The sequence below is a fragment of the Mugil cephalus genome, chromosome 4 (assembly GCF_022458985.1).
Source record: "Mugil cephalus isolate CIBA_MC_2020 chromosome 4, CIBA_Mcephalus_1.1, whole genome shotgun sequence".
Lineage (NCBI taxonomy): Eukaryota > Metazoa > Chordata > Actinopteri > Mugiliformes > Mugilidae > Mugil > Mugil cephalus.
The window spans coordinates 3,540,027-3,682,958 of NC_061773.1; the positions used below are offsets into that span (position 1 = coordinate 3,540,027).

At 41.4% G+C, this 142,932-nt stretch overlaps 3 protein-coding genes across 6 annotated transcripts; all 3 read right to left on the reverse strand.

Moving 5' to 3' along the window:
• Positions 1–2,917: 2,917 nt before the first annotated feature.
• LOC125006115 (G-protein coupled receptor 22) lies at positions 2,918–18,714 on the reverse strand. The gene is made up of 2 exons (XM_047581854.1): positions 18,309–18,714; positions 2,918–6,740 (listed from the first exon to the last, which is right to left on the reverse strand). The coding sequence occupies exon 2, from the start codon at positions 6,613–6,615 to the stop codon at positions 4,927–4,929; it is 1,689 nt and encodes a 562-aa protein (XP_047437810.1). The 5' UTR covers positions 6,616–6,740; positions 18,309–18,714; the 3' UTR covers positions 2,918–4,926.
• Positions 18,715–33,252: 14,538 nt separating this feature from the next.
• On the reverse strand, positions 33,253–95,660 carry col7a1 (collagen, type VII, alpha 1). Of its 4 annotated transcripts, none has more exons than XM_047583501.1 (119): positions 95,224–95,660; positions 89,141–89,213; positions 88,875–89,055; positions 88,631–88,787; positions 88,441–88,534; positions 88,185–88,343; positions 87,882–88,039; positions 87,392–87,521; positions 87,188–87,307; positions 86,109–86,264; positions 85,794–85,913; positions 85,553–85,702; positions 82,000–82,116; positions 80,215–80,361; positions 78,117–78,242; positions 77,606–77,752; positions 77,202–77,324; positions 76,836–77,102; positions 76,608–76,751; positions 76,352–76,477; positions 76,035–76,181; positions 75,733–75,870; positions 75,497–75,646; positions 75,267–75,403; positions 75,010–75,136; positions 74,765–74,908; positions 73,578–73,747; positions 73,281–73,322; positions 73,057–73,083; positions 72,921–72,965; positions 72,699–72,818; positions 72,547–72,618; positions 72,424–72,459; positions 72,281–72,334; positions 72,100–72,165; positions 71,797–71,910; positions 70,887–70,913; positions 70,726–70,788; positions 70,537–70,608; positions 70,393–70,452; positions 69,775–69,810; positions 69,647–69,691; positions 68,781–68,816; positions 68,626–68,670; positions 68,486–68,521; positions 68,309–68,344; positions 68,110–68,142; positions 67,951–68,022; positions 67,815–67,865; positions 67,606–67,641; positions 67,440–67,520; positions 66,295–66,330; positions 66,088–66,132; positions 65,924–65,995; positions 65,745–65,789; positions 65,633–65,659; positions 65,098–65,139; positions 64,865–64,945; positions 64,664–64,699; positions 64,496–64,531; positions 64,104–64,184; positions 63,972–64,007; positions 63,081–63,152; positions 62,953–62,997; positions 62,560–62,595; positions 62,238–62,273; positions 61,619–61,723; positions 61,463–61,528; positions 60,646–60,681; positions 60,526–60,561; positions 60,384–60,431; positions 60,238–60,273; positions 59,670–59,786; positions 59,335–59,544; positions 59,211–59,246; positions 59,078–59,122; positions 58,856–58,972; positions 58,694–58,765; positions 58,538–58,582; positions 58,001–58,036; positions 56,210–56,245; positions 56,077–56,121; positions 55,938–55,970; positions 55,742–55,804; positions 55,571–55,606; positions 55,132–55,212; positions 54,982–55,050; positions 51,524–51,559; positions 51,353–51,412; positions 51,207–51,251; positions 51,092–51,127; positions 50,240–50,275; positions 50,096–50,155; positions 49,859–49,984; positions 49,653–49,724; positions 48,820–48,855; positions 48,668–48,727; positions 48,518–48,562; positions 47,760–47,795; positions 47,573–47,608; positions 47,198–47,254; positions 47,021–47,092; positions 45,694–45,765; positions 45,534–45,569; positions 45,343–45,423; positions 43,600–43,653; positions 43,266–43,319; positions 43,110–43,172; positions 42,965–43,027; positions 42,681–42,797; positions 41,788–41,865; positions 41,568–41,621; positions 41,392–41,440; positions 41,165–41,173; positions 39,582–39,665; positions 39,112–39,240; positions 36,147–36,317; positions 35,585–35,767; positions 33,253–35,506 (listed from the first exon to the last, which is right to left on the reverse strand). In XM_047583501.1, the coding sequence occupies exons 2-119, from the start codon at positions 89,202–89,204 to the stop codon at positions 35,478–35,480; spliced, it is 9,237 nt and encodes a 3,078-aa protein (XP_047439457.1). In that variant the 5' UTR covers positions 89,205–89,213; positions 95,224–95,660; the 3' UTR covers positions 33,253–35,477. The 4 variants fall into 4 exon arrangements, with proteins under 4 accessions (XP_047439457.1, XP_047439458.1, XP_047439460.1 ...); XM_047583502.1 differs by lacking the exon at positions 58,001–58,036 and adding an exon at positions 57,650–57,685 and having other exon boundaries at positions 95,224–95,659; XM_047583504.1 differs by lacking the exon at positions 58,001–58,036.
• Positions 95,661–138,228: 42,568 nt separating this feature from the next.
• LOC125006114 (PAK4-inhibitor inka1-like) lies at positions 138,229–141,272 on the reverse strand. The gene is made up of 3 exons (XM_047581853.1): positions 141,056–141,272; positions 140,873–140,924; positions 138,229–139,329 (listed from the first exon to the last, which is right to left on the reverse strand). The coding sequence occupies exons 2-3, from the start codon at positions 140,888–140,890 to the stop codon at positions 138,340–138,342; spliced, it is 1,008 nt and encodes a 335-aa protein (XP_047437809.1). The 5' UTR covers positions 140,891–140,924; positions 141,056–141,272; the 3' UTR covers positions 138,229–138,339.
• Positions 141,273–142,932: the final 1,660 nt, after the last annotated feature.

Below are 142,932 nucleotides of genomic sequence, written 5' to 3' on the forward strand. Positions count from 1 at the left end.
GAGACCATTAAGACATTTATAAACCAATAAAATAACTTAAACTTAAAACCATAAAATAACTTAAAATCGTGTTGTCTTACCGCAACGCGATGTCCGTCATCCAGCTGCGTTGCTATGCTAATCTTTCCTCGCACAGCTAGCTTGACGCAGTTTTTCTTTTTTCATATAAACTCTTGAACGTTCATGCTTCGGGATGCGTTTGGAGAGGTGCTATAAGTCGGTTTGTCCTGACCGTGTCCACGTTAAGTCGCACTTTTCATTTTAAAAAAGAATACAGGGAAAACAGAAAAGTGCATTGGCTATTTCACAGCCTGTCAGCCATGACTTACACTTCGACCAACTCCGCAAAAACTCCGGTTGCAGGCCTTATTTTTGTCCTTGGTCTGCTGGCTCATGATAAGATCGGGCTTGTTGGGTCCCAGCTCTTTGACACGGATTTTCTCCTCATCGTCCTTCTCACAAACGAGCAGATAAGTAAAAATCTCACCGAATTTGGTGGAAGCTGGTGATCGCTCGTTAAGTTCTCCGTCACTCCTCCGCGTGACTAACTGACTGCGCCGGCGCGCCGCACGAGCATTTTTTAATCGAGACTTTCGCGGCATTTTCTGTTTCTGAGGCAATAGCTTCAGCGCCCCAACGCCATAAAATTCTGTGCCACTGATTGGCCTTTATTTATTAATTTGCCTTGGTAAATAAATAAATAAATAAATAAATAAATAAATGTCTATTTCGCTGCACTTCATATTCAATCATATTACATCAAGGCACGCATACTGGTAGGTAAAACTGATTTAAAACTGAATATATAAAAATATATTTTTATATGTATTTTTTTTTATATGTATCCCCCTCCTATCAGGGAGGGCAGCGCCCCAGCGCCCCCTATGGGCCGGCCGCCACTGACACTGGTTATTACAGGTCTGTGAACATTCAACTCTTGGGGCCAGACACTCGTGAAGTCCACGGTTCACCGCAAATAAAGTGCTCTTGAAACCCATCTCCGGGATATCAGTTAAATGTCTCAGCATCAAATATCACCAACCCTTCATCTGATAAGAAGACCTTCGAACATACTGGAGCCTGCTGGTAGTTCTCTCAATATAATGCAAGTACTTCAGTTATTTACTCCCATCCATCACCGTGCTCAGACATTTGTCAGAGTCACGGCTGGTCGAATGTTTTGCCATAAATCACTAAAGAAGAGTTTGCTTTCATACTTGCTTGTTGGCTGTTCTGACTTATGATGTTGTATGCTTTTGGATTACATCCAAACATAACGATATTGTCATGAAATGACAGATAGAAGCAATTCTGTTAGACTCTGCTTGGCCAGAAAACAGTAAATTCAGCTAATCTTATCATTCCCCACTTAAGGTTTGTTTTTGTATTTTTTTTTCACGTGTTGTTCTGCAGTGATGCAGTCTCGTCCCTTTATTAGTCATACGATGTCCCGTTGCCAGTTTCACTGCCTCCCTACTCTTCTCTCTTTCCCCACTAATCTTCCCTCCATACTGCCTCTCTGCATCGCTCTCTCTCTCCCTCTCACGTTTTTTGTTCCTCTGTCATCCCCCAAGGTGACTTTCCTTCCTTCACAGACACTGCAGCTGCTCCTCGCTTTTGTTCTGGAAGGCCTGAGTGTGGATAAGAGATGAGAGAGATGCAGACCGGGAGGAATAAAGAGACAGAGGACCAAGGGAGAAAATGGGTGTGTGGAAGAGGAGGAGGGAGGACTGATGAGATTATCAAGCAGGGTGGAGGAATCTACAGTGTTGATTCACCACCCAAATCAGTAAGGCAACAATCGCACACCACACGTGCAGACACATTGGTTCCAGTAAAATAACAAATAAAAAATTAAAAAATTAAAAAATGAAACGCCAACATTAAGAGACTTAGGTTATTTAACAGATGCTTACCTTAATAACAAGTTTCATTGCATCACCACTGTGATTAGCACAGTTGCCACATCACAGTGAGAAACAGTGACTGTTCGCCACCGTCAGCACTAAATGCAAGTATCTGGGACAGATTTTCTAAATTTAGGGATCAAAGAAACACAGAGCGAACACAGGAGATGGAGAAAAGGAGGGACAGCAGGAAAAAAGGGAGGCAGATTTGGACAGTAAGGGCCAGAGGATTAGGGAGGGATTCCCAAATCGGCCTGAACCCAAAGAATTCATGCAGCTCTCTGTTCAAATGGCAAATAAAGGGCTGCAGTTATTTTTCCAAAGGCATTCACCCATTTCATTCTCCCATTTACAGATCATTATCTTGTCTTTTCTTAATTATAAGACTCACTCTAAAATGGTCGACTGTTCAGTTTGCACTTCTCTGTAATGATTCCATGAATGATCTGGATTATCAAGCCTGTAATTGCTACATTGTTAAGTTAGAAATGGGCAATTTCTTTTTTTCTTTCTATTCTGTTGTATAAAACAGAAACATTCTTCATTCTGTGTTGTTCTTCATGTTCTGAGTTGTTCCTAAAGCGTTTTTGTGTGTGTCTGTGTCAGGCTGCATCCTGTTGGGGATGGCTGCTGACATCAAGGAGTGTCATTGCTATGGGGTGGGGGTGTCTGGTCTGGTCTGGTCTAGTGGGTGGTACATGTCTAAGTAACATTCACATCAATGCCAGGTCCAAACGTTTCCCAGCAGAACGTTGAGTTGTCAGAAGATGGTCAGTGTCATCTACTGTACTTCTCCTGTCAGTGGTTATAATGTCGTGATAATAATTGCAGATCCACTGATGAAGTTTTGGGCAGTTACCAGATTTGTACTGGAAATGTCAATTTGTTTTGTTGTTCAACCAAACAAACATATACTTGCAGTTCTATAGCCAATTTAGGATCACTAATGGACCTAATATAGTGAACATGAAATGCGTGTTAATTGGCACAATAAACTGATCTACTAATTCTTAGATGAGTTTTTTTAATACAGAGTCTGTCTATTCAATAACACTCAATATAAATCTGGTACAATACTAATATTTCTCTATACACGTCATAAATGTACAATACAGTGTACACACATACAGTATTAACACAAATCACTTACATGTATCTTCTCTTTACAGTAACCTTCCAACTCGTTAAGAGTTTATCACAATGGCTGATTTTCTGTCCGGCAGATGATTGTGGCCAAAGAAAAAGGTTTTTCAGACTAAAACCCAAATCAGACACTTAAGTATTTACATCCCTGAAAAATGTACATGAATACACAAGAGTTATTGTCTTCTGTCTGGCTCACAAATAGTGTAAAAGGGGTGAGGATGAAAGAAGAGATAGCCCATAGCTCAAGGAGACTCCAAGTCCATACAAAGTTAAAAGTGTACTCTACTTAGTGACATAAATCTTTACCTAATGTAACACCCATTATACATCTGCTGACTGAGGGCTGGCTTATTGTAGTTTTGTCCAGCAAGTTTTGAAAAGAGAGACGAAGCCCTGAGGAGAGAGAGATATTTTAACATGTCCGGGACTCGATCCAGAAGCTGACAGTCTCTGCAGCCGTTCAAAGTAATGTCCAAAAGCAGTGACTCTGCCATCCAGAGCAACAAGCGGATAACACAAGGAGATGTCCCATGGTGTTTTTCCATTTCTCAACTTTATGATACTTGTTAACCTGCAGTGACTTGAGAAAAAAAATGTAAATAAAGTTTTCACAAAATATTGCCCTTTAATTCCCACTTTAAAACTGAAGTGATACGATTTCAGTAGTATTACAATGGCCTGTCATATACACCTAGATACAATTGCTCCATATAATTTGCTTTTATGTTACGTCCAGCAGCCTCCTGTTGTTAGTTAGAACATGAAGTCCCTTGTCCTTTCTTTCCCCCCAAAATCTAAACCATAAACAGAAAACCAACAATTTTGTGTTCACATTCTATTAGTTCTCAACCTAGGGGGTCATTGCTTTGCTCACGGTTTATTGCACATATTCATGGACACACACGTTTGGTCATCAACGCAATCACACATTGGTTGTATACACACACACACGCACGCACGCACACACACACATGCATACAAATGCAGGTGCAAATGCACAAATACATTTGTAACAACTATTCCCATAATAATAATAATAAATAAGACCAATAATAAAAAAAAACTCATGCCTTTTAGTTTAATGCACACACATTCTTCTACAACATGGTGCTTACTGAAAATCAAATCTGAATCTTTTTTTTTTTTTTGCAGTTTTCTGGTACGTTTATGTGAGTCTGTAAACTTTGAATCTGAACACTTGCATTTTTCTGCCTTTAATTTGCTATACCGAGTATAGTATGTGCAAACAGTTACGCTCTACGTTGATACATCGTTGTAAACATACAGCAGGACATTCAGCACCATGAGAATATACTTAGAACTCAATTAAGGCATGAGAAAATAAGGGGAACAAAAGAAGAAACGCAGACTTCCATTAATATTTGTCTCACTGAGAATATCTGTGCAGGTAGATATTGGTGTGCTTTCACAGATTATGACTAAATACAGATCAGTGTGCTGTGTGTGTCTGTCTGTGCATATGTACATGCACATGCAAGTTTGAAGTGCACGCAGTAGCAATACTGTATGCATGTACTGTATGTATTGTATTCATTAGTGGTTATCTATCCCTTATGCAATAAGATGAGAGCACTAGTATTTTCAGTAGTTGTGTCTATAGTGTTGTCATAATGCTTGCACGCACCACCCTGGCCTGTGTAAGCAGAGCAGAGAGCAAGACTTAATTACACCTCACTCCACATCTGAATGGAACCAGCAGTCGTGGGATTGACCTTTATAAACTGGTTCTCATTTGCCTCACACCTGATTATATGCACACCTATTCTCACCATCTATTTCCATCTTAAGATACACACAATTCTTCAGATTCACACACACACTCGCTCATGCAAGCACGCTCTGAAGACCAGCCTCATTCCCTTACTGCATCTGTGAGGCATCGATCGGTGCCATCACTGGCCTCAACCCGCGGCTTACGGCTCTTTCTCTGGCCTCCCCCCTCCACCCAGGAGTTATGGATAACTGTCCCCCCACTGGGAGCTGGGTCTACCTGCAGAAGTGACACAACCCTTTTCTTAACACGTGTCTTTAGGGCACGGCGCAGTTTCTGCCTGGTGAAAGCGTAGAGCAGAGGATGAAAAATGGTGGTTCCATAAGCCATCGCCAGGAAGCACAGACGGATCCGTACCAGGTTGTCACTGGGACCCATGCACAGGATCAGGACATTGACTGCGGACAGAGGGGCCCAGCAGCCCAGAAAGGTGGATATGATTATTAGGGACATTTTTAGGACACGGCGTTGACGTTCCCTTCGGTCTCTGTGCCTGCGCACCGCCCGACGCAAGGCGATGATGGCAGAAACCGAAGCCTGGACACCCATGGAGGAGGCAGGCAGAGGTGTAGTGGAGTGGGCCTGGGCTGATGTTGAAGCTAGGGTTGGAGAGACAGGGGTTGCTGGTGTGGTTGCGATGGGAGTGGTGGCAGCGGTACTGACAGTGGTGACTGTCGCTCCGCTGTCAGACATCCCTTGGGGCATGGAAGAAAGTGGTGGCGGTGACGTTGGTGTAGGGGTGGGAGAGGGGATGAGGGGAGGGTGGGAGAGGTTCTGGTTCTGGTTGGGGGACACTACCTCTGTTGATAAGTTGAGGTCCTTCCTCCTCCGCCTCCTACAGCGTATGCGGCAGGTGGAGTCCTTTGAACGTGTATTCCTCATCATGTGAGAGCCGATGCGGATGTTGAGGGCTTGGAGGATCCTGGAGTATGTGAACAACATGACTGCCACAGCTATGAAGAAGCAGGGCACTTGGAGTAACAAATGGTAATACATAGCCATGCCTGTGTAATACCCCTGTCCTCCAACACACAGCAGTGTCCTGTTCTGCCATAATGGAGGCAGATGGTGTGAAGGGTATGAAGGGGGAGTAGAGGGTAATAAGGAAGGAGAGAGGGAGGAAAAAATGGTGGTCAGCCCAGTGGTGAGCTCAGAGTCATTGCCCTGCCTTTCTGGCTCATCGTCCTCAGCATCCTCAGCACTTGAAGAGAAGAAGTCTCCCTCAAGGAAGGGCAGGAAGAAAACAGCCAGAGACACGGCCCACACAGCTGCCAGGAGCAGTGCAGCACGCCTGGGTGTCAGCAGGCGACTGGCCGGACGCACTGAGATGTCGTATCGGTCCAAACTGATCACTAACACGTTGACCGCTGTGGCCACACTGGTGAATGTGACGCAGGCCTCGTGAAAGCAGCAAAGCGTGGCCAGGCTTCCAACCCCACTTTCACTGGCTGGTAGAAGGATCACAGCCACAGTCAGAGGCAGACACAGCAAGCAGACCAGTATGTCGAGCACATGGAGGTTGACAGTGACCAGGTTACTGACGGAATCCACGAGGTTAGACTGAGCACAGTAGAGCACAAGCACGGTCAGGTTGCTGCTGAAGCCCAGCACGAGCTCCAGCATCAGCACAGTGGTCAAAGACACCTGAAAGCCGAGAGGGTAGGGTGTGCTCCAGCCCTCCTCTTCACCCACCTCTCTCCCTCCATCTAGCAGGCCTACCCCCTGACCATCGCTGGTCTCCAGGAGGTCACGATAGCCTTCGGTTTCCATTGACACCACAGCAGTTCGTCACACATAGCAACAGTGGCCTCCACACCAGATCATGTTCTATGTTTCCTTTTCCTCTGGCTCAAATGAGACAGCAATGAAGGTGATGACAGGATCTTTGGTTGGATCTACAAAAAAACAAAGAGAAAGGAAAGGAAAAGGGAAAGACAGATGAGGGAGAGAGAAACTGTCAGATATTATATGTGAAGAGAAGCCACAAGTTAATGCAATGAGGTAAAAGTAATCTTGGCTTTGACTGGAGTCATTGCAATTCAAGCTGTTGCTGATGAACCATGAAATCTCCCTTGGCTCAGCAGTTAGACAGCGGCACACTTCATATAGACAATGTTAACAGTTCAGAGATGATTTGGAGCAGGATGTCTCTTGGGGGAGATGAGTAGGTATGAACACATACAGGATCCCTGAGCTGCACAGATTTTAACAAACCAGTGGGGATTTTATTTCCATGCTGCGCTTACAGTTCATGTACGAGCCTGAAATCTGTAATGTTCTCTCATGGGCATGAGTGGGTGGAGGTTTGATTCATTCTTACACAACATACAATATATGGGCCAGGAAGAAAGCATGCAGGATGAAGCATTTGCAAATCAGGATTCAGCCAGCACACCTGTAGTGTTGTCTGTGGTGGTTAGATCTATGGGTACTGTGCGTCAGTGATTGACAACTCACATTTGGAAGATCACTTACACCCGTGAAGAGTCAATAAAATGTCAATCATTAGGTAAATCTGCTGCCTTATTTTTCTTCAACCAGTATAAACTTGTCAGCTTCTCTTAGAGGAGAGATGGACATTGGTAGAATGATAGAGACCCTGTATTGCATGTCAACATAGCAGGCATCCAACTGAGGGTGGCAGCAGTTAATAGTTCTCACGAAGGAGACATAATGAAGATGAATGGATCAATGATCCACAGACATTGCCACATAACAATGCTATCAGAGAAAGACCAGCTCCCCGGAATCCTCTCTTCACACCCCCCTTAGTTTTCCTTTTTCTTGCATCCTTCACATCCATTCCTACCAGGTTACTGGCAGAGACAGACTACTTTACATGTAGTGCACGTTATCCATGACTGGCTCTTCCGGCCCTATGCATGGGAGGGAATCACACGAAGCGCTGATCGATTCACGAGATGCCTTGTTGGTATGCAGTGAGAAGGAAGACTAGCCCCTGAGTACCCGAATGAAGAAGTTATCGAAGTGTGTCCTTCCTGGCACCGTTGACCTTAGCCTTTAATGTCAACCTTTCCTCTGCCACGGCTTTTGTTCTCACCCTCTTGTTTGCCTTTTTCCGTTTGTTGTATTCCACAGTTTTTCCTCCCATTTATCATGTGGAAAAGACCTGCAGGCAGAACAGGACTCAGGGTGGAACAGTGGTCTATCTTAATTCACTAATGGGTTTCATGGGGTTTGCGGTTTTGCTGAAACATTGATTTAAAGCATCATCGATCTGCCAATTTAACAAGCCTGAGGCAAGGGAACACATAAACACACTGCCTATCACATCCTCTCACGGGTACCTGTATTCTCATTTTGAGTGCTGCATAAAGAAGCAGTGAGTGAGTACCAACAGGTGCAGTGGATAACTTGGCTTTATTCTTTATTTTTCTTTGTTTATTCACTTTATTGTTACTTTGAGTCAAGTCTGGTCTTGCCTGGCTTCACTGAGCTCGTCTTCCATATTTACTGTGTTTTTATTGTCCCCTGACAGCCCTCCAAACTAACTGAAAGTGGAAATTTGGTCTTTGGTTGCTTGATGATTGCATGGTCATGTGAATCAATCAGGTTTTGGTCAATATGGTCGACAACATGGGGCTACAGGGGATCTTGGAGCAAACAAGGGAGCACTTTGTGTTTGACAGTCAATTACTCACATCAATCACAGAGCAGAACATGTGTGTCAATACTGCATTATTATCCAAGAGGCGTCTTCCAGCATATGTGAGGCTTGTGTGAGGCACTGCGGTAAATTAATGTCAGGGTATGTTTGATAGAAATGTGATATGTTTTGATAGAAAGAAACCTCACCAAATAAATAAATGAAACAGAAAACATGATAAATGTCACTGCTCACAAACAATGTGACGACCAATTTGACAAGACCAAAAATAGCCATGGTACTTTGTGATCACTGAGTTGATCAGTCTCATCAAACGACATCTGTTTCTCTTAACTCTACTGCCAGTAATTACAGAGGATTGACTGCACTCTGAGCAGGCGATGAGCAAGCAGAACAGCTCTCAACAAGCTTTTCTATGACTCAGAAACAATAAGCCAAAATCAGTCCAGTGGTAAAGTATACTTACTACTCAGTGCTCAAGTGGTAAGACTCACAAAGGGACACGGACAATAGAATATAAAACGTTTGTGTTATCATGCGGTTGCCCTCAGCAAGACGGAATGTGGAAAAAGCTCTCTATGTGAGCAGATGTGTCTCTGACCTGTGGGCACCAAAAGTCACAATATTATAGTTTGTACAGGAATAGAGGGAACAATAAAATTCAATGTGTGGACAGGGAGTTGAACTTAGCTGAGTAGCCTTTCTAATAATCGCTCATGTTTCTGTCTATCAGGGGGGGAAATTGTAAATACTGCACCTGAGCTTGCAGCTCAGTCATGTGGTTCTCTGTCCTGGTACCTGAGAGGCAAGCTACAGAGAAGAGAATTCACTGCACCATTTGGGAGTATGTGTTTGTGAGCTGGTGCATCAGAAAATAGCTGGAGACAATGTGAAGCTTTGCACCACAAATTATTTTGAGCCTGTGACTGACAAGTGTCACAGATGGGTAATGGGCAGGGGAAGCTTCAGGCATGTCCTTGATATGTAATGTTAGAAAATCATCTGAAAAACTGGCATTAAAAATTGTGGGCATTAAGCATTAAGTTTAAAAAGTGTCCTGACTCCTCCCTTTATAAAATCCCAAAGGCAATCTAATTTCAGCATTTTTTTTTTTTAAGAATAAAACTGTTGATGTCATGGGATATCAGTCAATAGCCTAATATACACTCATGGGCTAGAAGCTAAATCCAGTGAGTGGTTGGTTCTGTAAGGAAGGAGAGAGGTTTTAATTAGGTTCTTTCTGTCCTTTTTACCACATCTTGTGCCATTCATGGCAGATTCTGTGATTTGCTCCTAAACAATAAAGAGACAGTGTCCTAGACAGCACAGCTCAATAACCCTGCTGTCAGGGTTATTATAGGTGTTGGGTAAGACATGACAAGTTGTCAAGCCACTTTTCACAATATCAGAGGGCAAATACAGAAGAAAATCGTGTTGTCAGTCTGAAAAGTAACTTTTTTTCTCTTTATTTTCCAATCTTGCATTCACTCTATACACAGAAGCTAGCCACATATTTAATTTGTACTCTGACAACACATTTCCTGCCAGAGGCTTAATTACTTCTTCCCAGCAAGACAAACAGTAGACGTGTTTTCATCCCAGACTAACAATGCAGTGTGACATATTTCTTGGCATATTTATTGGCTATGTCTTTTTGAAATTACACGCCACATTACTACCCTGTGAGGATAAGTCAGAACAGGAGGACGTCCAACAGTGTACATACTGTAGGTCATGAACAAGACTAAAACTGAGGCGTGAAAAATTATCTTCTGAGAAGAGTTGCACGGAAATGAAAATGATCCTGATAATAATAGCAAAAGTCTAATACGTGTTAGTTGTATTTACCCTATTCTGGTTGCAATCTCCCAAGATGCTGGTTAAATGCACCTGAAATGAAAAACTGTGCACGCTTATCAAATACGATCTTAGTCAATGGCACAACTGCAACTCTTAGTCCCTTATTTTTAGACATAAATAATGCACTTATTTATATTGCTATACTTTTCAATGAATGAGATTCGTTTAGTATTAACTCCTGAATAAAAAATACAATTAGATTTCAGGAATGAGTTACTCAAATTCTCTCATTTCTAACAGAGGCACACTTTACATCACAGAAAAAAAATACATTCCAAGGCCAGGGTTCTTTTCTGATATGCAACACATGCACGTTGCCTGCGAATACCTGAAATGAGGCAGAAACAGGTTATTGAATGTGGCCTGATTGTTGTCCATCGTGCTGCTGCATGCCTAGGTCTCTACCTGCTGCTATCACACATGCTGATCTTGGCCTAAAAAGGATGACCCCCTATCTAAATTGGCAATATAAATGTAACAGAAGCAGATGTATGTGAGATGGGCTTAATTACTTAAGCAAGAGCACCTCCTGTGGGCTATATGGAAAGCCTCGACGTGTTGAGTTAAATGGCAGAGATGTAACAGCCACACAAATTAAGAATAGCAGATATGCAGCTCAGACCTCATTCCATATGGTAAGCTTCTTGTTTAGTTCAGCAGCCTGTCTTCAAGATTAAGTCAATTATACTCAATCTTGAATGCTTGCTTTGAGTTTGTCTCTCCTTTAAGAGACTGGGGCCTCTTGCTGACAATGGCTTCGTTAGAGTACCATTCATAGGGAAAGTGGTTAAGGGACAAACAGTCCCCCTTCAAGGACAGGTACGTATCCAACTGTTAAGGGCAATTAGTGGCACCAGTTTCTGGCTCCTGCAGAAACAAGCCAAGTAAGTTTCTGATTGTTTTTTACCCACAGAGTTTCTTATTTAAACCTCCACATCCCACCAGTCCCTTACAACCAAAGAACCTAATTGTATGAACGTCTTCTCAAAACTCTACAAGTCCAGTTGCCCTTTTAAATGCTTTTAGATATCTGTGTGCTGTATGCATGACGACAACCACAGTCAAAGTAAATGTAGTAAGTAAGTAATCACTTACTTCCAAAAATGAGATGGAAAACAAAATGTTTTGGCATTTATCAGTGACAGTGAGCATAGGGCATCTGACCACAAAATGAAAGTAGAGCTGTATTGTATGGTAGTTTATATAGGCTTCTATCTCCAAGGGAAATTGCTGTCTTCGTCTTCTTTGATGGATGTTTCCTTGAAAAAATTGCAAAATGTCAGTACAAATGAGAGATGAGAATGAGGCCTTTGCTCTTTGATTCTATGGGACTGTCACCAAAAGTTGACATTTAGGGAAGAAAAAGAGTCAGAAGAGAGAGGCAGGACAGAAGAGGACTGAAAGAGATAAAGAGGGAAACGAGAGAAAGCAAATAGGATGACAGCGCATGCAGCACGCTGACTCACGGCAGTCTTAGGTATTCCTAATGTCTGCAGCGAGACAATCGATCAAAGGCTTAATTTTCCTACTCCATTCATCTAGCAGCGCTAACAGCAAGCAGCCACCAGCTGGCCAGCAGCATCCCTGGCAGGCTCCCAGCAAACTAGCCTGGACAGGCCAGCAACACTACCAGCTCAGCGCGAGCAACAGACTCCCTGCCTGTCCACTGTGTTTCTGATCAGTTCTCCGCCAGGAACTTAACTGAACACGGTGAAGGTGTAAGCTGCTACTCAACACTGTTACGCCATATGTGAGGCCAAACGCTGCTTAACACTGCGCAATCTCAAAATGGGGTATCATAAATCAAGCCACACTCACCAAAGACATGCAAGCACACCACGTAGTGCACAATGTATTTCTAACTGCCACCCACCCACGCAACCACCCACCGCCCGCCCACGTCTCTGCACACGCTCCCTGTCCGTATGCTCTCTGCAGACAGGGCGGAAGATGGATTGCTCTCCAAGGTGAGTGACACGTTGTGCGCTTGAGTAACTGCTGAATCCCATCCGCACTTAGGCCTGCGACAATTTAGGGAGAAGAAGACGGGGGTAACAGGAGGTAAGATGAAAACGGGAGGTAGGTGCAGTGTGGAGGTGATGGATGGGAAGGAGGCTTAGGGGTGTGCAGATGGATGCTGAGGCGAGTGCTCGCTGGAGGAGAATGTTTGTTCCCTGCTCACTAGCACTATCCATCTCTCTTTTGAATAGTCCCTGTTGCACCATCTCCCCTCCCCTCTTCACCATCTGTCCTGGAGTCACAACACTGATCTTTGCTTTCTCTCTATACAATATGTTTTGTGTAATCCCATTAGACAGTCTGGACAGCCTATTCTGTGATTTTTAATATTAAAATAGTGTTTGCTAATGCGACAGTACAAGTAGCCCTGCTTATATTGCTGCAAATGCACCAGACTATGCAGTTAAAATAAAACGTTTCGTGTCCTTTCGTTTAATTTCCCCTATTTCTGACAGGTTGATATGAGCACATCAGTCAGGCATCTATGGTCGACAGGTTAATTATCACAGCCCGTAATCTATGTATAGGTGCAGCTCTGTATAGATATAAGACCTTGATCCCTGTGCAGCTCTGGTCCACAGGGCGTGAGGCATCATTACAACATGACAGTGTGCTCAATGCATTTCATCTGACTCCACCGTTCATTAAAGACAGTCCTCCATCCAGCTAAGAGGCCCGAACCCACAATTTTGCTATTATGTGCGCCACCCATCAATAAGCTCTAATCAAGGCTTCCGTGCAATCACAGCTCTGTAAAACAAGAAGAAATCAAAAACGCATGTAAAAACAGAATCAAAGTAAGTGAAGACTTAAAAAACACAAATCAGAGCTTTGTGCCCCTTCCCCATTCAGCAGAATGGGAATGATTAGTGATGATCCAAGACAATAAAACCAGATAAAATGGAGAGGCATAACAGCGTTCATCATATCTCTATTATACCAATAATTATTCCTTCATTCGTTATGTGCTCTGAAGAGGTTGTTCACGATTAGCACTATCAGGTGATAATGGTTTGTCCAAATGCAGTCTTCAGGCCGTGGCACAATGTGAATGTTACCCACCTGTGAAGCTCTGGGCTGCATTAGTAAGTAAAGTGAATAAACAGCCAAGACACAGTGAGATGCGGGGCCACTTTAATGCTGCTCTGGTGACGTAGTGAAAAACCAGCAGCTGTGTGATAACAGGCCTCGCTCTCCACTTGTTTAGCAAGAAATAGCTTTGACCCCTGGGCTGAACACACAGATGTGCACTGCAAATCTCATACAAGTGTAAAAAAAATAAAGAGACAAGAGGATTTAACAAATGAAATTAAATTCACTTGGAGTACTATGATTATGTACCTGAGAACAGTATCATTTTTATCTGCTAACTCAGAAGTGCCTTATACATGTATTTTATTTTTATTTATTTATTCATTTTTAATTTTGGGTATGATGAAGTATCCTCAAAGCTTTTTCCATCTGTCTCTTTGGGAGCTGCATTTTTGCCACATTAAATTGTTGGGGTACACAAAACTACTCTTTGTTTGGGGAATATCTCTGGTGAAATATCCAACAATTGAATATGTCTTCACAATGTGGTTGTGGAATCTATGGGCTGATTGAGGCCTTTCTGTGTGGAGTTTGCATGTTCTCATTGTGTCTGCGTGGGTTCTCTCTGGGTACTCCGGCTTCCTCCCACCATCCAAAGACATGCTCATTAGGTTTGTTGATGATTCTAAATTGGCTGTAGGTGTGAGCGTGAAAGGTTGTTGGTTGTCTGTCTCTCTGTGTTAGCGCTGTGATAGACTGGAGACCTGTCCAGGGTGAACCCTGCCTCTCACCCAATGACAGCTGGGATAGACTCCAGTCCCCCTGAAACCCCCCAAAGGATAAGTGGTTACAGAAAATGAATGAATGAATGAATTTGGTTGGACCAATTTTCCATTTGATAATTTCCACTGAAAAAAGTTGAACAGTGTAAAAATAGAGTGCAGGAGAAGAAGAGTTCCCATTGCACACAACCAATGTACTGTCCAGGATGTTCTTGGATTAACAGCAAATAGGTTATTTTTTTAAGTAATGGGGGTTTTGATTTATTCTTATTTACCATTTACCATCTGTGGAATAGCCTTGAAAAGAACCTCTCTCTTTTAATTAAATATTTCTAATAAAAGAACATTGTCTGTCCAGTTTCTTTCCTGTCTGCACATTGAGGTGTGTTTTGGTATATTAGAGATGCAGATCAGTAGGACAGTGTAAAACCATTTGCAGGAGCACGCATGCCATAGCTGTCACGTTTGCCAACAAACATAACTGAAGCTGAGTCATAAAAACATTGCTCTACGGCAGTAAGATTCAATACTCCAAAAGGTATCTTCAACAGGGTGACCCTGTGAAACTGCGTAGCAGTATGTTTAAAATAAAATTAACCCTAATCAGGACAATTATGCAGTCTATTACGGTTCGCGTTCAGCTTAAATTTAATCAGACCCTGCTTCTGATCTGTGCCTGCAGAGAGAAGAATATCTCTATGCACCAGCTCTCTGGAGTAGACTGTGTCTGTCTGTGAATGGCTGGGCTTAAGAGGACTGGAGAGAAGGTAAAGAGGCCGGAAAACTGTAGGAAAAAATAGGTTGGAGGGAACAGAATGAGAGCTATGTGCTGAATGGAACTGGTGAAAAAATGCTCAAATGATTAAGCTATTTCACTCAAGAAAGTAATTAGATCTCAGTTATGGCCTTTTATTTCCAACAGACAGGAGATGATTGGCCATGAGGGGAGAGCATCACTGCAGGCATCGGTGCAGCTACCTCACCATAACCACAGAAACGGATGTAATCTGAGTAGGAGAAGACCAACACATGCACAAATATATTATAACTGCTAAATCCACATGTAGACGTTTCATAAGGAAACCACCAGGAGGCACAGAGTAAATGATACGCATGCCAAGCACTTGTAAATCATACAGTCTCACAGCAGATGTGTGCGCAGCATGGAAATGCACACGCAATTATATTACAATCATGCGCTCAGTGTAAAGCACAGGCAAATAAAGCAGCCGTACAGATGAATGGGCACACCAGCTCTTTCTAGCTTACATGACTTTTCTCTCGATAGACTGTTTCTCCATGACCACTCCACTGTCCTCAAATAATGATGTATTGTTCCATTTCCTCTTTCTGTTTGCTCTCTATGTGTTGTGCTTTCACTGTTATCTCCCTTCTCTTTTTTCCTCATCCACAGCTGTAATGTGCTTCACCTCTCCGTTTCCCTGAGTGTGTTAAGTTAGGGAATTCATGTGATTCTGATTTCACAGTGAACCTTGGTGCACTGAAAAGAAGAATCAGTCTTAGCCATTGGACATAAGCAATCTATATGGACTAGGTAGGTCCTGATGTTTATTAACATCTGACTTTCCTCTATCATAGGTGTGAGGTTGATTTTATGCGAGGTTGTGGTTTGATAGCTTGTTTCTGTAACTTGTGTCAGCTGGGCCAATTAAAAAAAAATGTGGCACCAATCCGGTCAGAATATGGTTCTAATTAGGAAAATACAAATACAGACACTGTTTTGATTCCCACAACTACACATGTCCTCAAACACAGCTGCAACTAAAGCCTATTGCTGGAGGGTTTTGTAGCAGTGAACGAGACAGTAAATGACTGCTGAGAGATTTTTGCACACATCCACCATCAACTACTTGTAAACGGAGAACAAAAGGATATCTGAAGAAACAAAACAAAAAACAATAAACCACTGTGGCCCTAGCTGTTAAAATTCTTTAACTCAATAAATCATGTTAAAAAATTGATGCACCTTTTTTGTTTTTGAAGTTTTTATGGCAATGGAGCAGCTTATGTAAACCCTGTGTGCTCCTACAATAAGACTCAACTTCAGTCTTGCAATGCAAAGGTAAACAAGACTGTTCTATCAGCATGCTAGACGTACAGCAATCAATTTCTGATTGCAGCCAACCCAAATACGGCATCTACCCTCGACTACACAGCGGCGTCTCGCTGGAGAGTGACACGTGTGGTGGGATAGTTTCCCCACCAGCAGCATCAAAGCTTCTCTATAAATACATGCATAGACGCAAACACACAATGACCCACATGCAAAGCAAACACACAAGCCACCACTGTGAGATAGGGTGGAAATGAAAAAATATTAATACTTGTATCCCTCTGGAAGCCACAGAAGGACTTCTACACGGGAAAGCCAGAGAAACACACCTCTCAGACGTACACAGGCAGAGGACATTGTCCAAAAGGTGTGTTTTAACTCGCAGTTTCTAAATCCTCTGCATGTTTGATTTCAGCCTCATGAAAAAGTCCTTTAATATAAGTCAAAACTGAAACGCAGACTGCAGCATACCATTGTCTATTTTAAAGTCTGTAGTTTCAAATAAAATGAACTTACTAACAACTAAACAATGCATCAGTATTTTATTCACAGCTAAACTTTAATTAGTCGATGAATTACTGGGGTGCATAGAGAGAATACAATTAATATGAGGAAGTATGTGAAAGCAGAATGCAGGGGACTTAAAAGTGCTACAGGGCATGATTGTTCACCATGTATTTTATAGCAATGGAAGGTAAAATGAGCAAACATTTAAGGACTATTGAAGGAATTTCAAAAGATATTAAAGGTTTGGATGAAGGAAGAAAACGCTTTCAGCATAGGCTGAGCTGAATAGTAGGACAGGAAGCAAAATAATTTTGCTTCACATCAAAATCAGAATCAGTTGGCAATGAAAACAACTCTTCTTTCCTTCTAATGCTACAGATCAAGTACTGCAATCCGGCTGCAGTTTGAACCGAGAGAATATTTTTGCCTTTGCTAGTGCAAAGTTGATCAGGAGAAACCCATCGGAGAACCAACGCGCACCCATTTCACATCTCATCAACAAGAGTGAGGTGCTCAATACTGTCTGGGGCACTGCTCCACATTCAAAGAGATGACGAGAGAGTGTGTGTGAGAGAGAGATAGAGAGAACACTGACAAAATAATAATGTCGACTTCAGAACCATTTCCCCCATGGACAGAGACATTTATGAACAAGCTGCTGTTGTGCGCAGAGACGTCATATATCTGATTCCGAATTTACATATAGGCAGAAGTTGGGCGGAGCAAGTGCAGACATTGTACCACCGAATTAAAAACACACGAGACTATATATTCAGTTACCCCCGTATTTCTAATGACGGTACAAAATGCAGTTGGAACCCTGACTAGTCATTAGAGATCACGGTCTTATAGGTGCTATGGCAGTTCAAGAGCAACTAACCGTGGAATAATGTGATCTGACTGAAACATTTGTGAAGTGTGACAGTGCTCTTAAAATGATCAAACGGGCCACCTCCATGTCAAGCGTGGCGCATGCATGTGACTAAGGCATCAACAACCACTGTGGGTCCCCGGGAAATAAGAGTCTTAGTGGATGGATTTTACTATCGGTTCCATATCAAAATAAATAATAATAAAAAAATCACTGACACATTTAGATATTATTTTCCTCTGGTTATGACACCACAGGACAACAAAATGATAATGAACTACTGAGGATTGTTTGTCCTGCTGATCAGTCACTTCATAACCAAAAACGCAAACAAGCCATTAAACTGAGTATCACTGACAAGTACTGAGACTGTTGTCATGCTCATCTTAAACGCTTAAGTGAGGTGATTTGTTATTGTTGCATATAGTTCAAAATCAACACAATGTCTTATCCCGCCTAAGGAAACCCATCATTTGTTTTATTCTGAAGAACAATACAGTATCCATTTAACAGACAAGATCCTTAAACTTCCATCCGCCGCCTTTTTAAAAAAAAATAAATAACTGCACACATTGTATCTGTAAATAACAAAAACACACGACGAGACTTTGGATATTTGCATGATTCTTGTTTCATTCCTCTGCAACGAGTCCCCTGAGAAAAAGTGCCAAAGACAGGTGTTAAACTTACCAGTTTGGTCAGTGGGAATTCCCTTTACATCCTACTGCAGGTGTCGGTGCGCTGCGCTTTCTACAGCACTGGACCTCGGTTCACTCCGGCGCTCTCCAGGACAGCCGGCTGTCAGCCTAAAACGTGACCAGAATAATGTGCCTCCGTTTAGTCATAAATATTACAGCGGTGGGGAGCTCCACGGCTGCAGATACAGAGCGCGGTAGTGACTGCTGTCCGCTCACAACTGAGGTGATACCACAGTGCTTTGGCGGGTTTTTTTCTTCCTTTTAATTCCACGCTCAACACAGCGCGCCACACCAGTCCGCACTTTTATGCCGCGGACTTGCACATCATCCCACTCACGGAGCGGCTAAACGCATGATCGTGCACTAACCGCTCGCCGGAGAGGAGTCGCTCCATCTCAACAACCAATACGGTGATCTGCGGGCGAAGGGGGGAGGGAGGAGGGAAGAAGGGAGGGAGGATGGAGAGGATTTTTGTTGGAAGGGGGAGGAGACCGGGATGCGGTAGGAGGGGTGGGGGGGCCGGGGTGTGTGTAGCCTTTCACAAGGACGACCTGAAATTCCTCAAGGGTGAACGTTGCTCTGTAGTAATTCAACGAGATTTCCCAATTACTTGCGCCTCGTTCCCTCCCCCTCTGAAAAACGCATTACGCACACTTCTCCCGATCTTCCTCAAAGGAGAATAACTTGATATAGCCTACTTGACTTGATAATCAGTCTGCCCGCTACTGTGGAGGATGCTTGTGGAGTCTTCTGTCTTAGCTGTACTCTGGGGGCTATACAGTGCCTGTCTGCACAGCTCATGTCAGAGACTACATTTCCATGTGGTGACTTCGCCGCGGTTGGAGGGTGGGCTGGTGAAAGAAGAGATTCAAAAGGGTTTGAAGTCATATTTCACCTGGGATTATCATCTCATTTCATGCTGCATCCATCCATCAGCTGTCCAATGAGCACCCTGTCAGGAGCTGTGAGCAGGGATCAAGGTCACAGATTGTTAAGTTTATGACCTTGAGCACACTGTAAATATAATGTCCCCCGTCAGTGCAGATCTCACGCTGATTCACAAGGGGCTGCTTTGGCAAGGGGTATGAATGACCGTGCAAGTGAATGTGAGATAACGTGCAGAAGGGGATTTAGATAAAAGGTGTGAACACCTGGAGTTGCTGAGGAGAACCAGAGCAGCACATGTTACCTGTTCACTGTTCATGGAGGAATATGTGCTAGAACCTTGACCAGTTTATGGGTGTATTAGAAACCAGACACTGATTAAAGTTACTGTGTAAAAGTAACCTCAAACACACGTCAAAGTCCTGTGTTTGAACCTTGTATGCTATACAACCTAGAATAAGAAACACTTAATGGATTTAAATTAAATATATGAAGACTCCCTTGCACCATCCTCAAGTAGTAAGCTTTCATTCTCACTCTGACTGTACACTACTCTTCATTCAGAATGACAATCTTGGTTTAAAAGCTACAGGTCAGTTTCCTTCTCCTTTCCTTCATAACGTGCTGATAGTTTGGCATTTTATGAAATGTATAGGTCTACTGACTTATTTACTTATTGTGATTACATCCATGCTTACAGAACTGATGTCTGTCTGGTACACGTCCACACTCCCACCAGACTCACACACTCTTTTGTTTAATTAATACTGCGCTCCGCTCTACCTCCACCAGTTCCAAAGAAATGTAGGATTGTACACTGCACACATTTATTTATTTTTCCAACTCTCACGGCCCTATCGGAGTACTTCAGGGAGCGGTTGGCATAGCAACTTGTAGTCATCATGATGTCACATCGTGTCCCGTCCACTAACATTGAGGGGTGGCGCATTTGACCTATACTTCTGCCAGTCATCAAGAGGAGCTGTAGTTGCTTTGGCTTCCTTTTTGAGGAGCTGTTCTGTTATTCACCTTTATGCAGTCTGTGGTCCAGTACAACCAGCAGCTAGTTAGCTTAGCATAGAAACTGGCCCCACCAATCATTATATACTATGTATCTTGAAGTGGGCGAGGAAAGGGACGGCAATTTATGGTGGACTGCTTAGATTCTTGGATGAAAAGACAGTTGAATATTTTGTGTGATTCTTCCCAGATTGTACTAAACACCTCATGGTTTCAGTTGAAAGATTTTAGCACCCCCCCACACACAGACACACCACCACATCCCACCCCTTCTGTTGCAATATCTTCCCTGTGTGCCACCACACGTTCACAGAACACTCTTAAGGCAATGTGTCAGTCCACAGATACACTTCTTTTTTCAACAAACACCAAAACACTAATTTGCCCTTGCTATCAATCTGAATCTCTTGTGGAAACAGGGACATATAAAAGCTAGCCAGTGATTAGGAGCATCTGCCAAACACCCACATGCCATATGCCTGTGTTACTTAGCCAAGAAAAAATTCTGAAAAACATCTAAACACGCTCACAAGACACTAGAAAGCAAATAAAAACACTCAGAATGTCAAATGAATAACTCAGAATGACACACATTCACTGAAACATACAAACACATGCTCTATATACTGTAGCCTGCACAGTCATGAAAACTTGCAAGGCCCACATTTAAGCAGCAATAACAACAATGTAATGAAAGGTCAGCTTTATTGTAAAAAGTAATCTAATATGTATCACCAGCAGTCCCTGTGTTCTGTGCATATCAGCAGATATCTTATAATTGCGCCTGTCTATTCACTGTTTTGATGCAACCAACGTCTCTCATTTCTGCTGTGTCTACATCTTCACCTCATCAATTTACCGATTTCCTATATTTCCCACAATGCCTTGAGACAGGTGTATGGTTAAGGTGAAGCAGCAGCAACAGCAGAGCACCAGGTTTCCTTCTGTGAAAGGCAAAAAGGAACAGGTCACATACTCTTCATAGTCACATCAACATCTCTCCTAAATTGTTAAATGTCAGTTGAGAATGCTAATGCTAAAATGAAAGAATTTCTATTTGAAATAAAGGAGTGATATCAAAATAGGGTATTGTTCTCTGGTGTGTTAAAGCAGTGGAATGTTTCTTGTTTTCCTGTGTGGGGCCCTGGAAACACCTCGGGTTGTCTACAGTGAATGAGAAGGACCACCAGACAACAAGCTGCTTGTTCATTTTTGTCTTAAGTATGTAAATCCTGTCATCTCTGAAGATTAAATCTCTACAAAACCCCAGGATGTTGCTGGTAATACAGTGACCCGGTGATTTCCTCCTTGTAGAGAGATTTCCCTCAAAAGCATGAGTAAAGCACCAAATATATATTTTTTCCCCTCCGGTTTTATTTTTCCATGGACGTGAATGTCTACGTTCATGTTCCCATAACAATGAGGACATAAACCCTTTATTGAAGCAATCATACGGATTGGATTGTGTGTTTATGTTAATGTCTGTGGCATGGATTATTGAGCACCTCCCAGCGTTCTGCCTGTCAGCAGGCAGTGGGTAGCCAGGGGGTCTGTATCCCTGTCTGCCTATCCCATCATTGATGACCTTGGCGCCGCCTTTGGTGAATCTGTCTGGACCTGTGGCCTCGCCTGGCTTCATAACGATCGCTCAAAGCTTTAAAACATCAACACATATGTATGTAAACTAGAAACTGCACTATAAATATAATATCTGATGTCATTTATATTTGTTTTTGATTTAAACAACATATTTGAGATATTTTAAGCTCCTAAACCTCAGTCTACGGAGGTGGTCCCAAAGCACATTGATCTGCAGCAGGCTGCAACGCTCTCACTACAGGGTAACTGTACTAAACGTGCGATCTGTCAGTGTTGCACCTCCTCCATCTTCACCCCCTCACCCCTGTCTCTCCAACACCTGCTGATCTGGTGTGCATCTTGCAACTAGCTGTTTAGCAAGAGACCGTAAAAGCAAATCTTGCGTGAAGTTCCCTCAAAAGACGTAGTGGAGAAAAAAAAACTAAAAACCACAGTAACAAAGTGACAGCAGGAACAGCAGGAGCCGCAGCAACCAAGACTAAAAAAAAAAGGAAGTATGACAAGCTACACAGAAAATATGGCTTTATTCTGACTGGTGATTCTCATGCTTCAAGCACCCTGTGTGTGGTATGTGCAGACAAGCTGTCCAATGAGGTAATGAAGCCTCAAAACGGCTTCAGCGAGATGAGACCTGTTTTCACTTATATTTATTTTTTAACAGATTAAACATGCGCAGAGTTGGATGCACAGCAAATGCTGGGGAGCTAAAATTCTGGTGAGTAGAGTAGAGTCAGAGTTAATTTTACTCTTTTTTGTAGAGTTAAATGTGTTATATATAACTCTCTGAGGACAAATAGTTGGTGAATTAACTCTGTGTCAGTTCAACACATTAACTCTCTTCATTTCTACTATGAGCTCTGAACCTGAATATAACACCTCAGGTGTTCATTTATTAGCCCCGCCCCTTTATTAAACCTCTACCTGGACAGTAATCCTGAGAACTACTGACTGACTTTTACTGATGGAAAGCTTTGTCTGGTGAGTAAAAGTGATTAGTTTTGTCTATAGTGTTTTTTGATGTTATATTTACTGTTCTCATATGACCCGTACCACGTTGTATAGAAACACCAAACACCAGACTGACTTTTGCCAACGTTTCTTCAGTCATGCTAAAGTCAGTCAATGTTGATTCATGGACAATTACACAGTTAACATAAGTCGACTATTACAGCTGTTCAGATCCATTATTTGGGAGCTTTCTGTCTTCTTCATAAAAATATTGGTAAAGTTGATAGAGACTAACCAGACAGTGATGGTGGTAAAGTTAGCTGGGTACAACTTTACTGACCTGCTGTGTCCTGGTACGTCTGTTCATCGCCTGCTGTAGGAGCTACTGGACTCATTCTCTTATTTTACCTGATGTTTGGGAACAAAGTATGTGGAAAATTTGATGTAAAGTGGCAAACAGTTATATGATTTTAATGTTTTTTGTATTTGTTGCTGTGGTGCATTTTAAAATAAACGTTTTAAGTTTAACATGGCCTCGTTATTTTATCATAATCTATTTTCCATGTAATATGTAATCGAAAAAATATTCACGCCATACAGTGTAAATATGGAGTAACCACTTGTAGTAGTTAACAACTGACACTATGAGTGAGTTGATATTATACACTAGTGTTGAGAGAAACTAATACTGGTTAGAAGTGTTAAACTTTATTGGTAATTTGACTCTTTTTGAAGTCTTGGTATATTAACACTTTCTGGCATGGGCCCATATAGACACTTTAAAAGTGTTGGGATTAACTCTAATGGTGTGCTGGCAGTATGATGATCTTGCTGTTCGGAAGCAACCAACGAGTGCCACCACGTGTACAAATGCTGCTGCTGCTCTGAACGTAAAAACTCACCACAGTGACTACGAAACCTGTCACCATTGGCAAAAAAATTATTCCGCCAACCCCTGGTTTGTACATACTGTACACTGTAAATGTGTGCGCGTAGGTGGGTTTTGAATAAAGACAAATTTGGCCAGATGGTGGCACTACTCACAAGGTCAGGGGAACTAAGAGTTTTTAATTCATCCTCTGGGGAATATGAATAACAATGGTTTGCGCCAACCTCTCCAGTGGTTTAGCTAAGTGAAAAACGTAAATGGTCAGCCTCATGTTACGGCATGAGTATAAATCAGGAGATCACTGTGTCACTGGCATTAATCTAGGGGAATCCATCTGAAACGGATTTCCATTTATTTCACAAATGTCAGCATTATGGTTGCTCTAGAGAAAATGTCAGGGAGCACCAAAGTCAGCATAATTATTCTTCTAGGTATCATGAATTCCTCCACAAATATGGTACCAATCAATTCCACAGTTTGTGATATTTCACACTGGCCTCTTTACATGAAAAAATTCTGGGAGTACCGGTAGTTAGATTTGCATTTTTAGCAAACTAGAAGCCCTTTGCCATTATTCACAGCATTTTATCAAAGGAATTAGTCTTAGAATCCCAGTGTTAATGCAACCACCATTGTGACAGGAATTTGCTCTTTTCCCAAGGTTTAAAAAACAGAATTTTACCTACTTATATACAACAGCACTCAATGGATTGAAAGAATAACTGAGACACGTTGAAACACATTTGTATTCACAAACAGCTTGGCGTACCCTTGAATGCGACAGAAACATGCTGTGGACACAACCTAATGGCTGACCTTATTAAAGTCATAGACAAAATGGATATCTTGCCAGAGTGTCCCATAAAACGGAGACAGTGCAAATTAAAATGTCAGTGTCTCATCGTGTCACCCACTGACTCAGCTACACTTCCTGCTAAAATGAAAGGCAGTGGAACACTGAGGTGACGTTGATCAGGTACACAGTAAAATCAGCATACCCAAATTAACACTTTTAAAGTGTTTATATGGGTCCACACCTCAGAGTGTTAATTTAACACTTTTCGAGTGTTGGTGCCTTTACACTAAGTTAGTGTAAATTTGACTCTTCTTGTAATTAAATTTAACACACTGCCTAACACCAACCAGTGTTAGTTTTTTAAAAACACTTTTATATAGTGTTAGCAATTAACTCTCTCCGAGGACTATTTCTTAACTACACAAGTGTTACCCCCATAACACTTGAAAGGTGTCAATATCATTCTTATATAATCCTACAAAAAACACTTGGAAAATAAACTTTACTAAAATAAAAAGGTAGTCATGTTTGGCAGTTCAAAAACATATATTATATATTACATATTTTCAAACTTGCACCACAAATATTAGAACATGTAACAGTAAGGCACAATGTAGCGTTAGCACCACTTTAGCACGCTAGCTAGCGACTCCGAACCATTAGCATCGTCTTATCACGTTTTATATCTATGGTTACAAAGTGCATGACTCGTCTCACTCAGCCAAAATGTCAAGCCAAACGTAGCGTTTACTGCTGTAACTCACTTTCTATGTTACAGTGAGGCCAGGCATGTATGCTAACCATGCTAACCTCTAGGCCATTAAGCAGGTGTTCGGGTGGTTAGTAACAGCGCAACGAGTAAAGTTTCCGTGGCTCACCACTGCAAAATGACTTCTTGAGGTGTTAAATACAGGATCAGAGTTTAAAGTAAGAAGTTAATATTTAAACATTTACACCTAGAGGTTTGATTTAGTGACACTTCCCTTTTACACTTGGTTTTGACAACAACTATTTATCGACTGAGAGTTAATTATAATTGATTAAATTCTACCCAGAGTATAATTAATAATTCAACTCTTCTCAATTTGCTGTGTAGAGCCTAACTGACAGAGCAGGGTGAAGTGAAGTGCTTTGGTGCAGACAGGCAAAAAAGTAAATAAATACATTTTTAAAAAGCAGGGAAATTGAGACAATATTGATAAAAAGAGAACATAAAAGTGACCATCAAACATTGTGCCTTTTCAGCTGAACACTTGAGACGGTATTGGGGAAAAAGGGTTAATGAAAGGAGAGACGCGCTGCAAGAAGAAAGTATGTGTGGCTCGATGAAGTGACCTTGAGCTCGGTTTGAGTGAGTCAAATGCTGAGCCATGGACACTGGGCAGACAGAGAGGATTACGGGCGATGTGGAGTGAGAAAGACAGCCAATAAAGAGAACTGTAGAAAGATACAGAGAAAGAGAGAGAGAGGAGAGAAGAGTCATAGAATAGATAAAGAGAGTGAGGGACAGGAGGAGAAGGACAACAAAAAAGAACAACAACAAAAAAAAGAAGATCCGGTGTAGCCATTTGATCGGTGTCCAGCCAATTACAGTCCTGCATTATGAATGAGGAAAGACAAATTTACCTTTTGCTGGCATAAAGAAAAGGAAGCAGGGCACTAAGCGGGGGTGTGCTAAATGCCACCTCTGAAGTGTATTTGTGTAAGCTTGTGGTGTCCTGCTTAAGGAGGGGGTAAACTGACAGCTTGATTTACCCTCTCATTAGTGTACGCAGGAAGTAGCCCTGGACCTGCACAGTGGGTCTGGTATTGACAGTGTCACCATGACAGTGTGACATGCCGCAGCTGGCCCTCATCTTTAGCTGCTGTTTGGTGAGACTGTAAATGATAATTTTCTTTGTGTGGGACGCCCGCTGTGAGTCGTCTGACTGCTGCTTTTCAAATAAGTCTAATGGGCTGTGAAATTAGTTTTATCTCTGCACACAATATGGCTACAGACCCATTCTGGACTATCAAGACTCCTCAAAGGCTGGGTTTGGAAAATGCATTTCCACTCTAAATTACACAGAGTGCTGGATTTACAAATATGGCCAGATCCTAAATTTACATGTCTCAGTTAGGAAATAAAAGGTTTCTGTAAGAGGGAAACACATCTTCTCATTTCATTGGATGATATTCTAGTGCGGCATGCCCTTGTGGGAACAGGTGTCTGCGTGAGTATGCATTCACCTGTGCTCCTGCAGTCAAATCCAGTCAAGACAATCCTGGTTTGACTGAACCACAAAGGGACAGTGTGATGGATCGGAGATGAGACGGTCACTGACCTGTCACTTCACTGTGCCAACCCCCCAGCTTCCACTGCCAGACCTTCCTTACCCAGTCCCCGGCTGTGGGGTCTGCTCTCTCTCTGTGTCTGACAGCCACAGTCCTGTCTTCATTCCAGCCCTCCTGTTTCCCATCCACACACACAGCCCGTCGCCCCTCCTCCCATCTCAACTACTAAAATTTTACAGCAACAGCCTTCCTCCGTGCACCCCGCCTGCATGCGAAAACTTGATCATGGCTTGTGGTCACCGTCTCAAGTATTTCATACAAGCGGCTTGTACTACAAACTGGTATCTATGTATCATTTTTTTCTCTGACACCAGAGCCTGAGGGTGCCATTTGATTCAGAGTGAAGATATTACTTGAAGCCTGCCAGATATAATGTGCTGAATAAGAGAGACGGAGCCCTGGAGCCCAGTAATCCAAACTGATACATCCTCCCAGACAGCTTCTGTACATCCATCCACACAGACAAGAAGGAAATAATCTTCTGCCTCACCTCACCATGCTCCTTCCTTCCATCTTGACCAAATGACATATTCTCTACATCCGTGTCCCGTTTTGCTGTGTTTTAAAGTTGCATCGTTACAGGAAGCATTACTTTAAGAGAAGAGAAGAAGATTTAATGAATCAATAGGCAATTACTTAGGGAGTCTGTATTGGTCGCAAGAGGTCGGTTAAGAAGCCGAACAGTCATCCAGGTAATGGGTCTGCTGTAACAGGACCATCCAAGTAATTAAAGGACTGCACAGCCGCATTGAAGATTATAGTACTTCAAGGCCATCAGGATGTAGACATATGGTAGGATTAGGATTTAAAAAAAAAAAAAATGGTATAAAAAAACTTGGTATAATCTATCACATATCAAAACTAAAATTGGAGCTGCAGCTGTGATTTGGAGCAGGATCTCACTGACAAGGACGTTTAGCGGCTCAGGCTTGTGGCTAAAAGGGGTCACAAGTCAACAGATTGCACCGATGTCTGAGAGACTTAAAGAGGGAGAGGGAAGAGTTACAGAATTCAAGAATAGGATCATAGATTTAATATGAACTCAGGGACAGTGTTTGGTTGGCAGTCTTCCTTAAAAAAGGACAGAGGCCCAACAGTGTGTGAGTCATTTCATTTTTAGGTAAATTTTGCTTCCACACGGATTTGGAAAAAAAAAGGTTTAAAAAGATGTGCATCAGCTATGGTTATTCAGTGATTTGATGCACCATCTGTCCTAAGTACACGTCCTAAATCAAACATTCTCACAGGTGCTGCAGGTGTAGCTAAACATGCTGAGCACAATAAAGCTCACTGTGTCCCCGCAGGCTTCTACATTTACCATCAGTGATCAGTGAGCATGATGTTTCAGCCACAGCTATTCCTGTTGTGACTGCAAAACTTTCATTCAGTGAAGCATCATTGAGAGCGCAGTGAGACAGAAGTGCTGAATTGCCTACTTTTTTTTTCCCCCCGCTGAAAATGTGAGAAGACGTTGAGAGGACTCAGGTGAGCACAGCCACTAACCTACTGATTGCTGTAATTCACCGTGCAGAGGGAAATGTCAACAGCCTCTTCTTTGCATAGCACAGCATTCTGTTTGCATTAAACGGTGATCAGAAAATGTGCATCTCTCTTTCTGCTTTGATAAGCAGTTTTGCGCACTGTTGCAGTCGTGGAGTTTATTTTGTTCACGCATACACCGATCAGCCACAACATTAAAACCACTGACAGGAGTAAATAACATTGACCGTCTTGTGACAATTCAATGTTCTTCTGAAGAAGTTTCTGGACCTGGCATTCATGTGGATGTTGCTGACATGTAGCACCCACCTAGACCAGACCAGACACCCCCACCACATAGCAATGACACTCCTTGATGGCAGCAGACATCCCCAGCAGGATGCAGTCTGACACAGACACACACAAAAACGTTTTAGGAACAACTCAATTTTGCTGTAATGTTTCTTTTCGTTGGTGCAACATTAGGGAGTAATTTAGACAGTCTGTGGACAACCTGTGAGCAACTTCAAACTGAATCAAGTCTGATACAGACATAGGTGTGTATGTGTGGTATTTTTCCAGGTGTCTTCTGGTCTTTCTCCAACCTCTCCTTCCCATGCTGCCTTGATTTTGTCCCAGGTATGAGGGCAGCCATCCAGAAACAATGCATATATTTTTGACATTGCTCCTTTATTGGGTGGATTTACATTAAGGACTAAATACTGTAGGTCTTTGGGGGTGGAGATGGACACCCTGGGAAAAATTTAGAGGCAAAACTCTGAACCTGGAGATATCTGAAGTAATGAGACTGGTAAATTATAATTTAAATGATACAATGTCATCACTGGTGAAGATTAGAAAATGGAAATAATAAAGGCGGTGCCAAATTAACTTTATACCCTGATGTGCTACTGAATCTTTGCAGCCTATCCTTGTAAATTTTTAAACAAGTACTGTTATTTAAATAGAACCACTCGACGCTTACAGAAACTTTGTAATCTATGTGCACTATGTGCAATTCTTCTTTCCATCTCTGCATTCACGTTTGTGGATGACTGTACAGCAACATTTTCAGCATGAAACACAACTGATGGAAATTATTTTAGTTATGCAGATACTTGGTCACGCACATAACCTTTGCACAAACTTCATTATTCATAGGAATTATTCCAATTTGTTTTGTGAAAGATTTTTAGAAGATCAATAAAAGAATGGTGTTTTATTATTATAGTATTTATGTGTTTTATTATCACTGGACCAAGCTCTGTCATTCACTGCACTGTCAATTACGCAACTGCGTCACACTATGAGGAATCGGTCTAGGTGTCGCAGCAGTTCCAATAAACAGGAAGTGCCTTACAGGGTCCTATCTTATTGCCATCTCCCCAACGGTTCCAATAACTAACAATTTCCACCACTCTTTGCTTCCTAGTCAGCTGCAAAATTACAGATTACAGATTTACTTGGAGTCAAGAGAGGGAAGTGGATCACTGGTGGGGAGAAAGACTGGAGGAGAGAGGCGAGTATGGGAGGAAGTAATGGATAAGGAGAGCTTAAAAATTAGAAGAAAAAAATTCAGGTCATCAGTAGTTTGAACATAAACTAAAACAGATATATGAGCTTCTGAATGACAGCGGAGAGAGAGATGAGAAATGGCATATGCTAATGTACGGCCTGAACGCCTGAGGTATCCCATGAGAGACGTTTAATAATGCTGAGGCATTGTGGCCCTTGCTCATCACTGCCATAATGAAGAGAATATGCTAATAGGTGACTCATCTGCTGGAGGAAAAATTAAACAAAGTAAACAACACCTTTGCTTCTCTGTGTGTTTGTTAAAGGAGATGGACAGGGGAGGAGACAAAGTGAGAAAGAAGCCGGGAGAGAGATAGGCGGTTAGGATGGAGGAGGTTTGTTTCAGTGTTTGCATTTGGAACAGGTTATCCCTGATTGACATTCGTTTTCCATTTTAAACGGTGTATGATCTTTTTTTTTAAACATATCATGGAGCACAACTTTGCTAATGCAAAACATCTGTGTACAATACCCGTCTCTAAACTTTGGGAGAAAGTTTTCAGTGCAGCCAAGCACACAGAGGGGTCAACCTGAAATGCTCTGATCAATACAATGAATAAATGCTTAGAGTGGCAGAACTGTGAGTGCTCAAGAGGAAGACTTACAGTCCAGAGGGAACTCCTGAGGCACACTCTCCACTCACAAACTCCAGGAGATAAAACATGGGGTCAGAGCTTCAAGGGAAGGAACCTACTGCCAACAGTACACATAAGCTTTACAGTAATCCCACAACATGTTTTTTTTTTTTTGCCCATTTTTCTCCAGACAGCAAATAACGTACATTCTATGAGCAATAGTACGAGCATATACCTAACCAGGATCCCACATACAGCTCCTGTGTTTAACCTGATAAGCAACATGTGCAGGCACTTAAGACAGAAATAACGATAGAAGAGATATATCATAGATCATATGCTAATACGGTTGAGAGGGTAAAAGTGAGGCCGATCACATTTCTAGCATGTTTCATTGCTATAGCAACAGCCTTTGTACTTGTGGAGAGAAGTGGGTGGTAGGAAAAAAAGAGCAAGAGTGAGAGTGAGAGGAGTGATGGGAAGAGAGGGAGAAAGAAAGAGAGAGGGGGGGGGGAGAGAGAGAGGGACTTTGACTTAGTTCTCTCTCTTGGCGAGGTTCAACCAAACCAGCTCTCTGCCAGCCCAAGACCCTGGGGCTTTTAACGGTCAAGGTCACTGAAGAAGAAAAAAAAATGAACAACTCCTAAACGTGTTTCTGCATACTCCTTGTCCAACAGAGGCGACAGAGAGCAGTTCAGACTCACACAGGCAGAGGGAGCCACCACTGAAACTCCCAGCATGAGCATGATTGTCCTCTACAAGACCCTCTACATACCAGCAGAAGGATCATGGTGGCTCAGAAATACCCTTGAAAAGGTCACAGATGAAAAAAATCCTAATTGTACACAACTTGCATGGTGCTGTCATAGAAAATTTCTAGTTTAAAAGGGAAAGCAATATAACCGACCACTCTCTCTCTGCATACGTGAAAAATTTTAAACACACTCGGCCTGCCTCCTCTTTTGTATTCAGAGGCTCATAATCTCAATAATTTCCCCATCACGAGTTAAACCTTTGTGCCAGCAGTACCGTTGTTATTGTGGGAATTACAATAGCATCAACAACAGCTTACCACATAAGTGCAGTGAAGCGGGCACTTATTTCATATTAAATTGTAGTTCATTCAGCGTTCACACACGCACATTAGCATAACTCTGTGAAGGACAACCTTGAGACACAAAATCAGAGTGAATATGTCTATTTGTGCTCAGAAAAGACAGCCCCCAGGAACCCCAGAGGTAGCAGGGGGAATATCAAATTAGTTATAGTTATTAAAGCTCCCCTTCTTTCAGAACCACAATTTTGCCATCAATCTTCTTCATGGAAGTCCAGCCCCACTCTCTCTCTCTTTCTTTCACACACACACACCCACAGCTACTGTCCTTTGAAAGACTTGTGACACTGCTCCCAAGTGTAAATCTGACTGGTTACGGCTGTGGAAATAAACGACGACTGCTATTTTTAGGATATGTGAAATGTATCTGTAACACACAAATCATGATGAAATAAGTGCAGCGGTGAGCATTCACACACACAGACACAGCTATATTTGTGAGGACATTCATTGCCATAATGGTTTCCCTAGCCCCTCACCCAGGCCCGAGCTGTGGTATTAATGTGTGTTTACAGTTGATCCCAACTCATAGACCGGTTGTTAGATGTGGGATTTATGGGCCATTTTGCAGGACGATTTTTTTTTTTTACATTTTTTATGTAAAATTGTATTTAAAAAAATTATAATAAAAATCAAATATATTGCTGCAAATGCATTCTTTGGCCAACAGTACAGTGTGTGAACTGGTCATGCATAATTCCCAATTGGAGAAATGTACTTCCAGAGGTTGTTCAGCATATACGTGAATTTCAGTTTTATCACAGAGTTGATATAGCCAATTATTTGTCCTTGACTGGCTTGCAAAGTGTGGAGACACCAACGACTAGTCTGAAAACATATAGCTAAGTATTAGTGTTTGTCCTCAGTAACAGGCTCTAAAATCTTGTGGAAAGAATATTAGTTGCACTAACATGCATGTCTTTTCTCTCTCTCTCTCTGTCTCTCTCTAAAAAGTCTAAAAACTTTTGAGCTTTGAGAGGCTAACTGGAAAGGTTACAATTACAATTGCAAAGTAGCTCTTACACCATTATTCAACCAAATTCAGTACTGCAAACTGAATATTAAATAATACCAGCCTTCAAACTAAATGCCATATTACTCCTCACATAAAAATTCACGAGTTGAGATTGTGCCAATTTGCTGTGATGCTGCAACAGTGTAAAGTGGCTTGTCTTTTCCCACCAACTTTACAGTCACAATCACTGTCAGCATATCACAATCATGGCCTTGGCAGAGTTAGTCTATTTAGTTCAATCTGTAACACAGCTTCTGTCAACAAGTGAGCCTGCAGCATGTCGATGACCTGACGGAGAAAACATTTGAAATTAGATCAGGCAGAGGAAGAAGAGTCTACGAAGTTGTGCAAGGCCAACTGAAGTGCGATGAAGGTGATATGGAATCAGCGGGGGAAATCAACTGGGGGCAGAGATCATGGAAAAACCAAAGGAGGAGGAGTCGTGGCCAACAAGCAGAAAATCCGCTCATTAATAAAATCTGCTGATGAAATTAGAACATCTAATCAGTCACACACACATCTCATCCTTACTGGAACATCATGTGGTAAATTTCTATGATCTAAATCACTCTGTTATTGCATGCACAGACACAGATCATATCAAGAAAGAAAAAATGCTTACATTATTTAAATCAAAAGAAGGTTCACTGGTTCAAAAGCTTCATGTGTCAAGTGCCGCGTAAAGGAGATACAATTAAATAATCCACTTAGTTTTACTCAAACATTAGATTTATTGGAAATGCTTATCAAAGTGTTCCATAATACTACAGAAACAAAACGTTTGTACCAGAAAAACACTTGAAGCTTACACCTATAACACAGTATAAAAATTCCTTTAAAAATAGCACCTTTTCTCTGGCAGGTAAACATGCAGTCAACGACAACTTCCACCAAATAATACAAATATTATGTACAAAACATTGTTCTCGATTCTTCATATTTAATACAAATGATAAAACTATATCCATTATAATAACCCAGTATATTTGTGCTTGCATAGTTTTTTTTTTTTTTTTTTGTGTGTGTAGAAGAGCATGAGGAGAAATTAGTGTCATTGGGAAACCTATGAAACACTTGTATCAGTTTCCTTTTTTAGATGGGGCCAAGAACCATCTCATGGTTAAAAGAGTTACTTCAAACTATGTTGGAAAGAAAAGTCAATAACCCCAAACTGTACACAGAAACACTGAGAAGTCAGCTTTGACTTTCAGATACACTGCAGTACAAAATCAGACAAATTGCACAATGTAATCCTTGTAGACTTATTAAAATAAATACTAGTGTTTAATGCTATTTGGATGATTTTGTACGTAGGTTTTGTTTCGATTGTTGGGTAACATTACAACAAGATTATTAATAGAAGAAAACATTTCAGTGTTGGCACAATGCACACAAGTCAACACATACAGACCATATTACACAATATTCTTACAGTAAATACCAGTTCAGTGAAGTTCATGTGCAGTTTGTATGTCATTTAACAAAATGTGTTGTTAAATCATTTGGAAGTGTGTTCTGGTGTCCTCTGTAAAGACAACTTACACGATTAGTCTTTTGTTTTAGACCTTTGTCTCTTTACTGCACAGTATTGTTTTACCATATTATTGATAGAATAGCAGTGATGTGCAGTGCTGTCAATGACTTTGTCTGGATTTTCTGTTACAGCTGCTGCAATTTATTTTCGCTTTATTTTTCCCTCGTTTCTATGTTTGAGAGGGGTGAGACTGGGTAGTTCCTGTTCAGTGGGAGGCTTTCCTTGTCACCACTGCTGTGTGTTTGGGTGTCTGGGTTCTGTGAAGGATCTTGATGTAATTTGGATTGCTACTGACACACTAATGACTTTTTATATTTTTTGAAAATATTTTATATTTTTAAAAATATAAAAGAGCACGGGAAATAAATATTATTTTGTCAAAATAAAATAGCTATTACTTTTAATGATTTAAAACTGCAAGCTGTAATCCCAAAGACCATCAAGTCAGTGAAATCTAATGAGCTTCACCAAACTGGTATTTAATTAAAGAATGTTTAGTTTCTCTCAGATTCATATGCAGACATGGATCTTATTACCAGTGTGGCACATGATCCGAACAGAATGTACTAAAGTACCTCCATACTTTGGTTAAAGTCAAACTGAGAAAATCAGGGTGAAGTCTGGAATAGAAAGTGAAGGTACTCCCCTTCAGTGTGAAACTATTTAAAGGACCAGCACATAGAATATAGAGACATCTAGTGGTGAGATTGCAGATTGCAGCCAACTGAATAAGCCTCCCTCTCCAAAGATATGCAAGAACCTGTGGTGTCTGCCAGGCCCCTGTTGCTACATCCATAATGATGTAGGGCTTTATTGCTTGTGTTAGCTACCTGTGTGGTTGCTAATATAACATTAGCATACCATGGCCAAAAATCCATTTTAATTTAGCTGTTTTACCTGTCTGTGGAGAGTTTGCATGTTCTCTCTGTTCTTTTGTGGCCTTTCTCTGTGCTCCAGTTTCCTCTCACAGTCTGGAGACATGTTTACATTAGTTTAACTGGTGACTCTAAATTGGTCGTCCAGGGTGTACTCTATCTCCCAAACAAAAACAGCTGGGAAAGGCTCCCGCCATCCCTGACTCTCTACAGGATAAGCGGCTACAGACAGATGATGGATGGCATTTCTGTTAACAGAATTCCCTAAATCCTTTACACTGCTCCTTTTTTTTTAATAATTAGTAGTAATCCATCAGAAGCAAAGTTATTTTTAATCTAGCAAACACTGTTTTGTGAGTGAGGCATTCTGGCAACCCTGTTTAAAGCACGGTAAAATTTAGTTGCGTTTAAAGATACAATAAATAAACAGAACAAACAAAACCACTGACATCTGAGAACATAATTTTCTATAAAAGCAATGTAAAGGCTAACATTCCTGTGGCAAAGGAGGAGTTGGCCACAATCATTGTGCTGTCTTCAGGGGAGGAGCACCTGCACAACATAAAATATGTTAGTTCACATTCATATTCATCACCTGACTTAAAATAGTATGTGTGTGTCTCTGTGTACCTTCGGCCTTCCCAAGGCAGACCTCCTCACACTCTTCCAGGTGGAGGAAGCGATTGTCGTTTCCCTCACAACCACTGTAGATGAAGGGTCTGCAGGCCTGAACCTTACTGTTGAAGTACCAACGCATTGTGTATCGTCCACAGCTCCCCTCCTCCATGGGCAGGAGGCATATATCTGTTGATGCTGCAGCAAACATACAAACATGTGTAACATGCACATGATGATGATGGAAACATGAGGAGAAAAGGGAAGTCCAGGCAAAAAGGAACAGAAGCAGAGTAGTAGTAAGGAGCTGCAGGACACCCAAACATATTCTCATGATAAATTAGATCAGCCAAACCTCTTTATTTCAGTGCTTGTACATTTTATCCAAAGTAAGATAATTTTACTAATATTCTTAGTTTTTGTATCATTTCACTGAACACATGCACACATGCACTTTTAGTAATCTAACACAACAGCTGAGCTACCAGTGCAGTCTGAGACATACATGAGATCCAGACACCAGAAGGTAGGAGGGTAGAATTAACCCTGAATAAATCCCAAAACAGGAACTAATTACCTTCCCCTTTGACTCTCCTCTTGAACCTGACTGTTTTGGGCACGACTGCTCTCAGGCTTGTAACTTTTACTTTCTGAAGATCAGCTGTTGCTGTTTTTTGAATGTCAGCACCTGCTGATTTGCTTGGTTTAACACTGACTGTTTTCTCAGATTCCTTTTGCTCGAGCTCACCTGTCGACACACACACACACACACACACACACACACACACACACACAAATCCAAAACCATCCACACACAAATGCACAGACGCACATGAATAGACACACAGAGGAAGGAAACACAAAATAGGGGAGAAATACATTAACATGATAGCAGGGAATAAAGACTGGCAATCTAACTCTATCCACATGAAAGGTCACAGACTCGGGGTGGTGTGTGCTTGTAGCAAGCTGTGAGAGAAATACTCCAGCACAGTCTCATTAACATGAAAAGAGCAAAAAGCGAATGCAGACACATTTGCCTTTAACATAAGCCTTAAATCAGCACAAACTAAATTATAGGACATAGATTATGGGACATATCAAACATTAAATAGGTCTGCAGTCCTGCCATGACTAATTTTACGTTTATCAAAACAGAACAGAAAAAATATAGCATATAGAGTAAATACAGTTACTGTACATTGTGTACACTCACTTGCCATTTTGTTTGCTACTTATTAGGTACACCTGTTCAAACGCTTGTTAACGCAAATAGCTAATCAGTCAACCACATAGCTCGAAATTCAATGCATTTAGTTATGTAGAGGGAAGAAAGGAGATTTAAGAGACTTTGAACGAGGTATGGTTGTTGGTGCCAGGTGGGCTGGTCTGAGTATTTCAGAAACTGCTGATCTACTGGGATTTTCACGCACAACCATCTATAGGGTTTACAGAGAATGGTCCATAAATGAGAAAATATCCAGTGAGCAGCAGTTGTTTGGACGAAAATGTCTTGTTGATGTGAGAGGTCAGAGGAGAATGGGCAGACTGGTTCACGATGATAGAAAGGCAACAGTAACTCAAATAACCACTCGTTACAAGGAATGCAGAATACCTGAGGCAGCAGAAGACCACACCGGTTGCCACTCCTGTCAGCTAAGAACTGGTAACTGAGACTACAGTTCACACAGGCTCACCAAAATTGGACAACAGAAGATTGGAAAAAAGTTGTCTGGTCGGACAAGACTCGATTTCAGCTGCGACATTTGGATGGCAGGGTCAGAATATGGTGTAAACAGCATGAAAGCATGGATCCATCCTGCTTTGTATCAACGGTTCAGGCTGGTGGTGGCGGTGTAATGGTGTGGGGGATATACGTTTTGGCACACTTTGGTTTAAATGCCACAGCCTACCTGAGTATTGTTGCTGACCATGTCCATCCCTTTATGACCACAGTGAACCATCTCCTGACGGTTACTTCCAGCAGGATAATGCACCAAGTCACAAAGCTCATATCATCTCAAACTGGTTTCTTGAACATGACAATGAGTTCACTGTACTTCAATAACCTCCACAGTCACCAGACCTCAATTTAATAGAGCACCTTTGGGATGTGGTGGAACGGGAGATCAGCATCATAGATGTGCAGCCGACAAATCTGCAGCAACTGTGTGACGCTATCATATCAACATGGACCAAAATCTCTGAGGAATGTTTCCAACACCTTGTTGAAAGTATGTCACGAAGAATTAGAAGTTCTAAAGGCAAAAGGGGATCCAATCTTTTACCAGCAAGGTGTACCTAATAAATGGACTGGTGAGTGTATATTGCCATTCTAAAGTTACACCCATCAGACACATTATGACCTTGATCATCTTGTGACATGGTATTCATTCATGTGGATGTTACTTAGACATCTACCACCTATCTAGACAAGACCAGACATCCCCACCCAATATCAATGAAACTCCTTGATGGCAGCAGTCATCCAGGATGCAGCCTGATACAGACACACACCTCAAAATGGTTTAGGAACAACTCAAAAAACATGTAGAACAGCACAAGGTTTTGACCTGACCTCCAAATTCACCAGATCCAAACTGATCAAGGATTTGTGGGATGATCCACAGAGGCCCCTCCCCTCAACCCACAGGACCCAAAGCCCCCCACTAATAACAGTTTTTTGATACGCAAATCAGCGCTGTTGTAAAAAAAATGCTTCTTCCAACTCCAAGATCGACCTTGAAAAGATTATCCATGCCTTTGTCACATCCAGATTAGATTATTTCAACTCCCTGTTCATTGGCGGATCAGACCTCTCTCAACCACCTTCAGCTCATCCAGAACGCTGCCACTCGACTTCTCTCTGGCAAGAAAAAGCACAACCTCATCACAGCAGTTTTAGCTTTAGTTTAGACCCTCAATGGTCTTGCCTCTCTACATCTTTCTCAGCTCTTGTGTCGCCACACCCCAAACAGAGCCTTAAGGTCCTTGGAACAGCTGCTGTTGGACGTTCATAAAACCACACTGAAGTCTAGGGCTGACAGGTCCATCATGTTCGCTGCCCTTATAGACTCAAGAAGAGACTCCCTGTCTCCATTAGAACCTTGCAGTCCCTAGAGACATTTAAATCCTCCCTAAAATCCCACTTCTTCTCCTGAGTATAATGTAGTTTTATATATAGTGTATTGTTTACAATAATTTGATGGTTTTTATTGTAATTTAATTATGTCTTTACTTTTCTTTGTATATATCCGGTACCCTCTTCTGTATAGCACCTTGTTTGAACGCTGTCATCTTAAAGGTGCTTTACATATAATAGTTGAGTTGAGTTGAGAACTGGGGATTCTGTTAAATTTTTCCCATTCTAGCTGTTTTCATAGCAGCACTTTTCTCCACACCTGCACTGCAATGAATATTTTAGTTGTTTCTAAGTCAAGTTGTAATTTATCTATACATACAGAAACACTGCACGCCTAGAGTGGAGTGGCTTTGAAAGAAAAATCAACAAAGAAAAATGAACAGTACGAAACACAAAGTACCGTCACTCTGGTTGGCAGAGGGAGTAGGGAAGTAGAGCAGCTCATCCAGGGGGTCGTCATAAGCCTCGATGGAGTAGATGTGCTCGTAGTCTGGGTCATTGGTGTTCATCACCACACGCAGCTCACGGCCTGAAAAATGAGCAGCATCACATAGGCCAAAGACCCCTCACTTGAATCTGACAAACACTTCAAATAGATGAAAGGGTCTTGACAATCGTCACTCCAAATGAAAGCATAGAGAAGGATAATAAACTAAGTCCATATCCTCCCACTGTATTTGTGTGAATGTAATCAGACAAATATATTATTTGTCAGTGGGACACAAATGGAGTTCTCTGTTTTCTTGATGAGAAAACCACCCAGTGCTCAGAGGTCTCCAAATGTACCAGTAAAACCTGATCAGACACACAGACAGACGGACAGACAAACAGACTGAGGAGACATGGTGTGCGACTTAAGACAACACTCACCCTCCTCACCCCTCTGTATCAGTTGTTGCTCTGCTGCAGGCCGAGCCCTGACCGTGGGCCCGGACCGAATGTCTGGGCCTGAACCTGAGAGAACCAGATAGGAGAGCGAGCACACAGGGGCACCGAGAGACAGGATTCAAGAGCAAGGGGGACCAAGTGTTAAACAAAAGGGAGGAAAGTAGGAGTTGGAAAAGAAGAATGGATGAAAAAAAGGAAGGACAGAATATTCTAGTAGTAAAACATTTAGACACATGAACCAAAAACAGCCCCGAAGCAAAACACCATAATCATTCCACCATTCCAGCACCAGCTAAAAAGATTCACCAAGTTCTTCCAAAACTCCTAAAGACTACAGAATAAAAGATTATTGAGCAGTTTATCATGAGACATGTAACTATATCTTCCTTAATAGTAAATATTATCTATATGCCTGTAATGCTGCGTCTTTATTAGCAGCCTGACTCACCATCACTTATCTCATGATGCTGCAACTGCTGCTTCGTACCACTGATGTGGTCTTGCATTGATTAACAGCTCAGGCAACAAACACATTAGTTCAAACTGTGGGAAAGCTAATTACTTTTAGGGTTTTCACCAGTTCTCATTTGATTAATTTGCTTTTACATATTCCATATTGGTGCAAATAAGTAGTGATAATTGTTGCAGAAAAGCTCACGAACCACAAAAACTGCATTAGATTGTATATAGAGATCGAAGAAGGGCAGTTTTCACCATCCACCATCTTGGCAGAGATCTCCTTGACTTCAATGAACTCTTTCACTTTCATGAGGAAAGAGTTGGAGTGTAGGTGGAACTATACCACCCAATAATGCAGTTATCAAAATGGAAATATCAGTCATAAAGGCCAAAAGAGATGTTTTTTTATATTATTATTATAGATTATGAGAATGTTTTTTTCTTCTATAATCTTGGACATTTTAATGTGAAGGGACTGACTTCAGCGTGGTTGCTGCCTCCTGATTGGCTCAGCAGCGATAGGGGCGGGGCCACTGTGTACAGGTCTAGTGTGGCTGTTGAGACAGCTCCCGTATCGCTGAATGAGTGAAGTGTTGACTGAAAGAGAACGTCTTCTCCGTCCATTTATCCCTTTACTAACATATGTTTGATTCAAGTTCAAGTAAATTTGTGGGGGAATATATATATATATATATATATATATACACACACAAAAATATCTACTCAACCAAAGATTTTGCAACCCCCCTGCAGTACCTTTGCGGACCCCCTAGTGGTCGTGGACCTGCTGTTGAAGACCAATGCACTAGCATTTTAGATCCAGCCTCAAATGGACAACTGAGGTATTGTAGTTTTTGCACTTATGTTCTGCCTTATTTTTTCAGTCCCAATTAATTCCCAATTTCATTTACTCAAATTGATGTGACCCAAATAATTCAGACTAGATGGTGAGCTGGGAGAAAAATGCGCCTCAGCTTGCACAATTACACATCACTTCAGACTCCGCAGCAGCATATGTGGCATAATATACTGCTGTGACTCATGCTGACTCACAGCCCTTCTGTCTACTTTTTTTCTTTCCTGCTGCAGTTGAATGGCTCACTCACCTCCACACGCTGAGGATCAGACATATGGACAGGAAGGAAGCAGAAAGACAGAATAATAAAGGGTCAGTTTAAAGATTCACAGCATCGATGTCGTTCTCAAACAGCTTCTCTTCAATTCTACTTCTTTTCGCTGAGGCTGTGACTTATGTGCTGTGATTACAATTTGAAGTTCAACTCGAGGACAACACAGTTAGAAATTAGCAATTCAAGATGCATGAAAGACTCACCACAGTGCTGACTCATCTCCGAGCGAACGTACTCTCTGATCTCATCCTCCTGAATTCAAAGTAAAGAGGGGAACGGAAAACACACTTACAAACACAACCCCGGTATCAACTGCATGTGAGTACTGTGTGTGCGTGCGTCTTCAGACTGAGCCCTGCGGTAAGGATCAAGCACTGACCGTCATGCCTGGCTCTCCTCGGTCTCCCTTGGCTCCATCTGGGCCCATCTCTCCCTGCAACATGGACAGGTATTAGGACACATGCGACCCACAGAGAGGCTTGCAGCGCATTAATCCATTAGTCTGAGACCAGGTGAAATTGCCAGCAAGTCATTTTATATTAAATATGGTGGCCAAGAAAAACAGCCAAGAATCAAAAGGAGACATGTGTGACACTTACCATCAGTCCTCGCTCTCCTGGGATTCCCGGGACGCCACGTGGACCGACCATGGCGGGACCAATTGGGCCTCTCTCACCCTGACACACAAGCCAAATCAATTTACAAAAGCTGTAGAAATTAAATACTAAGCGTTGCAAGTTTACACAGTGTTGTTCTAGTGCCTCTAAACATAATGTGGTTTTTAAACCACATTTTAAACCATATTTCCATCTTTTTCCAAACTATTTGCTATGTATTGCATTTATGCTTTCATATTCCTCTCATCCCCCCACGCCCTATCATATCTCATCTATGATGTTATCACTTTAGAGCTTTTGGCTTATTTTTAATCGATTGCCTCTCACTCCTCTCAGCAGATCCGCTGGCTGCTCGAGAGAGAAATATACTGGTGCATCTCTGTGTACTCGTAAATAATGTTACAGGTGGAATCTAGAAAGTCTCAGTCTGAAAAATAAAGGTGCGTCAATCAGAGAGGCTTGATACGGCCCTGCTCTCCTGGATCTCCTGTTGATAGCGAAGCAGACAAACCAGTAAAACAGAGGGTCGGTCCATCAAACTGTCAATCACCATGAGGCCACAGAAACAAAAAAATGAATAAAAAAGGAGTCAGGTGAAGTAGAGAAAGGAAAACAAAGGAGAGACTACAGCACTACAGTGGAAATTGGAAGACTGTATCTTATATCACTTTTTTTTTCATGTCACTTGACTCGTGTATTGACTAGATCATCACATTTTGCACAGTCAAAACTGATCTTCCAATCTTTTACTGGGGTAACAAGGTACTTTTAAAATATCTTTTCTTTAAAAGAAGCTATCCACACCCACACTGGAGATAAGACATGTGAACAAAGTATAGAATAAGCAATCATCAAGCCACAGTAAGTATGGTCACCTTCTGTCCCTGGAGTCCCTCTGGGCCTTTAGCACCAGCTGGTCCTTGCGCCCCAGTCAAGCCTGCGGCCCCATCCAGTCCTCTGGGACCTGGAGGACCAGGGACACCGGGTGGACCCTGCAGCACAGAGATTGTAAAAATTTTTCCAGGTGTTTTGAGGATGACTGAGGCTTCACCAATGAGGCAGAATGTGGAGACTGCGTACAGCATGGGATACTCAATTTAGATTTGCATAGTATGTTGATGATTTAGTGCTACTGCAGAGGTTGAAGTGAGAAACTCACCCTTTCACCCTTTTCTCCCTGACTTCCTTTAGATCCTGTAACCCCGTCATAACCACGGTCTCCCTACATTCACACAGAAAGAACGGGTTACACTGTCCATTTAGTAAATGTGTGTACACCACATAAAGAGCTGGAGAGCACCAACCTTTGGGCCGATCAGTCCCTCTTTTCCAGGGGTCCCAGGGGCCCCGGGAGGTCCGACATCCCCCTGAAAAACAGAGAGTTTGCCTGATGCCTACTTCACAAAGGCATAATATAATACTCCAGGTGATGCTTGTTTTTCTGCAGATATTAGTCATACCTGACCACCTTTCCTCCCTGGTAGGCCTGACCGTCCGTGGACACCAGCATCCCCCTGAACACATACACAGATTCATACTTGTTTAATTTTAACCACCACTCAATACATGACTCATGCCAGTGGGACTCAGCTTGTTTAAATTTAGAATGTAATAGTAAATTTAGTATGTAATCATGCACAAACCATCCTTCATCGTAACATACTTCGATTTATTTAGTCAATATTTTAAAATAATAATAAAAGTGCAGTATTTAATCAAACAGTTATAAACTGATCACTATACACTTTCTTTATTCATGTCGTAGGTTCCCATTTATCTGCCTCACTATCCCACCTTTTCTCCTTTGGGTCCGTCGCTTCCACAAGCCCCCTTTGGTCCGCGATCACCCTGGAAACAGAAAGGGTCATCACTAACCGACAAACATAAAGAGGTGCATGAGTCACAAAGTGGAAAACGTATACAAAAAGAATAAAAATAAAACAGACAGAGAGCCTTCTTCCATACAGCAGACTATTCTTTTACCTGCCACAGATGCTGAATTTATCATGCACATGAACACACACTTGAACAATCATGTTGTGCAGCAAGTTCCCAACAACAAAAAGGATGAGACACACAAATGGATGATGTTATTTTCCTGATAGCAGCTTTTCAGACACTTAAGACAAAGCAAATGCAACATAAGTGGCAGTATAACTGCAGAAAGGGTGCTGGTTGTGTGGTAAAGCCACAGGAATTAGTTTCATATTTGATTTTCACATTTCACCCTGGTATCAGGGGAAAGGTTCTGTCTTTCATTACGAGGACTCAGCACACTGTATGATAAAACTGGCAGACTCACTAGCTATGACTTTTATTCTTGTTTAAACATTTGAAATAACCAAAACCAGAACCCAGAAAAGACTAACCTCTGAGTTATTTTTCATTCTTTAAAAAGAATTAAGTTTAATATTGTGATATTTTGGTACAAAATACTGTTCAGAGCTTTAAAAGGCTTCACGTCTTTTCTGTTTCTTAGCTAAGGTATGATGCCAGGTAAACAAGTGAAGGTTTTTCTATGCAGACTTTGTTCCATCATACTTCTGTTTTTATGCTATGCTATGCTATGCTATGCTATGCTATGCTATGCTATGCTATGCTATGCTATGCTAAGCAAAACAGCTGCAGTCTTCAGTTTCACATTTATAAAACAGACATGAGGTAGGATCAAAGGTCTAGTATTTCCCAAACTTAAAAATATCCTTTAATGTCTCTTCTCATTGAGTGGTTTAGAAGTTTATAGATAGTCAAACAACAATTAAACAAAGAAAGAAAGGGTAAGATAAAAATCACCTCACGGCTTAGAATATCTTAAATTAAATAAAAGTAATGGGCTTTTTAATTTTTTTCCCAACAAATACATCCCTAATAGAGTCCCTTTTCAGGAAATCCATGGATGATTGCCACACATTTTCAAATCTCTACATTTTCACTTTAATTAAAATATTACTCTGTCCATTGACAACAAGCTTGACAATCCTTTAGTGATATTTGGCTGATACAGACAGTTGTACACTTTATTACCTCTAAATTATCACCAACTCATGGAGATAATTTAGAGGTAATAAATGGATAATGATTTAGAGGACGAAAGGTATTTAAATCCAGTCTCAAGTGTACAGTTGGTAAAGTTTTCTTTACAAGGTGATCACTGGCTATTGTCCTGTTTTTTTGTGCCTCTACTGCTGTACTTAGGCCTTTTGGGAGATCAGAAAATGAATGGAACAATGGAATAATAAAGAAGCACAGTCCATCTCCATTTGATTGGTTGGCCAATCCCCATGAATAAACAAAATGGAAGAAAATAGGAAGTTAGCGCATCAGGCTGAGCAAAATCCCTAATCATCATGATGTTGGGCTAAAAGGAAATACTCTGCATATATGTGTGACACTATTTGCATTAATCCTCTGCAATCATTTCAATTTTACGCTCTTATGGAGCCGTGACTGTCACCCACCCCTGCCAAAAGCAAAAATGAAACTACACAAAATGTACAAATTCAAGTGTATATATACACATACACACACAGGAAATACCTTGATTCCTCTCATTCCTACGATGCCGGTCTCTCCTTTATCTCCCTTTCGCCCTGCCAGTCCATCTTTTCCAGATAAACCCTAGAAGGAAAAAACAGAATACAAATCATCCTTGCTACTCACCACTAAAGAGATACACTCACACACAGAACATGAAGAAACTGAATTTGGAGGAAATGAAAAGCACACACCAATTCTCCAGGTACTCCTGGTTGGCCTGCTTCTCCCTACACAGAGGAAACAGCATTATAATGATTATAGACGTAAAATTACTACCTGCGCTGAACACTGACCCACTCTGCTATCAGTGGTGATTCTCAGTTAATCACAATCATCATAAGAGTCACATGCCTTTTGTCCACCAGGACCACGGGCTCCCGGGAACCCAGTAGATCCCCGTTCTCCAGGTTCTCCCCTCAGACCCTGATGGGAAATCACACACACATAAATATGAATATTGATCATCTGCAACATTAGTAATTCATTTTGGGTTTTTGTTCATCTGAATCTAATTTAAATGGGATGATTCTGAGGGTGCACTACATTGCACCCTCATGCACTACATCAGCACCAATTCATCAGTGACTAATTGTCTTTAGATAATGATAATTCTCCACAAGGCTCAGACAAACTTTGTTGTCTCAAGGAGCACTACACGAAATCTTTCCTGCCTCAAGCCATCAGTCTGCACAATTCCTCATCTGTGTGTGAGAGATGACGTCAGACTTATTGTTACTGCACATTTTAAACACGACTGTTTAGTTGTTGATTTAACACTGCTTTTGCAATTTAATTTTTAATATTAAATTACTGTGTTATTCTTGTAAATATGGTGTATATAGATTTTTGTTTTCACATTTCATTATTTATTAGCTATTGTTATTATTTTTTTATTGTTTATTTTAGTTTTTTTTTACATATTAAGTATAGTATGCCGACTGCCTCCCTGTCTATCTCAAAATCTCTGGTTACTTCCAACCCCAGATTGTCATTTTAAGGTAGTCTTTTTTACTTGCGTGACATTTGAATTCACCAAATATGGTTTCTCACCCCTTAAAGGGTTAAGTTCTGGATATGTACTGACCTAGTCATCACATTTTATTGAAGTCACTAAGGTCCTACCATGCTTCCTGCTCCTGACACATTAACTTTCAAGAGAAAATGTTCGCTTGCTGCCTAATATATCCCATGATAATGAGATAATCTGTGTCATTCATCACCTGTCAGAGATCACACCATTGTGGCTGATTGTGGGAAAAGTACAAAATGAACTTAAAGTGAAATGGACCTTACTTTTTGAATATAAAATGTCATCATCCTTATCCTATTAGAGATTTATGAGACATTTTGTCCTAATTAGCATCTGACTTCTGGAACTACGGCCAAAAATGTGGTCTGTGAAGTCGGTCATCGCTGAGCTTTGGCAACCAAATACTAATCAGTTCATACTTGAGTCCTAGTCACCATTTGTGCCAAACATGTCAGACATTCCTTCAAGGCATTCCTGAGTTACTGTGTTCAGGATAATGTGGTGCATTTTGATACAGATTGCAGTGTAAAATGAAATAATAACAATGTTAAAAAAAATAAAAGTTAGTTGTCCAGTTACTAAACAAGTTATTCAATTAATTTAGCAATCTAAACACTTAATCCATTAACTTGCTATTAACAGATTTACCTGCTCCCCGGGTGGACCCTCTTGACCTTTCAACCCCTTTTCTCCTTGTACACCTTTGGGTCCTCTGTCGCCCTGAATGAAACAACCATAGAATTCACAACAAGAAAAAAAAACAAGTGTGTGCTTACAAAACAAATGAGACTAATCAGTGTGGTGCATTTAGGAGAGTTCACTGACTGTTTCCCCTTTGTTGCCCTTTTCTCCAGGAGGTCCTCCCACCAGCACAGTGTCCCCCTGTAAGTGACAGTACAGCTGTAAACATCTGGTTTCACCCCGAAGCCAAAGATACCAGCACATGATGTTATCTCGCGTTACACTCTGTGACTTGTAGCATCACAGCTCATTAACATTGTGTGTATTCATATATTCCTCCCGCTCTCAGCAGAATAAATCTCTTGAAAGAGCACTTTCAAAACAGCCGCCGCCGACATACATCTTATTTTCCTGCATTTTTTCTCCGTCTCTGTGACAAATATAAACAAATACACAAGCGAGAGAGAGAGACAGAGCCTGCCTGGTAGCAGAGCACATTAGATATTAAAATGCACACACCTTTTCTCCTTTGTCACCTTGCAGCCCGCCGTCTCCCTGAGAAAAAAAAAAAAAAAAAAAGATTGAGAGTAAAACATTTCATTCAAGCGTGACAATTTAATTCACCACTTTACATGAGCTGAGCACTCAGGGGAATGCAGCTAGCATGATGACATGCTGAAATGGGAAAAGGGCTGGTAGTATTCACCTTCTCTCCCCGAGCGCCACGAACCCCCGCGGGACCCTGATCGGCACACAAACACACATCATCACACGTGGCTTCACAATGAATAAAGGATTGTACACGTTTTACCTCAAAACAGGTTTTTCTTGGCAAAACACATTAAGCTGAAAGAGTAAAATTATTTTTTTCACTGTGTCCTTTGTATGAATAAAGATCATTCCTCTACACCAGACCCGGGCATTTTACAGCCCGCGGGCCACATACGGCCCTTTGGTCATCCCTGTCTGGCCCCGCGGTATGTCAGTCATAAGCAAATGAACAAGTATTTATGCTGTGCATGCAGTACGACTGTGTTGCTTCTATTTTGAAAAGCCATTATTTACGTCATCACGCTGTTAGAATCTGTGTTCGTTAATTCTTCAAAAAGGATGATTAGAACAGCTTCTTGCAATCTATTAAACATATATTAAGATTTATTGAGATACAGAAAATAATTCATGTAGCTACATGGTCCCTCCTTGGGCCGCTGTAGCTTTTCAAAGAGGACAGAGTTTCCAACATTCCAATGCGTTATATCCAAAACTACAGATCGACTGTGTTTTACTTTCCTCTTCGCCCTGCACCAAAATTCATGAGTTCGGCCCTCCAACACAGTTCAGATTTTTCATGTGGTCCCTTGTAGAAATGAATTGCCCAGCCCTGCTCTACACATACTGACTAGATTAAACCTTTAAAGATCTCTCCATGAGTTGTTGACAAAAGAGCAAACACTTGATATTTACCGTTGGTCCTCTCTCCCCGTCCACACCAGCTCGACCCTCCTCGCCCTAAAAGAGGACAGAAAAAAAGGTGGAGACCACATATGCCAGTGTTTATATCGAATTGAAGCAAAAATTAACACAGTGGCTACAGTGGTGAAGCCAGTGTCTTACTCTGGACCCTGGATCTCCTCTCTCTCCTCTGGGACCAGGAGCGCCGACACCGTTTTCCCCCTGGAAACAGAAATAATATCTATACCCTTCAAAAAAACCCAAAACCTTAACGTTCATGCAACTTGACAGAAATGCTCAGCTTGGATAGTCACCTTGTCTCCTTTTACCCCAGGAATACCAGGAGTACCCTAATAATATAAAAACAAACAAAAAAAAAGCACAGATTATTTAAATCACCCACTCATTATTCACCACCTGTAAAAAAGCCTCAGGGTACAAGTCATGTTCAATGGAAGCTGGTAATACCATGCTACAAACTGACAGCAAACACTTGCTGTGTGACAGGTAAAATACTGTAGCCTTCTTTTTTTCAATTTTTGTGATGACACTGGCACATCATCCAGTCATTTGCTTCACCAGTTAAATGAAGGAAAACATCCAGTACTGTCAACAAGCAACTGATGGAAAATTCAGTATCAACTTGAAGATAATAGCAGGTCATACCTCATTGTCTTTGCAACTTTTGTCGCTTGAACACAGCATTACTGTTCATTACTGCCCCAGGACAAAATTTAACAAAGATATCCAACTGAATAGAACAGACCCCTTTTGTGTTCTTGTAAACACAATGAAGTTTTTCAGTGGGCGGGGCTTAGCTGGAGGCAAAACAGTTCACAAGATACATTAACATGGAATAAAATCTTCTGTCGGCTTGTTTCTGACAATGGTGGAGGAAAATGAAGGTTTTATTATCTGAAAATATACGGCCACTCAAACCCCACGACCATGAGTGTTACTTGAAAAAGTTACCATTAATAGACAGGACTAGATTGGCCGACCCGTACTCAATAACACAATGGATGGACTGTTTTTAGAACATGTTCCCCATACAAACCAACAATGAACAGTCAGTCCTGATATGGAAGCTCTGAGAATGTGATCATTAATGATCATTATAATAAGGTTAATAAGATCAGGAACTCACTGCTAGTCCAGGAGGCCCAGATGGACCTGGAGCGCCAACATTTCCTACGCGACCTGCAAAGCCTTGGACGCCCTGAAAATAACACCATAAGAGTTGAAGGTCTAACCAGAGAAATTGATAAAGGTTAAAGCATGGCTTTAAAATAATAATAATAATAATAATAATAATAATGATAATAACAATAATAACATCAGCAACTCCCTGACCCTTTCCCCTGGGGGTCCAGGAGGTCCTGCCTGTCCATTTTCTCCTCTCACACCAGACTGCCCAGGATCCCCCGTCTTCCCTTGAGGCCCTGGAGGACCAGCTGGACCAGGAAGCCCTGGGTCCCCCTGCAATGCATTCGCAGATTTTATCCGGTTGCATGTCAGGTAAACTACATGGTCTTATAAGAAAAATGAAAACACAGATCATGCTGCGCTGCGACACATGCTGTTACTCACCTTTAAACCTTGGGGCCCAACCCGACCAGGAGGACCTGTCATTCCTATGCCCTTCTCTCCCTGCAAAACACATTTTGTCATTATCGTCTCTGTGCAATGGGGTGGTTTTCAGCCAAATTATCAAAACACAGGATAAAAGCTCACCTTGTCTCCTTTTGGACCAGGCGATCCCTGTTCACCCTGCATGAAAAAAACAAAAGGGTGATGTGATGTGAACATTAAAACTCACTACTGATTTTTAAAATTTCTGTACCATTATGAAATAACTGGAAAGAAAATAGAAACCTATTTACTTATACATTTAAAAGTTTTTTTTTTTTTTTTTAATTCTATTCTTATATATTCTATTGTTATCTGATAATAAAAGCAGATTTTGGGGCTTCATATTTTGCTTGCCAACCAAAATATCAGCAAAGGAACCATTGTGTTGGTGTTTCGTCAGTATTGCTGGTGTGTCATTACAGTTAGTAAACCTTGTTAGATTGTGAGAGGTCTCCCTTGTGTCTCTAAAACAGTTGTGACTCATCAGAGAATGGACACGGACCTTCTGAGGGTGTCCTGTGGTGTCTGGTAACAGAATGTTGTTATTGGGTTTTTCAGGATCTGGTGAATCTGGAGGCCAGGTTAACTAACACCTTGTGCTGTTCGTCATGTTTTCTGAGTTGTTCCTAAAGCGTGTTTGTGTCTGTGTCAGGCTGCATCCTGCTGGGATGTCATTGCTATGGGCTGGGGGTGTCTGGTCTGGTCTAGGTGTGTGTTACATATCTAAGTACCACCCACATGAAGGTCCAAAAGCTTCCCAGCAGAACATTATATTGTCGCAAGATGTAGATCAGTGTAAATGTAGACCATAAATACATTTTAAATATTAAATATTTTAAATATTTATTATGGACACGTTAGTCCATTAAAAAAAAAAAATAATCCCACATAATATGAAACAAGAGAGAGAGACAGAATCAGACAAAACTCAGGCAGCGGAACCTCATGACTTACATTTTCTCCAGGCTCTCCTGGTTCACCTGGTACTCCCTAGTGTGATGGCAGATAACACATTGTAAACATGTTAACATTAAGTACACATGATGCTCTGATACTTGATATTACTCACTCTTTCTCCTTTGGTGCCTGCAGCACCTTTGTCGCCCCTGTTACCCTGAATGAGAGACGTGATACACTCAGTCATACAACTTTAATGGAAAAGCACTTAACATTTTCAGCCTGCCTCGTGTTCGACAGGCAGAGAGTGAGACTCACCTTTTCACCAGTGAGACCTCTCTCTCCAGCTGGGCCCGGCAGTGTTTGACCAGGAATACCCTGCATCGACCAGAAACGAGAGAGCACTGTCAGATGAATGCAGTAAGTTCTACTTTGTTGTAAGAAACTGTAGCAGCTGCTTCGACATTACTGCAGATAACAGTCACTCACATTCCCTCCTTTTGGTCCGGGGGGTCCAGCCACAGACTGTAAAAGGGCAGAAAAATGGAATAAATTACAGTAATTACCAGTGCAACCCTGTACATGTTATTATTTGTAAAAAGATGGAACAGTGTCCCTAAAAGCCTTGGTATTTAAGAGTCACATCACATCAATCATTATCTTTTCTATCTCTCAAATGTGAAGAGACCTAATGTTTTCAGCAAGAACAAAAGCAGTCTCTCAGCGCTGAATTGATTAAAAATGATAAAAAAAAATCAATCCACCTTGGTGGGGAAAGTCTTTCGAACTGTTGTTTAAAAGTTGTGTTTGAATAATATTCTTATTAAACTGTACTAAGTTGTGAGGGGGCTGATATTCTTATCGTAACTTTGTGATCAAAGGCAAAGGCCTTTTTTTTGTCTTGACAAGCATGATTAAATGAAAGCCCACCTCCTGGACTTGGACTGACAAATTGAGACCAAAAAAGGCTTGCGGCTGTATTTTTTTTTTATTATTATTTATTTATTTTTCAAATTTGGAACATACGTATCTAGTTTTCAAAGTCCATTCATCTATGTGTGAGTGTGTGTACATGCACTTGTATTACACATGTTGTGGCGACATAAATCTGTGAACTTGCCAGCTTTATGGAAACAAAACTCATAAATCATTCACTTTTAGTGTGTAGACTACGTTCACATCAACACTGGTGTTCTGCTAATAATCAGAACGACTGCCCCATCAAAACAAAAATGCCTCATCTAATCACTTCATCAGAATAGAATCCACTGAATAGAAAACTCCTGGAGGCTAAACACCACGTAAATATTTGAAAAGGTTATTCCTCTCCTGTTCAAATTGATACATGTGTTTACCCCAATTGTGGTAAAGGTGACAAGACGGGAGGGACAGAAACATAATAAAGGGTGGTAGCAAAACAATAAGTTTGAAAAAATGAAAAAAAGTCCAGACTTGATGTGGCAGCATCATTCAAAACGTCTTCTTTTCTACAAAGTCTGTGTAGTGAGAGTAAAATAACTTATTCTTTGTTATATTTTCAGCAGATGCAATGCAGCACAGCAAGCACAGGAACCACTTTGCACAAGTCAACACAGTTAAGTTGGAATCTCTAATGAGAATGATTTCGATCTAGTTGAAGACAGTGTCAACACAGGTTAATGTAATGTCCTCTCAAGTGATGAGAGGACGCGCGTGTGTGACAATAAATGATGGATACAGACTCCGAGCAGATGGACAAGTGTCGCCTGGTTATTTATCAAACTGCTGAACTCGGTGACAGTGTCACTGTGGCCCTGTCCAAGGTTCTGAACCAGAGGGGAGCTGTTCAAGACATGTGTCATGATTCATGATTCAACTATACAAACAGTGAGTGAGTACCACACAGGAGAGCACCATCTCTCTGTCTTTTTATGTGCGCACTTTTTAACAGTGCAGGAAAATCATAACACTGGAACACTGTATCGAGTCAGGATACGGCAAATCCATCTTCTTCAGAGCTCTCCATGCAACTGAATTATTTATAGCATAACTGGCTGTTTTTTAAAATAAGCTTATGTGAAAACATAAAAGAAAGTTCTGCACTGAACCATTAATGAGAGATAATTAAAGCATGGAAAGTGTTTGCGATGACGCGATGTTTGAGTGACCTTCTCTGTCATTTTCCCTCATGCTGACCTGAAATTTGGCTTAATTGAGATACTTATTGTCAGAATCGACACACACATTGTCAAACCGAGCTCATCTCTATTAATATTAACTGATGTCTGCATTCAGCTCAGTACAAATAACTGTCAAGTGGCAGTGATAAACTTGTTAGTGATGGGAATTGCAGAGGAGGCATTCAGTAAACTCAGGTCAACATGTCAGTTAACATCTGGTTTATTCTGTCTTTGTAATTCATACCCGACAGTTTTGTGTATGGTGATGAAGTCTGTTACATCCACTGGTGTGTCATCTGTGTACCTGTCTGTCCTACTCGTTTGTTCCAAGTCCAACCAACAATGCATTGCAGACTGATGAGGCAGTTATCAAGTATTAACCTTCTGCTGTAGCTAACAATACTTTGTTGGCAACTACGCTGATTAGTTTAATGAAACCCGTTTGTGTGCTACATAACATTAAGTGTTTTTGTTTCACCTTCAGTTTAAGGCATTTCAGAAGTTTCTGCATAGCGACTTATGTTACTGCTTTGACACTCATGTGCAAACATTAATTCAACTGCAGGCAAGATCTTATTTGAGACTCTTTGTGTCCCCTTAGATTTCCTTCACATTCCTGATGAGCCTACAAGGCAGATTTATTTGGACAACCTTTTAGTTATTCTTAAGACGAGCCCCTTCTGTTAACGTCTGTTAAAACTCAACTAGCCTACTTCTAAAAATGGAATGAATTCTTTAACAGGGTTCAGATGTGAAGATGCCACACCCATTTTTAGATACCATGGCTTCTTCACTCTTTAACAGTTTATCTGGCAGCACAGCACTGTCCCCTCAAGAGACACACGTGACAGCAGCTAATCTTAACCTGTTCCTATTGATACACAAAGTAAAAATTGTCCATATTTACTGAAAGAACAACATGTTTCCAGGATTCGGATAGTGATATCACAACATTTAAATTGAATTTCTTGTGTGTGAAGAATTGGATGTGACCAGGCTTTTAGTCTCTCAGCAAGCAGACTGTGTGGGAGCACACTCTCCACTCACCACATTACTTGTTCTTTTCATGCATTTTGTTAGTAAATGTCAAGGCTGGCGTATCCCAGTCATGCTGCTACCCCCTGAGCCAGGGTTGTTTTCTATTAATGGATGAGTCATTGAGGATTCAGAATAATGCAAACTCCTTAAAAACCCAAAGAAAAATATTTCCCAGGTCAGAAGTGAACAGCTAGGGCGATCCTCTGAGTATGCAGAAGCAGAAATGTGTTCAGGCAAAATGAAAGCAGGCCCACACTTATCTGGTGTAACTCCACCACAGCACTATTGTTCTAGGGACTGTGCTTGCTGCATTTTCCAGGTTGAGTGACCAAAAACTGAGTTTGGAGCTTTCTGTTCTTTCTTTCTATGAAAGCTTTTCTCACTTATGATCATATTACTTCATGTAGCCTCGTGACTCACACTAATACAGCGACTGAGGATTTTCAGTGTTGAATGCGGCAACCAAATACAACATATAATCCAGAAACAGCAGGGCACCTGGTCAATGCTAAGCAGAGTAGAAACTGCATGAAAATGTATAGTATCTTGAGCACCACTTGGGATAAAAGCAACAGCAGCCTGACCATGGCCCCCCGAAGAAAGATGCTGAACTAAACCACTTAGTGTTGTCCATTAGACAGCTGTAGAAATACATCATAGAGCAAATCATTGTGCAGCTGGGACCACATCTGATGAAAGTATAACCAACTGCATTGACCATCCTTTCAACTGCATAATACATGTTCTCACCTTCCCTGGAGGGCCACTATCTCCCTGCTCTCCTTTTAATCCGGGCTGACCTGGAGGTCCAATAATGCCCTGAGGAACAAAACAGACTTAATAGAATAGAAACAACACAATGGATGTCACAAGCACACATGACACAACGTGAACACATACCTGTTTTCCTGGTAATCCAGGTAATCCTTCTTTCCCAGGCACCCCATCTCTTCCAGGTACACCAGGTTTACCTGCCTCGCCCTGTGGAGCACCACATACTTACATACTCACATATTTCAGACAAGCACCAATTTACAAATTCACCTCTTTGTGTGTAATTTTATACCTATTAAACCAAAAAGCTGATGTCTTATGAAGCAAACTACCAGTTCACAGCATGAATCAGAGAGACATTTTTAAAATAATGGTAGAAATGTTGTTTGCAGAAAAATACCCGAAGCTGCCATTTATCAATGAAACCGTGATGTTGGGGTATATTTATTTAATTACATTCTCATTTTCAGCACTAGCTGAAATGCCCACGGCTGAAAACCTTCCCTCAGTTTTACACTTCCTCAGTGTGCCCCACACAGCAGCAGCAGGAGGATTTCATACTCACCACCTGACCTGACAGTCCCGGAGGACCCTGTGGACCCTGCAGGGAAAAATAAATACAGTGCCATGAAGGAACACATTTTGATACACAACGGGAGGTTTTCAATGAATTTCACAAGAAAACATAAAAGTAGTTTTTCCTCAAAGAAAAGCTGTGATTTATGGGAACACATACCACAGCTCCTGGAGGACCTGGTGGTCCTGGCAGACCTGTGCTTCCCTGGGCACCAGGAGGACCCTGCAGAGATGAGAAATAAACTCAGATTGCTTATCTGTTGTACGTCTCCAGTGCCTGGACTGTTGTCTGTTGTTGTGGCGGACAACTGATTATTCCATCTAGAACATGGAAAACAGAACTGCAGCTGTTTTACCTGAACACCGATGCCGGCCTCTCCCTGATTACCCTGTGGGAAAAGTAACTTTTATGACTTTGCAACAAGCAACAATAAAGCTTATACGCGTAGTATGTAAAATAAAATAAAGTAAATGTTGAAAGTGCAGTGGACTCACCTTTACACCTGGTGCTCCTGGCAGCCCGTTGGGACCCATGGGGCCCTGATTGAAAAACGGCATCAAACATTAAAGACCACAGTTAATTGCTAATAAAAATCTGTGAACACGTTCTCATGGGGATCATACTTACAGTTGGACCCCTAATGCCAGGCTCTCCGGGGTTTCCCTATACGTAAAATTAAAAGCAAAGTCATGTTACGAAAAGGAAAGGGAAATATCTAAAACTGTACAAAAACTGGCTACTTCTTAAAGGAACATTTTGGAAAATCTTAAGTGCCATTCTTGTCGGGAGTTAGGTGAGAATACCCACGCATGTGTCTAGGATCTGACTTCCTGTCCGGACTTTGCATGAGTCTGGATGCATCATGTGAATGCATTAACATATTATATGATACGGTTTTAAGTTATTTAAAGAAGAAAAATAACACGACCACTTGTGTGTTTATCATTAAATATGATTTCATGCCTGGAGTTTCCATTAATAAATAAAAGCCCATAGCAAAGCTTAACAAAGGCAACATTTTAAGTCGATAAGAAAACCGTCAGGCTTCAGAACACAGTAATGACAAAACTCCAGGACGTCACTGCACCTAGCAAACAAACAGTTGTCCAGTTTTGATGAGTTTTAATGGAAACAGAATAAGTCTAAATGTGAGTTTGACATATTCACTGCTAGCAGGTGCACATCTGCTTACCTTTTAAGGAAACAAGGATATCTGTGCCTCTGACAGCAAGTTAAGCTGCAGTCAGACTTTGTATGCACCAAACAGAAGTTATTCACCTAACTCTCGTCAAGAAGGCAAGTAAAACAAAATGTTTTACATTTTCCAAAAATACAGGACTATTCCTTTAATAAACATGTTCATGCATAATTATCTTCTGAAAATTGAACATTTTCTTGAACAACATGGAATTATAACAACAACACTAACAACAACACAGTCACAAACAGACAATTTGACATGAGCTTCAGTTTTAAAGCTATAAGTAAATACACAAATGCATAAACGTGTGACTGACTCATGAACACAGGTGGGACAATACAAAACAGAGACATGACAGAGAGACACTTGCATGGTAAGCTCTAAAAAAAACAGTGCCGTTCAAGGGATAAGCAGACAAGACACCAGGCACAGCTGCATGCACGACAAGCAGACTTGAGCAACTTGACAATGGTATTTTATTGCGTGCGCCCAATTTAGTATTTGCCCCGCTACTGTACACAGAATCCCGGCAAGATTTCCAGTTTGGGACGTCAGCTGATTTCCTTTCATCAAGAATTCAAGAATTTTTTGGTGTTTGCCGTTTTACACATTTAAACATTTATCTTCAACATGTAAATCTTAGGTTTGACTCAGCTCCCAGAAGGCATTTCAAGTACAAATGAACTAAAAATAAGGCAGTGATAGTGGCATTTGCCCAAGAGCTACATGGTAGTTTGTGCATACTAATAATGGGTTGTTCTCTTGTTGTTAAATCCAGATACATCTTTAAAGTCACTTGCTGTCTCATCTATGGCCTACTCCCCCCTACACAGCTCAAGCATTTCAGCCAGCAGCACAGAACCTACCGGTCTGCCTAGAACTCCTGGGAACCCAGGAAAGCCCTGGAAAAGATGGAAGACAAAGGAAAGAGGAGGACGGTGGGGAGGGGACAGGTGGGAGAAGAACAGAGTTGGAAAAGGGGAAACAAACAACACAAAAAAGGAAAGGGACAGATATGAGAGATATGAGGAGAGAGAGGAAGTCAGACGGTAAGTTGTTAGCCGCACAGCTGCAAAAGGTTATTATCTAAGGATCTATGAAGCCTCAGCCCAAGGAGGGAAAAAAAGAGAGCTCCGTTGGCTTTGTGCTCGCAGCCAATCCCGTAGTTTAACTCTGCAGATCAAGCCTGACAGTTGACTAAGTTACTGGTTACTCACTGGTTGACCTCGAGGACCAGCAGGCCCTGCTGAGCCCTGCTCAGACATGCAGGGGAGGAAAATAAAACGTGTGAGGAAGGAGTGCTTCTGTCCTTAACAACACTCACACAAGCAATCATGACTTACAGAAAGTCCCAACAACATGTTTGGAGTTTTTAGAGATCACTGTGAATTGTACCCTTAAGGGAAAAGCTGAAATTTCAGTGTGTCATTTGCTGGGACCTGCAGTCTTGGTGGCTTCATATTTTCAAAAAAGTAAACAAGTGCAGTATGTCTGAGGCTCACTATTCCTATGATCAAACAGCACTGGAAATCATTAAACACAAGTGTTCCATTAACTAGCAGATAATATTATTACCTACGTATATATGGTGGTATATATATGTTTTAATGAAAAAGATAAAATAAAACACACTTACCAAGTCTGCTGAAATAAATATTTACTACACATTTACACCAGTTATTACTATTTTATGTCATTGACTTCAAGCTCATATTTAGAAATATAACATGACCGCCATTAGGTTCTCCACTTACCGGCTTCCCATCCTGACCAGGTTTTCCAGATTCTCCTGGTGCTCCCTTGAATTACAAATCAAACACTGTTACTTTTAAGAAATCCGGACATGAAACATCGTTTTTACACTTCAATTGTCACAGCTAAAATAAATAGATATCTGAGGCTCAACTCACCTGTGAGCCATCACGTCCCCTTTCTCCAGGATCACCTCTGTCTCCTTTATTACCTTGAGGTCCCACAAATCCCTGCAAGACATATTAAAACAGTCTATCTCTAATAAGAAACCCAGGATATGACATAACATACTAATGTATTTATAATTATTTAAATCGTACCCGGTCTCCTTTGAGTCCAGGTTGTCCTGAAGCACCAGGCTCTCCCTTTTGTCCAACCAGCCCTGGGGGGCCTCTGGCCCCAGGGGGACCCACCAGTACAGAATCGGCAGATGCTCCCTGCAGTGCATAAGAAGACCAGTGTCTTTTAAACCAATTTATTATCCCTTATTAACTAAACAATGCATCACAAGTGTTATACTACAACAAGCACTGGAAGTTCACCTTTTGACCTGGTGGACCAGCTGGTCCTGTTGATCCAATTCTTCCCTGACAACAGAGAAGACATGCTCAGCTGACTGTGAAAATGTCTCAATAAAGCATGGAAGTTGGTTACTTCTCTAACACGATCACTTACAGATTCACCTTTGTCACCTTTCTCTCCCCTCTCACCCTGAAAAACGTTTGAACATGATCTGGTCAGTGTCTTGTTGAGTCAATTAAAAAAAATCCTCATTTATTTACCAAACTCCCCTCTTTACCTTTTCTCCTGGTCTCCCAGCCTCCCCGACCTCCCCTGCCCGTCCAGGAACACCTGGTATTCCAGGCTTGCCTGACTCTCCAGCAGGCCCTGGGGGTCCTTCTGGCCCTCGTTCTCCAATGGCTCTTCCTGGAAGCCCAGTTGGTCCCGGAGGTCCTCGCTCACCTTGATCCCCTTTAGGTCCCCTGTCTCCAGAAAAGCCACGAGGACCCTGGCGCACGACAAGAAACAGGAAGAGACATATTATTTATTAAAAACACATTGTTGTAAACATAAAACAAAGGCCCCTTATTAGAAGTTGTTATGAAAGTCACATCACTCAGCCTCCACACTTACATCTGCACCAGATGGTCCTCTCAGTCCAGATTCACCTCTGTCTCCCTTATCACCTTTCTCTGTTTTTTGCACTAGTGCTGTGTCCCTCTTGTCCACAATCAACTGCAGATCAGACACCTGCAACAAAGACAGCAAATCATGAATAGAGTCTTTGTAAGTGTCCACCTGTGAAAGGCTTCATATCAGTCTCAGATTACATTTCTTAAGAATTCATCTCTACAGCTTAGAAATGACTCATGATCAGTGCCATCTTGGTACATTTTTTTAAAATATGAATTTTGAAATATATAAGTATGTATAAAAATATTTAAACGTGGGAAGTGAGCCTACTTTTGACCATGACTATGCAGTTTTTCCACTGCTTAGATGACATTTTTGGTTTCAGGGAAGCTGTTGAAGCAAATACAACAACTGCACAGAGCGAATGACAGAGTATAGCCATTATGATAAAAAGTTTATCCATATGGCCACAACAGAGCAGTGTAAGAACTCTCTCAGTCTATCTATCCATCCGTCCAACCCAGTTAATAACACTACGTTCACATCCAATAACATTATGTCCACATACCAGGATACCGAGGTTTGCCAGAGCTTTTTGTACATCCTGGTAAGACAAAACACAGAAACACCATTAAACTGAACAGAAATTAAAAAATAAAAAAATAAATGGGACAACAAGGGATTCCATTACAAGTGGTGACCCTGACGTCATACCGCTGCTGTTCCAGGTTTACCCGGCGCCCCATCCTCTCCAGGGTCTCCCTACAAATAACAAGAGATCAAGACGTCAACACTGTAAAACACAGGAAAAACCTCAGCGTCACACTTTAACACTAATAAGGAAAGACAGACTTACAGCATCTCCTTTAAGCCCAGGTGAACCTCTCTCGCCCTGGGACAAAGAAGAAGGTCAAAACTGTCTAAGTGGCTGCTAATTGAAAGCGTGCGGAGATCGGTCAAGACAACTACTACTTACTCGGGCACCGACAGCTCCTGGGATTCCAGGAACCCCCTGAAGGACAGAGCAAAGACAATAAAAACATCAAGATAGGGTAGGAGGGATGCACTAGCATACAGAATCAGGCGTAGATAAAGCAAACACTACTGATCCCAGGAAGGAAAGGCGATTGCTGGTAGGGATGATATGAACACAGAAGGGGCCGATCCACTGAAGATATTGTGATATTTATTTAAACATGGCTCTTTTGCATGTTATTATTTAAATTGCCTGCCGAGAAGGTAATTAAAAGTTCAATTCACAATTCGCATGCCGCTCAGATGGTCTTGTCCAACTTTGATGCGTTTACGTACATTTAAGTTTGAAAAGTGGAAATGTCATGGATCCTATATTTATGATGCAGGCATTTAAACACACTGGCAGATGTCTCCAGCATCTGAGTCACAACAAATATCAAAGAAAACAGAGCAAAGGAAGACAAGGCATGATTTATTTAAAACGCATGCATCTTTATCACAGACATGTCTGTGTCTGCATTTTAAACGTGATATTAGGTGGTTCTGAGCGATGGAGCCTGATAAAACTACAACATTTGCCAAATTTGCATTAGGGTAATAACGTCTACTATATTTCTATGGCATCAACAACTCAACACATTGTGGGTCAATGGTTTTGCAGACTTTCTGCAAAACCAGAAAGTCTGCTTGTCCAAAAAAGTGCTATTTTCTCATTCATGTTCTCAATAGAAGCATTTTTTTTAGTTCCAATTAGTTCATAATTAAATACATACAAAATAAGAATAATGTCATGTTGCTGACAATATGTGGACACTCACAGGCGTTCCTGGAGGCCCCTGCGGACCTGGGATCGGTACTGCATCAATTCCTTTTATATACCTAACCTACAATGAAGGGAGAGTACATGTTATAGTAAAAATATGTCATTAAGGATATAATTGTCCTTATTTTTTAAGTATCACCATCCCTCGCACCTCTCCAGGAGGACCAATGCTGCCAGGTAGTCCAGGAGATCCAGCAGCACCAGCGGGTCCAACAGGCCCAGTAAGACCACGATCCCCTTTCTGTCCATCACGGCCCTGAGAAACACAAGCGATTACACAACTGATATCCACTCTACGCAGGGTTACTTCCTCCCGCACTATAGTAGAGAACTATATCTGAACTATAAATCAAAGCAGGTGGCCGCTGCCACCCCTCCACTGATGTTCTAGAGATAATTAATATGAATTTGCACATGAAAAAAGCACTCTGACATTTGGCGCCCCACAAGATTCCTCTCAGAAGTGGCTCCCCCTTAAAGGCTAAGCTTGATCATTAGCAGCTAGTGAATTTATATAGCTGCTTCTGAGAAGCCTATTGATTCAGCAGTGAGTGAGAGTGTGATTTCCATGTCAGAGCAAACCACAGCTGATAAATATACATTTGAGGGGGAATGTGAAGAGGAAAAAAGAAAGGAAAGCTGGCATCCAGCGAAGTAAAGGAAGACGGGATCAAAACAAGAAGGAGGGCTGCAATCAGATAGAGACGATAAATTGAGAAAAAGACGATTTAAAAAAGAAAATGCTCTGAAGAAGATTTGGCAGAACTGACATCTCTTCCTGCTGCTCCAGGTTCCCCTTTGTCACCCTGCAGATGAGAGAGAGCAGCGTCAGATTCCCACAGAAACAGACATAAATTCAATCCTCAAAGATGATCATGACAATCTTAACGGCTGTGGGTCATTCTGGGGGTGCATTTGAAACAGGCGCATCATGTAGGAAGCAACGCAATTCAACAGAACAACAAGAGGTTATCATAAAAAAAACAAAAAAAAACTAATAGGACTTTTATAAAGAAGAGCTGTGAAACACTCCGTTACTAACTAGTCCTCCCACAGCCAGTTGATGACATAAAGTGATAAACAGCCACAGACCTTTCTTCCATCTTCACCTGGAACCCCGTCCTCACCCTGGGAGACAAAATAAAATGCATTATGAGACCCCCAGGAACAAACTGAATAACGGCCAGTCAGCTGTAGGAGCACTAAGTGCTGCTGATTTACAGACTCATTTAAGAGTGCATTATGCAGCAGAGCCCGGAATAAAATGTCTGCTTTTGATCAGTAAACATCACTCAGAGGAGAGAGAATATGTCAAGGCCATTACAAATGATGAAGGAACCGACAGACAGGCAATGAGTAAAAACACTCATCAGTGAGAACATCCCTCCTCTTACTGGACTGAATCAATATCAGAATATCTCAATACTGTTATACATACATCAGAAAATATCAATATCATACTCAGGATGTTGAACTCAGAGTTACCATTTTACCAGGAGCCCCAGGTTTGCCATCTTCACCTGCTTTACCCTGAAAAATAATACGAAGGACACATTTGAGAATATATATTGTTTAAAACTAAAATGTTTGTGTATAAGAGGATGTGTACTCACAGGCGTCCCTGATTGGCCCGGGGGCCCAACTGGCCCCGGGGGACCCTGTTCTCCTCTCAGTCCAGGTAATCCCTGGTAGAAGAGACCAACACACCTGTTTGATATTTAGACTACAATGGAAATGTAGTAAAAATTAAAGCACCAGCATGCATGACTAAGGGACCCTACACATACATGGAACACAGCATTCATAATGGTCACGTAATCACTGCTACTATTTCTCATCACATCTACACTGTTCCTACATTAGCACTGAACAGACGAGCTAAACACTCACTCTAGAAAAGAGTCTTCACATTCCTTCTTTGAAATGTACCCTGGGCAGATTCGTATACTTTAAACATCATATAGATACTATATAGCCATGCACCCTGATCCTTTAAAGGTTTTACATGTAGGATTTTATTGACAAACATGAAAAATGATTCCATATGTGAGAAATGGATTTCATAGTTTGATTTTAAATGCACATACACCAGCTGCTACAGAGCTGTTATGGATGTGCCCTTTAATATAGAAATAATACAATTTAAACTAAACTTCAACTTATGAGCTGTTCTGTACTTTTAGAATCATTATTCTTATTATAGTCAATATTACATAACAGTTTCCTGTGAATCTGCTCCGGCCTGGATACATCTTTCCCTACAGTGGGCTTATGCAACTGGCCACAGGAGTACAAAGTAGACGTTAACATCTCCACAGTGCCCTCTGCAGCATAAACACCTCCAGTGCACATGGACTATGGTTGTGGCTCAGGGGCAGACATGTTTTTGTTGTTGTTGTTGTTGTTGTTGTTGTTTTCTGAAAGCTGTGTATTTACTGAGCAAAGAATGGCACACACAGAAAAACTAACAGCAACTAACTAGAAACTAGAAAACAGTAACTTACATCTCTTCCAGAGTCTCCCTGTTTCCCAGGATCGCCCTGTAGGCAAAAACAAACACATTATCATAGATATACACAGAGAAGATGCAGATACAGTTTGTCTGAATTCTAATTTGATGGCAGACGTTGAAGTACCCTCTGTCCAGGTGGACCAGGAGTGCCTTGTTTACCATCCAGACCAGGACGTCCATCCAAACCAGATGCCCCCCTTTCTCCCTGACCACAAAGAGATTTAGAGTTACATGCATATACATATACATATATGATACTGCACGGCACAAGTGCCTCAGTTCAGTGGTTTGATATAAAGCTTTTTGCCAGGTCCCTTTGCACATCATCCCACTGGGAATACTGTATGCTGCATGGCAAACTAATTCAGGTGAGGTGAAAGAACAGCAAGACCTGCCAGTCACCACAAAGCAAAAAAGCTCCAAGTTTCTATTTTTTCAATTTTGAGAAAATTACACAACTCTGTAGAGGACAGCAGGTTAGATTGTGCAGAGCAGTCACACTGATCGATTCCAAACCTTGTCTCCGGGTGTCCCTCTTTCCCCTGTGTCACCCTGAAAATATAGGCAGTGAGAGTGACATAAACAAATGTGAAAGCCAACAAGAAAACAATTTAGCTGGTTGCAAATTATCTACTGTAGTTGGAAGAATTGATGAAGAGAAGTAGTGACAGAAAGCAAACTCACTCTCGTGCCTGCAGGTCCCCGTTGTCCCTCTGGACCCTTTATAGACAAGCAGGGAAAGAGCAAGAAGTCACAGAGGATCATCAGTCATGCATACAATAACTACAGAGAGACAGGGGTCAGTGTGCATAGGCCTGCATATTGCAGTGGTCTATCATGTGCTCATGGAAGCATTTACAAATTGCAAGAAGGAGGCAAACTCACTCGAAGACCCGGCACTCCAGGAGTCCCTGCTTCGCCTTTCACGCCTTTGCCGCCATGCTCTCCTGGATCGCCAGCATCACCCTGAGAATCACAAGGTATTTCAGCTGTGTGGGCTACTTATTTTACCAATTCAAACAACAAATCATTACAAAGGTCTGCAAAAAAAATTCGAAGGTATTTTATTGTGCATGGTCCACAAAGTCTACAAATAGATACACAGGATGCATGCATACCTTCTCTCCTTTTTCTCCTCTCAGCCCGCCCTTGATGTCAGTCTGTTGACAACAATCACAGAAGATCATATGTAGTTTTGTCTTCTTTGTGTAATCAAAATTTCTATGTATTTAATCACCACTAAGGGCCTGTTCTGGATTAAAATCCAATCTGGGCGTATTAGAGGGGAACACCTCCAGGATGCATTGAGACACATTTGAGAGCTACTGTCACATTAAAGGCCGCCTATACTCAGGGTTTATCCTCATCCTCATCCTCATCCTCATCCTCATAAATGATTACCTTAACTGGAAGGAAGCACCTTAACTGATGTTTGTTCAATCTGAGTTTTGCACAGATCTAAGTGGGCAGAGAACAATAAATAATAACCTAAGATGAGTATGTTAAAGGCTGGTCTGAACATGCGTACCCAAGTCTGGTTACTTGTGACTGGATATCCCAGATCGGATATTAATGCATGGTCTGAACAGGCCCCAAGTGTTAAGAACACGTCTTCCCCTATGTCTGGTTCACAGTGCTGTATGACATCCTTACCACAATTCCTGGAGGCCCTTGAGGTCCCTGCAGAAGAGAATCAAGTGTGTGAATCAACTAAGTGTGGACAGAGAGAGATATATTCACTGTAAAACTAAAACAGACATCATACCTGTTCTCCTTTCTCTCCTCTTGGTCCAGCAGGTCCAGGGCTGCCCTACGATCGAACACAGATCAATAAAGATACTGAGCAGCTGACCCTCCTCACAGTATTCTCTCTCAAGGCCTTGGTGGAATTACTCAAGTCATTGATAAACTGTCAGCATGCTGCGACATGAAGGTGCTTCTCACATTTCGTCCATGCTCTCCCGGGTCTCCCATGTCTCCTTTTTCTCCTGGTCGTCCTGGCTGACCAGCCAATCCCTGAATGCACAGTCAGTAGAAAAGTCCCTTAATTGAACTTTGCACTGATGGAAGTTTTAAAGGTTTGACATGAAAGTTTACTACTGTCCTACCCTCAGTCCTCTTTCTCCAGACTTTCCAGGAAGTCCAGACTCGCCCTGATCAAAAACAAAACCATAAAATAACACAGATAGACACCAACTGGCACGTCAACATCATGAAACTTAAATATGTAAATATTGCCTGGCATCCAATGTACTGGTCTGAAATTAGTTTATATGAACACAGAGAGAACAATGAGAACAGAGGAATGTACTTACAGGAGTGCCTTCATCGCCTTTCTCTCCCTTTTCTCCCTATAAAACAAGTTTGATCAGTTATAATTTCAACAGAGAGTAAAGCAAAGTGGCACTAAATTTCAGAATTTCTCATAAACCCAGTAGAAGATTAAAGGAAAGAAAATTTATGAAACACATACAGAAGACATGTCATACCTCTAAATGGTCAGAGATGCATGTTTGAGGGAACAGAAGAGGGTTTAACAGACTTTTCTTTTTCTATTACAGCACAGAGAACAATGGCAAAAGCAGTTTCGAAGTGACGGTTTTGAGTCAATAAAGATGGAAGACATCAAGGAAAGGTCAACTGAGCAGGCGAAACTTTGGCAAAAATGTCACTTGTCATTTTTGAAAGTAAAACAGGAAGGAGAAACAAAAATTAACATGACACAACACTGACTAGTGATTGGGTGGTGTTTTTACAGAGCAAGTCAGACTGACAAGCGCACAAGTAGAAATGACTCACACCACTACGTATGTAGGCGTAGGTGAGGTTACACAGTCTGTGTCCTGCAAAGGCATAAACCAATTATATTACTTTAATAGTATCTTCACTATCAGTTAATCTGCCAGTTTTCTTTTTCCAACATTTCCCCAAGTTCAAATCTTTAGAAGTTTTCCTTTTTCCAACAAAGAAACAGTAAAATCCTGAAGGCAAATCTAGTGTTTCCCCCCACCATTATATTAGGGCCCCCACCCCTTGATGGTCAAGTTAATTTTATTTTCTATACAGCAGTAGACCACTACAGAAGTTGTTTAAGGTTACCTTTCTTATAAAACAGGTCTATACCTTGTCCATGGACACCAGGATTGCTTTAAGTGCAGTGACTGCTCTCCCAGCCCATCAAATCCCGCCCTCAAAGCTCTAAACCTCAGGGAAACACTATCCATATTTTATTCAATATTAAGGATTAAATGACTCTTAAAGTAATTGCAGATAAATGTTTGCCCACTATACGATCGAGTCAGAATACGATTCAGCTCAAATAATTTCTCAGCCCTCCGGACCACTGTTAGTAGAGAATATAATCAATCTCTTGACTGACAAAGAAAAAGAGAGAGACGATACAGTTAAAGAGCGAATCTGTTTTTTTCACAGATTCAAAGATCCAATTCACCACTCTGACCTCCTTTCCAGGAAGACCAGGCTTTCCTGGGATTCCTGGGCGCCCGTTCTCTCCCCTCTCTCCTGGTTCTCCCAGGTCTCCCTAACAAACCGTAATGTGACAGGTTTAAATATCCAACTGGCACAGATGAACAGAAAGGCTTAGGAAGACACAGCCGACCTCTCACCTTGGCACCTGGTTTCCCGTTAGCACCAGCGAGTCCCTAATGACAGAGCACATGTTTTATGTATTTTGAAGAGTTCTGAGGAAAGACTTGGAGCAACAGGGGCATTTAATGAATAATAGATGCTATTGCCAGGGATACATTGTATCACAACAGCTTTAAGCAGGGTGTGACTGTGCTGTTTGTAGTTCTGATAAAGATGAGTCACTTACTCTGTCTCCTGGATCCCCTTTAGGTCCAGGAGCACCTGCACCTGGAGACCCCTTAAAGGACGACAGAAAAGCAAATGTCATTTGAGTATGTGCTACGCTAAGTGCATACTGTACATCCAAACAATAATTTCCTCACTTTGTCTCCTCTCTGTCCTGGCTCACCCTTGTCTCCCCTGGTGCCATCAAGACCAGGCAGCCCTCTCTCCCCCTGTGGGTAAAGAGCAAAAGAGGGGATGCATGAACTTCCTGTGAACCCATTAAAATGAAAAGTTGTAAGATATGTTTTTACATATACCTGTTCTCCTTTCTTCCCTGGGAGCCCAGGAGTCTGGATAATTTTAATGGTAAAAAAGTGAAAAAGTAAAAAAACAAACAAACAAACAAAAAAAAAAAACTCATCATACATACAGAACGGATATGCAACATCAAGTACATATTCAAAATGAAAAGATGGATGAGTTAACATGATGATTTTCTCATATCTGATGGCTCACACTTCCGCCTGGCTCCCCTCGCGCGCCTTCATTTCCCTGGAACAAGACACGTTCGCTTACTCTTTCATCTTTGCACGGAAATTCATCACATCAGATTATGAAACGCTCAACGATGGAATCACGTTCCTATTGACCCCCTGCCCCTCATATGATGGCAATTAATTGAATCAGCCTCACCTTCTCTCCCGGCGGCCCGCTAGATCCCGGTAAACCCTGATAACAAACGGAAATGCTCATTCATAAGACTCCTAATGAATGCCATTCGACAAATATGAGAAGGAATGAGAGGCGGTACTACTCCACGGTGCGTCACTCACTCTCAACCCTGGTGTTCCTGCGAGTCCCGGCTTGCCTGGGTCCCCCTGACAAGATAAGTTTGTTAAGAAAACCAAACAAGATCCCTTTAAATTCAAAGGATGCTGTTAAAAATGTGAACCTGAACTAAAAGCTACACCAGCACCACTTTACTCACTCTCTCCCCAGTTGCACCAGCTGGTCCTCTCTCCCCCTACAAACACAAATACAAAACTTCAATGTTGGGTGAAAATTGGCCTTTTCCAGCACATGCATGTACATACGTGAAAAATATAGGTTAATTTATTTGATGTAGGCTCAATTTTCTTTTGATTTCCTGGCTACAATAATAACAATAAATGACAACAAACACAGAACTATATTTTTCTACCGTTTCTATTTTTGTATAATTTCACAAATCTGTTTCTGATTCCAATGTGTATGTGGAGCCAAAGAGATGAAGCTATTTCCAACCCAATCTTGGTGCAGTGCATCGTGCAACATTCAAAATGATTTTACTGTAAGTGTATTACGGTTATTCAAGAGTCCAGCAGTTGTCGGAGCTTCTCATCTTGCATATAAACAACCATTACATGGAGGGAAAACAATATTGAACATGATACAAAAAAGACGCACTGATTTTAGAGCAGCTCCTGGTCATTTACTAAAATTATCACCTTAACTGACAGCAAAAAGGAGAGGAGGAAATCCTTTATGAAGACCTTGAAGCAACATTAAAGCTTCTTTTTAGTGCAAACAAGAGTCTATGCAGCCTGTACTTACTGAAGTAAAATGAGAGCTTCCTGAAACTCCACCCTTTTTTCCTTTTTCATAATTTTAACTTTTCAGACCTACTTGAGTTTGATGTGACGCACACCTGGCTCAGAGAGACGGTCTGACTTTTTCATTTTCACGTTCTTATTATTTTTCCAAAAGTACTATGGTGTATGTGTACACCACAGTCGTTAAACTGTGTGCACACACACAACCACAGACAGATACATACCATCTGACCTCGTTTTACTCTCAAATCAAGTGACTCACCCTGTCTCCTTGTGATCCGGGCTCGCCTGGCTGTCCTCGGTCGCCCTGTGAGAACACAGACGGTAACCGAGGTCATTCTTCAGTTCACACCTTATGACAGAAGTTATTTTTTCCTACCTACGTCTTACCTTGCTGCCAATTTCTCCTGGAGGCCCACGGGGACCCTGGAAAACATGACAAATGATAAAACATACATTTCTTATGTTTAGTTTTGTTTAATTGTACATTTCTCAGGTGGTTCGAATGGTTTCTCAAATATGTTTCAGTTCAGTCAGTGAAACACTGGGAACCAAAGCCAATGTTGACCAATTTAATCCAGTGTAAAATTATATAATTTGGCTTTTACGATTTTCTGTCACATCATCTATTTGCTCATAACATTGAAACTTGCACTTTGTATATTTTAATAGCTCAAAGTCACTATGTAAAGTTCCTGCAAGAACAAAGTTCATGTTGCCTATAGGTGGTGCTACAATTGTGTGATTAGTTCAAATGACCACAAAACAACTACATTCAGTGTCACTTGAAATTTTATGCAAATCACCCTTGTGAAAACTGTATTTGGTAAAAACAAGTATGATTGTGTATTACTGACGCAAATACAAATCATATATTTTTTTTAAATAGTAAATTTTTGATCGTGCATCCTTGGCAAATGTGTCCCACCAGTACTTCGTGGTTATTACTGGAAAAACTGGATATATACAGTACAGTATATACTGGTCCCATTTTCTACCCTGACCTACCCTGTCCCCAGGCTCCCCCTGCCTGCCTGGAGGTCCGGGCAGCCCGACAGCATCATCACCCTGAAAAACAACCACAAATAATTTCCTTGAAATAAACATCTCACATTGATCGACCCCTCATAAACTGCCTCTGTGAGCATCCACCTTGTCTCCTTTGCTGCCCTGAGGTCCTGTGAGCCCTCTGGGTCCTTGAGGCCCTGGAGCTCCTGAAGTACCCTGAAAAACAAAAAAACAAAAAGACAATTATTAAATGCAAATACAGCCCGTGTGCACACTGAGTTCATCAGCAAACTTCATGTGTCAGCACTTTGCCAAGTGATTGACAGTGCTTACAGGGGAGCCGTCTTCGCCCTTCTCGCCCTTCACAGCCACCCCGCTGCCTACTCCTGGAGGTCCCTGTCAGCAAAGGGAGATAAGAGCTGAGAATCATTATGCTCGCATGCTCTTAGGATGTTTCTGCAGCAAGGAGACAAGATGGCAATGGTGTGACTCACCCTCTCTCCTGAGCTGCCCTTATCTCCCTGAGGAAAAGGAGGAAGAGAGAGACTAAGTGAGAGATAGGGAAGGACGTGATGCTCAACACTGACATTAGAAGTAAAATCTCTAGTGTGAGTGTATACATTTTGTCAGGTTACCAAACAACCCTGTCTCTGCTGTTTTACGTACCACAGTACTTAGTCCTTAAGGCAAATAGACCAAGAAGAACTGATCATTGGCTTCTAATTAATTTTCATCAACAGAAACCAGTGCTGCTATGCTGGCAATAACAATAAACACTGTGACAAACAGTTTGATTAAAGTAGCTTTAATGTGTGACTGATAGAGATTTATCAGAAGTATCAGAACTGTATTCTTGGTAAACAATACAGAAGAAGCTGTGTGTTGTCAGATTTGCATAAAAAAATAAGTAAAATCAACAAGACCTACGTGGAAATATAACCGTTTAACACTATACTGTGCATCAGTAAAAATAATAATCCTCCTAAATGTGCTGGTCCAAGTTCAGGTTCTACTTGAGTAATATGCAGGCAGCTCAACGCTGCCACCATGTGTGTGAGTCTGACTATAACAGTTTGTTTTCTTATAAAGACACAAAAACATCAATAATCTGCAAACTAATCATTGCCTCTATGCAGCTCAGTAAGACAAACAGTAGTTAAGATGCCAGTGCTTGTTAGCAGGACCAAAATGCAAAAAAAACAGCTCTACCTTCATCTGCATTTTGATTTTCAGTTTTGATTCTTGACCTGAACTAGGAGAAGATGCAAGCTCATATATGAGGTTAGCTGGTTTTTAAGCAGCTTGCCCAGTGTGGGTGTGAAAAACGTAAATTTGTTGTCATGGATGTGGTGAATATATTTCATTTACAGAGATCTTCTCTTTTATGAAGCAGAGGAGGCAAACCTTGATGGAAAGTCCTGGTGTTCCTGGTATACCTGGGCGACCATCCTGACCTCGTGACCCTGGAACTCCAGGTTCACCTTTGGGTCCGTCGCTGCCTGGTCGACCTGGACTCCCCTAAAGAAATTAAGGCCGATGATTCATTACTTTATACACGAAATATTTTGACAACTACATCAAATCTCTCAGCTGCACAACTGCACATAGGACGTGGAAGGTTTGTGTGTGGTCATGGGAATCCTTAATAGGCCTGTTGGTATCATATTCAGATTATATGTACCTTGATAGGGTGGTGTGGTTTCTTACCGGTATTCCTGGGATGCCTGGTTCTCCTTTCCTCCCTGGAAGAACCCCTCCAGAACCTGGTTCACCCTAAAAAAAAAATGACAAATATTATTTTGCCCGTTTTGTCTGTCTCAAACTGTCAGACATTTCTGAATAAACACTTTCAAGATGAGTAAAAAAAAAAAAGCAAACAAAAGCTCACCTTTTCACCTCTGTCCCCCTTTGGCCCTGAAGGCCCTGGTCCTCCTGGATCACCCTAGAACCGCAGATAAAACAAATAACAAACTTAGGACTCAGGCAATCCACCAAGCACCTCTGCATGTGAGAAGGAAAAAGGTTACTCACTGTGCTTCCTCTGACACCAGGTACACCCTGTGATCCCTGCAAGATACAGAGACAACAGTTATTTGTTCACCAAAACCACAATAGCTGTTCAGTGTGCCTGTGGGTTGTGGTCCCTCTACTTACTGGGATGCCTGCATTTCCAGGGGCACCTGGTCGCCCTGGCAACCCTGGATTGCCATCAATACCAGGGAAACCCTAAAGAGACAACAAACTGAATGGTACACTGATATTTTCAGTAAGTTGTGCCATGTTGGAATAAACTCAGCTCCTCTTACTCTCTCCCCTTTTTCTCCTTTAGTTCCCACTGACGGATCAACAGGGACGGTCCGGCCTGGTGGACCGGGCCGTCCTTCAGGACCTCTGGGGCCTTCCCTCCCTGGCAAACCATCACGGCCCTACGTCACATACACATAAGGTGGACACATTATCATTACGTAATTCAAATGTTAATTTGAAATCTAAAGTAAATCGGTGTAAAGACGCAGTGAATGACTTACAGACTCTCCCTTACGCCCATCCACACCATCTCTACCTCTCTCACCCTGTGGATCAGATCATAAATAAATAAATGAAGACAGCACATCAACGGCTGAGGAAGACAAATTACACAAAGAGGGGTGGAAAAAAATGTACCTTCTCTCCACGCTCTCCTTTCTCACCCTAAACAACCAAATAAAAAAAAAGAAAAAACACGATAATTTAAAAATGACAGGGGAAAAAAAAAAGAGGAAGGAAAAGCTTGCTTCTGGCAGTCGTAGAATCAACACTGTTCATCACGCTGGAGATGAGTCTGTCCAATAAACTGAACTGCTGATAAAAGGTTGTTAGAGCCAGCATGAAAGTACAGTGTCACTCACCTGAGGGCACTGAACGTTGCACTGCTCTGGACCTGGAGTAACCTACACAGAAAGAGAGAAACCGAGATCATAAGGTCTTTATTTTTTTAATGAAACTGAATTACCATCAAAAAGACACAAGACACAAATATTATGCAAATATTTAGATTTGTTCATCAAATAACTGAACTGAGAATTACATTTCACAATAAAGTCAATATGGGAAAATGTGTTTAGACCTTTATTATGTCATAATTTTTTTATGTCATAATAAATCATATAAGAAAATATTCAAAAAAATCAGATTTTTCATCTCACCTCAGGTATTCTGGCAATACCACAGAGCATGTCTGCCAGGTCAGTGTGTAGCGTGTCCAACTGTGCCACATTGCGGGTATACAGTATGTTTTGCAAGCTGCCATCAGTCACAGCCCGACGCAGATCATCACTGTTTGCCTGGTCTATGCCCACTGCTAGCACAGTCAGTCCTACAGTTGCAAACACGCACCCAATTTTGTGTCACTGAACGGGTAGATTTTTGTATTTGTGAGTGAAGTACGTGCGGTATTGGACTATTCAAAGGTTTTAGGCATTTAACATATGTAATCCATCCCGCGCCATTAAGAACTTAATTGTCATTGCACACAAGTTACTGTTATCTTGAAAATAAATCAACTTAATTCTGCTAATAGCCTGTTAACATGCAATCAGTATTACCTGGGGACCTGTAGTAATTTGTAAAAATTGCAAAGTGATCAGTTGTGAGCTTATTCCCTTAGGAACTGGCCAGGCCAGTAATTTGTAAATGAAACATTACACGGCTAAATTTGACCATATTTCTCCTCCTATGACAACGTCCCATGCCAATGGAAACCTCTTTGATTTGCATGCGACTTGTTTCCTTTGTGGCTTTTTTTCCCCCTGTTCTGAATTATGAAGGCTGTGTTGGCAATTACGAATGAAAGTTTGGAAAGCAGTTTGGGTGTCTATGCACTGAAAAGGGAAGCTCAAAACCAGAATCAGAACGGTGAAATTTCAAAGGGTTATGAGGTGAAGGACTTGCGTGGGACAACATTTTGATGTATTGGATTTTATTTCCTCATGCATATAATTTGGTAAAGGTGGAGCTGATTTACTTAGTACCAGGCAGTTTATGGTTTCTTCCCCAAAACATTCTGATTTCATCATGTTGTTTATTAAATCAGCAATCTGCAAAGCAACTAAAACTGTAAGTTGTTCTAAAGTGTGGTTGCGTATCACCCTTGGCATCATATCTGGGATAATGTCAGTAAATTTGAGTAAAACACTGAATTTACTTATCCCGTGTAAATGCGCTACATGCAACAAGGATTAGGGTTGTGATTTCAAATCATATGCCATCCCCATGTATTTATTACTAACCCCTTGTGAATAGAGCTTTAGTAGGTAGTTATATCCTATATATATATAATGCCAACCCTCCATAGATGATCATTGTGAGTATTTGTTGTGTTTGACCAGCATACCTGGAGTCTTTAGAGTGTTGGCAGCGAGAGTCAGGTTGTCAGCTGATCTTCTATCAGCAATGATGACAACAGCACCAGGGACCCTCGGCCTCCGTCCAGCTGATGGGCTAAGAAGATACTGTCTGGTGAACGTCACAGCCTCACCTGCAGAGGAACACAGGAAACAAAACAAGTGTCAACACACAAGACCGAGCAGCCACAGAGATAACGCTCACCAAGAACAACACAAAAAAAAAAATACAGACCAATGTTATTCCCTGGGCTTTCATCAAAAGGCGTGGATTCAATGTCTTGGAGAAGTGTGTCGTGTCTGCTATGGCGACTGAGCAGGAACCATATTTTGGGTCGATAACCATATATTACAACTCCTACCTAAAAAAAAAAATAAAATAATACAGCAGGGAGCTTACAAAGTGAACAAGCCTGCAGACTGAGATAAACTGAGAGCTATCAGCTTTAAGCTTTTTCATATTATGAATTGAATTGTACTTTTGCGAAGTACCTGAGAGTCCCGGGGTCCAATAGTGGTGAGTGAACCTGCTACACTTGCAAGGAGTTCGCGTAGAGGTCTTGCAAAGCTGATCCGATCAGTAGACGCAGGCACCAGAAACACCACGTCCAGGCGTCCACCCAAACACACTGTAAACAGACACATTTGCAAGGGTGAAGTAAAGTTTTGAGGTGCTTTTAGGCATGGAAAACGTATCAAAGAGCATGTGTTGCGCATATTACCAGGGCGTTCATCTACATAGCTCTCCGTTCCTAGTCTACTTTGAAAGACGGGCTGCACTGTGAATCGGTACCGACGTCCCAAACGCAGCCCAGTCACCTGGTAAGAGCTGGACGAGGCAGGCAGCGTAACAGACAAGCCTTGACCAGTATCTGAGAAATGTGGACAGTTAAAATGATGGGGTCACTTCAACAAAGCAGGCACATGCATGAAAAAAAAGAAAAAAAACATGCCTTACCTGTCTGGTCTTTCCAGCGAACTATATACCCTGTGGCACCTGGTAGAGGAGTCCAGCCTAACCGCACAGAATTCTGGGTAACTTCTGCTACTCGTAAAGTTGTGGTAGTTAATGGTGGAGTTGGGGTATAATCACGAGCTGTGTTCAAGGATAAAGACATTTTGTGGATGTCAAAATACAGGTTATTGTATCTGTCTAGACATTAAAAAAGCACGCAAAGTAAATGCAGCACTATGAAATGTATTTGAAATGGTTTTTAGTGTTACTAAAATAATGACAGAATACAGGCAGACAGGACTCACGTGTGGTGACTCTGACAGACACAGGATTTCCCTCTCTGTTTTGAACTAAAGCCATGACCTGCACTTCATACTGAACTCCAGGGTCCAGCTGATCTAAATCCACTGCCGTCACATCTCCACTCACCACCTGACTCCTCTCTTCTCCACCTACAACAGAACACAGTAACAGTAAGCAGTGGAAGATGGAGTGGCTGCCATTAAGGACATCCACCACAGACGTAAACCCCATTCTCAGAAAAAGGGTTTCAAAATAGCCTGTGGTGAATTCAATGAAAATATGTGAGAGAATTTCACCACAAAACCACAAAAAAACCCACCGTCTGTTCTTCTCCAAGACACACGATAAGCAGTTGCTCCCTGCACACCAACCCAACTAACTCGAACCACCTCTCCACGGGTCTCCTGGACTTGCAGTGATGTCACAGTCCCGACCACAGTCTGGTCTGATTCAGTCACAACAAGGAAACGTTAAGCATCACACGTTTCTCAAAAATAAAAAAATAGTAATCAAGTTTCTTCAAAGTTACTACATTTTAACAAAAACAGAAATAATGTGTAAACAATGAGATATACCTGTTCTGATGTTCAGAGTGGAAGTGCTTCCTTCTCGGGAGCCATATAATGCAGACACTATGACACTGTAGGTCACGTCTGACTGTAGTCCATCAATGGTATAGGAAGAGACGTCCGCAGCCACATTACGAGTTGTAGCGACTCCTGCACCAAGAGCAACATCATTACATTCCCCTGTTACCATGTATCTGGACGAATCTGTGAATGTCAAGTAACACAATTCTGTACCATCATCACCACGCCAGGTGATCTTATAACCAGTTGCCCTGGCGGAAGGCAACCATGCAATGCGTATTCTCTGTGACGTGGCATCAATGACGCGAAGTCCAGACAGCGCTCCACCGTTAGGATTAGTTCGGGTAGACAGGGTGACCACCTCTCCAATGCGTTGTTCGACAACAGATGCGACACCGATTACCAGTGCCTCGTCTGGTTGCAGGCCTTCTATGGTGTAGGATGTGGCCTCTGCTCCCAGAGTATTGTATTGCTCCGGACCTACAAGCCACAAGGTACAATACAGACAAAAAGAGTGTGGGTCAAAAAAAGAGAAGAGCTTGCTGGTGTTTTTTAAAGGCTTACATAAGATACACTTACCACTGCCTTGTCTCCAAGTAACCCTGTACCCTGTTGCACCTGTAACACCTGTCCAGGCAATTCGCACCCTTCGACTGTTTGTATTTGTTACTCTGAGATTGGTCACTCGTCCTGGACCTTGCTCTACAATGAAGAGAATATAAAATTCCTAATGTGATATAAATTCATTGACTGGGTACTTGTAAGGCTGCAAAAATATTACTGAGTCTGAGGTAACAAAAGGCATGGAGAAAAGGAAATCAAGTTATGAGCTTTCAAAAACACCAAATATTTAGACCTATGTGTTTGGTAATGTTACATTCATTAAGAGATCGGCAGACAACACAAATCCCTGACAAATGAGAGGTTACAGACAGTTTTCAAGCACAGATCACAGCGACATAGCATGTCCCTGCTCAACTCACCTGGTGTGATGGTCACAGTAACTGGGCCACCTTCATTTTCTCCGACCAGAGCTGTGACACTGACAACATACGACACTCCCACTGTTAAGTCTCTGAGGTCAAGGGTGGTCTGGTTTCCAGGGACAATTTGAATTTCCTCTGTTGCCCCTGGTATGACATGAAAGATGCAGAAATGTCCACCAGGGTAGTGAAGGATAGTCAGTCTAACAGAAGTATTTATGGAGAACATTTTAACGGGAAAGTGAAATTAGCCTTTGACCCTTTCAGTATAAAACATCATAATTGCATTGTATTATACCTTTGTGTTTCATTTTGTTATAATTAACATATGGCATGTTGAATTAAGTTAAAATGGTGACAGTGATTTTTTACTATTAATTTCTGTTCAATTAATCTTTCCATCCAAATGCAATTTGCTTCACAATAAGAACCTTAACAATACTCCCTCCACAAGAGTGTGGACCTTGACCTTTGAATACACGGGGCATAATAGTGAATAAAATCAGTGTACCTTCTGTGCTCAAGATTATGATTCGGTACTGAGTGGCTCCAGCTACGCCCGTCCAGCCAAGTCTCACAATACTGCCCAGATACTCCACCACTCGCAGGTCAGTCACACTTCCCACTGGCTGCTCCTCTGCAACATCAAGCAGTCACTCATTAAAAAAAAGAAAAAAAAAAAAGAAGAAAAAAATTATAAAAGCATGACAAAGGTTTTAAACACACAATGGTGAAAAAAAGTTTTTTGGACACCCTGTGCATTTGTGAAATATTTCATTAAGAATCACTCTGAGGTCTTCAGGTGAAATTTCTTTTAGTACAATCACAGACAAATACTAAACAAATCCTAAACCGCCATTAAAAATTTAAAATTGATTGGTTTCATATAAATACCTAAGGAATTCTGAGTATTGGGTAATTTTGGTTCCAGTGAACCACTAATAAAAGATGTACTTTTTAGTAACAGACACATTTTTGTGTTGCTGGGCCAGTACATTTTAAAGTTCTTCAGAGACAAAAATGGTTAAAATAAGGAACCTAATGCAGGAAACACGGCTGAAGATACAGATTCTCAGCCAGGAAGGATACAGCTGCTGCCAGATCACCAGGAAGTGGAGATGCAGTCCTTCAGCAGTTGGATGTACTGCAGAAATACATCACGGTGAACCAACAGCTTGAAAGACAAACCAAGATCTGGGCGTTCAGGGGTTTCTCCAGCAAGAAATGACCACATCCTGATCCGCATGTGCAGGGAAAACCACAAAATGACATCACAGGAGCTCCAACAGAAGTGGTCAAACCAAACTGGTGTCCAGTGTTCAAACCGCACTGTACGTGATTGACTTTTAGATCATGGCTTAAGGTCCTACAAGGCTGTCAAGAAGCCCCATATCAATAGAGACAGTTGTTGGGCTTAAGCACACAAGAACTGGACAGTCAGGAATTGGAAGAGGATTCTGTGGTCACATGAGTCCAGTTTCCAGCTTTATCTTCCTCCTGCTAATGTAAGGGTAGAGAAGGCCAGGCCAAGCATGATCTCCAGCATTTATAGTAGCTACTGTCAAAAATGGTGAAGGCAGTATCATGGTCGTCCAATAACCGAAAGGCGGTTCAATTCCACCCTATTCCCTAGTCTGCGGCATATGCTCCCTGGTGTATGCTTGTGAGTGAGTGATATTTGGTGGCCAGAGAGGCTGTTGGTGCAAATTGGTAATGTCACTCCGCCCCAGCGCAGTTGGGACTACTAAGGTAGTTTACCACCACCAGGATGTGAGTAAATGAATAATGCATTCAACTGTAAGCCCTTCGAGCATAAAAAAACAAACAAAAAAAACAATGCATCGTTATTATTACTATGGTTTGGGTTTGAGTTCTGCTGGTGGTCATCTCACTGTCTGTGATGACACATTGAACTCTGAAAATATTGTGCCATTCTCCAAACCCACATGCTCCCATCTGCACATGCATTGTTCCATCGAGGTCCAAACTGGATGTTTCAACAAGATAATGCCACCTGGCACACATCCAGAACAAGTAGAACATGGGTCTTTGAGTGGTCAGATCAATCCCTGGACATGAGCCCCATGGAAAATCTGTGGTGGATTATCAAAAGGTCTCAAAGGTTTCAAAGCACAAACCAAAGAACTTGGAAGAATTAAAAGTAGTAATTCCAGAAGAATGGGACAAGATTACCTCTCAACGGTGTGAAAGGCTTGTGTGGAACATGCCAGCCAGGATTAGAGGTGTACAGTACTGTACTAATGGCTAATGGCAAGAGTACTAAATATTAATTTGATGGTATGATGATTTATTTGTTTTGTGTTCAGTTTTGAACACATTCTCTGTTATTTGTTGACTTTGGTACCGACAATGTTGGGAACTGACATTTTGAAACTGTCAAGAATTAAGTTTTGTTTGTTGTTTTTGTAAACAATAAACAAAAGAAATAAATAAATTATTTGTTTGTGTTTGTATAATACAGTCACATTCTTTGAAACACAATAAAAGATTTTTCCACAAATATTTCATGCTAATATTATTGTGTAATATTTGAAGGGTGTCTGAAAACCAAGTGTATGATTCAAATGTTGGCAAAAGTCCTGGCTGACCTCTGGATGTGGTGGTGACTGGTGTAGCCTCCTCACGGCCTTCGAACAGGGTGTACAGGGTGATGACATATTCTGTGTTGGGTCGAAGGCCTACGAGCTCATAGCTGTTGGTGCTGCTAGGAAAGGACTGGCTCTGGACAGGTCCTCCTGGTGGGTAGAATAACGTCACAATCACTGGGTTTATATATTTACTTCAACATGGTTTCAATGCAGTATGTGTTTCCTATTTCTTGTATTACAATTTCTTGAATTACAACTGTCTATCTTCACAAAAAGTTGCCCCTGTGGCCTTAAAGATAGAGTACTTTTTAACCCTCCTCCAGTGTTCGTTGCTTAGCCCTTATTTCCGTCTGTTTTAATTGCTTTTATATTACCACAAAAAATATTTATCACTTTTCAACTTCTGTTGAAGACCTTTTCATGCTGTGCAACAATGTCTCAAACCAGTGAACATGAACATGAGTAAGTGCAATAAAAGAGATTTAGATTTAGACCTATTGATCTATTAATCTGCAAAGGAAACTGCTTGGTCACAGTAGCTTAGTTGCACATACACAACACTCTAAAGAACTACAAGAAAAAAGAAAGATAAAAAAGCAATAAAATGAAATAAGACCAAATAAATAAAATAAATAAAAAATTTAATAGAATCTATTAAAATAAAATAAAAGATAGTGTAAGCAAATGTACAATAAATAGAGATGGAAGAATATACATTATTCACATGAATATCATTGATCTCTTTATCTGTTAAAGAAAGACGAGTTGTTGTAAAGCTGAAGTTTGGTGTAAGAGAAGTTCTATAGCGTTCACTATGAATCATTCTGCTGGTGAATGAGCTCCTCTGATCCTCTAATGTTTGGTTTAGTGGATGGGATGGACTGTCCATAATGGAGAGCAGTTTATCCAATGTCCTCCTGTCCCTCACTGAGACAAATGACTCCAACTCCTTAACATGTCCAGCCTTTTTGATCAATTTGTTGATCCTACTCATACCTTTTTTGCTGGTACTACCCCCCCAACAAACCACAGCAAAGAACAGGGCACTCGCAACAACAGAGTGGTAGAAAGATTATAGTGATTCACTGCACACACTGAAAGACCTGAGCTTCCTGAGAAAGTAGAGTCTACTCAGGCCCTTCTTGTATACAGCATCACTGTTGTCCCTCCAGTCTGGATGCTGATGGGCTCCACTGGTGTCCTCTTCCTCCTGAAGTCAATGACCAGCTCCTTGGTCTTGTCCACATTCAGGAGTAGGTGGTTTGCCCGGGACCACTCCACAAAGTCTCCTATCAGTGTCCTATACTCCACCTCCTGTCCATCTCTAACACACCCTACCACTGTAGAGTTATCAGAGAACTTCTGCCGGTGGCAGGTGTTATTGTTGACATTTGCTGTCAACAAACAAATTTAAAACAGGGAACAAATGCAGTCAACATCAACAGTCATTATGGGTGAGTGTGTGTAGAGTTGTTTTCCATTTGATGTATGAACATATTTTTACCTATTTATTTCTTATTGCGGTCATTTTTCACAGGGAACACTAAAGGTGTAACTATTTTTGCTACACCACTCCAATTTCAATGAAAGTGAGCATCAACACTTTTATATGTTAAAATGCCTAGCGTGGAGGATATCATGAGATCTTCAGGCAATACGGTGAAAACCACAATCTTTATGAGCAATTAAAGTTTCAAATCATATTGACCTGAACACTTGATATTGGTATATCACCATATATGCATTTATATACTTTGGTACAAGTATGCCGCATGAAAATCTGACCTTCTGTCTCTCTCCACTCCAGACGATATCCCTGGGAGGACCGAATGATTCTCCAGGTGAGGCGGATGGAGGAGGGGCCGGTGATAGTCGCTCTGAGGACCTGCTGCTCCTGGCTCTCTGAGGGAAACACATTATGTAATAGATAGGTAATCGTGTAATATGTCATAAGTAAAGCTCTCTCCCATCAATCTTTCAACAAAAAATGTTTTAGAACATTACTTAGTTGCTACAATTCCTCATTCTGTCGCCAGTAGGAGAAAAACATTCCATCCTAGACTGATTTCAATGATGAGTGATGAGTAAATGCACTTACAAAGCACTTCTACTAGGCTCGTCACAATATTACATCAACATAAAAACTACTAGATCTGACCGTCATTGACTGCAAAACTAAACACTGCTGTGGCCGCATGTTGGTTTTACTCTAAATGAAAAACAGTTGCCCAATAACTTGTAGGAGTAGAAAAAAAAGCAGGAAAAAAAATGGGGCAGGTGTAGCTACATACACCGGTGCTTAAAAATGGGGTAGTAAAGGGCACCAACCAGTTGTTGTGTAAGTTTTCACACAATAGGTAAAATAATTTAACAACATAACCAAAGAAATGTGGCCACTATAGCCAATAAGTTTGGAAAAAAAAAAGAAAGAAATGCTGGAAAAGTATGAGAAAGACAATTAAAACATTTATCATCAATTATGTGCAGGACATCATCTGATGATTGGACATACAATACAAGTGTATTCTGCCTACTATGTTTACTACTAATGAGACTATAAATTCCGTTCCGATCCTTATAATCATCCTAGTTGCAGGGGAACAGCAACATACAGTGCCCCTCCAAAGTATTTGCACTCCTCAGAATTTTCTAAATTTCTGAAAATCACAGACTTTCACACAAGTCCTAAAAGTACATGGAGAAAACCAAATTAAACAAATAGAACACAAATATTATACTTTTCCTTCATTTATTCAAGAAAAATTAATAATCTGTACTTGTCTGTGGGTTCTGAATTTTTGTGAAGCCTTGTTTGTCAGTGTCTGCTGTGAACACCTTGTGCAGCGAAAACAGTAAGATCAGTCGTTTACAGCAGCTGGGAGGATTTTAGCTCATTCCGCAGTACAGAACAGTTTCTGTTCTGCGATGTTGGTGAGTTTCCTTACATGAACTTCTTGTTTCAGTTTCTTACAGAACATTTCTTTTGAAATAAGATGCATGATACAGCATCAATAAAAATTCTCTCAGGAGTTGCTGAATTATGGGAGAAGGTGATCTTTTAAATGATGACTCCCAGTTGTCTGTTACTAAAAATAAATAAATAAATGTAAAATCTGCTTGACTGGCCTAACTGAACTGCAGTCAAAAAGATTATAGCCCAATGATGGAGACCCCCTCATTACACTAACAGGACATTGAAAAGACGTCACTCATGTGCGTCTAAACAACGTCTAAATGTGGTTCAAAAGTGAAAGGTGAAAAGCCGTCATTTTCATGTCGTCGAAAAGGCGTCTTCAAAAAGACACAACCCAATTTTCAACAACTATTTCTGGACTAAATCAAGACTATGACGGGCCAACCAGATGTAGCCAACGTTGAAATGACGTCTGGCGTTTGGTGGGTCTGATCTTTTGCAGTGAACAGTGCATCCTTTATCTCATCTTCTATACGATCTCCTCAATTCTGCCTCTAAGAATATGGAATGGTACTTGGTTTGTTGAAAGGTGGAGGGGTGGATAGTGATGGGTTTATTTTAAATTGTAATTGGCTGAGTTGCAACATTTTTTGGTGTGTTGATGTTTAACAAAAACTGAATGAGAGAAATAAGATCTTTGACTTGGCCACTGCAAAATGTTTGTTCCTTCTTTGACCATTCTTTTGTAGAACCACTTGATTACTTGGTATACCTGGTCTCATCTGTCCACAAAACATATTTCCATTAGTCTTCTGGCTTGTCTAAATGAACTTTGCAAACTGCAGAGGGACAAGTGCAGTGATTTTGTGTTTGCCACTCTGTGTTTGCCACTCTGCCATGCACACCATGGTTGATCAGTGTTCACCTCATGGAAACATGAATATTAACGTCAACCAATGTGAGAGAGGCCTTTAGTTGCTTAGAAGTTCCCCTGGGTTCCTTTGAGGCCTCTCAAGACTGTTATGCATCTTGCTTTTGGAGTGATCTTTATTGGTTGACCACTCCTGCGGAAAGCAACCGTCATCTTAAATCTCCTCCATTTGTTCACAATCTGTCTGATCTAATCTGTGGGTTCCAAACTCTTTAGAGATGGTTTATAACCTTTTCCTAACAACTCTACAGAAAGCTCTTTTGTCCACGCCTCATGCACTTCCATAAACATAATTTGTTTAATTAGGCACTGTATTTGTGTTTGTTTGCAAAGATGACACATGTGACTTGTAACGGTGTAATGTCTCGTGCTACAGGCAGATAATTCCAAGACCTTCAGGAAAATAACACTGAGAAGCGCGGCAGCCACCGTGACCGTGTGTCACTATCCATCATGTTCAAAGCAGAAAGATTTGGGGGTTAAGCTCATGAATACTTCACCTTGACATTTCTTGGTACTGTTTTAATCACTTTTAAACCAACATTGCAGACAGTTGCAGTGATTTTACATACACATACACAACCTGCACATGCTTCTTGCCAAGAGTTGTTAGGAAAAGTAATAAATGACATAATTTCTTAAATAAGAAAAGGAAAGAAAAAACACCATGTGTCAGACAAGAATGTCAGAACAGAGCAGTGGCTGTTTAGTGGGAGACCCTTACAGACTAAGAATCAGACTATACAGCATTTGATTGTCATTCATGAGTACTAAAGTTGTTGGGAATTTGGGAAAAACTGAGACTGAAAAGGAACAAACGTATGAATCACATACGAGACACATGCAGCTAAAGGCTGTTCACTCTGTTAGTTTTCAACGGAACAAACAAAGAAGAAATGAGCTCAACCAAAGCTTATATTCTCATGGTGTGTAGTATGCAGAGCACTGTATACACGTCACGTCTTTGATCTGGGCCAAACAAATTCTTTCAGTCCTTCATTACAGCTAGCTCTCCGCTTAGTATGGTGGCCCTGCAGTGACTCAACCTTCAGTCAAATGCCAGTGGTCCAACTCAAGTGACACCATATGGGCATTACTCATGGGAGGCAGATGGTGTGTGCGTGTGTATATGGGTGTACAATAAGTGTGTAGGTGTTCCAGAAATGTTCCCCAAACAGACCTAAACAGTAACATATGTAGAGCCTTTAGAAGAAGAGAGGCAAACAGCATGGAAAATGAAGATTTCCATGCTGTTTGCCTCTTTTTTTTTTTTTATTCCCCTTGCCTTTCCAAGAGTATTCTGTCAGTATATATGCTAATTTGCGAAACAAGGAGACACAAGTACTTTATATTTAATTTCATTCATTGCATTGCCCCAAATAACTGACTTTTTGTGGGGAGGTAGATTGACTACAGAGGAAAATTATCTCTCACAGTAAGGAGAGAGACAGATGTTCAGTGTAGTAAGCATGAACTGGAGAAAAGCCACATACCTATTTTGAATCTGGCTGTTGCTCCAGGGCCCTCTGTGTTGCCCTCATACAGCGGGATGATAGTGACAATGTACTCGGTGTCAGGTTTCAGCCTGGACAAAGTGTAGAACTCACTGTCGACAGGAACCTCCACAGTCTCCACATCACGACCTTAGTGCGCAGAGAGATAACACATAATGATACGTTAAAATACAGAGCACCAGCAATGAAAGATGGTGATTGCCATGTCCTTTGTCCTGACCTGTAAAAGGTCCCCAGACCAGGCGGTAGGCACGTGCACCACTGACACCTCTCCATCTTACACGAACACTGCCCTCTGACTCCGTCTCCACTGTCAACTGCTGCACTGCCTCAAGGCGCACTGACACAAGCAAAAACATGAACAGAGACACGTGCAGAATTTAGATAATTATACAGAAAGTCATTCCACCACGGTAACACTATTCAGTACATGCACTGTTTCGTGCATCGATCAGTTTTGTGCTACCACTGCAGACTTTTTCAGATCATATAACAGTGTCAAAAGTATTGACAATGGGCCACAGTATGGACTTACATGTGCGAGCATTGAGGACAGATGGGGATGCTGAGTTTCGGGGGAATAAGGTGTAGAGGCTGATGACGTACTCCGTGTCAGGCTGAAGTGAGTCCAAGGTGGCAGATGTAGAGTCTGCAGATAGTGACTGCTCCGACAGCTGAGCCGCTGGCTGACCTGCTCTTCCAAATAACAGAAGGCGCAGGAAGGAAGGCCAGTCAAAAATGTATCACAAACTATACTGCACCATACTTCATTAGACCAACTCAGCTAATGAAGTACAGGATTTGTCTTACCTTTCATTAGGTTCATGTCATGGCATGTGCATGAATATGTGAGCATACTGTATGTCCACAGCTTTATAAACTGTCTTGAAATGCAATGAGGTGTATTCAGCTTGTGTCTGTGTACATGTTCCCGTATGTAGAGTAGGAATCTGCCTTCAGGAACAGGTCGAAACATCCCACCCCTCATTACGGGATATACACTGCATCGTCATTTAATCACTCTTATACACGTGGCAGCCTAAAACATCAGAGGAATATCTCTGCGTGAGACTCTCCCAGCAAAGACCTGAGACTGCCACATGCTCGGTGGGAGAAACTGTCTATATCAGCCCTCAGGGGCCCACTTGTCTCTCCTGAATCATGGCATAAAGACGAGGCCTTTTGACACACCCTGTCTGTAGAAATGTAAGAACTAAATTACTGCCAATCTGTGACACAAATAAAGTTTTTTTTCGGTCTCCCTAATTTCACAACTGGCGATGATAAAATGTAGTTGATATTTTAAGTAATGGTTAGGCAATAAAACCCATTCACCGACAGCCAGTGCCTGAGGAAAGTCAAGTGTTAAAGTGAAGCTTGTGTTCATATTATTGTTCACTCAGACTGCTACACATTCTTGACATGGTTCCAACTTGCTACCAACCAGTTACTGACAAGTGTAGCTTCTTCTCAAGCATAATGCTTTGTTCTGCCAAGATTAGTTTTGTCCCAACATAGAAGGGCAACAGAGTTTATTCAGATTGCTAAAGATTACAAAAACTCAAATGCACAGATCAGCTGAGAGGTAGACAGAAAGATCAGTGTGCGCCTGACCTCGAGGTCCATAGGTGATTCTGTAGCCCTGGATGGGAGATGTAGGCTTGTCCCACCCCACAGAGAGAGAAAAGAAGCCCGTCTGAATCAAGCGTAGACTGGAGACACCTGGCAATGATCCTATCAGAGGAATATAAGACATGCATGAGGTTGCACAGAGGTCAGGGTTATGGCAGATTATCATACCTCTTTTATTTTACTCACTGGTTCGTTGCTTGGCAGAAACAGAATCTCCCACACTGTTGGGGTACTGGGCGATGACGGTCACAAGGTAATCTGTTCCTGACCTCAGCTCTCGTGCGGTAAACGTCCTCTGACTGGCAGAGAGAGTTTCCTGCAGGGAGAGATGAAGGTCATCTTGGCAAACAGTCGTACCTCATACAAGTGATTGCAAAGTGAGCAGATGAAAAATGGGACACGCCATGGCATTGTGTTAACAGTTTAATTCCTGCCAGCGTACGTGTAGGAATTTCAGGCTTTGCCATGACACACTTGAATGTTTACAGTGTCTGCATGAACAAGATCCACCCAATGGACGTGTTTATACTCAGCCTTAAAACACATTTTCTGTAGCAAAGTAAGACTGACATTGGCTCCTTTAACTGTAATTACTCCTACTTCTATGTAGGTCATATGAATTTGCTACTGGCCATCTCCACATGACAACACACTATCCTTCATCACTTGGACTCACCTGACGCAGTTCTGATATGATTGGCTGACCCAGGCCAGAGAGGGGTACATACTGGACTACATAGCCACTCACAGGACCCCCCGCAGGATTCCAGCGAAACCGGAGAGAATCAGAAGTCTGACCTGCGAACTGAATGTTGGATGGACCAGAAAAGGCCTCTGAGGAGGAGAGAGGAGTGGGATGAAGCAGAATGAGACAGGGATAAAATCAAACATAGGTTTACACAGTGAGCTCATAATTGGCACATATCTGTGACTGTACAGATTTTATTATATGATGTGTGATTGCGATAACCACTCATACCATCACTGGCAAAGACTCCTCCTGCTTTTGTACACACTCGAGGGCTCACAAGAGGAAGGAGAGTGTTCAGCAGTCTGAATTCCCCAACAAAAGAGGTGAAATCGCTGCTGGGCTGGGAGGCGATCTGAGTCAACTCACTTCTGTCTGCACTCTTAATGCCTAATAAACACAAAAAAGTCAGAGAAACAAAGAAATGACAGTGTTTAAATAAGTAAAATAATACCAAGAGAAGTGAGACTGCAGGTAAGACACACACCAACTGCAAAAACATGCACTCCTTGACTGCGCAGCTTCTGTGCCGGTTCTGTCACACTGTCCTGTGACTTCCCATCTGTGATCAGGATAGTGATCTGAAAGTTTAACAAGGCCCAGTGAAATAGAATTAGAAACACAAGACAAGCTACATTAAATATGCTGTTATAGAATTATGGTCCTGCTCTTTAGACCTTTGGGACATCCCGACTGGACGAAGGGTTGAAGAAGTTATCAGAGACAAACTTGAGACCAGCACCAGTGCGTGTGTTTCCACCTTTATAGTTCAGATTCTGAACAGCATTCACAAGCTCAGTACCATTCAGGTGGGAGGTGAAGGTGAACTCCACCCTGGAGAAAAACATAAACATGCATTCATATATAAATCTTCAGTGAGGGGAGGGGAGAAGTGAGGGGAATATTAACCCTGTCAATTACCTTGAGGTGTCGCTGTACTGTATGGCGCCAAACCGAATTCCTGATGCACTGATGGAGCCAGCAAAAGGCTTCACAATTCCAGTCATGAAGCCCTTCACCTGCAAGAAGTTGGCTCGGCCAATACTGGAAGACCCATCAACCAGGAAAACAATATCTGCTGCTTGCACATTGTTACACCTGCCTGGAAAGTGACAGACAACAGATGGAAGCATGTAAAGAACACGCACACAGGACAAGAAAAGCTGATTAAAACTGTACTGTTTTACCCTGAGCATTAGCCTGTTTCATGGAGAACAGGAGGACAATCAGAATGAAAACCCGGCTCCACATCTTCACAACCTGGACGCACAAAGAGCAGATAATATTAATATGTAGAAATGCTTTAAATTCAGCACGAAACACTCTAAACAAATTGCAAATGTAGGCAATTATGCCCTATTGTAATTTTTATTAATACTAATGTTTTTCTTGTGGTCATGTGTGCAGCTGTTCTGTAACCATGTCTTGTTAGATCATATCTAAGCTTTTGTTCATTCTCATTGAAACTCCTCATTCAGCTGGCCACCTGATCTTGGAACGTCCCTTTCCATTTACATTAGTCATCTGCTCCACAGCCTCTATTGAGAACAGTTCAACCCTGTTATTTGTGGAGTTGTCTGCGTTTCCTTACAGGTCTATCATTGTTCCTGCCTGTACCTGTTTTAAACCACCTAGCATCTTTGATGCTGCCTGCCAGCCTCTCTAACAAGTGATCTCCAAACTTCTTTTATTTTATCAGCCAGGCACAAGTTCTATTTGCAAACTACATATTCACTATTGTAAGCGGATGGTAACAGTTTTTAGTAGCATACTGACAAAGACACAACCACCCCTCCACTCATTTTAAAACAGTATACTCTTGTCAAAGGCTCTAAATTAAAAATTAAAAAAAAAAAATGGAAATAAGCTTTTGATTTGGACTTACATTTCATTATTTCAAGCTGTGTCCATGTGTAATGTTCAACATCGTGATATCACGGACGAAAATAAAGAAGGGCATAACAGACAGCACTGCTGACTAATAAGTAGCATTTTTCCATTTTCATCATCAAATGAACATGGACTTTCTCCAAAGACTGCCTGAAATCTATGCAAACATTTGACCTATCAGACTGGACCTCAAACTCATAGGCCTTGCATTCAAGTCAAAGTTGCCAGGCTCATTCAGAATAACTGGCGACAATTTGGTAGTGAGGTCAGTTAGTGTAATATAGGCCGCTAAAGCTTCAAATTGGTGATCATATGAATATGGTAAGTGACAGTATCTCTTATATTATTTAGAGAAACATCTTATAATGTCAGTCCTAATCCATGCATTAAAAGCAGACAAATTATTGAATTGAATATATTGAAATTGACACTGTACATTGTTCCTTCACATGTTCCCAACATGTGTGTTAGTGCGCAGTTGTAACTGTCAACCTGTAAATGAAGTTAAAGGTATGGAAAGATACACAGAGTACAAAAGTATATTATGTACAAACCAAGTCCTTCTTTTTCCACTGGTGTCATAAACAGTCACACACAGTACTTAGAAGCCACGTTACCACTGTATCTGTTTTGGGTTATTATATGTTTGGAATGCAGATGCCAGATCCTCACAGACAATATGTACCATCTTGACAAACACAGAGCATATGTCTCAAGTCTCTTTTCTTTGAAGACTATGATCTACGCTGCTCACAGTTATCTAAATTGTCACCGTCAGATTTCATCAACTGAAGGACATCTATTAAGAATGAGGAACACTGCTTTTTGTTACAATAGTTACATTCATCTTTATGTCGACAGCGATGAAGAGCACACAAGCCGCCGCAAAGAGCTGACAGATGCTGACCCAAGCCAGGCCTGAGTGAATCAAAACATTTAATCTACTCAGTAGGCTATTGAAGCTAAAGCCACTAGAATTGCAAGCAATTATTGAGGGGTCTGAGCACACTCACGCAACACAAATACAAAACCAAATTGTGTCTGCATGGGGTCGTTTTTATGTGTTGCCTCTGCACCCTCACTATGTCTCCATGCAGAGGGTGACCTTTTACCTCTCCAGTTGCTATTCCTACACACTCACACCATACAGAGACAGACATTTGACATGGTTTTTGGCTAAAACAAATAACTTTTAGCACCCTCTAAAAATGCAAAGTCCTCAAATCATTTACATAAAATGAGTCATTACATGGACACATGGACCGTGTCTTACAATTTAGAGGTTGCCTGGCCATGTTATATAGATTTCCCCAACAGTGCCGATTGACCATCAAATTTGACCTCCATAACACACAATGTCCACAATTAAATCCATAATTAGTCCTCTTGCAGTATGTCCTCTGAGTTCTCCCTTCCTTAATAAATGTCACTAAATACTGAGTCAAATACACATTGCGATGGGTAAAACTCACGAGAAACCATGTAAGTTGATGAACCTAATGTATATGGCGCATCAGAGTGAAAACAGTTGACAGGAGAGATTTTCTGTGTCTGTAGTCCAGACTGACTGTGGAGAGCCATTGCCAGAACAAGTCCACATGAGGCTGTGGTTGATGCTCGTTGACAGGCTGACAGAACATTAATGTATCTCCCACATTGCTGTAGTGCGTTGAGACAGCAGTTATTACAACCTCAACAGTTATCACCGTCATAGACAGAATAATTTGACTTTTAAATTATCATAAAAAATATGCACATGAGCCTTCTAGCTAGGATATATATGACAAAATGAATATGACCAGAAGCTGGTATGTCAGCTTAGCGTGAAGACTAAAAACTGGGAACAACCGATACTGTAGCAAAGATCTGCCTGAAGGTAACGAAATCCACCAACCAGCTCTAAAGGTCTGTGGCTGGACAGGTTACATCTTGTTTAAGTTTAAAAAATATTACACTTGTCACTTTAATTCCTTATATGACTACCACAAAGACATAAGGACTCATCTTCCTGGAATACAGAGTACATAATGTGCACCAAAACCATAAAAAAAAAAAACTGTTGACAAATGCCAGAATTTGTTGCCCTTGTCCTCCTTCAAGCATTCAGACACAACCTTACAATTACCCATAAATGCTTGTTCCCTTTGAAAGATGCAGAGCCCACAAACCCAACAGTTCCTATTTTGTTCCCATCACACAGCACACACATAAAGCTAATAAGTTCCAAATGCAAGCCCCCTTTCCCTGTTCAAAATTCAAAGTATTTATTTTAAGACTTCTACACCTATAAAATTAAATTATGTACTATTAACTCGTAACAAACCACCCCAGCTCGGCTAACTTTCATGTTATTTTTCCCTTTCCTGTGTAAAATCTCATGATCATGTACGCCAGGTGCTGAGACCACAGTAGTGAGATGTCGGCAGAGTTAACAGACACAGTAATTGAAAGACATTATTATATACGGGTCATTAAAAACACCAGCTGACAACTAAAAGTGGAAATAAATGTTAAAAGCAACGTAAACAATTAATTTCTTCCTACCACTCCCACAATATGCACAAATGTTACCCTAAACATCTGTGTGCACATGAACACAATCTCACTAGTACAGGTTTTCAAGTAATTATAGCCAGATTACATGCCGAGCATGGAGGTGATGGACATCCATTTGTCTTATTTTTATTTATGTTTTTGACTGGCAGCATTGATCAATGTTACATAGAAGATCTGGATAAAAAACTGTGCGGACTAACTCAAAATTATCACATCAAACACAATTGTCTGTTCGTCATCTGTATTTCATTTAGGTGCAGAGTTGACAATGTACAGCAAATTAAAACAATAACAATTCAACTACAGTACTTGTTTTATAATACCTGCGTTCACATAATTTGCTATTTAAATTTAAAGTCCGTTACTCACCTATATTGAAATTTTGCTCATTTCTTTCTAAAGAGCAAAGTTATCCTCAGCCTTCAGGCATGTTCCTGACTCAATCTCTCTTAGCATGGCCACAGACTTCAAAGATTTCAGACCGATGTCTTTTTACAGGTATGTGTTAACTAACTGCAACAGCAAATGGAAAACAAAGCACACGCCAACCTTAGCACTGTAGCTGCCGTGTACCTCTCAAAAAATGTAACTGTTCCACAGAAAACAAGAGCTGTGATTGGTCTGCTTCCACTTCCATTTTTAGCATTTCTGGCTGCTACTCCATCTGTCCAAAGTTTAAATTGATTGTTTTGGATCAGAAAAAGATGTAACACACATGGGAAAGGTTAGCTGAGGAGGTTTGGAGATACAAACATTTGTATGATTCATCTCCAGCGAAATTTCGGCGAAAGTTTCAGTCGTTGAAAGTCTCAATGCGTCTATGTTCCACAGTATCCTAAATGAGCCTCAACACTGTGGTTGAATGTGGCAGAATATTTGTTTCCTTTCTTGTTTGGCAGGGTGACATCTGATCACATCAATGGGAAACTGACCATGACGCAGACTATAAAACCAAGAATTATATATCAAAAGTACATCTCTAGTGTGGCCCCCGAACCTTGAATTTTCAAAGTATAACATATCAGGTTTAGAGGAAGGACCACGCCAACCACATGCCACCTGGGATGTTAAGCCAATGACGCGGGTTAAAAGGTCAAATACACAACAAAGTGCTTCTTAGAGGCCTCATAAATAGGATTCAAGAGAGGACTTAACAGGAAAAAACAATGTGTACGTAATGGCATTTGCGGACGAAGAAACAGTCTTTTCAAGGATCAAAAGGGGCTTAAAACTCATCCCAGAGCTTCTGCCGGGATCTGAACACAGGCTGGACTGTGCTTTCTAAAAGCACAGTTCAAGATGTTTCAAGCTGGATCACAGGGTTGTAGTTTAGCAGAGATGCCATTCTCCCAGGGGGGGCAGCGGCCCACAGGCCACTGCAATGTGACAGAGTGCGGTATTGTGTGAGAATCAGGAGCCCGGAGAACAACCCAGCCAAGGGACAGTGACAAAACTGGACAAGGGGATAAGGGGGTCAGAAGAGGGTGAGGTGTCACAGTAAATTACTTAAATCGCATGCAAAAAAGAAAGAAAAAGAAAAGAAAAGAAAAAAATGCACTCACACCAGGATTTTGTGTACTTGGTACCCAGAAGCGGCTGCACAGTTCTGCTCTGAGGAAACATGGGAGTCAGTAACAGAAGAGACCGATTACTCACTTTTGGCCTCTCTGGTCAAGTTCATCATCTCTTGTTTACGACAATAATGGTTTCTTCAACCAAACCAAACAAAAGCACATACGGAAGCATCTAAAAATCTTTCATGACCTCTCATTGGAACGTGTCAAGATAAGCTCTGCTTTGTATTAATATTAACAAAAGCCAGATGGACTAAATCAGGGAAACGACTGGATTCCTGATCAAAGAGTTATCTTTCTCAATCAAGGACATGAATGGACAGAGACAAGTCCCCAGCTTGCTAGTTCAGTCCAACATAAACACAATTACAGAGCAGTTCAAGCTCCAGTAAGAATCAAAACCGGCACACCGTTGATGTTTTAAGTACCAGTCTCTGAACACAATGTACTCATCCTACACATCAAGCGTTTCCTAATAAACTGTAACATGCAGCAGCTGAGGTTCTCTTTAGATGATACACTTGGAACCAGTCCAGTCTGACACCCACTAGCAGGGTGGCACGTCAAAACTCAACCAAGCATGGCTGCAACAACGCAGAGTTTAAACAGGTAAATGATTTTGAGACATTTTATTTTCATTTACAGATATCTCAGGGGTTTTTTGTTGTTTTTGTCGTGTGAGCCAAACCACAGCAAAGACATTGTTACCCTCAGAAGTAGAACACATAGTTGAAATCAGTGAAGGCACAAAGACAGAGGGAGATTCCCTCTTAAAGAGCAGCATCTCAGCATAATAAAGCTCTAGAGTTCAGCTGAGGTCAGGATGGTTGTATACTGGCCCATGTTACTGCAGGGGACACTGGACAGCAGAGTTTGCTTTTCTGGGTTTTACATTCATTTGAAACTCATTCATGTCCATGTACTCTGGTACCCCTCAACCAGATGTTTGCAACCTGAGCCATTAAAATGATTACTTTATTACACTCCGGAAGGGGTGAAAATGAGGTGACGGATGTTCTGCCCAGTCTTGTTCAAAGTCAAGGTTTAGGCTGCAATGCAATGTTGCTTCTAGAAAAACAATGAGGAGTGGTGTACTCAGTTCGGAGCTCTACGTGATACCACAATGTGCAGAGTAATCAGTACCAAACTATAAACAGACGTTGTGATAGATCCCCATTCTGCAGTTGTAGAAATGCGGCTTGATGCACCGCTCTGAGACAGCTAAGGGCTCTTTAAGATCCTCATCTTACCTGGGGATTTCTGCTCCGTGCACCTTCCCACCTGTGGCATATCCAGCCCGAGCTCTCCGTGCAGTGTGTGGTCCCACAGTAGTATCCACTGCTCCGAGATACGAAAAAGCCCAACGCCACAGTCGTCCTCTGCAGCTCACAAACACAACTTCACCCGGTGCATCCCCGCAGGGGACTAGTGTAACAGTGAGAGCTGTTTGTGTTTCCCGAGGCTGCCTTGCTCAGAGTAGGCTGAACTCAAGCAGCCGCAGAACAGTCCAGACTTGTTCGGATGCCTGAAGGGGAGTCCTATGAGCTCTCCCTTTCTGCTGGCTCTTTTTTTAAAAAAAATTATTTTATTTTTTTCCCAGCTCCATCCACTTTGCCTCGTCCCTCCTTGCTGCGTGTATGCAATAAAGACATGTAACCATACGGGGCTGAAATCAATCCGTTACTCTCCCTGGCATGACTCAACACCCAGATTGTCTTAATTTACCTGTCAGACCACGTGGCTTTCATTGGCCAATCAATAAAAAGTAGCGTGCAAGTATTTTTTTTAAATCTAAATTTTGATCTTAATGCAGGCACACTGATTTACAATAAATAAATAAATAAATAAAAATAACTCGTACTTTTTTTTTCACTCAACATGTCTCTAGGTCTTTCATTCATGATGCTCACTCATAACGGGAGGTCGGCCAAAGACTCGTGCGGAAGCTTGAAAGATTTTATTTCAAAATTAATTTAGCTAAGTCACCAGATGTTTAAAAGAGGATGAGCTTATGCAAACTTAAGTACCTCAATATAAAATTATAAATTGTGCCAAAACCTATAAAGGCAGCTTACATGGACAAAACTAATTAAATGCCACTTCACATTTTATTACACATAGTGAATTTTGTACAGCCCGTGACTTACATGCGAAAGCATCAGGATCATTATACACAAATTCTCTTCTTAAGGGGTCAGGAATTACTAAAAATAACAGATCAGAAATTTTTCATCCAATCTAAAATTCTAGATTATATCTCAATAAAAAAGGACATGTTAAAGAGGCGTTGGTCTCAACTAGGCAGGGAGCGTGTGTCTTCAATTACTAAAGCTCTTCTGAATTTCATCTTATCACTGATCAGGGCCACTGTACTGAGAAACACCCCTTTGACAGAGCGTATATGCATACATGCATGATTTCATATAGGAAACAGTGTGAGTTCTAGAGGGATAGCAGTGAGGGCAAACCGATATGCAATGAAATATGAGCAAGATAGTATTGCAGCATAGTTTGCCAATTCTTACACTAATCACACTAAAACTATTTTCCCATGCCTTCAATAAAAGAGTTTCACCGTCCCCCTTGGCTTTTACTGTCCCATTAACATCTGAGGTTTTACAGGAATGCAGATGCATTGGCTATTTTTTCCTTCTTCTTAGCATGTCTTCCATAGGCTGGGTTTGATGATAATTCTGTCCTTCAGCAGCAAAAAACAAAAATCTAAAAGATTTTTCTAGTCATGGAAAAGTATTTGTCTTATCATACTGTAGGTATCATTGTTCATAAAAATGAAGGGTCTAGCAGAGTTAGTCAGCAGACACTCCCTGATTCCATCATTCTCTTGCCAAAACCAGCCTCTTTAATGTTAAACCTCTGTAATTCACATCATCGCAAATTAGACTCCTTGCCGTCTTTTTCAGAGCCCCATCCTGCTGTTACCTCTTATTAGTGTGCTGTTTACTGCAACCATAGCAACACCTGCACAACCGAGCCCTGCTCAAAGGGGGTGGTATCACATTGTTAATTACGGTTTCAATCAAGCTTCGTGCATTTTATTCAGCTATACCACAATGCTGCTCATCAATCTGTGTCTGAGTTTATTTATATTATGAAGTGTTTTCCCATGCCCACCAAAAGAGAGCCTCTGTCCCATGGCATCTGAGGTTTTGAAAGAATGCAGTTTTCCTTGTGTTTATGCCTTCAAAATTATGCAAGTCATGTGTTTTATTCGGGCAAACCATGCTGGTACTCATTAACCCGTGTAGTTATTATAGAATATTTACATTTTAGATACAGCTGTGGATTAGATTTACTACAAGCTGCCCTCTGAGCTTCCACAGGAGCATTGGTTACTGTGTTATAATTACCAGTTATTCCTGTTGACACTTGTAAGTGAAGGTAGTGACATGCATACTCTCACCAGGCACTGGGATTCCTTCAGGATTTACATGTCAGTGCATCAATGTCTTGTCTCGGTAACACACTTGCAGGTCAGATGGGTGGTGGATTCATTTGTTTTCACATTTTCTTAGTCACTGAATCCACTTTGTACTTTTAGAGAAAGACACAAACAGCAGAAAGAGGAAGCCTGAACAGCAGACAGAGCTCTAATGAAATCTGTGCATGGCAGATGTGTTTGCGCAGCTCTGGATCTTTTGAACCAGCCAACACAAGTGAAACCATAACCATGCTGCACTAATAAAAGCACATTCCAGCCTTAGAATGTATCTTCCTCCTCACACTGCCTTATTTTGGCCTCTGCCGGTTAGTGACAATCAGGACAAGATGACTTGTGGTTTGAATTGCTTCAGTTTGTACTTTGCATCTCCGTCGCATAGTCATAAGTGCCTCACTCAGTCTTAATCATAACCAAGCTACAGCAGTAAACAGCCCGAAGCTTTGACTGGAGGGCATATGGCTTGGATTCCCAGGTTGACTAAATTCCTCCACCGTCTCCAACTGAACAGTGATTATCGCTCAGATATCATTGAACAACTTGTATAAGATTGTGCACATGTGAGTACAAAATTGTATTTTACGTGCTCAGGCAGTTCACTTGAAAAGAAAAAGACTTGACTAATTTCTGAAGATTAGCAAATGTCTGGCAAGGACTAGGGTTCTTCACATGGACCTATCTATCTATCTATCTATCTATCTATCTATCTATCTACCTATCTATCTATCTATCTATCTATCTATCTATCTATCTATCTATCTATCTATCTATCTATCTATCTATCTATCTATCTATCTATCTATCTATCTATCTATCTATCTATCTATCTATCTATCTATCTATCTATCTATCTATCGACTAGTTAACCACAAAAAAAGAATTATAGCTGTTAATGTTCAAAAATGTTAATTAAAAAAAAAAAAGTAACAAAGTATGAACATGTTTTATGAGGAAATGGTGAATACTTTGAGATGATCATATTAATTCCAGATAGGTTGCAGACATTTTTCTGACACTGCTCTCCACACGTTAAGCTGATTTGTGTGAAGATGTGTGACAACATGGAGGATGGGAGAGATTACAGATGAGTCTCTTCCTGTCGAGACATTTTGCTCCTTTCACCTTTGCAAACATACTATTGTCTGAGCGGTTTTGGTGTTTTCTTTCTGTCACCGTGTGTGCATGTCTGAGTGCAGACTGGTGACAAGAGACAAATCCACTCAGGTCTGTGTTATCTGAGACAGAGACAAACTTCAGAATGTGTGTTTGCTTTGCGTTATCCTCAAGAACAATTTTGTCCTAAATCTATCTCCTCCACAGGGGCACTAAAAGGGAAGGATTTACCTCATCAAGAGGCAGGAATTCATAGGCCTCCTTCTGGAGAGGAAGCAGGTGGATGAACAGACAAACTCTCCTGTCTTGGTCTTCAATCGCCTGCAGCTTTCTCCTCAAATACCACCTGTCCAGGTGACATACAGCACCATGACCTTCCCTCACATGAAAGACTGAGAGACTGATTGTAGTGGAGAGAGGAGGAAGAGGCAGGGTGGAACATGAAGTATAAAACACATTCACTCACTCACACACACACGCACACACACACACGTACAGTAGAAGATGGAGGAACAGGACAATGGTTAGATCACTAGAAGGCTTTAACAGGAGAACACTACGTATACTACAGAGCTCCTCCAGAATACAGACTGGCCATGGTTTAATGGGGCACATTGTGTCAAGAATGTCTAAACTGAAGTCACAATAATGTTCCTTACAAAGATCATATACGTTGCCGCTCATATTTAAGTGAAAAGCAGAGTTTGTATGAGGAATAATGTGTGTGCTGGGGTGAAAAACAGAGGTCCAGAGGTCAGTTCGCGACCTGACCTGGTCTCTACCCCTACATTTTAAGTTTTGGACTAAATGCAATATGTTAATTTGTGGGCTGTGTGGGAGCTCGAATTCTGTGGTCTCAGATAGCCTAGCTTTTTGTCTCTATGCTAAGCTAAGTTTGGTATAAGCCGATAGCATAGACAGCAAAACGACATACTTTCAAAAATATGAAACCTTTCCTCTATTTAATTTTGAGTGCACAAACTGAAAGGAGGAGACTGACAAAGTTACATGCTGTAATTCCTGTTATATGTGATGTTAGTTGATGTTCAAATGCTCTGCCTTCAGTGCAATATAAAGTATTGCATTAAACACATTTTGGGTGAACTATAGTATAGTATATTTAATATAATATATTTTTTTACAGTTTTTTTCCATTGGTTTGGCTCATTTCTTGAAACAGAAATTACATTCTCAAAACTCAAAGATCATTTGGCAGAACAGTCTTACAGCTCAGCACAACACCATAGTTCATTTGCAAAAGCTCATATCTCTCCCAAAACCATTCACTCATGCTTCAAAACTGAATTCCTTTCCCATATAAATAGTCAGTGCCACCAAAAGGCAAAAGATCCTTCTCAATTGCTTTGGCTCATTTCTCCAAACAGACTGAACGTTCTCAACACTCTTGGTGCTTTTGCCAAAATAACCTGGATGGTTCAGCACAAAACCATGGTTCCCCTCCAAAAGCTCATATCTCTCCCAAAACAGTTCACTCATGTGTCAAAACTAAATTTCTTTCTCATATAAACAGTCGGTGCCCCCAAAATGCATTGTCCCTTTGGCATTGTGTGAGCACTGCAAGTCAAAATGGTTAGATGTTTTGTCACTATGGCAGAGGACCATTGAAACATCCCTTATGTCCACCTCTCAGTCTTAGCCCAGTCCTTCATTCACAATGGTTACTGTACTCGTTTTTTTTCTAGCTAACAGAATACAATTGTGTATAAAACTGGAAAAAAAGAAAAAAATAGGACTTTACGGTAAGAGTACCCTCCAAGGTTTGACTTCACACATTGCACTCATACTGTCAAGGAAATTTAACCATTTTTATTCACACACATGAAGTAACTTCTATACATCAGAGTTAAAAGAAAATGTATACAGCACAATATACTGTAATATAAACACATACACACAAAAAACAAGGAAAATTATATGTAGCCTACAGTGCTGTAAATAAAGCCAGAGATTCAAAACTAACATTTCTTCACTGGTCGCTGTCCTCACCCTCCCTCTCCCTCTCCCTCTCCTGGCCATCATCCTCACCCTCCTGGCCATCCACACGCTGCTGTCTGGCCACAGATTCTCGTCCACATCACAGCGTATATTCTCCCTTCCGATTCAGGGAAGAAACAGTGTGCATGTCGCAACCATCCCCCTGCACTGATCTCCTGTAATATCATCACACGCAGGGTCCATTGCATGGAACAAGGACCTCTGATTTTGAGATTGATGCTCATACACTCTCCACCTCCAAGTGGAGAAAAACTCCTCAATAGGATTGAGGAAAGGAGAGTAAGGTGGTAGGAACACCATGACCATCCTTGGATGAGTAGTGAACCAGACTCTGATGAGCGGGCCCCGGTGGTCCTCGACCTCTTCCCCCTATTCTACCACCATGCACCCTTACTCCTCCTCCTCTTCTTCTTCCTCTTCCTCGAGCAGGCAGTTGCCCTTGTTCATTTACTTGGCCAGGTGCCTCCATGTTCAGAAATTGTACTAATCCTGGTCAAGCTCTATATATACATGTTTGGCAGCATTCACAATCATGGACAGCACCTGTCAGGCAACTAAACATTGTTTGATTGGTCATCTGAGATATGTGAAACTCCTCCTTTGTTAGTCAAGTTCTAGTTTTACCTGACTGTCAATTAATCAATTTATCAAATGTTCCAAGAGATTCATATATGATATTCATGGTGTTAGGTTCTTGACTCATTTTCACAATTGAACGGACTATTTTGCATGTGATGACTCATAGAATGAAATGATGCTGACATGTTTTGGAGAGAATAACCATTAGACTGAGAATCAATCAATCAGTTTAGATCAACAGGATCTATTCACTTGGAAATTGTGCCAAATGTAGGCTAACCGTGCTACCTGTACTTAATCATTTGCAAAATGTACTAAGACATTTGCAAAGTGATGAAATCAATGAGAAATACAATTCTGTTGTGAACAATTGCGAAGTGGTTTGGAGGTTTGTCCATGTTTTTTTGAGAATGTAATTTCTGTTTCAAGAAATGAGCCAAACCAATGGAGAAAAACTGTAATTGAAGATATGACTAAAACAGAGGAGGTTCCATCTGGGAATATGTGCACCCAGCTTCAAATCAAATATTATTGACAGTCCACATGTGGACAGTTGTGTTTCCAAAACTGCAAAGATTGAGAGAAAAAATAAGTTAGGGCTGAGACATATGTATGCATGACGAGTAAAATAGAAAGGTGCAAAAGGAGATAAAAATGTGCTGGTTACTTGTATTAAAACGAGGATATACAGACATCTGCACAAGATGAGCATGAATCACAAATGTGCATTCTCAGTGTGTTCTTAGCAAAGAAAAGATTGTGAGGGGCGGATGGAACACTACAGCTGATGTTAATACCGACTTTCTAAAAACAGAACAGTAACATGTCTGAACACACTGAGGTAAACAATGGGAGCGTCTTTTATGATTCATCAGTCTGGCTTGGAAGTTAATTTCCGCAGTAACAAGAACTGGTGGGCATCATTGCTCTTGGCCGGAAGACCTGGCATGTTTCAGAAGATTCAAACATGAAAACCTTGGGATTAAACAAATGTGCGAGTCTTGGCATCCTTTTGAAAGGGAAACAGCTGCTGTCAGATCACTTTTCTCTTTGATGTATCATAGCTTCCAGTGTAGGTGGAGCAAAAAGAACGTACTTCGTCCCGTTCGAATGAAAACATGCTCTGACAATGCTTTCACTGTCAGACAATGGATAGAGAAACTTTTAGAAGAACCATTCAAATCTATTTTTCAGGAATCACACACAAGCACATTTTCACTGGACTTTTAGCTTTTTAAAATAGGTATTATTTTAGCTCTCCAACTCCAACTCCAACTCCCCATAACTGTATAACAACAGTGTTTAAAGAGAGGGTCTGCTTGCAAATACCTCCCCTTTCAGGGCCCTCCAAATAATGTATGTGTGAGCCATTATGAAATCCTTTTTCCATTATGTTGCTGTTCACCAAGATTCCTTCTTTGCATCAGAGTAGGTCCAGCTGGATATAGTTTGAAATTAGATTTGAAATGTTTGAAAACACACAACATCTGGCTCAAAGCTCAAGTATGGTAAAAAAAAAATATTTTAAAATGTGTTTTATTGGAGCCAAAAACAACAATAGTACCTTTAATCACTTTCTATGCTGTATTTTGGTGGGAACAGTTCCCAGCTAGCCCAGAAAGCCCTCAAAATCACAAAGCTCAAATCCAGTTGTGACATGTGGTGCATGCCACTAATAGTTCATTTGTTTAGATGCTACAGAGAGTTCTGCAAACTTTCCGTGAACTTTTCCTCATGTGTTCTATTCAAAACCACTTTTTGTTCTTTTCACAGCCACCTGGAAGTAGTTGGAAAATGTATCATTGCAAAGCCAAGACAAGAAGCATTTTTCACAATTACAATATTATGTTTCACTGTCTACTTATAATTATGTTTGCTGATGATACTTACATTTTATGTTTCCCACCACTGGCCTGCTTCTGCCCTGCTGTAGTGACAGGTTGAGGAGGTCCATTGTCCTTCAGGACATACAAAAGGAGTCTGACAACGCCTCCCTGTGAGGACACATTTGGACTGTGGTTGCTCTGTCTGCTGCTATTTGCTGCTGCTATTTGCTGCTACTATACTTTATATATATTTTTTTTTTCATACAGAATTATATATTTAATATTTATTGCATCACTATACTTAGAAAAAACATATATATAGTGTGTTCAGACAAATATATATATATATATATTCAAAAGTGCATATGTAAAATTATTCACGATTTAAGAATTCAAGATCACTTTATTTGTCCCTCCAGGTGAATTATTTTGTCACAAGGAAACAAACAAAAAAAACATGTAGACATAGATGTAAGAATAAAAAAACATAAGAATGAGGTACAAGTAAAATTTAAAAATGCACAGTCCGATTTACATGAAATATACAGTAAATAAAACATTAGCTAAAGTGTCTTGTGTGCAGATGTGCCACAGTGCAGTCATCTAGACCATCAGTTTCACCACAGTTACAGTTGTGTATTGTAGCGGCTGTGGGGATGAATGACCTCCTGAAGTGCTCCGTCCTGTAGCTCAGTGACAGGAGCCGTTGGCTGCTTCTGATTTCTCGTCCAGTCAGGATGGGGTGAAGCTAGGATGCTCTGTACCTTCCTCCTGTACCACCTTTCAGTGATGGTCCCTAGAGAGTTCAGACTCCTCCCCAGAACTGAACCAGCCCTGTGGATGAGTTTGTCCTCAGCTTCCTGTTCTTGTCTGTCAGACTGCCATCATAACAGACAACATCATACAGCACAGCACTCTCAACCACAGACTAATAAAACATGTACAGCATTTCACTACACATATTAAAGGATTTGAGCCTTTGTAGAAAGTGGAGCCGACTGTGACGATGACCCATAGTTTCAAAACACAACATTTAACAAATGAGAATTGAACTGAAAATGAAGTTTTCAGGTCATGTGCATGTTGTTTTCGTTCAGCCTTTTTCCTGTTTATATTAACAAATATTTGTCTTTGTCTTTGAAATGCAGATGAAACCAAAGTAATTAATGTATTAAACACTGGCCAAAACGTATCCAGACATTTCTTCACCAGTCAGAAGAAAATAGATGTTGATAGTCACACCTTGGAAATATCGCGGTTTTAGCTCGAGGGTTGTGTGCGGTGACTGTATAACCCCAGCCTTGATTTTCAGACGGATGACTAAGAAACATGTCTTGGTGTTTTCAAACAAACTCATCTGTCTCATTTTAATGAAACTGGATTAGAGGCAACAGATAAACACAACTTCTCTCTGGGGTCCTCTAGTGTTCCAGGGTGGAGGTACAAATCTTTATTTATCAGGACACACACACCAGCCTTCACCACACAAAGAACCACAGAGGCCAGCGTGTGGATCTGTATTCTTTAAGATGAATGGAGCAGGACATTCAGCATAATATGTTCAAGTGGAAAGTAATATTGTGTGGATGTGAAGGGACGTTGGGGTTGTTTTTTCACATGTCTTACATAATCTGAAGTCTGTATGATCTATATAAACAACTGACAACACAGCAAATTCTGAATTATAATTAATAATAACAAAACCATCATCTACCATCACGCAAAATATGTAAACTATAATGAGAACAATTTCATTCAAATTTAATACTGTTGTAATGCTGTTAATGTGTTTTTATTCCTCACCTCATCGTGAGTGGCCTGTTGTCCAGTACACTGCTCCACCAGTAGAGGGAGCCACAACACAATGGCAGTTTAGCCGTATTTTCCAACTATATTAATGAATTTATTTCAACCGTGTATGGACCATGGAATAAAATTTTAAACACATAAAACAAAACGCCTGAAGCCTCTACGATGATCTCGTTTTCTGATTTACTTGATCATAAAATAATGAAATATCAGATTTTCAAATAGACCACAAGTCTAACCAGCTGTGGTTATTCCCAGTATAGGGTTTTAAAGCTTGCTCTGGCAAACTTCAGGAGAGCTTTGATTGGATTATTGTTAATGTTTATTTTTAGAGATCAGTTGCTGCAACCCTGAATTATGATTTGAGAATGGCAGACCCATGAGCACAGCGCCTATAAATGTGTACGGTGAACATCTGGACTCACTGAGATTGCTTTGGTCCCATTTCCACTTTTTGTTTTGTTTTGCAAATTTATGTAATCTGTCTATTTAGATTGTATCTAATTGCTGCTGGGATGTAGTCTAAGGTTTCTTTTTAACATATACAAGGCATAATTCACACCTGTAGATGCTTCTTAGGAGTTTCAGTGTTTTAATAAGGTAGCTTTTGCCAAATCTGACTGTAGTTGGATTTTGTTGATGCTGCAAGCCTGATGGTTCACCTACTGGCCCCAACTCACACTGGGGATGTTTGAATCATGTATTCAAAAAGTACAAGTGAAATAGAACCATTTGTGTGTTTAGCAGATTGTGTTTGTTCATTATTGTCACTCAAATGAACATCTGGTTGTATAGAAATGCAACTAACTCCACTGTTTGTTCCTTGTTGCCACTGTAAGTATACGGCTGTCCTGTTTGTGTTTATGAATTATCTTGGCAGTGGCATGGCATTAGATCCAGTCAATTAAATCCTCTCTCCACAAATGACTGAATGCGCAGGGGGACTTTGTTGAAGGACGTGTGACATTACCACATTGTCTGTAGGGAGCAGTAGAGATTCAGCCAGAGACTGCCTATGAGGTCAACTCATAATTCTGCTGATCTAAAATCAAACAACTATAAAGGAAGGCAACATTATTGGACATGAAGAAAACAGTAGATGAGACCACACAGAGTATCCAGGTCACATAGAGTCTATGATCCAGGTTAAAAGTAACATGAAAATGTCAAAGTTCAGCTAACTCACCGAGGATTTAGGTACTTAAAGCAGAATGTCAGGCTTTTGTTCTACAACAAGGCTGTGATAAGAGAGACTCTATGTGACCTTTTATTTAAAAGCCAACAGAATCTGTCCATCTGGTCAGCTCAGCGTTTGTTTCTCATCCACACACCAGCACAACACTCAGGATTCAAATGAAGCTGTTCTATTCACACTGAATATATAGCGTGCAGGACCTTTCTAGAACAATCCACCCTTAGAATTTCCACCCTCCTGGCTTTTGCCTCCTTCGTGTTCAGACCTGTCAGTTTGTGACACTACAAAAAGTGGAGCAATAATAGGGCAAGGTGTGGATTAGCGAGTCCCTGTTCTTGCCCAACTTAATATGTGTTGTTGTTTTTTTCTTCGTTTTTTTGTGAAATTCAGTCTGGATCTTAATGAGTTATTGATTCATCATTATGCTGCATATTAACAGTACTCTGGCTTAACACAGCTGGTGACTAAACTACTGCTGAGCTTTTATCCGTCATACATCTTGCGAGAGCAAAGCAAAGATGTCCCTTTTCTTGCACAGATTATCAATAAACAAAAAGCCCACTAAGATGAATTTCTTTTATTCCTCTGATAAACGAGCTCTTAGTAAATAGCACACAATGATAGGCTTTGGAGATTCTTTGTCAGTAGTGAGAGGTCTTTTCTATTCATAAGAGCCTTTTGAAAAGACTCCAGCCTGGTCTTTTTTTTTCTCTACATAATAACGCAGACTTCCCCCTGGAGTCCTTTCAGCCACGTTAGGGAGAAACGCACACAAAAACACATGAATCTACAAGTTTGTACATTTCAGGCGTGTTGACTTTCATTTCAATAGGTGACAACTTTCTTACCCGTATGGCATACTCACTTTGTGTCTTTCAGGTATTTCTAGTGTTCTCTGAGCTCATGTAGTTCATACTGTATTAATTTCATGCATTTAAAATACATTGTGTGTGTGTGTGTATATATATATATATATATATATAAAATTTTTGTTAGTTTTTTTTGCAGTAGGTTCAGTCAAGTTCATACTGTTGCTTGTGGAATGGTTTACTTATACTTAGGTACTTAGGTATTTGCTGATTGCTGAAGCCTCCATGCACTCTCAGTCACACCATGTGACAGAATAAGGTGTGACTGAAGTGTATGGGCAATGTGTCCTGACAGGGCTGGTAGTTTACCTGTTATTGAATAGGGCAGGCTACTGGTAATAAATAAAACTATGTAACCATCCCAAAGATGCTGTCTGTGCTCCGTTAGTTAGTTAATTATTAACCAAGACATCATTTGTCTGTGAAGGTTCGTGGTTGGTAAACTGAGAGCTTCTTGAAGATCGAAGACTACAAGTCAAGTTGCCTTTGTTTCCTTCTCTTTTTTTTTGGAAGACATAATTTTTTTTTTTGCTAAGCACTAGCACGTCATTTCATTTATAAGCTAACTCATGATAGTAAAATTATAATTCTAGTGTATGATGATAACCTATGTGAGCAACCCAGCATTAGAAGGTGTTTTTTAATGAAATTGCTGGGAAATGTCACAGCAACGATACGTCACAGCCTTGGATGCGCACGCACAGGTCGCACTCACCGTACACCTACTCATACAAAGCGGTGGATTCCATCAAATAGTTAGTGCGTCACAGTTTCAGTGTGTGTGTCTGTGCTTGTCTGAGGTGAATTAACCGTTCCAGTCATGTTCACCCCATCCCCACCTTCTTCTGCTTCTGCTTCTTCTACTTCTTCTTCTTCTTCTTCTTCTCCTCTGTGTATCTTTGTTACCCTCTCTCTTACCTCCTGCCTGCCATCTGCTCAGGAGCCTTGTTTGTGTTACTTGTGTGTTTTAGGCTATTCTTACTGGGCAAACATTCTCCATTTTCTTGAGTGAGGTTTTGTCACTTTGTCCCGGCCATACCTTGACACACACTCGACCACATGTCCAAACACACTTCTCAAACAAGCTGAAATACACAGTTTGCTTATGCAGTTTGTTAAATCTAAAGTAGTTTTAAATCAACATTTTCTTTTTACTAACAAAGGGTGAAACGGCTACTTCAGTGGAAAACTAGCACAGTCCTTGTTTTGGTTTTGTGATGCACAGCTTTATCATTTTGGTTCAAAGTTATCATTTACCTGTATCATTCCCAACATGCAACGAAAACAACAAAATAACTCTTCCCCCTTATGCTTCCTTCTCGTCAATAAACGACACCAAGACAGACAAAGCTGGCGACTTGCTGGTGATCATGGTGAAGCATTTAGCAGCTGAAGAGAGAGCCAGATGTTTCCCTCAGGAGTTAGTGAAGACCAACAGCAGAGCTTAAAGGAGACTGTTGGAAGTTTATTTGTCAAGTCATCAGACACACAACTCCAAATGAGAAATAATGTGAGTCAGCCCATTATCTATATCATTTTAAATGCCTGTGATGTGCTCACATCATTTGACATAGACACTGAACAGTCAGCATTTGCAGCTTTCGTTTTAATTAGTTAAGCATACATTGTATTGATGTACAAGGTGTTTGAAGGGTAATTCTGCAGACATAGTCTGTGAGTATAGCCTGTGAGACTAAAGTCTGATATGGGCCATAGATATCTGCACAAATACACAAATTGATAGTAAATAGAAAAAAAATATATACACTGTCCTTGAAATACATCAAATCTTTATTTATCTGTTACTTTATACTTTAATAGTTCCAAATAGAGGAAATTATTAAAATAAAACTTTGTCCCAAGTGGAAACAATTTTGAGAGGAACTAAGTGGTTGACTCATGCTGAAAGAATACAAACCTTATTCTTTAACTCTATAACATGCCATCCTGTTGTTCTCTTTCTGAAAAGTGTTGGGTTCCCCAGACAGACATGAAGGAGAGAGATCTCTGCCACTCAAGAGCTGCATTTGTAAACTGTATATGTCTGTATATATATATAAAGGGCTGTGAAACGGTCCTGATGCATGGACCGGCTGCCTGGCCTGTCACTGATATTGGTGAGGCCTCATGGTGCGTTGTCTGTGTTTTGGGTTCCTGGGCCTGGCACCCATCACACACAGGAAACAGGCCTCTGGCCCTGAGCTGCACATTAAACACACAGGAAACACACACAGGAAACCATGTCTCAACCTCTGGTGCATGGCTCGCACACTCCTCCGTCCTACGCTCCTCTCCTCCAGATCCCAGAGAAGGGCTGTCCGCCAAAGCCCTGCTGCACACTCAGCTGACAGCCTGTCTAATTTCTCTGCTCTGCGCACAGTCTGCTCCAACCCATTCACCCCACATCCTCCACATCCCCCGCCACAGACTCAGCTCTGCCATGAACCCTGTTCAGCCAACTCTGTTTTTTAGAGAGTAAGAGTGAGAGCAAAGTTCACTACTCTTTTTGTAGACTCAGCATCATCTTATTTAAAAGACTGTCAGTAACTAAATGTCTTAACACCTGTACTGTATATAATATATGTGCAACTTTTTAATCACATCTTCTCTGCAGTTTTCAGACAGATGTATTTTACATTCCTTCTGTTTCCGCAGTTTGAAACTGATCTGAATTCAATCTGCGCCCCCAGTTCTCTCATGCACTTGCTTTCCACTTGTAGCAGCAATTACTAGGAATCTCTCGCTCATGTCCCTGGGAGGGATACATTTGAATTCCATTTAAAAGAGGAAGAAAACTAAGTAATTTATCATCTGAAGACTCATTATGTTGTGGAACTCATTAAAAATCATTTTGTCCTCAGTAAGTATGTACTGGCAAATGACTTCCACATCAGGGCGAAAACTGCACAACATTAATTTAGCCTGTCTTTACATATGACCTGTGCATGATGAAAAATTCCTCCTCTCATTTTCTTGGAGTTAGGCCGGTAGTCTGTGTGCACCTTTCCTCTGCACTTTGCTCATACTCAATACACAACGAGACAAGGCCAGGGTAAACAGAAAGAAGAGTCGGATGCAAACCCTGAGAATGAGTTTTTCTTCTCTGTCCTCCCACAGCACCTAAGCTCAAGCCAATATTAAACCCTTAGAGACTAGATTATGAAGCTCCTATCTGTTGACTTTATATTAATCAGTGTCATGTTTGGCTCTGCTAGCTCTCCAGTTAGGAGTTTCACTCTGGTGCCAAAAGCCTGAGGCACTTAGAAGACATCTTCATCAAACCAGGATAAATGTGCTGTATTTGTACTTTTCTATTAGCATGTAGCTTTTTCTTCTTGTTATTTTAGGGTTACCGATTTTATTGCTAAAAAAAATTAACACTGTATGAGGATAAGTATTGCTTTTTTTTTCTGTCATATGTTGGAGTTTTCATGCATTAGTTGTATACAAACTCTGTACTATGAATATAAATACTAAGGGCAGAATATCTGATCTATAACCAAAACCCATTTTGTTACTGTGTAGCTACTGTTTGGAAAGTAGGAAGTTGTGACAGAAGTCCATTATGATGTGGCACTGGTTCATCTTGTGACCTCCCAAATGAAACACAGTCACAGTATGCACATTAGGGCTGCCCTCCACTAAAAAAGACTGGTGGTCACAAGATGTCTTTAGCTGATTGGTTAATTGAGCTGCATCTTTGTCCCCGCATACTTTTCCCCTTCTGGAATGAAGCAATTTGACCATACGGATGTACCATTTTAACATTTATGGACCATAGAATCAAATAAATGTTTCTGAAATGCCAAGGATGATTAGTTCTCGTATAAAAATAACCTAGACACAAACAAAAACGCATTTGTCTTGGAACCTTTATGTGATTAAGTGGCTGAGAAGGAGATGTGAACCTCACTAAAAAAAAAAAACTATTCATCATCAGAGTCCTGTTTCAGAGTCTGTCCGCCATCTGGTTTACACGTCTGCGTTTCCAATATGGAGTCATCCATCAGTGAGATAGAGGGTTCCTGAATGCTTCCCCTCTCACTCCTGTATTTTTGGATTTCTCTGTAAGCTTTTCCGTCTTCAACTTTGTCTCTGTGGGCTTCTTTCTCTTTGTCATTCATACATACAGGTGCAAAAAAACAAAACAAAACAAAACAAAACAAAACAGATGTGTATGAGGACATGTAGCCCAGATACCGCAGGGAAGAGTTCACTTTAAAAGCAGTTATGCCAATCAATATAAGAGTACAGCCCTCACACACAGAGAGAATACATTAAAAATAATGATTAAAAACTAGATAAAACAAACAAGAGAAATAAAAGTGATCAGACAGAATAAGGCGTCTTACAACACAGATGCAAGAAGAATAAATGCTGTTTGTGAAACACCCTTTAAGTTCCAGCTATTTGAAGCATAACAAAGGTTTTAATCTTGTACTTTGGAGCAACTAAATAGCTCGTACCAGAGAACCTGACGTTCCTAAAGGTGTTGGTCTGTTTTGTGCCAGAACGTGGAGTAGTTTAAAGACAAGTAGGAAAATATGTAGCTGTAATGTGTGATATGTCCCTCAGCAGAGATCCAATTTAACTGCTTTGGATGACCCAGCACAACAATAGCCTAGCCTGATCTGCATTAACTCTCTATCATTCTCAGTGTGTCACTCAGAGAGAGAAATTGCCTCACTAATGTAATTTGGAGGCCATGCAAAGATCAGATCTGCATCCTGTGCGTTATCAGAGACGAGGAGCCAGGAGGAGAGCGTCCATATCTCAGAGCGATAAAACGTAATGGATGGGAGAAAGAGCTGGGCTGGGAGAGTCACGGTCATGTTTGATAGAGGCACAAGCTTTCTCTGATTCCTTTGAGCTTTTCATGAAAAGATGGATTAGGAGTTTCATCTTCAGGCAAAGCAGTGGGTTGCCCATATATCCTTGTGACACTTTGAGCTGTGGCTTAATTGAAAACCGACTCCCTGTGTTTCAGGCCTTTCTGCCCCCATCAGCCCCCTGGGGTAGAGTGACCTCTTCCTCTTCAACCTCTGGTGACCCTGTGTTGGGACTAGAGACTGATGCTCACCTGCTTTTCATTACTTATCAGTTACAACATTTCTAACATGAGCGTCCATCATTACATCTCATGCAAAATTAAATAGAAAGGACGCAGCATTGGGCATTCCTCCCATTCCTGACTCAAATCTGAAATGTCAAGAGCATCTTGGGTTTATGTAACTAAATATGTGTAACAGTCTAAATTTTCCTCTTTGGAGCACCTTCAAGAAGCCTGACCAAGCACACAGTCCCCTGACCTTGCGTGGAGAATCAGATAAATGACAGGTTAGCTCTTGGTAAAAGCCCATCGTCTGTGCCTGTATTCTGTTACCCGGGGTTGACTTACCTGACATGTGTTCAGAGAGCAGGATCCAGATGGAGGCCTATGAATAGGAATGGTTACAAGGATCCCCGTTACGTACAAGCGCTGCACACACATGCACACATATGTGTGCACGTCCATGCGTATCTCCACTGAGCATGACAGCTTCATCGGAAAAAGTATGTACAGACAGAGAGGGCTCTGTTGTTCCATTGTTTTTCCATGTAGGAAAGTTTCTAAATACCCTCCATGCGAGGCTTGTTTTACAGGAATAAGGTCGCAGGTGTTATCAACCCAATGTTAATCAGAGCTTATTCTGACTGAGGGAGAATATTCAGAGGCACACTCTCACATGTAAAGTTATTCCGAACAGCATCTCAGCACAAAGTGATTGCTCCCTCGGTCAAGGGCTAGCCAAGCTGATGTCTATGAGTTTAATGACCCAAGTAGAAAACCACCCGACCGTTACACTCAAACAGCACTCTCAATTTACACTGAGGCATTGTAAGGACTGATTGGAGTACAGATGAAGGGTCAAGTCTTACTGCAAATATGGGATTTATTTTATTTTTCTTTCTGTAAGCAGATGTGTCCCTGTTCTCTTTTCAGATCCTTTGCTGGGACATAGAGTTCCCTCAGAGTAAATGAAAATGTCTGATGTGATTTATTAGATTAGACACACATTCTCATCCAGAACAGAGCATTTTATTTAGTGCCACCCTAAAACATGTCTGGGCTGACAATTTTCTTTGGAGACGTAGCTCCAGTGACCAAGAGGAGTAACGAGTGCAACCGATGTGTGCAAACTGTGACAAAACACGCTGGACCTACATGCATATATGCAGATGGAGCCCTCTGGGTTCTGACCTCCAGGTTAACTACTCTACAAAGTGCTATAAGCCATAAAGTCAAATGTGAGAGAAAGGATCATAAATGTGGCTCCCTTGTTGTTAAGAAAGGGATAATGTGGTGATGGTGTGTGTCTCTCATCCAAAGACCCTGGGGTCATTGTGTCATGATTGGAACAAAGCAGGGCCTCAGTAGATGTAGTTGCGATACAGCATAACAGCCACAGTCACTGATAATCTGTGGCCTTATGTGATCCTATCATGACTGTATAAATATCAGTACTTTAATCAGTCTAATTTTGAAACTGGTTTGTCTTAAAAAGGTTCTAGAGAACTCAATTGTTCAAACAGCATTCTGAACAGCATTCTCTATATTGCGTGCACTAGCTCACAAGGGAGTCTTATTTCATCTGTGAAAGCAGTCAAGTCATCCGAACTTGAATTCTTGAAGGGAAGACTTAGCAATTGCCACAGAATTGCCTTGGTTCTGCTGATTTAAAGAGCAGGAAAAAGCCTCTTTGATTCTGGTCACATCCTGTGCACCGAGCCCTGAGCCCTGAAGCCTGTTGTTGAACGTGGAAGCTGCGATGACAGTGCACCCCCTGGGAAATATTGTGTTACAACTGCTGGAGTTCACATCAGAAGTTATTGATGATGTTATGTTTGCTTCTTTTTTTAAATCAGTGGATCAAGCAGTGGATTTAAGAGTATTGATGTCACATGAGGATGATAATCCTTGTTATCGTGTAGTGAGAAAGAAAAGGTTCACCCACGCCTTGCTTCCATTAAGTAATGTTTGTAATCCTTGTTTTTCTAGGCTGTGAGACCTGAATCACAGGACTATTGAACTATTGCACAACTTACTCTAACCACTCTTCTTTTCTTTTTTTTTTAAAGCATAACAATAAATGTGTATTTGGTTTGTTGTCAGTATAAAAATAGTTCAGTCCCGTACCGTGTCGTTTAAGTGGTGCTGCAGGTTCTGGGGCAGAAATGGAGGGAGAGGCCGAGTGCAGTAGCTCCACACAAGCTCGCTTTCCTGCACTCACAGGAAACTGTCATATTGGAAACAGATTTTCTCTGACAGTTGATTTGAGCCAAACCCCAGCTGAAACCACTCTCAGCTGCTAGAGGCTTCACACAGAAAAAGAATTGAGGGACAGAGCAGCTTTGAAACTCATCTCCCTCATCTTGCAGGGTGTGGGGTATTTCCTGCGTTATTTTTTCTTTTTTATGACCACATTTTTTTCTCTCTCTCTCTCTCTCTCTCTCTCTCTCTCTCTCTCTCACTCTTTCCTACACTCTCCTCGGCCAACCGGGACGTCTTTGCTCCGCGTGCAGGGCTCATGTTTCACTGCTGAGTGGTGTTTGGTTTTTCAAATGTCAACACACGGGAGCCTGCCTGGGCGGAGGAGTTGCCCCAGCCTCAGCAGCTCCGTGAGGGTCCACGCAGAGCCCCCAGTCAGATGGAACTGGCGGGGTCCAAACATAAATACGGCATGCGACACCATCACAGCACGCTTTTAAACTCTCAAACAGAGGAAGTTAACATCTCAGCTTCTCAGTGCGAGCAGACAGTCATCTATTGGGTATATAAAACTGTCAGGAACAATCTAACTGACCCTGGACTCAACCTAAACACAGTCTCTCTGCTGCATACTGCATGCACACATGGCAAAAGGAGATATTAGTATTCTCAGCCACTCTTTCTTATCCACTTTTTCATATGAGGTGGAAGGTTTACTTCTTTCTTGCAAAGTTCTGTTAGCAGTGAACTTCTTTTTGAATTTGTAAATAATGCACATCTTTACAGTGGTGCATCTCAATTTATTGTATGTCTGCGTGGAATAATGACACCAGCAAAACACACCAAGTGCTGTAAAATGTAGCTTACATTTGCTGGTGTTTGTTTTTTGCATGAGTGCAGGGCCTTAATGTCACAATGACAGATGTGGTTGTGTCTGTCACGAAGCAGCAAACGACTCCTCGGTGACCGTCAGATCAGTTGCCTCAGTCTGTCCAGGTATCTCCCAGTAGCCGCTGCCATTCCTCATGGGTGCTGTAGCCAGGATTACCATGGTGATAACCCTGAGGTCAAGGGAAGTGTGCCAGGAGTCGGACCCCCCACACTGCAGGCAGGGAACCCAGGGGCCATGCTGTTACGCCTCTTGAGACTGCTTTGTTTACCTCACGCCATTCTGGTGTAGCCACGCAGAACTTGGAGAAGAATATATCTGCAATACTTTCACATGTCGAGTCACAACCTTTAAAGGCTTATAGGAAATTGAATCATGCACACAGTCCACACAGTGTGACAGAAGAAACTTTAGGTTGCTGTGACTCATTGTTCAACTTTTGGACCTGGTATTCATTCATGTGGATGTTACTTAGACATGTAGCACACACCTAGACCAGACCAGGCACCCCCATCCAATAGAAATGACACTCAATAGCAATATTAGGAAGGTGGTCATAATGTTCTGCCTGATCTGTGTATATGTCAATGCATTAGTAACAATATTCTCATACCACTCCTAGAGGCAGGTTTCTGAACTTCACACCTTTAATCTGATACATTGAAAAAGCATTTAGTGAGTGACGCTTTCTTATACTTACAATAGTATGTTATTGTTGTGGTACCACTACCGTTTTACGATCAGACTTGCAGATGCATTTTTTCAAACTAGTCCACAGACCATTTTAATAAAGTTTCTGCTGCACTCAATCCTTGAGGATTTCTTCTTGTATTCCTCTATCACTAATCCTCATCTCAGCCAGGATCCTTCTGATCCAGATCCATCTTCTCCTCTCCTGCTGTGTGCTGGTTTAGCTGATAGCGTATCTTTTGTCCTGTCCCGTTGGTGGGCCAGGCCTCGTCTTACCTTCCAGGTGCTCTCAATGAGGCGTAGGTATCCTAGCAACCCGGCAGTCAGCTGCATCTTGACGAGCAGAGGTAGATGTGGGTCCACAGTACACCTACCAGCACCAGCACTGCTATCATTAAAACAACGTCCTGCTGGATCCTGTCTTGTTCCCACAGTGCCAAGGCTCTCATGCTTTAATTGTAGCACAGTCCTGATATCAACCAAATGTATACCCACACACATTATCTCCCAATGAGTTCAAAAGTAAACCAGAGAGAGAACATGTGTTTTAAACAAGATGTATTTTTGCTTTCTTTGTGGGAGAGGGAGTTTACAAAGCCCTAAACATGCCGCCAGGGAGCCTCTAAACAGGGGTTAATGAGACAAAGCTTTTCCCTTCTATCTTATTTTATGTACAGGCGTGCCATGCTGCCAACCATGTTGATTTTTTGGAGGCTTTAGGGTGTGTGCTGTAACCTTCTGCTGGGAAAAAATGTGCTCCCTGTGTCATTTTGTGCCCCAGCTCTTGTCTATATTTGAACATGAGAATCTCCACTGCGGTAAACCAGATGCTTTGCTTTGGGTTCAGACGGGGAGTTTTTCCTTGGCGTGGCCTAGTGGTTAAATTCTGGGGTAGAGGAGAGCAGCTGAGCAGAGCCAGGATCCCCACACAGCAGAGCACTGCTCTGTGATCACCCTCAGATCATCTTGCAGACTGCTCTATGCAAATTATTATTTGTTTTATATTTCCCCCTGAACTTGCTTTGTGACAATAAAAAACAACATTTGCTTTTCCCTTTATCTGCTACGGCATGGCAAACACAGATGAATTTGTATAAGATAAGATGGCTCTGTAAATATCATGCATAGGTTTGAAATAACAATGCAAATATAAGCAAATCTTTCACACTCCACAAAGTGTTTTTAGGCAAAAGCAAACGAGCTAGGGGCGCATGTTCCTACCACCATGCTTGTCCTGCATTTCCTACTTTCATTGTGCATATTTTCTATCTTGTTTTACCATCTTGCCAGCAACCCCTATCTTGTGGAGGCTCATCAACTCTGTGAACCTTGTTGTGATTTTATAGCCCTAGCTGAGAGAGTGGTGCAGTTCCACACTGCGCTCAAAAGCTTTTCACACCTGGGTGTCAGAAGAGGGTCAGCCTCTGCACACCACTACTATTAACAGCTTAAATGAACTGCTCGCCAGCTGGATTTAGATCAAAACATGGACCTGAACGGAAATCACATCTATGATCATTCAAGTCATAGGCATATTTAGTCCATTTTTAGGGGTAATCAAGCAGCCCTGAACTTTGTCCCAGCACCCCTAAAGAAAGAAATGGAAAAAAATATTTGTTTGCTTGTTTGTTTTGCACTTATTGTTCCTACTTCATCTTCTTATTTAAATGCAATTTCTAGCTTTGTGACACAGTAGTGTGACATTGAAGCCTGTCGGTTCAACAGGGTTGTTCTTTTTTTTTTAGTATTATTATTATTATTATTTTTTTTATCCAGCGTTAAATCATAGATATCAAACTCATTTGTAAACTACAGCTTAGATAAGTCTAAGATGACTCAGGGAGTGGTTGCAGCTGCCCGATGCTCCTCTGGTCTTTCTGCTAAACTGTATTTCGTTTTTGACAATAAAACTTGTTATTGCTGGCCAGCAATTTATTAAAGTCGTTAATACAAGTGCTGTTCATTTTTCAGTTTCTGTTCATTGTTTACATTCTCATTTGTTCGTGGATATTTGCACTAGCTATTTTATATTTTGTATTATCTGTATCTTTTTATATATTACTTTTAAGATTTTATATTTTTAGACATTTGGGTGGACGGCAAAAGAAGAATGTCATTGCACAGGGAAACATGTTTTTATAGCATGTAGTGTGTTACATAATGTGCATGTAACAATACTCTATGAAAGTTTTAATCTTTATTCGTATTCTTATTCGAAGGTCATCTGAAGATGACCTAGTCTACCAACAGGCCCTGATTCATTTAACCGGCTTAAAGCCATACATGTAAAACCTTTATTTCTTTATCAACACTAAACTGTTGCATCTGAGATGTGAAACCCTGGAGTCTTGTCATCACCCACAAGACATTTCACTCAGTCGTGCCCTTGGTACTCGGTGAATACCAACTCCTCTGTGTAGCTTTTATGAACTTATAATGCACTTTTATTTTAAGCTCATAGTCTGCTAAAAGCAAGTGACTAGGTTAGTGGCAATGTTAATTCAATACAGCTAATTATTTAAGAAAATCACTAATAGATTTGTGAGTTTATGTACTGAACGCTTACTTTACAGTTGTGTAACACATGCGTGTTCAGGTGGCTGGTTTGGTTATTTCCTTCTCCCAATAAAGTCTAACTTTTATAGTGCGTAATGCGAAGCACGATGCACTGGATGTTGATGAATAAAAGGAATTTGATCAACTCAAGCATGTAGCAGCACGCTGGTAATAGATGTTTTGTGCCTGTGGTCACGGCTCAGAACACATGCTGGTGATGTGAAGAGAAAGATATTTTTTTTATTATCTCAATCTGTAGCACTCTCATTTCACTCTAGGGTCATATTCTACTTGTGTCTGACTTCCAACAGTCAACAGGGGATGGGTACCACATGTAGAGGAAAAATGTCAAAACAGAGCTACAGAAATAATGTTCTGCTCTCTTGTAAACATACCAGAGTATTGATTTAGTGAATGGTAGCATATTCTCTAGACCCAGCCTTTCACTAATAAACCCAGAGCCAGAAATCCAAGCTTACCCCCTCTTTTGTAGTTTGCAGTCTGGTGCCAATTATCCTGATTGGAGGGGGTTTGCTTGTGGGAACATGATTATATTCCAGCACCAAAGCCACACACCATCAGGTGTTGGACCACATGAAAAACCTGAAATATGAGATGGGTAAAGAAGAGGGTCTCAAATCTGACCATTGGTGCAGTCCAGCTGTGATGCACTCAGCAAAATTAGAGTTTTGTTCTTCTCCCAGCAAAACTAATTGAAATCAGATTCCTTCTCAAAATTAAGGTCCACCATTTCCAAGACTAGAAACGCAGCCCACACCCATTTTCCCTGATAGTTTTGGCAAAGTTTTACAAGAAGGCATGCAATAAAAACAAATACGTTGGATCTGTTAGTTCATGGTAGAGGTGGCCATTTATCGTGATTTAATTTCGTCAGTACTAGCATACAAGTGGATCCAGATCGAGAAGAACCACTCAATAAATTGATGTGATTAAGAATATTACCACCTTAAGGCCAAGAAAAATAAAATAAGACTTTTGAAAAAGGGATCTTCTTATACTTCAGTTAGAAAATGCCCACTTCAATACTCAAGTCACTGAGTGGTGCAGTGGTGCCGATTTAAATTCCATTAGAAACAGCATGATAGGCCACAGCTGTCACATTTATCCAAATATGGTATTGGATACATAATGTAAAACCTTTCCTCTCTGTATCCGCCTCACTTGCTATTGTTTAGACAAGCTGTTGTAAATGTCTGGTCATCGGGAGGACTAGCAGAATTTAACTACGGTGTTTAAACTCAGCAGCTTTCAGCACTTCCTCAGCCCTCTCCTTATATAGACCTAGGAGAACATTGGCTTGTTTGGCTGCAGCATCTCATGTCCTCCAGAGCAGACAGTGGACTCCTGTGAAAGGGCATTTCTCAGAGTCCAGGGAGGAGGTCACCGTGTGTAGGCGCCTTTTAGTTCCAGTGGACTCTCGTGTCTTTGTGTCCCTTGTGCTCTTATTGCCACACTTCCCTCTCACATTAAAGTCCCAGTGCCCTGCAGTTGTAAAACACCAGGCCACACTCAGGACCAGCGTGCCACAACTGACCCTATTGATCTTCCTCGACTACCCTGACATCTGCTCAGCACTAATTGACAGAAGTTTCATGTGTACAACTGTCAGCCACTTGTGCCAGACTGTTGTAAAACCTAATTCTGTGAATGGTGTTAACAAGTCTGTGTCGTTTGCAGACAAGCACCAGAAGACTAAAGAAATTGTCAAGGTGGAAGTCCAGGTTTTTCTTTTCCATATGAATTAGCACTTCGCATGCTGAACTGGCCACATCTTCCCATACTGATCATTGTTTACCTTTCCAAAGATACAACCATATCAAGAGCTTAAACTAAAGCAGATGAAGAGGTTGATTCTATCCTCTGTCTGTTAAATATGAAATTAGACTGAGTAGCTCGTCAGTTTAGCCTAGTATAAAGAAATATAGAGGAAAAGTAGGCTGGAACTGTTGAGATTAACAAAAAATAACAGTTTCCAGTTAGCTAATATAGCTAAGCTAATGTACTACTAGAGTACAATTCTGTTTTTGATGCTGCTAAGTTGGACTGGAGAATAAATATTGAGTAGACTGCAGTCAATCTGAAAGAGGAACAATCCATTTAATAAGAACTTTTTGTAATTCAAATGTTAAAAAGAAACAGATCCTAGAACTGACTGAGACACACATTTTCCATTATCCCTATGACAGTGTATATATGCCATGCACTCACTGCACTGTACTATGCGGCATGCGGGTGTCAGAGATCCCAGCACAGAGAGCCGACTGAAGGGCACACGCCACCTCAGGGTTCAGGGGTCAAGAGGAGACACACTTCCTGTTGCCTGCGCTGCCGAACCCCTGCTGACTGCTTTACTGGCTCTCCCATTGTTCAGATTTATCATCCTTGCCACTGATGTGGCCTCTCACAGAGGCCATTAAAGACCAAAGAGCATCACCCCAAACCAGATGTTCCACCTAACAAAGTCATCAGTGCAGTCTGTCACTGAAACATACAAAGTGCATGAAAGATGGTCTTGTGAATAATGTTCAGACGTTGCCAGTCAACATAAAACACTCCTGAAAATGAAAAGACCTGTCTAGGTAAGACTTGCCTGTTTTTGATTTTAGTAAACATGTCTTCTATGAGTAGAATCATTTGGCCAAGTTATCTTGAACTGATAGATGATGTGGCGCTACCGCTGTGAGAGGCCCTTTCATCTCTGAATGAAGGTCAGTAATCACAAAATAAACCAACAAGTCAACAACAACAACAACACAACTTAACGGTGACTACATCAGAGAAGAGTGAAAGGTAAATATATATACACCAATCAGCCACAACATTAAAACCACTGACAGGAGAAGTAAATAACATTTACCGTCTTGTGACAATTCATTGTTCTGCTGGGAAATTTTGAACCTGACATTCATGTGGCTGTTCCTTAGACATGTATCACCCACCTAGACCAGACCAGACATGCTCACCCCATAGCAATGTCATTCATTGATGGCAGCACACACACACACAAATGGCTCAGGAACAACTCGAAAAACATGAAGAACAGCACAAGGTGTTGACCTCCAAATTCAGTAGATCCCAAACTGATCAAATATGATGAGTCCTAACTGTTTTAGAGACATGCAGGACACCTCCCTGCGATAGGCTGGTGAACTGTCCAGGGTGTACCCCGCCTCTCGCCCGATGCCAGCTGGGATAGGCTCCAGTAACCCCGACCGTAGTGAGGATTAAGTGGTATGGAAGATGAGATGAGATGAGATGAGATGAGATGAGATGAGATGAGATGAGATGAGATGAGATGAGGGAGACCTACACTGACCTACACTGATTTTGCCTGATCGGTGTATGTATACTGTATATTTACATCAATCCCAGGTGGTACGGTATTCTTGAGACAAAACAGACTCAAGAGTGTAGTTCAAGGAATGACAGCTGTTCTTTTTGCCATTAAGGGAACTTAGAGGGAATGTATGTCTGTCACTACAGAGTGAACAACAAATAAACTCAAAAGAAAAAGATACATTAGTTTTAGGTTGCAAATTTCAAAGTCGCATCACTTTAATTACTCCAATAATAACCAATAATATGGTTGCATAGAATAATATGGCTAGGATATCGTGCCGTTGCGTCCCACACCATACCATACTGTACTGTTCTGTATTATACCCATATTGTGTTCTACTGTGTATATCTGCTGTCTCCTAATCAATAATTCTATTGTACGTTGTTTTATCATGTTACACAATTATTGTAATTAGAGCTTTACATTTGCTTTGCTTTACTACATTATATGACACTAACATGATAATAATGTAGAAAAATGACACCAACATTGTGATGTTCAAGCTTATTTTTGAGGCTAGATTGTCAACTTAGACCACCGAGGAGAAAAACAGCATATAACATGAATGTCACACATAATTTAGCTGTCAGAAACCAGCATGAATGTCTCGTTTTGAGTCATTTTGGTGGCTGTATGACGTTCTGTGTGGTAACTTTGTGTCTGTTCTGGGAGAAGGAGAATCCTCTGAGGTCAGACGAAAGACAGAGAGGGTAGATGATGAAAGAGAGACAGGGAGATACACAGAGAATGTGATGTTCTGGTGTGGTCTGATGATGTGACTTGAAAGCTGTCTGTCGTTCAGAGTGGCGCCTGGAGTCAGTGCTTGGAGGATCACCACCCCGCTTCTTCCTGCTGGGCAACAGAAGCACAATGCGGCTGCAGAGTCAAGGGGGCTAATGATCACATCAACCCTATTAGGAGAGTGCATGTGGAGAAAAGCAGCTGTACACAAAGAAGCACAGTGTTCACCTCTTTAGCCTGGTGGAGGGGTGTTCCACATGCTCGCCTGATAATGACATTAGCATCTAATCAATGGCAGCACTCCAGGCCACTCTCATTGCAGATGATGTTCATTATGCCATTTGTCACAAACTGGAAACAATGCTCTCTAATTCTTTGATTTCTTTTGATGGAAAACAGAAAGTGTTGTCCTCTTTTTGAGAGAGGTGTTCCAACTGGGGGAACATTTTGCTGACTTAATATTGAGGCCAATTCCCAAGGGGAAATCTTCGTGGTGGGATAATTGTCAATCAACACCTTGTGGTTTCACAGCTGTGATCTGACAGAGTGTGACTACACAAACACAGACGCATGGCCATAAGACAAGGCATGAATCGTCATTAAAGTGAACACTTCCACAACAGCTAGTCAGTTTGATAATCAGCAACAAGGTTCTTAAAGGAATAGTGTAGCATTAAAAGCTGTCCTCATCTTCTCCTGCAAAGATGGGTCCAATCCAATTGAACATTTTATGTTGAACATTTCTGTTGCAATGCTATGTGAAACTGTATAATATATGCATGATGAACATGAGTAAGAGAACAGAAAGATGAATGTTGTGAAACGTATTACTATTATTATGTGTACCATTCAAGGATATTCCTGTTTGCTGTTGTCCTGCATAAATAAATAAATAAATAAATAAATACATAAGATAAAGTCAATCAGTTATCTTAGCATATAAAACAGCAAAGGAAACAGCTAATCTCTGGTAAGATAATCTAAAATATGAGGAGTTGTTTTTTTACTGATCCCCCAAAAGAAAATTTGCAGTGGTGCAGCATCCAAAGAAATAGAAAAGCAGTACGCATAATAATTAACTCTACACAAAAAGGATTGATGTATACTGTAGGTAAATGTTATCTTCATATTTAGCATGCAGACACTGGGGTGGTTTTTCTATTTTGCATCTAAGTCTTGCAAAAGTAACTGTGCACATAATCGAAAGACTTAACGGTGAAATATCTGAAGCTAGGAGATCCCATTCATGCCCCTTGTAGTAAAAGCCCAGCATCCTTGGAGGGTTACCACTGAGTAGGAATGTAGGACTCATCTTAATTGTCGCTCAGCCAGCATGTTAGACCTGCACCAAGCTGCACACATTACACAGCATTGCAGAGTGACATGCTGCTGAAGGCTTGCCAAGAGCACAGGCCAATGTGTAAACACAGGCATAATCTGAGGTTTATTTGTTTTTTTTTTGGCTGATGTATATTTGTATTCAAATACAGAATGTGAAAAGGCAAGGCTGATAACAGAAATAGAACAGAAATTGACTTCTGATTAGATCAGGCAGACTTCATGTGAGTATTAGTGGAGATAAGATGATGCTGGAGGTGAGATGAGATGATGTAATGCTGATTGACCTCCACTGCAACATGTACGTGCTTTTTTACTCAGAGCTATGTGAGAAACAAGAGCATATTTCTTGCATATTTTAAGATGCACAAAGTCAGTCAAAGATTTTTACTTTTGTCCTATGTAATAGTGCGTTTGAGGGAGTGGAGGCTGCTGTGCAATGGATGGGTTGTGGTAAGTCAGAAGGTGCCTGAGCCTAGCAGCACAGTAATTAGCAGCACAGTGGTTGGCCTGTGTTGTCAGATGTAAAAGCGGCTGTACTGTTGGACCCTGCAGCTACACAGACGCTGCGGTGCCTTGGGTCACTGTGTCTGTCGCAGTCATGGAGAGGTTCACATTACAAGCTTGTTACTTCTGTGTCTTTGTGTCTCAATATCATCAATCACACCAGTCAGAGATAGATAGATAGATAGATAGATAGATAGATAGATAGATAGATAGATAGATAGATAGATAGATAGATAGATAGATAGATAGATAGATAGATAGATAGATAGATAGATAGATAGATAGATAGATAGATAGATAGATGAATTTGGAGGCCAGGTCAACACCTTGTGCTGTAAACTTAGAATACTTTGTAAAATATAAATAATGATTCATTTTTATTTTACATGCAAAGTAAAAGTGAAGAAAAGAAGTCACATCAATATTTAGTGTTACTACCCTTTGCCTTCAAACCAACATCAATCCTTATAGTTACACTTGCACGAAGTCAGAGATTTTGTAGGATCTTTGACGCAGTGGTCGACCAAGGAAACTTAGTGCAGCAGATGAAAAACACATCAAACTGATTTTCCTTTGAAATCTGAAGATGTCCAGCAGGGCCATCAGCTCAGAACTGGTAGAAACCAGTGGGACCCAGGTGCACTCATCTACTGTCTGGAGAAGTTTGGCCAGAAGTGGTTTTCATGGAAGAGTTACAGCCAAAAATCCAAACTTCAACCGCCTTAAAGGCCAAGAGACTCAAATATGCATAAAAAACATAGGACTTGGGATCAGATAAATGGCAGCAGGAGGTCTGGACTCTGGAGTCAAAATATGAAATATTTGACTGTAGCAGAAGGCAGTTTGTTCACTGAAGGGCTGGAGAGAGCAATAATGAGTGTCTGCAGGCAACAGTGAAGCATGGTGGAGGTTCCTGCAAGTTTGGGGCTGCATTTCTGCAAATGGAGTTGGGGATTTAGTCAGGATTAATGGAGGCATATGATAGGCCCCACATTTATTCTGGTACATGACAAAGACCCAAAACATACAGTCAAGGTCTTTAAGAACTATCTTCAATGTAAAGAAGAACAAGAAGTCCTGGAAGTGATGACATGGCCCCACAGAGCCCTGATCTCAACATCATGGAGTGTGTCTGGGATTACAGGATTACAAGAGAAATAAGGATTTGAGGAATCTTACATCCACAGAAGATCTGTGGTTAGTTCTCCAAGATGTTCGGAACAACCTACCAGCCGAGTTCCTTCAACAACTGTGTGCAAGTACCAAAAAGATACATGATTTTAACTTCTACTCTGTTCATTCACTGCATTTTGATAATTGATGAAAATAAACTTTGAAAACATTACTTGGCAGAATTTCTTTCGCACCTGCTTAATACTTTCGTACAGGACTGTACACACACACACACACACACACACACACACACACACACACTCTCATACACATACACATATATATAATATATATGTATATCTTGCCTGTCAATGAGCATGTGACAGCAGTGATACCTGTGGTATTTTTCCCACGCTACATCCTGCTTCTCACCTTGTCCCCTCGTCACAGGGCTGGTTCAGCCGGTCTAAACAGATCTGAAGAGTTTCCCTACTGCTCCGCTTTGGCTGTACTGGTGATCCATCCCGTTTCCTGACTCATCATCCAATTTAAATCTTCTGTTATCCTGCCATTCAGACTCTTGTTTAGAGGCAGAGGGTGTGACCGCCGGTAGAGGAAGGACAGCAGGTTGTTTTTAAAACTAATCCACGGTGGCAGTTTTCTTGAGAAACATCGTGGCAGATGAATGCGTAAAATGTTCCCAATTTTACCGCCAACAACTTGCATTAAGTTTTATTCTATCTCATGACTGGTTGGTGACGGGAGATTACAACTGAACAACAACTGAATGAAATGGTTTGGCCATGTGATAGGCCCGGCCAGGCCAGGCACAGTTTACTGCTGTATTATATTAGCCTGTAACAAGGAACTGGTGAGGAATTTAAAAAAAGTACAAAGCACACTAGGAATAGATTAGAACATTTCTGGCATGGTGTACAAAGACAAACTGGCAAAGTGAGCAGAAAACACATGGACTAAATACAAAGGGAACAATGAGATGCAGGTGAGACACATCAGGGCGGGGCAAACAATCAGCAACAGCAACCGCACGGAGGAAGGGAAGACATCAGAAATTATATAGTTAGTGACCTACAAATAAGAAACGCCCAAAACACAGAAAAAGTTATCATGATCAGGTAGAGCTGGATGTAACATAGTTTGCAGGATTTACTGATCATCTCGCAACTACTGCAGTCAGATGATACCAATCACATGTGCCAACAACAATAGCCGTGTCCATACTGCACGCTGCTGCCCTAAAAATACCAAAGTGTGACTCTCATTAAAGTGCTTTGATATAACTGACCACTTTTAGGGTTGGGTTAAGTCCACAACTTCAGTTATTGTAACGTGACCGATGTGTACAGTTAAGTTGTTTATTGCGACATGTCACCCAACCTGTCTCACTTTCTTATGCACCGTTGACTCAGCTAACTGATTACTTCTAATGTCAAAGGCTACAGCAGTCGCAGCTTGAAATTCTGGTTATTAAACGGTGAGATGGGTTGATGTCAACAAGCACTGAAGGCTGTTTTTGTGGTTCCAGTTTGACACGGTACTGTTGATTAGTTTTCATTTCAGAAATATCTGGAATATTTTTCCTGATTTTAAGTAACCTACTGATGCTGCCATTAAAAGACTAGTCAACAGATTTAAATCAGAATTTCTGAAGCTCTATGTAATACTTGTGGTATTTATTGGCCCAAGATCCTAAAATTCAGTGCTGTTCTCAGGCACTGGGCACTTTTTTTGAATAGTATAATAGGTTCCCACCAGAAATTAATGATTCATTTCATTTCAGATTGAGCAACATAAAATGAGAAGACAGTAATAAAATTCACTTCTAATGACTGATGTTTTATATATTGAGCAATAAAGTTTATTATTTTTATGACTAAACAATCACAACTTAACTAGAATACATTTCAAGAGATTAATAGCTATTACAAAAACATAAAAAGACTTTAATGTGAATATGGTCAGCCAACACAGAATATACACAAATACACACAGAATATTTGGTTTGATCTCAATAAAAATAATCAACCCATCAGGTCTGCCAAAGGGCCAATAATCACAATCAGACGTTTTTAAAGGATATAAACCTGATGGAATAGGACAATGTGTGCAGTGTGTGCTCAGTGGGAGTGAGGGGTGGAAGAGGTTGATGGTTGGGGGGTTGGACGGTGGTTGAGTCGGTGACAGTTCTAAGTTTAATATTTGACTCCATCAGCCGTGCCGAGGCGTTCACTCAGTCATGCGGTCTGCATTAGGACTGACAGCTTTGTTTAAAATCAACAGTAGTCCAGGTGCGGCCGGCAGCCATCTGGTGTCTGCGGTAGCCCACCTCCACTGGGCCGTGTTGACACAGGAGGAGGTGAGCTGCTCTGCCAGGCAGGAGCTTTTACCTGTGCTGCTGCTCTGGTTGGTTTAGTGGTAGATGTTGGCACTGTTGTGCACATGCCCTGAAAACAGCTGACTTTAGAAGTTTAGGGTAGATTTACATCAACCCTGTAAGATTGAAATATCTGCCTGTAGATAAAAAAAAAAAAAGCTTGTGGTATTTGAATTATCATAACTCACCAATGGACCAAATTCAAAGTGTGGCTGAACACGTGGCTGAACACGGGGAAAATGTGCTTTATGGAAAAAAAAGCTGCACCGCTGCTGTTGGCAGCAGGCTGGAGGGAAACCTAGAACAGGGGAAACCCGGAAGAGAGTTGTTTGGATGAATTTGTTGGTAAAAACGAAGTTAGTTATACCCTTGAGATGTCACAAAAGCACAACTTCTCAGCCTTCAGCAACACTTTGAATTTGGTCAATAGTGCAAACCATTGTGAGTTACAGTGATTCAAAAATCACAAGCTTTAATGGATTGCCAGCAATCCATTTGGTTCTCGAGGGTTAAGGCAGGATTTGTAGAGTTAATGTTGGAGCGGTCTAGGCTTCTGCATCAATGACACTGTAGTTATGGTGACAGCCCAGACCATATGCAAATCCTAACGCCATAACCTGACATGTAACTCCTCAGAAATGTAACTACGCATATCTACGCAGACCAATCAAGAGCTGTGATTGGTCTGCTCCCTCGGTTGCTTCTCCATCTCTTCAATTTTCAACTGAATTGTGAGGAGGTTCGGAGATACAAACATTTGTATGACTCATCTGTGAAAATATGGTGAAAATTTCACACACCATTGTTGAAGTAAAGCAGGAGGGAGAAAAACAACATAAATTAACCCAAATGGCAAAAACAATAATGCCAACTAGGGTTTGGGTGGTGTTCTTGCAAAGCAAGTCAAACTGATTACAATGACTACCCTGCAGTGTTTAATCCCACAGTACTTTAAATGAGCCTTAAAGGTTAGGATAGATAGATACTTTATTTGTCCCAAGGATAAATAGAGTTAGAGGTAGAGGCAGAGTTATTGTTAGAGTTAGGGTTGGCTGCCTGCCATTGTAGAACATGGTCTGAATGAATTTTTGGGTTTTCCAATATTTCTATCTCTAAATAATCCAAAACACAGGGAAATGGCTTTGAGAAGCTTTGATATCTGTACAGTAACTGCACAAAACAATTGAAACATACCTGTACTTTCTTGTATCTATGTAAATGGAGATGAATTCTATTCTGTTCTATTTTGTTTTATATCATCATGTTGTACTTCTTATTAATCAGTAGAGATACACTACCAATGAAACGTTTTCACTGGTAGTGTACGTAATAAAAAAATCTTCCTCTGTCTGATTCTGTGAGAGATGACTGTGGCCCCTGAGTTGTTTGTGAATTCCTGATAATGAACACTGAACTATGTCTTATTTGCAGTCACCCTCAACTGAGTATTCATCATAGGATAAAAGATGTTAACTAATGGGCTTTATTGTTATTGGCAGACTTGGACTGATACTCACAGTATTTGACAGTCTCAAGCTAAAATTAAATGCCAAAAGGCCTTTGGTGGCTCGGGTTTAAATCTTGACCAGCTGGATGTTTGCTGCATGTTATTCTCCTCCTCTCGTTTACCACATTTTCTTTCTATTTCTACTGTGTAATGAGAAAGAAGGAGATAGAAGCTGAGTTGCAGCTGGTGGTAGCTGTGTATGTATACATGTTGGAGAGGAAATAGAGTGGTATTGATGTCTCATTTAACTCACATGACTCATAATGTTTATACAGTTTGGTGGCGAGAGGTTGAGAGTATTTAATGTTTCTGTGAAATATATAAGGTGCCATGTTCATAATTGCTTGCATTCTTAATTGTTTTCCCACACCCAAATAATTCTGTTTCATCAAATCTGTAGAGGCTTCTGCTCTCTGACACAATGGTATGTCTGACCTTACCCTCTGAACTTTTCTTCACCCACATGATGACATGCCCTCATAACAAAGTCACCTCAGCTGATCCACTGACACATGGTTTAAATTTGAAAAAGTTACACCACACTGGTTTAGGATCGACCTTTTCCAACTTTTTCTAAATGTCATTTTGCCAAAGAACAAAAGCTTATATTATTTGACACAGTGGTTGAGCAGCTTCAAGTGAAACCGGTGAACCTTGATCAACAGCTGCTTTTAACGGATGGAACAAGAACAGTCTTGTTGGACAGGAGTCACGTTGGTTATACTGGTCCAAGAGGGTCAGACTAGAAATAAGGTCAACAGAAGGATTAATGTAGACTTGTCCGCTTTGTTTCTTTAGTCCAGCATATTAGAAATAAATCCCTGAAAGCATAAACAAACAACCCGTGGAGCGCCATGAATATAATTTGTGTGTGACTGCATGACCTCCACAGACATAGTCTCTCATTTTTCTCAACATTTCTATTTACATTCAGCCAGCTCTGGCATAGATCATAGACAGGAGGTCACTAAATAAGACCAGCCATCACTGCATCGCTGCACCATCCATAACCAACACGGTGTGAAAGCAAATCAAACAAACAGCACATCTTTGGTAACAAATACCTGCAGGGGTCTACTCTGGTGGGGGGCAAAGTTATGTTGCAAGTGTCTTATTATTATTCTATTGGAGTGAATTGAGGAGATCGTATAGAAGATGAGATGGGGGATGTCAGCAGGAAGTGAAAATGTCAAAGACAAAAAAGAAGGAGGAAATGGGAGACTGAGAGATCTTTGAGACCACACAATGTCTGCTTTCTGTCCGACTCGTCAGTGCAGCCCGTCTTAGACCGGAGAAGGACACTATTGTGCGGGCGTCTAGCGAGGGGTTTTCTGTCTGGGCCTGTGGAGGGACAGTTAGTGGCGTGACCATGCTGTGGAGCACCGCAGGAAGACAACTTATCAAGGTCACTCCTCTGACCTCAGTTTCCTGCCCAGCAAGAATGACCAATTGTGTGATCTGGCTTGCATTCTTGTGACCCCACTCACGCTCAGACACTTCCATAACACTGCTTTTAAAATGCTTCAGTATTTTATCCCTCACCAGCATGTACCCTCTCCTTCTCACAGTGCAGGGTTTATGTCTCACCCCTCGAGCGCTTCTTATCTTCCCAAGTTGATCCAACCACGAGACGGCCTTCTCTCTCTGAAATTTAGGCAAGACACAGTTTTCCATTGCTTTCCCACAGTTTGAAAGTCAGTCACACAAGATGCTCTCAGTCAGCAATGATGGGGCAATAAAGGGCAACTACTGAACCCATAGACTTTCTCACACAAGATACATGCATGAGTAAAAGGGCTCCTAGACCTTAAAACCTGAGGACAGTGCAGGTACAGCGGGTAGTATTGAAGCCATCACAATTTTTCATAGTAAACATATTTCTAAAGGTGCTATTGAAATTAAGTTACGTGTAATAATACAAAATGACACAGGGAAAAAGTACTGATACTGTACCGATACTGAACACACTTACTGGTATTTATCTAATACTTTGTACAAAAGCCTTTGTTGATAATGAAACTTCAAGATCCCTCCTGTATGTAGAAACTAGTCGCATGCATTGCTCAGGTGTAATTTTGGCCCATTCTTCCACACAAACAGTCTTTAAATCTTGAAGGTTCTGTGGGCCTCTTCTATGAACTCTGATTTTTACTTCTTTCCATAGATTTGCAATTGGATTCAAGTCAGGTGATTGGCCGGGCCGTTCTAGCAGCTTTATTTTCTTTCTCTGAAGCCAGTCAAGAGTTTCCTTGACTCTGTGTTTGGGATCTTGTGTGACACCTTGGGAATGACACATCTTTTTATAGGCCATCACTTTGGACTGAACCAGCTGATATTCATTTGCACTGACAAGGGGCGGGATGGCTTTCTGATCACTGATAGATTTCAGCTGGTGTCTTGGCTTTCCATGCCTTTGTCCACCTCCTGTGTGTTTAATTCTTTTTCCCTCTGTTATTTTATATTATTACACATTAGTTAATTTCTGAACATATTTGTTTAGGTTTCTTCCTATGTATGGATTACTTGGGTTGTTACCAACACCTGGTGAAAATTTCATGTCAATAGCACCTTTAGAAATATGCTTACTATGAACAATTGTGATGAGTTCAGTATTTATTTTCTGTTTTGCTGTGCCTACGTGTGCCTTCAAGGGGGGTGAGGAGATGCTTGTGTATTGCCTCTAACCTTCTGTCCCTATTATATCAAAGCAAACTGCGTGACATTTGTGTGTATAGTGTGAATAGTTGTGTTTGACAGTTAATGTGTGTGTTTCTCTAAGCTGGGCTGTTAGACTTGAAGCCTTGTGGCTGTGTGACCACTAACACGCATACACACTGGGTCATGGATTCCGAAGGCTCCAGAAACGTTCGCACACTCGCATCGTCCAACTGCAAAGGAATGAAGGAATGCAGAGAATTTGTGGCTTTGGCATTGTCCAGCGAACTTTGGAAAGTTTGTGGAATTTATTGGTGCTGTGTTCAAAAAAACAACAACAAAAGTATAAGTCTCACAAGCCTCTGTCCCATTGTCTCAAGCAGTTGCATTTTCAGCGTGGATCTTGTGGGGCCTCTCTTCTTGAAGGACAACTTTCTTCTCCAAGAAAAAGTTGAAACATGAGGATATAAATAGAAAACTAATTTATTGTCTCCACAGAAGCGTGTGTTTTCTCTGTTCTCCTTACTATTTTTCCATGGCAGAGCGTGGCGGCATCACCTTTAGAGCTGCAGGCTCTGCACAGGCTCATGTCATTGATCACGAGCCAAATGTGGGTGAACTGGGACACAAGCTCAGGCAGGTCTGCACCCATACACGCAGCAGTTTCACATTAAGAATAGAAAGAGAGAGAAAAAATGACCTACATTCCAGAGATCATGGTTGTTGATGGTGGACACTTTCCAACAATCCAACAGAAATTTAGATATAACTCCCATTGCATGCAGAAAAAGTCAGTTCGTATGGATTGTTCACAGTAGACCATAGCAAACAGTTACGTGATTATTGCTTTTGTTGATTTTCCTCAGAAACCATGTTGATTTGCAGAAAGTTGATGTGATGGGTTGTCTGCTGTTTTCTTGTGGTTCTCACTGCATCAGCATGGTTCCACATGCAAAAAACCCCTGTTTTTATTATGTAAGACCCTTTCAAAAATTGCACCGATACTGATAAATTATCAAACTGCAGACTCATGACATATGCACAAAAAAGCCTGCAAGTTTAGCCTCTAATGCAGCAGTTTTATTTATAGTGTGGGTCCTGTGCGTTTGCTTGTAAAGCCGTGTGTTGTACCAAACAGAGGAAGCGTGGTCTGACCTGAGGGGCCTCGTGTGGCCATGAGAACCAAAGCAAGTCCCAAGTCCTCTGGGCTGATTCGCCGGTGTCATCTCAACTGTTATGATTCCCATGAACCTAACAGTCCAGTTTATGGCAAGTTGAAGTGGAAAGCAGCTGTGAGATTTCTAAATAAAGCTTGACTTATGATTTCCAGATTCTCCTTCTTTAAATGTTATCCACGAGCAAAACAGGACGAGGATTGAATGTGAATTTGACTTATTTTTACAGAAAGTTTCTGCTAATTACAAACACCTACGTTACTGTTCAGTGGTAGACTACAGATAATTAGAGCTGCAAATGTTTGTGTGGTATTTAGATATCAGAAAAAGAGTAGAATGTCACACACAAGTATTTTTTAATCTTGACCAGATCATAGTGGAGGAGTTGAGTTCAAGGACGAAAAGCAGAATTTGTTTAATGTAAAGGGAATGTTCTTCTGGTTTTAATTCCCCAGACATTTCAGAGTCAAATAAAGACAGAAAGGAAAAAAAAAAAGAACATTAATCACAGTCATTGTTTGTCAGGCTCCAGGCTCAACACCCCCACCCCAACCAACACTTCACTTCCTGTCCCACACTTGTTCAGCTAATAGGAAGAGCCTGTGTGTGTGTGTGTGTGTGTGTGTGTGTGTGTGTGTGTGTGTGTGTGTGTGTGTGTGTGTGTGTGTACACACGCACGTCTCTGCAGTCATGAGAGAAGTCTGTCTTCACTGAAGGCCGTTCTAAGATGATACTCTCTATCTGTGGCGTTGCATTTCACTGGCAGGTATCTGATTCAGTGACTGATGTGGAAGCCAAATGCCGCTGGGTATTTATGAGTCAAGTATGTTAACGCCACATAGTTTCGATCGTGAATGATTGGCAAGATATCATTACACAACTCATTTCTCCTTTTCCCCAAAGTTGACATGTTGCACTTTCAGTTTCCCTTCAACATGGAAGCTTGAAGCACCCAGATGAGTGATAACATATGTCATCTCTTGAATGGAAACCTGTAATCTTTGGATGCATTACATAATGCTAAGTTGCTCCCAGCTCGGCAAAAGGGCCGCATGACCCATTTAATTCTAACTTGCAACTGACCGCTGCAGTATGTGTGGAATGAAATGCGGATGCACATAATCAGAGTCAGCCGCTCTTATACAATAAAGGAGGAACACAACAGCGTCTCTATTATTCTTCTCTAACTAAATGAAAACAAGTCACAGGGCTCTTGTAATAAAATCTAAAACAAGACTATTTAGATATTTAGCTGTTTTCTGTTGTGACTTAACAGGAGTCACCTGGCCCGACTGTGATTTACTCTGATGTGGAATGGGTAAAGAAAGCTGCTGTAGCAAAACAATTTAATGTGATGTTCCCGAATAAACCACCAACTCACTGCTTTCTCCCACTTCTGGTGTTCATGTAGAGATCAAGCTCATCAACCTCCATACTCTGTCCACACGTTATACCTCATCACTTCTCCCAAAGAGAAGTGATGAGAGCTACTAGAGTAGCAAATCAAAGCCATCGGAGAGATGCGTCTAATGTCATTTTTATAAGAATAGAGAGAGATCGTGAACATTGACTCTAATTACAGCTTGACTGTCAGTCAACACAAAAGAATCACAGAGCTGAGGAGCACTAACACACAGCCCACCTTCTCCTTTTATTTACTAAAGGGAAAACTACAACAAGGATGATGTGGAGCCAGGGATTAGCGAACATGAGTTCATGCCCATGGCAGTGTAGCGGCAAGGCCCAGAAATAAAATCCCCTGCCAGGCTTTTAATTAACAAGAGAGGTGTTGTGTGTCCACCACCTTAGACTGGGCCACCCTGAAATTGCACCATGCCTCATCAGATCTGCTCTTGATCATCTTGTGTGCCACGGATGGTGTTTATGGCAAATCATAGTATCTCAGTCTGGGCCACTGTAAGCAGACTGTGGGTGGCAACCATCGTTTATCCTTTATAGTTTGAAAGGTAAGTCATATTAAACGTGCCCTGCATTGGCGGACACGTTGTAGCAGAGTCCTGAGTGAAGTGAAGTGTCGGCCTAAAAGTATTTTGAGATCCATTAACAGCAATGGTTGTAGAACAGCTCACAAAGGGCAGCAGTGAAAGCTGCCTAACCCCCGGTATTTACACATAAATAGATCAGCTCTTAACAAGGACATTTGCATTTTAATGCTAAGCATTATACCAATCACATGTGTCACAAGACACTCAACTCATGTCCACACACCTGATAAATCAGGAGGCCTTCTTTTGTCAGGAGGAGAACCAAATGATGGCCAGAGGTCTGTGAGAACATCCAGGGGAGTGAATGAAAAGTGGAATAAAAAGACAAATATTCAGCTGGAATTCTCTGTTGGATGAAGTCACCTGACAAATACTCACTCTACAGCCTTGAAAGGCTGGGAAAGCTCCATGTGTCACCTGACATCCATTAGAGGTTATTATTAAAATGAAATTATATAAAACAGCTCCCTTTGTAACTTTTTGTTTAAAAACTACAACATGTATTTAATAGATGATATAGTAATATCAGCTACAGATGGGTGATATACATGGATCATTATGACCACCTTCCTAATATTATGTAGGTCCTTTTGCCTCCAACACAGTTGTGACTCATCAGAAAATGGACATGGGTCTTCTGAGGGTGTCCTGTGGTGTCTGGTAACAGGATGTTGTTAGTGGGGTCTCTGGGTCCTATGGGTTGGAGGGGACGGGCCTCTGTGGATCATCCCACAGATTCTTGATCAATCTGGGATCTAGTGAATCTGGAGGCCAGGTCAACACCTTGTGCTGTTCTTTATATTTTTTGAGTTGTTCTTAATCTATTTTTGTGTGTGTTTGTGTCAGGCTGCATCATGCTGGGGATGGCTGCTGCCATCAATGAGTGTCATTACTATGGGGTGGGGGTGTCTGGTCTGGTCTAGGTGGGTGCTACATGTCTAAGGAACATCCACATTAATGAATGCCAGGTCCAAACATTTCTCAGGTCAATGTTATTTTCTTCTCCTGTCAGTGGTTTTAATGTTGTGGCTGTAATGTATATTGCTGCCCTTTGTTTCCAGTATAAGCAAGAATCAGTGATCATTTTCCTGGTACCTGTTGCAATAAAATTATAATGCAGGGCAAAGTATTACCTTAACTTCTCTTTTGTGGTGGAAATATTACAATACAGTGCACATGGTTAGGGCTTTGTGCTGAAACAGCAAGAAAAAAGAAGAAGAAGAATGCACCAAAGTAAAAACTAACTGCCAGCAGAGTTAGTGCAAAGTGGCTCTTAGGCAATGTTAAACAAACATTTCAAAGATCATCCATGTTTCATTCTTATTCAGTATAAACACAACACCATGAATCAGTGAGATGGTTAGAGATGTGGTTATGTAGCTGGGGAATCAAATGGCTGTTACTGTTTTAATAATTCACTGGGTCCTGACTCAAGCGTGATCCTCTGCAGCTGTTGTGTAAAAGCATTACAGTTCAACACGTTGCATCTGTGCATCAGTGTTAAACTCTAAGCTGTAATTAGATGACTTATATGTTGGATGCTTCAAAACATCTGGCAGTTTTCCTCACAACTATTTCATCACTCAACCACAAGTTGTTGTATTACACTGTTCTGAGGGTTTTTTTTTTTAGCCTATGCAAAAAAAAAAAAAAATACCATGATGACATCCAAAAAAATGTTTCCAGCTCAAAGATGCATTTAGGAGATATAATGTGTTTGCATCTATTGCTGCTGAATGGTGCTACCATAAATGATGCTTTATCTCAGAGGACTCATTTAGGCCTAGAAGAAATACTCCTTATTCCACACACAAACATAAACCGCATGTGTCGGGTTTTATTCTGGCAAATGCAAGCTGCAGGGATGAGTTTGAGAAATGGCTTTGATTCATTGCTTTGTGTGTTCTCTCCATCTCATCCCCCTTTACTCCGTCAAATGGAGAAGGTGATGTATTGATGCAGTTATCCAGCTGCAGGCCTCTGGGAATGAGCTTGTGCTTAAAAGGAAATCAGTACCACAGCCAGAGAAAGCTCAGAAAAGGGTCTCAGACGATTTGCTTTTATGTTCCCTTCACAAAGATCTTCTCCTTTAGCAGCGTGGGTTGTCACACTTTTATAAACTCTCGTGGTCATGTAACCGTTAAACAGTTTGCTGATAAAATCTCAGCACTGCACCTCATTGACATTCCACCAGGAGACTTTGATAAACAGGCCAAGACAAACCGAAGAGAGTAAGAAGCGTCTCTCTTTTTTTAACCTCCCATGTCCTTGATATCAGACATGATTGGTGAGGCTGGCTGCAGCAGGGAGCATGGGAAATCCCTTTCGGGGGAAAACTCTTTATCTTTATATACCCTGGCGCTGATTCTCCTCTGAATTGATGAACAAAGTGAATTTGTAAAGGCAAAGGTGAAGTGATCATTAGCTTATCTCGGCGCATACACCACTCCTTTCTATCAGCAGCTTTTTCCTTTCCTTGGTGAGCCCAGCATTAATTGCACCATTAGCCAAAGTGTGAGTTGTTGCCGTCGCTGAAGCCAGACCACAACAAGAGCAGAGCCTAGGTTAAATGATGCAGAGAGATATGCTTCATGAAGCAGAGGGAAGAGCAAACTTCTGCTCCAGCTGCTTCACCTCTCCTCACTTCTTTCTGCACAGACACATGGGGAATTACCTCACTGGGCACACAGCAGCATGTGTTGACACAGCCTCTGGTTCTGGCCTGCAAATAGATCTGTCGTCCCGTTTAAAGTGCCTCCAAAGGATTCAACTTTTTTTGTTGAGAAAGCAGAGATTTTTTTTTTTTTTTTTTTTAAGTAGTCCCTTGGTATCTAACAAAATGTCTAAAACAGACATTCCCTTATTAGTCCTGGAATGACTACAAGTCTGCACATCTCAGATGTTATCATGTTTTCAATTAATCTTTTTTATTGTACTCCAATTACACTGAGACATGCATCTCCAAACCCCCCTCCCTCGTACATGTGCAGAGTATTACGTTCCTAATGAAAACAAATGAATCCACATTCATTCGCTTTACGGCAGAGACAGTAAAGACCTCCTTCCACTGCCAGTCTGACGGTCTCTCTCGCTGTAATGAAACTCAGGTGACTACGGTGGAAACCTGATATGAATAAAAATCGAATGTTTAAATTCAACCCACACATGCATAACATGACAACTGCAAATAAGATCACGTCAAGTTTAAATAATGAGAACATCTTCTTTATTAGCTTAGTAACAGCATATAAAAAGGTCATATAAAACAGTCATATAAAAATAAAGTGACTCTGAGGATTGTCCAGTCTACATGAACTGTGTCAGATGTAGCCAATAATATCTTTACAGATTATGGGCTGCCGGCTTCCTGACTTCATGAGAGCTGTAAAGTGGAAGAAGTCTGTGTCCAGCTCATTAATGCCTGAGTGGGACTGGTGGAAAAATGGGACTTTAGGCTGTGATGCCACAACTGGACAGGACAGACGCTTCTCAGCATTGGCAGTTCTGTTAACATGAGAAGAGTCTGTTGATCTCATCTTCACTCTGTCCTCCACGCTCTTAGACAGTCCAGCGAGTTTCCTCCTCATGTTGACAAATAAGCCTCTGCCCAGTCTGCGTCTGGGATTTGGCTTCAGCTCCGTGGGTTCGGGACAGTCTGGCAGGTCCATCCAGTTCTGTATGAGGTCTGCAAAGCTGTTGTCACCCAGAACGAGGGGTTGGCGGTTTCGCCCCCTGGTCAATAAAGAGTTTGTCCAGTCCTCTGGGTCACCGACCTCAAACGACGTCCACGTCTCTAGGCAGGCGTCAGAGGTGGATTTGGGACGTATGCGTCCGCTCGGCGCTCTGTTCGTGCGGAGGCAGGCTGAGGATGACACGCGCACGTTTCTCGTCCTCCTGAGAACCACTCCGTCGTCCTGCCACGACGCCTCAGAGTAGCCCGAGTCGAACTCCAAGCTCTTCTGACTGCAGGGAGAGCCGAGGCCCAGTCTGAGGCTGATGCCCAGCTGGCTGATGGAGTCATCGTCCTCCTCCTCCAGAGGGCTCGCCAGGCAGCACGCGGAGTCGTAGGTGCTGGCCGTGCTGGCGTCGGACATCCGGAGACGTACGCGCTGCTCTCGCTGCAGGGCTCGCTGCTGACAGGCACGTGCCACCGCGGAGTGGCGCACCAAGGCCGGGAGCTGGGTGCTGAGGGGAGCGAGGGGGCGGCGGGCGGCAGGGCAGGCTTTCCGCAGGTGTTTCAGGTCCTGCAGTGACCTCATCATGTACCGCATCTGCTCCCTTAGGCAGTCACTCGAGTCACGCAAGCAAAGCTGAGGAAGCAAGAAGGAAAGAGTCAAAGGTAATTCGTAATTGTTTATGATGTAACATGACTTCATAAAGCCTACAAAGGCAGATGAGTAGAAAAGTCTCCGCCTTTTTGCAGAAAGGGCTCTAATAATAGCAGCTCATAGAATCCTCCTAATGGGCAAGCTGAGGCATGCTCAGAGTCAGATTGAATCTATGAACACCTTTTCTCTTATAGTAATCCTTGAGGCCAGCTGACCGCCTCTTAACACAGCTCCTAAACAAAGCACGTTAACCTGTCCGTTAATTTACTCAACCACACCAACAACTGAAGTCAACGCCCTGTTTTCAGTGACTCAGATGATTCAACTGGAAACCTAGACTGATGTTATTAAAAAGGGATCTGTGCTAATGCTGAACGTCAGCTATTTATCTACGCGGGCAGACATCTGCAGTGTGTCAAGGAGAACGTGGAGCCCGATTTAGCTACAGGGGGCCCTGCGTGTTTAAAGGTGCAGCGCGCCTGCTTATGAAATTCACCAGCGACACTGAGGAATATAATACTCGTGTTTCCTCTATGACTCCCCGCACGGATTGGCCAATACCAGCCAGTAAACGGCGGTGGCTCACTCTCAAACTTAAACAGCAGATCATGTGACTGTGAGTGTGAGTGAGAGAGTTTAAGACTAGCAATGAGTCAAAAGGGACCAGTTTACTTTATGAAACTTTGTCTAGACTATTCTGACGGGTTTAGCACATATTACACGTACTTAATCCAAGCAAAGAGCTGCTGGTTACTCTTAAATAGAAGAGTGGAGCAACACTGCAACTCCCAGACTGAGCTTGAGACCTTCAGCTACGTGTGACGCTGCCATAACAAATACAAGACCGAGCTGACAGAGAGGCGAGACATGCAAGCACAGCCAGCGGAGGATAAAACAACGCTCACTTAACGGCTGGGGAGGTCACATCCAACACCAGCAGACATAGCGGCACACTTATTTCCTGCAGTCTTGTCAGAGCACCAACCTTTGAACCTGCATGACCCCTCTCCACTGAATGTGCGCTCTCTATTAAAGAATCTGACCCTGTCGCAAGACCTCCTGCCCCCATCGGGGTTTATCACAACTCTGCTAGATGTTGCAAGAACTGGAAACAGTATCCCAGTGGAACACCGGGGCAGGAAGAGCAGCACAAATTTAAAATAACACAACGTGCAGCCCAACCCATCGAGATCAGTGAAATGTCCGTTAAACTGTGAAAACATCTCCACGGGCTGCATTTAATTTGGGAAAACAATGAAGTGTCATTGTTCAGGCCGAACGTGGCTAAACTCTGTCTTCCCAGTCTGAAGGCATTTGAGCATCACTGGCCGTTGAGGCTTCTGCTGCAGAGCTGCACTAGCAGATGTTGCCTCCATATGCTTCAACTGAAAGCTCTCAACGTTCACTTTTCATTGTGACAGAAATAACGCTCCAGATAAACACAAAGCAACTCAAATAAGCCTAAAAAAAAGAGTGGTTCACAATAAAAGAAAAAAAAGTGAATAAGTAATAAAAATTAACTCACCATTTCTTTTCCTTTCATCTGCAAGAATGAAAGACTGAATTTCTCTCAATTCCTGCAAGACAAATGGTGGACCAGGTTTAAAATAAGAGCATGGAGAACCGGCTCCTTGAGAAATCACGACAGCATATTAAACAAATAAACAAACAAACAAATTAATAAATAAATAGAGTGGGCTACACTTACAATCAGTCCCAGTGTGACTGCCTCGTCGTCCCATTAAGATGGAGAAAGTTTGTTCGGTCGCGGGATTCACCAGCTCGTATTCAGTCCTCTTGACTCCAGTCGCTTGAACAGAGACAGATGTGCCGCCTGAGTGAAGCTTCCAGCCCTGTTCGCCTGCTTTTACAGCCCAGCGCTCAGCAGCCAGTTAAAGCGAGCCGAGTCTGAATGAGCCAATCAGAGCGCAGGAGGCTCACACGGCTTATTTGCAAACCCAGAGCAAATCTGCAGCCACACTGAACTGCTACAAATGCAAATATCACATGAATAAATTGTAGCATTTTTCACCCTCCATGCATCACAACAGTTATCTGAAGCTGAATTTAACCTCAGCCAGGATTTGCAGGCAGGTTTCCACCAGGGAGCATCTCGCATTCAGACATACGTGGATCTCAGTGTGAAAAACCTTTAACTTCACATTCATTTTACATCGAACATTTTTATTAAAATTATCATTGGGCTCGTGCAGTTTGTCTTCAAATAACACTTCACATTTAGTTTAGTCGAGAAAATATACGGAGATGTTGAAGATTAAACAAAAATCCAGGTTTTCAAAGATGATTTCTTCAAAAGTCTAGCTCTGTCAGATCAAGATATCACAGTTGCTGTCATAGAAATCTAAAAAACAAACAAACAAATATTCAACGTGAGATGCATTTATTTTTTCTCCAAAAAATGGAAAGGGGAGAGTTTTGATATTTAATCTGTGTGAAACTGCTGACAATATATATATTTTTTTTCACACAGGCTGATCTTTATATATATATATATATGAGTATATATATATCCAAGCATTTACCCTCCTTTCTGGCCACTTGCTTGGGCTGCACATTCACACGTCCTTCCAGTGAGACCACCTGGGTAGGAGTGTAAACATGGGGGCCAAATGTAAATGTGAATAATCTGCAGCGTTGAGCCCATGACCCTGACAGTCATTCGACACCTTCCATTCTCCTTATTCACGCTGATGTAAATCCAGTGGGCTCAGAGGAACGCGCCGCTTCGTTGGGAGTCATCCAGATCTGACGGCCCACAGTTCAAGTGCAGATCTGCCTCCTCAGTGAGTGAGTCCAGCATTAGCATATGAACACTTGTGGCATGTCCCAACCTATTTAATGTGACCCCATTAACACAGATGAACGACATGTAAAGTACAACCTTTGACTTTATGATAGTAGAGTCCTCTGCAAACTGGTGTTATCTATCCAATATATGGTTAATGTCAATAATAACCATGCGTTTGGTTAAATGTAACCCTCTTGGCTCACACTTTATGGATGTGATTCTTTTAATAAGCTACTGTGCAGATAAAATTTCCTGCAAACTACAAGCTTTTCTTCATACATTGTGTCTGCAAAGAAGGACTCCATTAAGGATGTTTTCCTCAAAAAGCCCTTCACCCTGCAGCCCACCAGTGCCCCTACACTATGAATGAAGTAATTACACAGCTCCTGATGGAATTGTTTTTTTTTTTTTTCAATTTTCTACACAGACTGACCTTTATTGTGAGCACCCATGCTTTGCTGAATCCCTAATGGATTTAATTATTGTACGAGTTGGTACTTGAACAAATCCGTCTCCATTAACATTAAGAGGCAAACTGCAAATATTGTGGGGCTTACAGTCATCAGGGCTGAGAGCATAAAAACACACAGCTATGTTTTGTCAGGCCTGAGCACTCACTGAGTCTCTAATTTCGGGATGCGCAGGAGAATTATTTATTTTCCCAGGCGGTAGCCATGATTTACTGCTGCGGCTCATTCCTAATTATTCTGAGCACCGCGAACCTTTCAGCATGCACACATAATTCTTTTCAACCAGCGCCATTACTCTGAAAGCTT

Coding starts and splice junctions, on each gene's coding strand:
- col7a1 (XM_047583501.1), bottom strand. CDS start 89,204: ATGTGGAGCCGGGTTTTCATTCTGATTGTCCTCCTGTTCTCCATGAAA. Junction 65,660..65,744: donor GAGGAGAGAAAGGAGAACAG/GTATGATGTCTG, acceptor TCTCTTCTGCAG/GGACCTCAAGGGCCTCCAGG. Junction 43,320..43,599: donor ACGGACCCAAAGGAGAAAAG/GTGGGATAGTGA, acceptor GTATGTGTTCAG/GGGGATGCTGGTGTCCACGG.
- LOC125006115 (XM_047581854.1), bottom strand. CDS start 6,615: ATGGAAACCGAAGGCTATCGTGACCTCCTGGAGACCAGCGATGGTCAG.